General features: G+C 42.4%; 2 protein-coding genes across 2 annotated transcripts; one reads left to right on the top strand and one right to left on the bottom strand.

Annotated features, from left to right (window-relative positions):
• Positions 1–20,519: 20,519 nt before the first annotated feature.
• Positions 20,520–22,777, top strand: LOC147446836 (xyloglucan 6-xylosyltransferase 1-like). The gene has a single exon (XM_086522793.1). It carries the CDS (start codon positions 21,049–21,051, stop codon positions 22,441–22,443), a length of 1,395 nt encoding a protein of 464 aa, XP_086378919.1. The 5' UTR covers positions 20,520–21,048; the 3' UTR covers positions 22,444–22,777.
• Positions 22,778–48,178: 25,401 nt separating this feature from the next.
• LOC147446835 (uncharacterized) lies at positions 48,179–99,800 on the bottom strand. The gene is made up of 7 exons (XM_086522792.1): positions 98,713–99,800; positions 50,670–50,787; positions 50,255–50,580; positions 50,080–50,181; positions 49,855–49,968; positions 49,641–49,760; positions 48,179–49,553 (listed from the first exon to the last, which is right to left on the bottom strand). Exons 1-7 carry the CDS (start codon positions 99,720–99,722, stop codon positions 48,344–48,346), a joined length of 3,000 nt encoding a protein of 999 aa, XP_086378918.1. The 5' UTR covers positions 99,723–99,800; the 3' UTR covers positions 48,179–48,343.
• Positions 99,801–144,179: the final 44,379 nt, after the last annotated feature.

The raw sequence follows: 144,179 nt of genomic DNA, 5'->3' as shown, positions 1-144,179 counted from the left end.
TAGGGGGTATACTCACCCACACACACTCACAAGCACTCTCATTGTGTGATATGCAAAGTGCAAGAGCTCCCTCTCCAAGCAAGTAGAGGTTGAGAGCCTACACCAACACTCTTGGCTATGGAGTGCAAATCCAACCAAGAGCCATGCTTCAATGCTTAAGCTTGCCATATCCTTCTTCTTCATTACTATGCTATTATTTATGCTAGCAACAATAGTATGATAAGTGAGGAACTAATTCTTTCTCCTACGAAATGTTTCTTCTTCCTCTTCCCTACCCTCATTCCCTGCTAGCTCTCTCCACCTTCGAAGGTGTTTGAGGTCTTGGGACTGAGGCTTGGGATAGTTAAAGCTTTCTTCAAGTTTATGTTATGTTTGTGGTGCATGAAGCCTTCCATCTTCATGGCATCACCTAGGTCACAAGGAACACAAAGACTGTATTGTAACAAGTCTCTCTTTATGGGAGAAATCATAATACAAATGCCTATTGGAGGGGGGACCGGCTCCATATAAATCCGGTCCTCAATTGTTGTCATGTTCTCTAAACTCTCTCTCTTGCAAAAGTATTGTCTATGCCAAGTTAACTAATTGCTATGATTATGTTGCTATCTTCAATTATGTCTACCCGCTATGCTCACAAAATCATTTCTTGAAAGTACTCTCATTAAATTCTGCTATTCTCAAATTGGATAGGCAAATTCCATTACATTGGTATCAGAGCATTTGGTTTCTCTTTTCTTGCTTAAGAAGAGGGGTCCTTAAGTAGCCTATAAATGGTTGATGTTGTTAATTATAATAGAGTAAGTGGAACTGGGATCTAATACCGGTTTTGTTAAGCCCACTATGTGGGGGATGGTGCACACCTCGGGAGCTTTGGACTTAATAATGGAGTCTTTTTAGACTTGCCTACGGCTTTACCATTATTGAGCCATAAGAAGTCCGAAAGGAGCTAGCCCTTGGCAACTCTGCTATGTTAGACCTACTCCTCTACTCTCTATAATTAACCACTTTGAGCCGTGGGTGTAGATACTTAAGAGCCGATTTTCAAAGGCTAAGAGGAGTGGCAACTAAGGTTTTGAATTGCCAAAGCATACACTAAGTACATACATAAAATTTTGTTAACATGGCTGACAATAATCAAGAGAGTAGAATGAACATTGATAGCCTTGATTTTGCACATGAAGGTGCTAATGATGATGCTCCCATGTTTGTGAATTATCTTGTGACTAGGTTGCAACAAGCTATGGGCAACCCTACCTTGCAAGCCGAAGTTACTCAACAACTTCGTGCCTATGGAATTTCCCTTCCTCTCCAAGAGGAGAGAGAGCTTAGGAGGCCTCTTGAAGAGACCCCCAAAAGAAGACTCTCTCCCATTCGAGAGGAGGAATCCAAAGAGAAAGAAAGCAATGAAAGTCTAAGTTCTTCTGAAGATGTGGCTCCACAAAGAAGGCGGTCTAGACGATCGCCTACTCCTCCCAAGAGGAAAAGAGCAACCCATAGTCCTTCTCCTCATCACTCTCAAAGGCAAGAGAGGAAACAAAGGAAGAAAAGGGCTAGGAAGAGGTCACCCTCTTCTCCTTCTTCTTCACCTTCCTTCTCTTCCGATGAAAGTTATGGCTATTCTCCTAGAGAATACAAGAGGGGAGGGCATCGCAAATCATTTCCTGCATGGCGAAGGTCACAAAAGCTAAAGAAGTTCAAGGAGGGAGGAAAGAGTATCTCTTTTCTCACCTACGATGGCACCTTTGGTGCTACCGACAAAGTGTTGGCCTTCATCCAGCAATTTGATGCGGCCTTTGGGGACGAGGGCTTCACAGAGTCCTCCAAGCTATGCCATGTAGCTATGCACTTCCAAAAATCAGCTCGTCAATGGTGGGCTAACCTTCGTGGCAATGGAGAAGCCCCAAAGACATGGAAAACTCTACGAGTTTCCATCATGAAGCAATTTCTTCCAAGCGATACTAAAGATAAAGTTCTTACTGAATGGCGCGGCTTGAAGCTCCTCTCTCATGAGTCTATCAACAAGTATGTAGATAAGTTTTGGGATTTACATCTCAAAGCTACTGTCTTTCAAAAGATAGACTTTGCCGAGCAAAGACAGCAATTCTGTGCGGGATTACCTGAAGAGATGGCCGAATATATCAACTCTCAACGGCCCGGTACTATTACCGAAGTAATCCACCACACCATGGTTGCTTCACGCATCAATTTCCATCAAGGGGCTAGACGTAATGTCAAGCCCATGGAAAACAAAGATAAAAATGATGCAAAGGGGAAATCCAATGCTCAAAATAATTCCCAAGGCACTTCCAACAACAACAACAACAATCGGTCCAAGGAGAAGGGAGTTTACAAAGGTAAAAACACACTCTCTCCTGAAGAGCTTGAAGCTTTTCGCAAGGACCATAAGTGTTTCAAGTGTGGGGAGCAAGGACATGGCTATCGTTCTTGCCCCAAGAAGAATACTCGCAATGAGACTCCTAGGGCTTCCACCATCGAAGCTCCAAAAGAGGATGCTCATTGCAAAGGATCATCACTCTCCTATGCTTGGGGAAAGGTACGAGACCATGATGCCTTCATCTTGTTTGACCCTGGCTCTACTCTCAACTTCATATCAATAGAGTTGGCCTCCAAGTTGGGCATTCAAGCTTTTGAGATGGGAGATATAGTAACAGCTGATGCATCTTTCAAGGGACAACAAGCCTCCGTTACTCCCTTGATTGGGAAGTTGAGGCTTCATGTCCAAAGCTATGTCGACAAAGAAGACTTCTTCATCTCTCCCCTCCAACATCAGGATGTTATCCTAGGGGCACCATGGTTTGATCGCATGGCTGCCAACATGAAGTTCCCTGAAAGGAGAATTTACTTCACCTACAGGGAAAAGAACATGTATGTAGATGCTAGTGAGCGTGGTCGCACTATTCCACTTGTAAATCCTCTTTCTTTTGATAAATCAATGAAGAGCTCAATTTCTGCGTACATGATTTATGTCAAAGAGTCTCTAAAAGCTAATAATGTTTCATCAAATGAAAATGATAGGAATCAAGAAGAGTTAGACTTGTCTACTTTTCTAAAAGGATTCCAAGATGTGTTCATCGATGATATCCCTATGGACCTACCTCCAAAACGACGGGATGATGACCATCGTATTGAGCTCCTTCCAGGAAGCTCACCGCCTAACAAACCTCCTTATCGAGTCTCACAAGCTCAACAAGAGGAGATCATGAGGCAAGTACAAGAGCTGGTAGACAAAGGGATGGTGAGGCCTAGTTCCTCTCCCTTTTGTTCTCCAGTCCTTTTAGTGCAAAAGAAAGATGGTACATACCGTATGTGTGTGGACTATCGAGCACTAAACCATATCACTATTAAAAACAGATTTTCCGTACCTCGGGTAGAAGATCTGTTTGATAAGCTACAAGGCTCTACCTACTTCAGTAGGATTGACCTTAAGAGTGGCTATCATCAAATAAGGATAGTGGATGAGGATATCTTAAAGACCGCGTTTCGCACAACATTTGGTCTTTATGAATATCTAGTCATGCCTTTTGGCTTGACTAATGCACCAGCTACGTTCAATCGTTTGATGGAGAAAATTTTTAGACCATATCGAAAATTCACTGGAGTGTTCTTTGATGATATCATCATCTACTCCAAGTCTTTGGAGGAACATAAGCAACATCTCCAAGTGATTTTTCAAGCCTTGAGGGAGAACAAACTTTTTCTCAACCAAAAGAAAAGTGAATTCTTCCTTCAAGAGATTCAATATCTAGGCCATATTATCTCTCACGATGGTATTCGTATGGATCCATCAAAGTTAGAGGTAATAAAATCATGGCCTAACCCAAGGAATCTACATGAGCTAAGAAGCTTTATTGGTATGTGTGCATACTATAGACGCTTCATAGCAAAATTCTCTCAAGTGGCAGGACCACTACACGACTTAACCAAGAAGAACGTTAAGTTTGTATGGACTGCTAAGGAGCAAAATGCTTTTGAAAAACTCAAAGAGAAGCTTACTTCCCAACCAGTCCTTGTGCTTCCGGATCTCTCAAAGCCCTTTGAGGTCCAATGTGATGCTTGTGGTGATTGCCTTGGAGCGGTTTTGCTTCAAGAAGGGCATACCATAGCATATGAGAGCCGAAGGCTCAATGGTGATGAACGAGTCTTGGGCATTTATGAGAAAGAGCTTTTAGCTGTTCTACATGCCCTAGACACATGGAAGCACTACCTATTGGGGACTCCATTTATCCTACGAACCGACCACCAAAGTCTCAAGTATTTCATGACGCAAACCAAGCTTTCTGACAAACAAATGAGGTGGGCAAATTTTCTTTCGCAATTTAATTTTCATATTGCTCACATAGCTGGTAAGCACAATCAAGTTGCCGATGCACTTTCACGACGACCAAAAGTTAATGCGGTGTCTATAGCTACTCACAATGATCTATCCTCTATGATAGATGAGTATGCTACTAACCCTGACTTTAGAGACATAATGTCAGCCCTTACTTTGGGGAAGAAAGAGGAACCATTCACCTTGCAGGATGGTTATCTTCTTCACGGCAATAGGCTATGTGTTACCCATTCCCTTCATGAGAAGGTTATGTATGAATCCCATGCTCCTCCATATGCAGGGCATAGAGGTATTCAACCTACTCTCCGAGGAGTAGAGACGTATTTCTATTGGCCTACCATGAAAGTGGACATACAAGAGTATGTTTCAAAATGTGTAGTATGCCAAAAGACCAAGTATGATAGAGGGAAGCAACCTGGATTACTCCAGCCATTGCCTATTCCAAATTCACCATGGGAGAGTATATCCATGGATTTCATCTTTGGATTACCCAAGTCTATCCATGGGAATACAGGAATATGGACAATAGTCGACAGGTTTAGCAAGCAAGCACATTTTATTCCTGTCAAAAAGACTATTAAGGCACATCAAATGGCAACTCTCTTCATATCTCAGATTTTCAAACACCATGGATTACCCACATCCATCGTGTCAGATAGAGATCCTAGAATGACCAGTAATTTCTGGAAAGGTCTCTTTGAAAATCTAGGAACAAGATTGAATTTCTCTTCGGCCTATCACCCACAAACGGATGGCCAAAGTGAGATAGCCAATCTTACGATACTCGATCTACTCAAGACTTATGTTACCGAAGTAGATCAACGCTCACAATGGGAAAAGTATTTACCGCTAGTAGAGTATGCCTACAATAATACTGTACATACTTCTACGGGCAAAGCACCTTTCGAGATCATAGAAGGAAGACCTAAAAGTCCCTTGCTACTGAAAGTACATGGGAAAATCTTCGCCGCCGATGAGTATAGCCGTGACCTACAAGAATCTTTTCAAAAGATTAGGGAGGCTATAGCCATCTCTCAACAAAGGCAAAAAGCTGCTGCTGATAAGCACAGAAGAGCCTTAATGTTCAAAGAAAATGATTGGGTCTTACTCAAGTTTCCTAAGGCTCGATTAAGGCAAACGACGGGCAAAAATCCTACGGGCCATCAAAAGTATTATGCTAAACTAGCAAAAAGATACTATGGTCCTTTCCAAATCTTGAAGCCTATCAATGAGACGGCTTATCAACTCAAGTTGCCCAACCATTGGCTTATACACGATGCCTTTCATGTAAGCTTACTTAAGCCCTACAAAGGAGAGCCACCAATTGAACCAATTATTGAAGACCCTCCCGAAGTTGAAGACCAAGAAGAGGTGCTACAACCCGAAGCTATCCTTCGGCATGAAGACAAGGTACTACGACATGGTAAGATTATCCGACGGTATCTTATTAAGTTCAAAAATTATCCTTTTGAAGATGCTAAATGGATGCAAGGAGTACAACTTAAGGATAGTATGAACCTTGTCAATGCTTACAATGCTACATTAGAGTAAGCAAATGTACAAATTTCTTTTAAATAACTCATGTTTTTGTCTTATATGACTAGTCCTCTTTTTAATTGTGCACAAAATTTAACTAGTATGCATGCTTAGAATCATGTTTGTGATGACGACGTCTCTCAAACACCAAGTAGAATTTGTCACTCTACTTTGGGAGAATAAAATGGACTAAAGAGCAAACATGCTTGCGGCAGCTATGTCTCCCAAGCACCAAATGCATTAGTCATCCATCTTGGAAAGATGTCATAGGGTAAAAAGGGATCCTTTACCTGCTAAGTACGATTGACTAATGACTAAGACTTTATCTTTTCTACCTCATAGTCGAGGACGACTATGATTTCAAGAGAGAGGTAATGTCATAAAATCTAATATCTAACTAACCCAAATGATTTTCTCATATTAAATTGATCACTTAATGTGGGAGAATAAACGGGAACAAGTGTTAAGATATAGGTATGTGCTTATAGATCTATCTCAACACGGGGCCAATGGTAAAGGGGCCCAAAAGGGAGATGGTCTATCAAAGAGCAAGGCTAACCAATGGAGCATAAGACCTTAGGGTTAGCTTCATTGAAGACCTCCAATAAATGTGTGTAAAAGTCCTTTGACCTTAAGTAAGCTAGGGCTGAGCTTGAGGTGGGAACCCGGCCCAAGCTCGAGGTGCTTGTCATGCTTGAGGTGCTTGTCATGCTTGAGGTGTTTTTCATGCTTGAGGTGCTTGATTAAGATGCTTGAGGTGCTTGACTGGCTCCATGCTTGAGGTGCTTGACTTGCTGCATGATTAAAGTACTTGAGGTGCCTTGAGAAGCTTGCCTGAGATGCTTGTGGGAACACCCCCTAGTTCAAGTGCTTTGTCATGCTTGGTGAGTAAGGTGCTTGATCACCTAAAAGTCAAAAGCATTCCTACAAGAGGGGGGGCGAGCCCTTTTCCTAGGGGTTAGAGAGAGAACACCCACTCACACACACAAGGGAAGCCCAACTTGAAGAGGCAGCAAGGACACATGTCAGGCCCCTACCCATGTTACCTTCATGTGTTGCTTGAAGCCTATTGGCTAGGCTTCAAAGGGGTCCAATGATAAATTACATGAATTATCTAATTGTTTTAGCATTTATCAAGTCCTCTCTCTCAAAGGGGAAAGGGGGACACTTGTCCCAAGGCTACCCATGTTGTTTGTAATGGCTCTTGCTTGTGATTGGCTAGGCCTGGAAGGGTCCAATGAGCTTCAGGCATGAGCTACAAGGGGGGGTCGACCCAAGCAAGCTAGGGGGATGCCTAGGGGGTATACTCACCCACACACACTCACAAGCACTCTCATTGTGTGATATGCAAAGTGCAAGAGCTCCCTCTCCAAGCAAGTAGAGGTTGAGAGCCTACACCAACACTCTTGGCTATGGAGTGCAAATCCAACCAAGAGCCATGCTTCAATGCTTAAGCTTGCCATATCCTTCTTCTTCATTACTATGCTATTATTTATGCTAGCAACAATAGTATGATAAGTGAGGAACTAATTCTTTCTCCTACGAAATGTTTCTTCTTCCTCTTCCCTACCCTCATTCCCTGCTAGCTCTCTCCACCTTCGAAGGTGTTTGAGGTCTTGGGACTGAGGCTTGGGATAGTTAAAGCTTTCTTCAAGTTTATGTTATGTTTGTGGTGCATGAAGCCTTCCATCTTCATGGCATCACCTAGGTCACAAGGAACACAAAGACTGTATTGTAACAAGTCTCTCTTTATGGGAGAAATCATAATACAAATGCCTATTGGAGGGGGGACCGGCTCCACATAAATCCGGTCCTCAATTGTTGTCATGTTATCTAAACTCTCTCTCTTGCAAAAGTATTGTCTATGCCAAGTTAACTAATTGCTATGATTATGTTGCTATCTTCAATTATGTCTACCCGCTATGCTCACAAAATCATTTCTTGAAAGTACTCTCATTAAATTCCGCTATTCTCAAATTGGATAGGCAAATTCCATTACAACCCTCTTATAATGTTTTCCCAAGCAACGAAAACAAACAAAAGAGCCCTTGAGTCACATACAAGCAGATACTACAAAAGAATCTCAAAATGAAAATGCGTCACCTTAAACCAAACGAGATGAGGTTGCCAAGCGTGAATTGGAGAGACTCAAGAGAGTTTTCACTCGCGATTTGCACCCAACTTATTGATTAAATTGATGCACAAGAGTAGGTACAACTTTGATTGGAAGTTATGAATCACTCACTCCCTTGCAATGTTACAACTAGCCCAAAGAAGCTTTCCTATACACCACATGTAATGGTGCATAGAGAGCTCACTCTCACTCCCTAAAACTAAGATGGTGAATGGCACGCTCAAAGTAGTGAGCAATAGTGTCGGGATCCTCCTATTTACAAAGGGAGAAGGGCTCTATTTATAGGTGAGGAGAGCCCTAATTAGGATTATACCTAATCAACATTTTCATAGAAAACCATGTTTATGAAATTTTTTATATGTTCTTATGAGAGTGGGGCTCTCTTGTCTCTTGAGTCACATGGATGTGGGCTCAAGATGAGAGAATTATTTAGGTGAAATATAGAAGATTCTAGAGAGGTGAGTGATTTTTTGTGTGAGGGTGCCTACTCCACGGTAGACTAGAGTGGGTGCAATTTACAAAAAAAAAAGGTTAGCAGTTAGTGTTAGTAGTTTGAAGTTAGTAGGATAGGGTAAAATTACATGGCATATGCACTCAAGGTGCATTATATGATTTATACAATGATAAAAAGTAAGAGAAGGATGAGAATGTACACAATTTGGTGGAAACCACAAGATGTAAATGAAATTTTCCACCTTCTCCTCCAGTGAATGAAGCGGTTGTAGAACTTTGTCGGTGCAGTTCTTGTGACCATGGGGAAATTGAATTCTCCATGATCAAACTCCTCCTTTTGCAGGGCTTGAGCTTGGTTATTTGCTGATTTTTTCTCTTTTTATGAAAGGATGAAGAGGTTATGGTAATATGAATTTGATTCTAAAGAGAGAAATTGAGCGATATGTGTGTAGAGATGATAATCTTTTGAGCTATGGAGTAAGCAGAGATGGAAATGGTGAAGAAGATGAAGTAAGCCATGAAAGTTGTAGGTTTGAGTGAGGGATGGAGAGGAATGAGTGTATGTGTGTGGAAGTGGAAAAGGAGGTTAGAGAAGACTATGGATTACTTTGTGAGAAAAGTGGGCAGACTGAGGTCCACTCAAAAAATCCTATCTCACCGCTGGTAGCTCCAAAAATCATGAAAACATTTGAGGTGATTATTCAGATCGTGGGCTACATTTTCTCTGTTGATTACTTCTTCAAATTCTGAGCGGAGATAGGTACCAAAATTCTCACCAAAAAGCCTGTTTTTTATGCCTGCCAAAGTCTTTTAGTGGCCCCCTCCTTTGTTGAATTTGTACAATGTATCCAAGAGTGAGCCCCTCCTTTGTCATATCATAATACAAAGCATCCAAGTTGCCCTTTACACATGCATGGAGGAGGATTATTGGTGAATAAAGCAATATATACATGGTGGGACTAGTGTATGGACTATTCATGGATTTTAGCTTAATGAGCACATGGTGTTAGAATAATGAGTAAAAATAATAATAAAAATATGGAGGAATTATGGATATGGAAAGCTATTGGAATCATATGATATGGTCCCTCTTTGTATTATTTTGGGTGAAAGAGGAAAAGGTATGCAAGTAAATGAAAATAATATAATAAACATGACTAAAAAAGTAGAAATCAATTTTTTTGTTTTCACAAGGGTGAGGGTGAAAATGTGGGGGTGGTTTGTATAAAAGAAAAATATGAGGTTAGAGTATGTACACATTGGCAAAAAAATACACTTATGGTGCAAGAGGATGAAAGAAGGCATACATAAAAATCCCTATATTTAGGCCATATATATAATGAAATATTTACACACAAAGAGGCCATAATATACCTTTTTTTTTTTTGGCTCAACTAGCCCGATGACTAGCTAATTGAGGGTTTTTAAGAAAATATGGAAAAAGTCCCCTAACTCACATACGCCTATATACAGTGAAATGGTAGGGATAGCCATAGTGTTTGGGTGAATTTAGTAGGGTGAGGTAGATCACTATGACAATTTTGAATAGCCGAAAAACGGCTATCACCCTCTACGAAAGCAGTTACATGGGGACGATAAAGTCATTGACCAACAGGTTTTGGTCGATTACATTGAACCTCCTACGTTACCACATGAACCTGAACGTGTTATGGATTATCATGAGTTGCATACACGCCATCATGTACGACAACAAGCCTTAATCAAGTGGAAAGACCGACCTGAAGAAGGTGCCACTTGGGAAAACATTAGTGTTCTTAAGAAGAAGTTTCCCACTTTTGTTTTCGAGGACGAAAACTCTTCTTTAAGGGGGGAGTAATGTCAGGACAAGGGTCCTGTACCCTAAGAACTAGGATAATCATGGACTACGGCCAAGGGTCGGGCTAGGCAGTGTGAACAGGGGATCCGGTTAGGGCAAGGGGCTAGGAGCCCGCCTATATAAAGGGAGGTTGGGAGGAGGATCCTAGAGTCTAGTTCCTAGTTCTTACACTATCTTAGTTCTTAGGGTACAGGACCCTTGTCCTGACATTACTCCCCCCTTAAAGAAGAGTTTTCGTCCTCCAAAACAAAAGTGGGAAACTTCTTCTTAAGAACACTAATGTTTTCCAAGTGGCACCTTCTTCAGCTCGGTCTTTCCACTTGATTAAGGCTTGTTGTCCTACATGATGGCGTGTACGCAACTCATGATAATCCATAACACGTTCAGGTTCATGCGGCAACGTAGGAGGTTCAATGTAATCGACCAAAACCTGTTGGTCAATGACGTTGTCGTCCCCATGTAACCGCTTTCGTAGACGGCTTACGTGAAACACCGGATAAATTCAAGAGTGAAATGGTAGTAGTAGTTTGTAGGCACGATCACTAACTCGCTTGACTATTTTGAAAGGCCCACAATAACAGGGAGATAATTTAGGTGTCGGTCCAGTTTTCAGACTTTGTGAATGTTCTAGCACCCGTAAAAATACTTCCTCCCCTTCTTCCAAGGTAACTTGCAGAAGTTTCTCATCAGCGTATTTCTTATACCGATCCTGTGCTTGTCGGACATTCTGACGAGCAAGTTTCAGCATATCCATGTGGTCTTGGAGAAAATCCTTAACCTGTTGGAGTTTTTCGGTTGCCAACCCCACCGTAACTGGTGACCTAGGTTCAAACCCGTACATAAGCATGAAAGGACTGAAGCCTGTTGTGACATGCTTAGAACTGTTGTAGGCAAACTCGAGAATAGGTAAGTATTCTTCCCAATCTGTCTGTTTTTTGCTGACGTATGCTCTAAGCATATCCTCTAGCACCTGGTTAACCCGTTCCCTTTGACCATCTGTTTTTGGATGGTTAGTTGTACTGAGGTTGAGTTGTGTACACAATCGTTTAAATACAACTCTCCAAATGTGGCTGTTAAACTTTGGGTCACGGTCACTAACAATATTACTTGGCAACCCATGCAATTTGTATAGATTGTCCACAAATAATCTTGCTAGTTCCGGTGTCTTAACCATTGATAAACTTACAGAGTTTAGTCAACCTGTCGACGACCACCCATACTGAGTCAGGACCTCGTATAGTGGTTGGTAAACCTACTATGAAATCCATGGAGATACTTTCCCATTTTTCATTGGTAATTTCCAAAGGATGTAAGAGTCCTCCTGCTTTCAGGCGCTCTGCTTTCTTAACTTGACATTTCTGGCAATGCAAAACATAAGCTTGAACAAAGCCATGTAGGCCTGGCCAGTAAAACTGTTGCCTTATGAGAGAATACGTTTTTCTAATCCCCGGGTGCCCTGCACTTGGACTATCATGACATTTATAAAGAATTTGGCGCCGAATGTCTGCGTCCGTCGGTACACAAACTCTCCCCTTGTGGAGTAGGTACCCATTGTCGATGGTAAAATGCTTCCATCGTTGTAGTTCATCACTTGATAAAGGAAAACTAGGTGTGGAGGTTAACTATACACTACCTGCATTGGAGTGAGAAGGATCCCTCTTTTGAACATGGCTCCACACTTTGGTATATGTTTCATCTTGCTCATATTTGCCCTTGAGAGATTCTAAAAATTCACTACGAAGTTCCGTGAACAAGAGCAAATTGATCTCTGGCATTCGACTGAGAGTGTTTGCCACTATATTGTATCGGCCTTTGCGATACCTTAACTTGGCGTCATATTCCTGAAGGATCTCGGCCCACCTCGCTTTTCAACCCTTTAAATCTGTTTGTTGTGTAAACCATTTGATGCTTTCATGGTCAAACACAATCTCGAACTGAGCACAATACAAATAGTGACGCCATGTCTTTAAGGCAGACACTATTGCATAGAGTTCACGTTCGTAAGCAGAATAATCCTGTTGAGTTGCATCCAGCTTCTTACTTTCAAATGCAATTGGCCGTCCGTCTTGTAACAAGACTGCTCCAATAGCACGGCCACTGGCGTCCGTTTCCAAAACGAATGGTTTCAAAGGATCTACAATAGCCAGTATAGGAGCTGTAGCTAATGCATCTTTGAGTGTTTCAAAACTCTGTTGTTGAGTGGAACCCCAGTGAAAAGCCTGACCTTTGCCTTTTAGTTGGTTTGTCATAGGTACAGCAAGGTGAGCATAGTTTTTAACGAACCTTCGGTAAAAACCTGCGAAGCCTAAAAAGATCTGTAATTCTTCCAGATTTTTAGGAGGTGGCCATTTTCGGATGGTATCCACTTTGGATTGATCCATGCATAAACCATATTTGGGCAAATTTGTCATTGTGTTCCTCAATGACATTTTAGTTTATAGTGCTTCTGAAGAAGAGCACTTACAACATCTCAGGCAAGAGTTTGAGTTGTTACGTGCAAACAAGTTATATGCCAAGGAATCTAAATGTGATTTTCTCAAGGAAGAGATTCATTATTTAGGGCATGTCATTTCAACTAATGGCCTATACATGGATCAATCCAAAGTGGATACCATCCGGAAATGGCCACCTCCTAAAAATCACAGATCTTTTTAGGCTTCGCAGGTTTTTACCGAAGGTTCGTTAAAAACTATGCTCACCTTGCTGTACGTATGACGGACCAACTAAAAGGAAAAGGTAAGGCTTTTCAGTGGGGTTTCGCTCAACAGCAGAGTTTTAAAACACTCAAAGATTCATTAGCGTTGCTAATCAGTTACAAAAATTGTTAAAAGAATTTCAAGATGTTTTTCCTAATGATTTGCCATCAGGTTTACGACCGACACGCTTAGTGCAACATGGCATTGACGTGGCTGCAGGCTGTAAACCTGTTAGTAAACCACCTTACCGTATGAGTTACTCAAAGGCTACTGAGGTGGAACGTCAGCTTGCTGACTCCCTTAGGAGAGGGTTTATACAACCCAGTGCTTCACCATGGGGTTCGCCTATACTTTTGGTGAAGACAAAGGACAGCAATATGTGCATGTGCGTAGACAGCCGGGGCTTAAATGCGGTTACAGTTAAGAACAAATACCCATTGCCAAGGGTCTATGAGTTATTGATAAGCTAACTCATAAACGAATTTTTTCAAAAATTGACTTGAGGTCAGGATATCACCAAGTCCGTATTCGGCTTGCTGATATACCTAAGACTGCATTCCGAACACGGTTTGGACATTATGAGTTTTTGGTGATGCCCTTTGGGTTAACCAATGCGCCCGCGACATTCATGACACTTATGGATAGTGTCTTGAAACCATATTTGGGCAAATTTGTCATTGTGTTCCTCGATGACATTCTAGTTTATAGTGCTTTTGAAGAAGAGCACTTACAACATCTCAGGCAGGTGTTTGAGTTGTTACGTGCAAACAAGTTATATGCCAAGGAATCTAAATGCGATTTTCTCAAGGAGGAAATTCATTATTTAGGGCATGTCATTTCAGCTAATGGCCTATACATGGATCAATCCAAAGTGGATACCATCCGGAAATGGCCACCTCCTAAAAATTTGGAAGAATTACAAATATTTTTAGGCTTCACAGGTTTTTACCGAAGGTTCGTTAAAAACTATACGAACCTTGTTGTAGCTATGACGGACCAACTAAAAGGCAAAGGTAAGGCTTTTCAGTGGGGTTCCGCTCAATAGCAGAGTTTTGAAACACTCAAAGATGCATTAGCTATAGCTCCTATACTGGCTATTGTAGATCCTTTGAAACCATTCGTTTTGGAAACGGATGCCAGTGACCATGCTATTGGAGCAGTCCTATTACAAGACGGATGGCCAATTGCATTTGAAAGTAAGAAACTGGATGCAGCTCAGCAGAATTATTCTGCTTACGAACATGAACTCTATGCAATAGTGTCTGCCTTAAACACATGATGTCACTATTTGTATGGTGCTCAGTTCGAGATTGTGTTTGACCATGAAAGCATCAAATCGTTTACACAACAAACAGATTTTAAAGGGTCGAAAATCCAGGTGGGTCGAGATCCTTCAAGAATATGACGCCAAATTAAGGTATCGCAAAGGCCGATACAATATAGTGGCAGACGCTCTCAGTCGAATGCCAGAGATCAATTCGCTCTTGTTCACGGAACTTCGTAGTGAATTTTTAGAATCTCTCAAGGGTAAATATGAGCAAGATGAAACATATTCCAAAGTGTGGAGCCATGTTCAAAAGAGGGATCCTTCTCACTCCAATGCAGGTAGTGTACAGTTAAGCTCCACACCTAGTTCTCCTTTATCAAGTGATGAACTACAGTGATGGAAGCATTTTACCATCAACAATGGGTACCTACTCCACAAGGGGAGAGTTTGTGTACCGACAGACACAGACATTCGACGCCAAATTCTTTATGAATGTCATGATAGTTCAAGTGCAGGGCACCCGGGGATTAGAAAAACTTATTCTCTCAAAAGGCGACAGTAGTACTGGCCAGGCCTACATGGCTTTGTTCAAGCTTATGTCTTGCATTTCCAGAAATGTAAAGTTAAGAAAGCAGAGCGCCTGAAAGCAGGAAGACTCTTACATCCTTTGGAAATTCATAATGGAAAATGGGAAAGTATTTCCATGGATTTCATATTAGGTTTACCAACCACTATACGAGGTCATGACTCAGTATGGGTGGTCGTAGACAGGTTGACTAAACTCTGTAAGTTTATTCCGACCAAATCAACGATTAATACACCGGAACTAGCAAGATTATTTGTGGACAATCTATACAAATTGTATGGGTTGCCAAGTAATATTGTTAGTGACCGTGACCCAAAGTTTAACAGCCACTTTTGGAGAGCTATATTTAAACGATTGGGTACACAACTCAACCTCAGTACAACTGACCATCCAGAAACAAATGGTCAAACGGAACGGGTTAACCAGGTGCTAGAGGATATGCTTAGAGCATACGTCAGCAAAAAACAGACAAACTGGGAAGAATACTTACCTATTCTTGAGGTTGCCTACAACAGTTCTAAGCATGTCACAACAGGCTTAAGTCCTTTCATGCTCATGTACGGGTTTCAACCTAGGTCACCAGTTACGGTGGGGTTGGCAACCGAAAAACTCCAACAGGTTAAGGATTTTCTCCATGACCACATGGATATGCTGAAACTTGCTCGTCAGAATGTCCGACAAGCACAGGATCGGTATAAGAAATACGCTGATGAGAAACGTCGGCAAGTTACCTTCGAAGAAGGTGAGGAAGTATTTTTACGGGTGCCAGAACATTCACAAAGTCTGAAAACTGGACCGACACCTAAATTATCTCCCCGATATTGTGGGCCTTTCAAAATACTCAAGCGAGTTGGTGATCGTGCCTACAAACTACTACTACCATCACACTCTCGCATTCATCCGGTGTTTCATGTAAGCCGTCTACGAAAGCGGTTACATGGGGACGACAACATCATTGACCAACAGGTTTTGATCGATTACATTGAACCTCCTACGGTACCGCATGAACCTGAACGTGTTATGGATTATCATGAGTTGCGTACATGCCATCATGTACGACAACAAGTCTTAATCAAGTGGAAAGACCGACCTGAAGAAGGTGCCACTTGGGAAAACATTAGTGTTCTTAAGAAGAAGTTTCCCACTATTGTTTTCGAGGACGAAAAATCTTCTTTAAGGGGGGAGGAATGTCAGGACAAGGGTCATGTACCCTAAGAACTAGGATAGTCATGGACTACGGCCAAGGGTCGGGCTAGGTAGTGTGGACAGGGGATCCGTCTAGGGCAAGGGGCTAGGAGCCCGCATATATAAAGGGAGGTTGGGAGGAGGATCCTAGAGTCTAGTTCCTAGTTCTTACAGCATTTATCAATAAACTTCCCAATAAATCCACCTAATTGAGCCCTTACATTGATGGAGGGTAGAAGCCTGTTTTGTAAATTGAGGTTGAACCATGACCCACCTTTAGACTTCACGCAAGCTTCCATAACCATTTCCGTTGCCATACAAGCCTAGCTCTCATTCTAATTGTCTATAGTGCATACAGTTTTGCCCAAAGAGCCAGACCATGAGATACCTAGATCACCCTGAGCTTTATGTTTAGCAACTGCTGTCCATTTATCCCATTGCCTCGGTCTCCTTGCTGCTAGTTTGTTCTTCCACAAGAACTCCTTGAGTGCTTTAAAACTCCACGTTTTTTGTTATAGTTTAAGGAATGGTGATGTGAAGGTAATGTAAGGGATGAAGAAGGTATTAATTATGATAGCCCTCCAATGGAAAGGAGTTGGGATGAACTTCCAGTGCTGCATTTTCTTTTTAATTCTTTCTTGAACCCACTCAAAGGCTTGCTTGTGAGTTGTTCCTTCCCTGACAAGCACCCCAAATGGTGTCGGAATATGTGACATCTCTTCGCGTCTCCATTCCATCCGAGAGAATCAAATTGTCTTCTTCTATCAAAGAGATAAGTCTTTACTTTTTTATGTTACATTGTGACCTCGACACCGTAGAAAACACCTGTACTATCACTAAGGCTTTCCTAATGTGTTCTCCAAGGCTGCAAATCCAGAAGTTTGTTGCTAAATTTTAGATTGAAGGTGAGAAAACCTACAAAAACTGGAGGAATTCAATACATAAGCGTTCATATTTATCTCTACAATTTTTGCATAAGTAGGCTACAATTCTGAGTTTCAGAAATTATGATTGCTCATGCCAATCTTTTTCACTTGCTCGTAGCACTCAACTCAGGCAAGCCAAATAGTTGGAAACATTTGGAAGGCCAAATACGAAGAATGGGACAAAGTTTTCCTATGGAGAGTACTTTTTGGATTCATGCCTACTAGGGATAAGGCAAAAGCGAGAGGCTTAGGCGAAGACACATGTGTCAAATGCAAACAGGGGATGTCCAATAATTAGGGCCTTCACGGGAATGATCTGCAGGTGGGTATACACTCACCTGCAGGTGACAGTTGACCCATCGATCAACTCTCTCTCTCTCTCTCTCTCTCTCTCTCTCTCTCTCTCTCTCTCTCTCTCTCTCTCTCTCTCTCTCTCTCTGTGGCCAAATATCCCCTACATCTATAGCGCATAGCCCATGGCCCAAGGCCCCTAAACCTGCCATGACCGACCTACGTAGCACATACAAAACATATGTGGTAGACTCTATGCACACCGCTTAGCTGGCCTCGTTTGTGCTCCTGCCCTCTATGTGCACCACCCAGCTGGCCTACTTAACTTTTCCCATGCACTCACCTACATTCCCATAAATCACTCGAAGCCACAATAAGCTCCCCTAGCTCCATCGTCTATCGTGCAACCAAGCAGAGTGTGCGAAAAGAAGATCTCTCTCTCTCTCTCTCTCTCTCTCTCTCTCTCTCTCTCTCTCTCTCTCTCTCTCTCTCTCTCCTTTACACATGTCCATGAAAATATATGCTCTCTTTCTTTCCTCCACTTGGTCTCTCCGTATGCCATTCTTTTCTTCTTCCGTTCAAAACCAAAGCATCTCCCAAGATCCTCGTTAAAACAAATGGGTTCAAAATTGAACCCACTTATTTAGGGCCACAAGTGCGATCACATAATATTTGTGAAGTTGTGTAGCATGTGTGGTCAACAAGAGTAATGGCTTAGCCTGAGTTGAGTGCTACGAGCAAAGATTGGCATGATCAATCATAATTTCTGAAACCCGGAATATATAGCCTACTTATGCAAAAATTGTAGAGATAAATATGAACGTTTATGTACTGAATTCCTCCAATTTTTGTAGGTTTTCTCACCTTCAATCTACAATTTAGCAACAAATTTTTGGATTTGCAGCCTTGGAGAATACATTAAGAAAGCCTTAGTGATAGTAGAGGTGTTTTCCATGGTGTCGAGGTCACAATGTAACATAGGAAAGTAAAGACTTATCTCTTTGACAGAAGAAGACAAATTGATTCTCTCGGATGGAATGGAGACATTGTGAAGAGATGTCACATCTTCCGACACCACTTGGGGTGCTTGTCAGGGAAGGAACAACTCACAAGCAAGCCTTTGAGTGGGTTCAAGAAAGAATTAAAAAGAAAATGCAGCACTGGAAGTTCATCCTAACTCCTTTCCATTGCAAGGCTATCATAATTAATACCTTCTTCATCCCTTACATTACCTTCACATCACCATTCCTTCAACTATCACAAAAAATGTGGAGTTTTGAAGCACTCAAGGAGTTCTTGTGGAAGAACAAACTAGCAGCAAGGAGACCGTGGCAATGGGGTAAATGGACAGCAGTTGCTAAACCTAAAGCTCGGGGTGATCTAGGTATTCTAGTGACTCATGGTCTGGCTCTTTGGGCAAAATTGTATGCACTATAGCCAATTAGAATGAGAGCTAGGCTTGTATGGCAAGGGAAATGGTTATGGAAGCTTGCATGAAGTCTAAAGGTGGGTCATGGTTCAACCTCAATATACAAAACAGGCTTCTACCCTCCATCATTGTAAGGGCTCAATTAGGTGGATTTACTGGAAAGTTTGTTGATAAATGTTGTAAAGCCAGAGTAACACTCATATGGAATGAAGAAACCAGGTACTGGAAAGGAACAGCTAGACATTGGTCTCCTTGGGGACCCATAATGGAGGGCTTGGGCAAAAATAATAATCTAAAGCTATGCTGCAATTTCTCCCTCTAGGAGGAGATCCTTATCGGAAGACTACTGGGCAAAGTCTCAAACCTTAGCCTTCCTCCGTGTTCCACACCAATTGATTGGAAAGCTTGGAAATGGCCTAGAGAAAGGCTTTTTAGTTCACCCAAGACTTAAATAGTTTACAAAAAGCTTTGCTATACAAAGGATTGGGTTGATCACCTCAACACGATCTGTGTTAAAAAGTGGACAAGGAGCAAATGGAGCCAAATAGTTGGAAACATTTGGAAGGCCAAATACGAAGAACGGGACAAAGTTTTCCTATGGAAAGTACTTTTTGGATTCATGCCTATCAGGGATAAGGCAAATGCGAGAGGCTTAGGCGAAGACACGTGTCAAATGCAAACAGGGGGTGTCCGGTAATTAGAGTCTTCACGGGAATGATCTGCACGTGGGTATACACTCATTTGGATACTCCTTCTTTATACGCAACCTAGAGATGGACCCTTTCCTATCTAAAAATGCATACACAGAAGAATGTAGACTAAGGCCCGTTTGAGACTGCATGCTCAAGCAGATAGGATAGGGGCGGCCAGTCGTCAATGTTATACTACACTTTCAAACCCACCATTCTTGCGGGCTGCACTACCCCCCTCCTACACAGGAGCCTTCCACCCTGCTGTAGAGATGGAAGCCCATCTATGTTGTTTCAATGTGGACCCAATGTCATAGAGATGTGGAATGGTACTACCATGTCGGCCGTTGTGTTCAGAAAGCTCGCACAATATGAACTTGATGATGGACAATAGTTTTTGGTTTGATGTATATCTCTTGTGTAGTTGAATGAGACCTAAGACCATTGTTGGCTTGCCAACCAAGGGTTGAACTTTGAGCCCACAACCCCTTACTACCGGGGTTGGGCCGAGGCCCTTAAAGAGCTTTTGCACAGAGGGCATGGCGAAGTTCTTCTATTCTCAATGGTTTTGTCTCGTTTTGAGTTGAAAAACATGCATACTTATCTCTTCCTCTCAAAAACGTTGCTTGCCATAGCCAACTTTGCCAATTTTTTGCGGAGTTAGCTTCACGAAAGCAGCGTTTGAACAACACACCAAGAGTTGTTGACGTAAGAAAAACTCGGCCCATACCTTCATGCGAAACCCACCTTAGAGCCGGGTTGCGTTGGGTATTAGCAGGGGTAGTGGGGAGAAGAAATACATATGGTCGCACTACTAGGAGGAGAGCTGGACCGAGATAATTCTATCGAAAAGCTGCGCAGGCTTCAACTAGCTGATTGGCTAAAATCGGTGGACGAACGCGCTCAGTTTTGCATCGCCTAATGTATAGCTTAGCCCCTTCATTTTCAAGAGGCGGTGCGAGAAGCTTAGGAAATCTGCCAAAAAAGAGAGACCCTTAGTGCGACCCAGCTCTTAGAGAAAGGGCCCTTACAATTAAGGGCACATCTATCACTTCATGTGAGTAGTTTTGAAATGCCACGGGAACTTGCCAGCGAGACAGTTTTTCTCAAGGAAAACGATGAGCAGTGCAGCATATACTGAAAGCCGCCGGCTGGCTGTGGCGTCTCCCTCCCTCCTTTTCTGTCATTTATAACTGTAGATTCGTCTCTAGACTCTCTCTCTCTCTCTCTCTCTCTCTCACACACACACACACACACACACCACGCACAACCATCTCGCGCGCAGACAACAAGGCAGGGATATGACCAATATTGCCTTCCCTCGCAGTCCCTCGTCACAGTGATACGAATCTCGTGTAGACCTAGTTCTCTTCTGTGTGTTCCCCCTAAGCGCTGACCACACACCCGCACAGACACACCCTCTCAAACACACACACACACACATCCTCGCGTTTCCTGCCACACCCCGAACTCAAGTGATTTGCCAATGCCTGCTTCTGTGGCCCTCCTCCCTGGCCATAGCTGCTCCTCCCCTGCACCCCCAAAAGGCTTTTCTGCTTCTTCTCTCTCCCCACCAAAGCTTTATTATAGTTGTAGCTCGATCCCTGCGGGGAATCCTTCTGAGTAGGCGAGCTCCTCTCTCATGCGATCCCGCTTGCCTGCCGCAGAATGGGGCTTCTAAGCAGGAAGATGCAGAGGACGCTTAAGAATCTGAGGGTCTCTCTTCTCTGTTTTCTTCTCACCTTCTTGGTTTTGAGAAACACCATCGGTGCTGGCAAATTTGGCACCCCTGCGCAAGATTTTGAGGAGATACGGTTGCATCTACACAATGTGGCTTTGCATAGAAGGCAGTTGAGAGTGCTAGTAGAGGCAGTGGAAGAGGAGAAGCCTCTGCTGGAAGCTCCAGAATTGGTTGAGCATAAGAGCACCATCGTTGTAGACTCTGCAGATGAAGGCAGGGAGTCAAGAAGCTACCTTCCCATCGGTCAAGGGAAGGTAAACAGTGAGGATGCATTATGGGAGAAGGAGAAGCAGAGAAGTACAATCACAGCTTCTTTTGAAGACATTCAGGAAAATGCAGCGGTACTAACTGTAGATACTAGGCACCGGAAGACGCCAGCTCTTACAACAGTAAAAGGCATTCAGGATTCATTGCTAGCAGTAGCAAAGGATTTAGAAGGATCAAGGTTTGCAAATCATGATGAGCAGAGATATGTTGGAGAATCCAAGGTAGTGGTGATAGCAGGCTTCCACTCCTCAGGTTGCAAGAAGCCTTTAGCTGAACAACTTCTTCTCAAATCCTTGAAGAACAGGGTGCATTATAGTACATTGCATGGATTCCAGGTGCCTTTGAGCTCTGAAACTCTGGAGCGACTAAGCTCGATCCCCTATTCAAGGCTGTCTCTGCTGCAGGGCACAATGGAGAAGTATCCACATGTGGAATGGATTTGGTGGGTGCCGAATGAAGCTCTCATTATCACAGACATTGCCTTCAAGTTTCCATTGCAAATGTACTCAGAGTTCAACTTTGTCTTGCTTGGATTTGTTGGGGCTACTTACCACACAGAAAACCTAATTATTAGCCTTAAAACCGACTCTTTTCTGATCAGAAATAGCCAGTGGACCCTTGAAGTTGTGCGCAACTCAGCGGATCTAAGCTCCAGGAGGGTCATTGGTACAGACATGCTAACAATAAACAATATGATCAGTAAGCCTGACCTTGAAGGGGTTGCTTCCTCTTCTCTAGATGATGATGCTCCCCCAAACCAACCAAGGAGGACCTCCAGAGGGAAGGTGTATGTGGAGGAGTCGACCATATTACGCAGCAATCTCAAGGATCCAGCATTCAAGCTTGAAAAGTTTTTTGGAGGCTCACGCACAGGCTTGGGTCACAAGAGATTGCCTTTCATTACTCACTTTTTGGGCTGTGAATTATGTCAGGATGTGGGCAAAGAGGAAGATGGCAAGTGTTTGAAGCAAATGGAAAGAGCTTATTTGTTTGTGGAGGAACAAGTTGGGTTACAGTTGAAGGACCTGGGCTCAACTCAGAGTAGTCTCATGTAAACAAGCTTGAGGAGGAACAACCATGCCGTGTTGGCTTCTTGTGGGAGAAGAAATCCCTATCCGTTGCGCCTTTCATCTTCCTTTAGAATTTGACATCCCAAGGTAGAGGCAGGCTCAATCTCTTTGGGTGAATAGGTAGGACTTAGTGGCCCTTTTTTGGCTTACTCTGTTGCTTTATGCACTATGTCTCGCATTGCTGCTGAAGATGTGGTCGGTGCAATCATGCAGCAGTTCTTAACCATCATACACAGTCTGGAAGGATTTTTTTGGGTGCGTAGAGGGCATTCTTGAACGGAGCCCTTAATCATGTACATGCTTGAGGCCTCGCCTAAGTGGATGCCATGTCTTCACAAGAAAATCCTAGCATCTTGATGCAAAGCTATGCGCATAGCACATCGATGTTGGAGAAGGTGGTGTTGCAATGTGGCTCTAACTGTAGTGAGGGTATGGAGGATGGAGAGTTCTCGAATTGGTTGATACCTGAAGCGTTTGGCAGTAGTAGTTGCAGAAGGACGTCAACAAAGCAGAGCAGCCAAAGGAAACTTTGGTTAGTGTCCAGGTTGTTTTTTTTTTTGGGGGCGGGGGGCGGGGCTTCAGTGATCAAACAATTTGTATGCTTTTCAGTGCCTCTCAAACGTGATTAGCTTAATGGGCTTTCATTTGAGAATTTGATGGTGAAGGAAATTCTCTCTCTCTCTCTCTCTCTCTCTCTCTCTCTCTCTCATGGATTTGAAATCAAATTTGGGCATATAGCCATGTTAAGCGTTGTGAAGCAATTCGCAGCAATCTCCTTTGCACTACGAATGGGATCAATCGACCTCCATCGAGGTTTCTTTTAGTTGGGCTTAAGAGGCTCCATTGCCTGGTGATCCTCATCCTCTGTGTTTGCCTTTGGAGTTTCTTTCGGAGTATCTAATTTCCGTTGTGTCTTTAACCCCAAAAGCTTGAGCTAGGTCACTTCTAAGAGGCCTTACCAACCCTCAATATCATCTTGATTGGTGCAACACCTTGAGAGCATCAATCCGCCCAAGTTAAGACTCCCATCATTGCAAATTCTTAGATGTGGTAACGACTCTTTGGTTTTAAGTTAATCTTGCAATTCAAGTGGCCATCAATGCTCATTTAATCTTTGCAATGTTCAAGATTGTATCTTGATTTGACCTCTCGCACAGTTTTACAATGTGATGAGCAAGGATAAGGCTTATCTTGGTTGGGGGGGGGGGGGGGGGGGGGGCTATTAAGTTATAAAAACTGCAGTGGATGATGGGTGCACAATACATTAAGGAGCACAATCTTTTGCTTCCTCCTACATTGGAGGTGATATCTTTTCTCTTTTGATTGGAGGTTCTTCTCTTGGATTGTCTTGTGTTGTCATAGTCCAAACCTCAAGGGAGAGCCGTCGGGTATGTGGACTTCGTCTGTGAAGCGTCTTGATATCTTGGTGTGTCCCCTCTCTTGTCCAGTTGGTGCCTTTTACACAAACCATGTAATAGCATGTGTACTTATTTTACCTATGATTGTCATGCCAAGGGTCCTATGAGCGTCTCGGACAAGGTTTGGCTGGATGGTTGTGTGGATAGGGATATCCTTCTCTCTTGTGGGCTGGACATAGTAGACATAGCCATTGCTATAGGTTGAAATTTTTTATTTTATTTTTTAAGTTTTTGTTTTTGGACGCCCTCCCCAACTAGGGGCCTTGGCCCACGGCCATGGTTTCTACCTATATGGTGGATGCACCTTTGCCATCCAAGAAGCCCTAAGACCATTTCACGAGTGTCCACTACAACGATTTCCCAATCGTGTCAAAGGGAAGACAACTGTAGTTCAAGCACCACTACCCTCAAGCTTCCTTCTTCACATCGGTTTAAAGCCATAGAGTTAAGCAAAACAAACAAGTGCAAAGATAATTTTGAACTTGTTATAAGCTCGTTACATGTAAGGCATCTTGCATGGGTGAATCAAACAAGGTGTGGCTTGTGTGCATAATTCTATGCCCATAACTCGAAGCAATCAAGGACGCTTGAAATGAACAAACTCAGAAAGATGGATAGGAACGCATTAACATACAATTCAATTCTTGCTTTTGGCAGCTTGTGTGCATAATTCTTTGCTTGCACACCATATCAGGCGATGATACGAATCTTGATACCAAGGGTGGTGATTCAAGCCATGGTAATCTTGGAGGCAAGGCAAGGATGCTCCTGGAGTAAGGCGAGCACCTGCAATACTCGGAACGGGTTTTTTAGAATTGGTACACAACTTAAATTTAAAGATTTAAATTCTGAACGTATTGTATCTTGTAGAATTCTCCACAATACAAGCTCGACAAGCAAAAGTTGTTTCTGTCAAGTAAGGCTTTGACGTCAAACAAAGCTTGATAGCTAAGTTCCTGAGATATTTGCTCTTAAGATTGGAACTCTAAGTTGTTCGTTTGATAGCTGAGCAAGGCTCAAACGAATGGTTTTTATAATCTTGAGTACAAGGTACATTTTTGCAATTCCAAGTGTTGCAGGAACCAATACAGTATTAAAATGCATTGTAAGCAAGGCAACTCTACTTACAATATGGCTCTCATGGCTTTGTCCTTGAAACTTTATCATGCATGGCATATGATAACTCAGTAGGCTATGAGGACATTAAATTTGACAGGTTTTCATTATTGAGATGTCATTCTCAATTTTCGAACTATGGCTTGCTTGCTTCCAAAGTTTGTGATGTGCTATCAGTATACATACTTGCAAGCTTTGCAAGTGTATATGCATGGTCATCCAATGTTTGTCGGCATGAACCAAGCCAAGGGGATTGTAAGATACATAGTAAGGGCTTAAGGTATATCAGATCCACGACGAGCTAGCTTTCACTCAAGGTGGGTTGGATACCAATCTACAACCCTCTAGCCTAAAGGGCATCAATACCATGCTTAAATGCCCTTATATTTTAAAGACGGGTGACTTGGTTAGAAACTTTCAAGTTTTACTATTTTTTCATGTGTTCTAACCTCTAGTTTGGAAAGCATCGTGCCTTACAAAGCAAGGTGCTTGAAGGCCATGGCTTGAAGCAAGGCTTATACCCCATGCCACACCCCTATTAAGAAAGACGACAAGGCATCAAGGGCTTAGAAATTGAAATTATTGAATACACATTCGCATTTTACGTACGACAAGGTCGAATCATATTTGGATGTATCAATGCCAATTATGGATAGTGCAAGGCACTTAAGCGAATCGTCTTAAAATATACATGCAAATACTTCACTCTAGCCAAGGGCTTATCAATCTATTTATTCTAAGTTGCATGCAAGGCGTGCCACTAAGGTGGACTTGATTCCACCCCATTAGTTTTTTCGCTTTTGTTTCAACATAGGATACTCTGTTAGCAATATCGTGCCACCTAATGGTTGGCTGTTTTCTTGATAATTAGCAGATTCAAATTAAGCTGGCATCAGCATGCACTGGAGTTGCATAATCACTTCAAAATAGGTAAGAGCTTGTTTGTTTCCAGTGATCTTTATTGATGACTCTTGAAGTTGTTGCAAGAGTTAATCACAGTTTTAATCTTCTACCCAATATAACTTGAGGTTAGTATATTCTCTTGTACTCATTGCATATGATTGCATTGGTAGGCACTATACATACCATTGGCTCTATGCACAAGGTGCATGCAGTACAGAAGTAAGGCTTCTGTAGCTTACAAGCATGGCCTAGCCATCAAGCAGCAAGTTTATGTGATAACATGAACCTTCTAAGAGAGCCTCAAGGCAGGCAACCTCATGTTTCCATTGCAAATCCGTGGACTTGTACCCGCACATTCGCGATAAGTTATGCTGATAAAAAATTTCCTTAAATCTGTGCAAGTCGTATCTTAAACAAAGAAACAAAACTTATACCTAGTATGCCTACTTTCTTTAGGATTTTGCCAATCTTTCTTTCAATGGGGAGATATGGTTGTGTTAATGATCCAATTGTGAATAAAATTCTAACTTGAGAGGATCTTGTACTTAGTTTATAGATCTGATTGTGTTTATAATCATTATTCGTACTAAGGTAACATGTGATGGTACCCATCCAACTAATACTTTTAGTAGTATCCTTTTGGAATTTGACCACGTATTTTGGTTTTCCAAGCTAAGACCAAGGGTTGTTAGACAAGATACAACCAAAGGTTTCTTCTAGGTTGTGCCATGGTATTGTACACATTTTCCTTAATGCAAGTGACATAGTTGTGCATGGCTACAAGGTAGCAGTTACAGAAAGGAGAAGACGTTAGTGTCTCGGGTACCTCTTCTGAATTGACAATCCACCTTTTAGTGGTAACCTCTGTTAAGACGGTTATAGACCTACATGGTAGGGATTTTGGCACATGTTGTCCTTCACAAGGTGTCCAACATGGTCTAGGAGTTCATGGAGTTCGGTTTAGCCAGTGTAAAGCAAGGTTTATGAGGGTCCCTCTCACTTATGTCACTGAGTGTTTTCAGTTACCTCCACACATAAATACTTCTTGTACTTAAAGGATGTCATATTTCCTAACATCACTATATGAGACATATTACACGTGTGAAGAATATGAGTCTCTAAGACTGACACTGGCACTTTTTCCTTAATTATGTGTCGGGACAAAGTCCTTATGTGCTGGTAAAATCCGTTTCTTAGACCACCTTAAGCATGCAGTATTGAAAACAATTTCACTAGCCAAAAATTGTTGGATATCTAGTCAGACTTGTTAATGTAACAACTATTGTAAAAAATTAAGGGATGGTTGTTTTAGCTTTCCTATAATGCATATGGAAAGGCTATATCTGTTAGAATTTTGGCATCTCAAGTGAACTGCCCAAAGTGATCCCATTATTTATCTTGGCTTTTAGGTATTTATTTTTCTTATTTTTCAAAGTCTTGGTAGGGCAATTTACTGAGGTTGGTATATATGCAACCCCTTGCCCCCATTGTATTGTACATTCAATTCTTCATTGCCAGGGTTCATTGGTTCAGGAAACTCTCTCTCTCTCTCTCTCTCTCTCTCTCTCTCTCTCTCACTCCCCCCCCCCCCCCCCCACCCCCCCTTGGTCTCTACGCTTTTGCATCATCGACTTTGACATGGTATCAAAGCCTTAGCGGAGGAGGAGCTACGCCAAGAAGAGAGCTTGAGGAGACCCTCCCTCGTCGACGGCACAACCTCCCCTTTCAGCGTTTCAAAAAGTTGCTCCCCCACCCCCTTTGTTGCTGCCCAACATTGCTCTAGCCACTGTTGCTAGCATTTCTAAACGCAAGCGTTTGTAGCCATTGTTGGGCAGTGCCGTTGTTCTCCCCCACGCCAACATTTTAAAACGCTGCATGATTGGTAGTCCCTTATTATCAAGGATGGTGTTGCCCCCCTTGCGATAGCGTTTCAAAACGTTATTTGCCCGCCAGTTTTGCTCCCCTTGCCACAACGTTTCAACACGCTATCTAGGATCCTCATCCATGGACCTTGCTTTACACAGTGAAAGTCTACTAACAATGATTCAAAACGCTGCCAGTGGCTATCCACTAAGGTGTGGAATTTGATAAGGGGTACTGCCATGCTTTTGGAGTGGCTTGGAAGAGGCAAGGAGATTGGAGCTCAAGAGAGGGCATAAAAATGAGGATTTTGTGGAGCCGCTTGGGCGTAGCTGAGGAGTGGATCGACTTGAAGATTATTTGCGGCTTTTGGAGTGCAAGAAGGCATTTACTACTAGATCTTGCAACTTCAACATGGTCCCCCTTGCTCCAGCACCAACAACAAATTGAACAACAATACCTACACCCATTGGAACTTGATTATGCGACTTTGATTCTCATAGAAAGGCTTATGGGACATTGTTGACATCTTAGAGCCCCGTCCTACAAGGGATCCTAACAACAAGTACACTCGCCTTCAAGACAACGAGTATCTCAAATCGTGTGTCGATTGGGATACTGCCAATGTGAAGGTAATGTCGTCCATTGTGGAATCTCTTACAAAGGACATTTCTCCAGCCATTCAGACTTTGAAGACTACCAACAATATGTGGTTCAAGCTTGTTGGAATGTTTGATCGAGATTCTACGATGCAAGCAGTCACCTTTCTTGGACAATTATTTTCCATCCAGTTTCCACGAGGAAGTTCCATGCGACCATTTCTTATGAAGGCTAAATTTATTCATGATAAACTATTGGTGGCTATGAAAAGTGCACTGACAAGTACTCAGTTAGTTGCTCTGGTTCTCACCAACTTGCTTGAGGCATATGAAATGGTGTCTAGGACACTTCGGCTACAAATCACGAAGGAAAAGCTGGAATTTGATGATCTCAACTCTTTTCTCATTGAGGAGGAAGCCGTGTTGATAACTCAAGGTAACATTCAAATTTCTGAGGAAGGTGTGGAAGAACTTGCTATTTAGAATTCTAGAAAGAAGACCAAGAACCATTGTTACAATTCTGGAAGTGTGGCCATTTGTCTAAAGATTGCAGATCTAAAGGCAAAGAGAGAGGTTCTACAAAGGACAAAAGAAAAAGCAAGCATCATGAGGAAAGCAGTGGTAGTGACTCAAGGAAGGACAACAAAGAGGCTACTGGTGTAGTGGAGTCTACACTGGTAAGGACTCCCACCTTCTAGTCACATGGAGACCAGTGCCTCCATCAGATTCATCCAAACAGATGCTTGTGAGTGGTAGAGGGGCAAAACAGTGCTCCATATAATTAATTTGGACCCTTGTGTTGAAGTTCAAGTTATCGGTGTTTGAACCGGTGGGTCAAAGTTCAAGGCAAATGCATCTAGCAGGGAACCAATCAAACGTATCTAAAACAATGTGGATGAGTGCACCAATCCATTGTTGTTCGTCGAATCATGGACAGAATGTGTTCCACAATTCATTATCTTGGAGTATTTTGGACGTGATGTGTTCATAGTTTACGAATGGAGATTCTTGGATGTGGTGTGGTCTATAGTTCAAATTTTCTAAAAGGTAATCGATGCTCAACATGGCATTCTTTTAAGGTACAAAGTTGAGGGTAGAAAATCTGAGGTGTATCCAGTATGACAATTGTTGTTGGGGTGTCCATGGTAGCTTCTTCATCCACTTGTCTCACTATTTATGTCCGCTATGAGCTGTAGAGAGGATCATGTCCATAGAAATGTTTCGTTAGTTGGACCATATGTAGTTTAGGTTTACATTATAAGTTATGGTTTGCAGTGCTATGTAGTACTTGTTCCATATCACCTGACTAGCTATGATTCAAGCTGGGACGTATTTATTTCTTTTTACAAGAACTATTTATACATCTACTCCCTCAAGTTTCATGTATGCTATGAGCATAGACCATTCTAATCATGTAAATGCAAGTTCGGATAAGTTTTGTTAATGTGTGCACACTAGGTGTTATGGGTCTAGTGTTTAGCAACGACATGCAAATTCATGCATTTGATGGCTTATGAAGTTTTTTAGTCATAAGAACTTCAATATCTCTATGCAATTATTGCGGGTCTAACAATCACCTTTCGAGGTCATGACTCGATAGGGGTGATTGTAGATAGATTAACTAAATTCTAGAGCTAGCTACGTTGTTTTTTGACAATTTGGTTAAACGGATTGTCTTGCAATATTGTGCATGATCGTGCTCCCATATTTAACAGTCACTTTGGGAGGACTGAGTTTAAACGATAGGGAGGAAAACTCAATATCCTTTATGTGGGTCATTATGAGAGGATGGACACATTGAACATGTTAATCCATTGCTAGAGAGTATGCTAAGAGCATACATTAGCAAGAAGCAATTCGATTGGGAGGAGTATCTCCCTATTTGGAACTTAGTGCAATTCCTAGATCACCAATTGCAGTAGGATTGGCTATAGAGAAAATTTAGCAAGTCAAGGACTTTATCCGAGACCATGACCATATGGATTTGTTGTAAATTGCTTGTCAAAATGTTGGACAAGCACATGCAGATATAAAAAATATGCCCATGAGAAACGTCGGCAACTTACTTACATGGAAAGTATGAAGAGGTATTCTTACCTGTTCTAGAACCTTTAGAAAGTCTTCCAATTTTTGGTGACCCCTCTAGGTATTGTTATCCATTTTCAGTACTCAAGTGAGTTAGAGATCTGGTCTACACACTTGTTTAAATAAACGGTTACATAGGGACAACAATGTAGTCAATCAAGATTTTCTTATTAATTTCATGGAACGTCCCACTCAACCGCATGATCCTGGACTATCATGACATAGTTTATGGGAAAAAAAATATTTATGTCCTTAAGAAGAAATACCCCACTTTTGTTTTCGAAGATGATAACTCTTCCTTAAGGGGGGAAGTAATGTTAGGCCAAGGGTCCTATGAACATCACGGACGAGGTTTAGATTGGTGGTTGTATAGGTACGAGGCCCTAGGATATGTCCTTACCATGTGTCAGGCCTGCATGCACGGGGGGGTTGTATAAGAGAGCGTGGTTGGGTGGTCAATGGCATACCAGACTACCTGCGGTCTTTCAAGGATGATGATTTATATGGTGATGTTTTGCCCCATGAAGGCACCTAATTTGAGTGCCTATATAAGAAACTTGCAATTTACCTTTTTTTTAATGCGCAGTCATCAAGAGTTTATCCCTCTTTGAACTCTCTCTCTCTCTCTCTCTCTCTCTCTCTCACACACACACACACACACACACACACACACCATGAATGTTATTCTCACTAATCCATCCCCATTACTACCCCATGATGTTACCCTATGCGAGTGCCTATGAGGCTTGTAATTTCCCATGATGTTACCCTGTTTTAGTGCCTATGTAAGAGGCTTGTTATTTCCTTTAGTCATATGCAATCAAGAGTTTATCTCTCATTTATGTTTTACACACTCTCCATGAATGCTACCCTATCCACCACTCTATGATGTCACTCTCTTTGAATTCTTATGGAGGAGGCTTGTGATCTCCTTTTTCTAATGTGTAATCAAGACTTCACTAATTGATTGGGCTCTCTCTCTCTCTCTCTCTCTCACACACACACACACACACACACACACACACACACAATGTGTTTGTCTTTGTGCATCATTATTGATTCTTCATGTTTGCATGTACCTAAAAGTGTGTATGTGTGCACATGTGGGAGGGTACAAAAAAAAACGTTATATGTGCACATGTGAGATTGAGACTAGGCACGTAGTAAAAATGAGAAGGGGCACCTAGCATAGCGAACTATGGATGGGTTCACATGATCCGGAGGCAATTGGAATGGAAGGGGTGTGCACGATAGATCGCAGACAGTCATTGGATTGAAAGGTGACCTTGTCTACCGTACCCACCTCTAGAATGGGCGAGACCGGCAACACCCCCCCCCCCCCCCCCCCCCCCCCCCCCCTCGGTCTATATATGACACGGGGTCAGAGTAATGGGATCTACGGCGAGCGCTTTATCGGCGGGGCGAGGGGGGCTTTGGGCCGTTGGATCAACGCAACAGGGGGGGAAAGACTTTTATAGTACTGCGCTCACAACCTTTTCAACCAGTTGCGATAGAGGAGGGTTGGATAGGGGGTGCGAGTGCTGAGTGGGAGGTGGTGAGATCGAGTCGCGACGCGACAACGACGGGGAGCCTATTTATTTTTGCCTCGTATAGCCGGGATCAATGGTGGGTTGAATATCCCTCGTAGATCCCTCGACTTTTGCCCGTGACCTTTATAGACAAGCCCCCCACACACAAAGGTGAAGCTCTTCGGGTACAATCTCAGCGCAAGATATGGTGATGCCAGCCCGCCAAGCTGCCAACCAATCAACTTCGAAACTCCATTCTTTTCATTCGCTGAGATAATACACGCTGGCTTCTCTATGAAACTTTGCTACCGCCTCTTGCGGAGGCACAAGAAAGCTGCTCCCTCGTGTGAACCCACCCTATATTCCGAAAGGAATACAGACGTGCAGCTAACGCAAATGAATAGAGGATAGGTGCGCGCCACCCTTCGTTTCATGAGGCTGGGCTATTCAATGGCCCCGAGAAAGGCCGGCCCGGGGTCCCTCTTCCAGAATTGGCCAACGTGGGTACAACAAAGGAGTGCATGCTCATCACCTCGCAAGTTCGCAATCACGTAGCTCTTGTCCCTTTCTACCTGAACTTTGAAGTCTTCTTCCTCCTCCTCTTTTCTGATCAGAAATAGGCTAGGCAGTGGGCCCTTTGAAGCCCTGCGCAACTCAGCGCCGAGCGGATCTGAGCTCATCAATGGGGTTCATTGACGGTGAGTTAACCTATAGACCGTGTACAATAGTATGGTCAGTAAGCCTGAGCTTAATTAGGCGTCTGTAGATCATGCTCTCCCGAACGTCGCGACCAAGGAGGACCTTCAGAGGGAAGGCGTTTGCAGAGCTAGGAGTCGGCTGTATTACTCCCTCAACGATCCGCCATTCAAGCTTAAAAAGATTTTCGGAGATGCTTGGGTCACAGGCTGTGAATTATGTCTGGATAGGAGGATGGCAAGTGTCTGCACTTTTCCACCGGGTTACTGTCATGGTCCCACAGTTGGCCCAAACGTCGGACACCTTTGTTATTGATCTTTCTCGCAGTTTCCCTCCAGTGTGGATTTAGAAATAAGCTCCCCGTCTTGGAAATCCAAGGGGACCTATGAGTTATACAGTTGTGAAAGTACCTGGCCAGTTCTCCCCACTCTAGAGATTCCACTGCTCTGTTGCATTTCCGAACGAGCTCGCCTATCACCCCCCCGAGCTTCAGACAAGCCCACAGAGGGGCCATCATTTTGTCGTGTACCTCGAGTCCATTCCACCGACCACCTTGCGAGTATAGCTTAGACCTGTCCATCATGGCCAGGGTCATAAAAGCCCAAGATTGGTCATGCTTCGCGAGTCCAGCCACAAACTTAGCACACTGGGCCTCGGTATGGATACTAGGATCAAGAATCCCGAGACCACCCTGATCAAGAGGTTTCGCAAACGTTTCCAGCTAGCCCACTTCCAAGGTGTCCTGTCTTTTGTATTGTTCTTCCATAAAAGTATTTTCACCGGTTTAATGAACTCTTTCCAATTACTTTTGGCAAGCTTGAGCAGCGGACCATTGAAAGCTATGTATGGGAACAGGAATGAGTACATTCATAAACAAAAAACACATACACACACATGCATAAACAAAGAATGCATACACACACACATTGAGAAAGAGAGAGAGAGAGAGAGAGAGAGAGAGAGAGAAAGAGAAGAGAAGAGAAAACAAAGAGAGAATAAAAAATCAAAGAGACAGAAGAGAAAAAGACGAAAGAGAGAGGTAAGGGGAAAAAACAAAAAAAGAGAGATTAAGTTAAGATTTAAATTAGATTTAAGATTAAGTTAAATTATATTTAGATTTATGTTTATGTTGAGTTTAAGATTAAGTTAAATTTAGATTTATGTTAGATTAAGATTAGGTTAGATTTAAAAGTAGTTAGCTATGTTAAATTTAAGTTAGATTACATTTAGATTTAGGATTTAAGATTGGATTAGATTAAGTTTATGTTGAGTTTAAGATTAGATTAGATTTAGATTTAATATTAAGACAAGATTTAAGATTAACTAAATTAAATTTAGATTTAAGTTAGAGTACATTTAGGTTTATGTTAGATTTAAAATTACATTAGGTTTAGGTTTATTTTGAGTTTAAAATTAGATCAGATCTAAATTTATGTTCGATTTAAAATTAGATTAGAATATTTTAGTTAGATTTTAATGTATGTCAATGAAGGTGCGCTTTGCCCAAAGAGCAAACACTAGTTACACAACAATATGTATATTCCCATCAGAATTTGACACCTATTAACTCACACACTAACTATATTCAATTAGCCGCGAATCACCACAGGTTCACTTAAGTTAGATTTAAAATTAGATTTTGGATTTAATTAGTTTTTATATTAAAGTTTACCTTCGAGATTACGGTAAAAAAATTAAAGTTAGGCGAACGGTGATCCCTCTCTTTCTCACTACGGATGCAACCTTAAATTGGAAAGCTTTCAACGGCATGATAGTCAGATTGGAGGCCAATATGTAATGTGTTAAGTAATCCCTCGAACAAAGATCTGTTGTGAAGAGATGTTAAGATGCTGTGAATTGCTATAGCTAGAGAAGAGGCAAAGGGGTTTTGTCCACTACATGCACTATCATGTAGACGTGGGTGTGTAGATTTCTCGTACCCGTAAATATAGGCATTGATCGATAAAGACGAGATTATAACCTGGTGGTTCTGATCTCCGTGCACCTCTAGACCGAGATGTGCGGGGATTGGACATGACTAGAGAACGTGAGGTAGTTTATAGTGTGAACAGAGAGAGAGAGAGAGAGAGAGAGAGAGAGAGAGAGAGAGAGAGAGAGAGAGAGAGATAAAAGACGGAGGATGCCAATAGAAGATCAAGTTTATGTCCAGGTTATAAGGTTTTTATCTTCATTATGAGTAGTGACAAGGATGTGGTGCCGTCCAACCGAAACACCTATCTCTCAACAACAAGGATCTTATGTCCTTGTAATCAATGCAAGCATGATATGTGACGGACAAGACGTGTTTCTTTGCAGCACGTTCGTGAATTTGGCAAGTTTGATCCATCTATTATAGATCGAGTTGTTGCCAATTATAACTCGTCGGACTCTGACGCTGGCCAACATGCAGCAATCTTGCAATCCAATAGACGTTGTTGGGAAACAAGCAAACTAAAACACCTCTATAGCAATGTCACCCAAGAGCATTGAAAGAGAACTACAAGACACCAAAAGATTTGCAAAATCCTTTTGAAACACCATTGAGAGGCATAAACAGTAAGGATGGCATCATATGTACATTCTTCTCAATATCTTTCTCCTCATTAAATGCTTTTTGCTCTTTCCCAAGAGAACCATCATGATACGATATTACATTAGAGGCTTTCTTTGTATCCACATCAATCCATATAGTAACATTTGGCTCCATATCACCTTGCAATCCAAACTGCCTCACTATCTCTAGCTTCCATTTCTTATGCTTTGCAATCGATACTGCATCCTCAAATGTAAGTGGCCTCTTAAGCTCAACCTTTACCTTCAAATCAGCCCTCAAACTTTGCATAAACATACACTTTTTAAGCATAAGAGGAGGAGCATCACTTCCCAAAGAAACACACCATCTTCTCCACAAGGCATTGAACTCCTTGACAAAGGCATTTACACTTTGACCATCACATTGCACAAGTCTTTCAATGGAGTGCCATACATCCGTTGGGTCCTCTACCTTCTTGAACTTCTCAACAAAATCCTTCTTTAATGCATCATAAGTCATCACCAATGGAGGTGCAGATGATTTCAGCCAAAACTCATACTCATCAGACCACATTCTTGCATCCTCTTTCATCAAAAGAACAAAATCTTGAGCATAATCATTGGATCTTCCTTATTTGCGATCAAACAAGCAAACTCAAATTTTTCAATGAAGTCCTTAACATCTTCATCTACATGATCATAAAACTTTGGAAAATCTGTCATCACGCCAATCAAACCTGTAAATTGAAGGTCACTTGAAGCGATTCCTCGGTGGGGGGCACCAAAACACTGTTGGGAAACAAGCAAACGGAAACACCTCTATAGCGATGTCACCCAAGAGCGTTGAAAGAGAACTACAAGACACCAAAGGCTTTGAAAAATCCCTTTGAAACACCACAAGTCCATTAGGAGTAGACCCTTGGGAATTTACTAGACGTCGCCCACCCAAGAGACTATGTCACATAGGAGCAAAACAGTGTCAAAGCACGGATTTACAGCACACGCCGACCAATGCATATGAAGACAAGGGCCTCCCCTTTCACCATTGAACATCACAAAACCACAACTTCAACATCAATTCCACAATTCATAAATACATGCCCTCCGAATCTGTCTACACACAATTTGCCACTAGACTGCCATAGCCATAACCCTGCAGAGAACTAGTCGTAACATGATGAGCACAACTCCAATTGGGGCACTTTAAAGCTTGAGAGAAAGCTTGAAAAATGACTGGCGAGAAAGCTGAAGACGACTAAATTGGATTCCATACTCCGCCATGAGCAAAATTGACGTGAACAGAAAGCTGTCCCAGCACGACTACACGAAGAGAAGGCTAGTCGGGCAAAAAACTGCATCCAAAGGCATCAAGAAGCCACAACGAGCCAAAAACTGCAAATTTTTTATGTTTGGCTGAACTTTTTTAAGTTTGTACATCAGTTTTAGTTATATACAAGGCTCACTTCAAAAAACTCACTCACGGGCACTTACAGTAGCCCGACAGCCGTCACTAGACTAGCGACTTGCAGTGCATGTACATGTGCTTGCTAAAGCAAGATAAAAACCCCACAAAAAGAAAGCCCATACACACTTTTGACATCGAGCCTCGTGTCCGTATGTACAAATTTACAAAAAACGGGGTTCTCAAAATGCGTGCAACAACGTGTTCGTAGGTGCTTTGGTCAAGCAACGTACGTGAGCCACAAGATGTAGCCTCTGACAGCTTAGAGGATGATCATGTAGACCACATTCCCAACGAGACAATGTTTGAGTCCGAGATCAATGAAATGATCGAAATGATCATGGATTCAGAAAGGCTTATCTATGATGATATGAAAAGTGAAGCCGATACGCCATTACATAATGGAGCACGTGTGTTTAGATTGAAGGCGCTCCTTGTTCTTCTCGCAAAGTTTGGATGAAGTGACACTAGCATCATAGCGCTTTTCAGGTGATCTATTACAATATGTTAACTTTAATAAAAAACTCTAGATGTATAATGATCTGATAAATTACTTACACAAGTGTATCGCATTTTTTTTTTCTGTGTAGATTGCTCAAAGAGCACATACTGTCAGCTGATGATGTGATGTCGGATTCCATAGAGGAAGCAAGAAAGATCTTGTGAAACTTGGGGATGGATTACAATTCGATTTACGCTTGTCCTAACAACTACATTCTTTTCAGAAGAGAATACATAGACAAGGAGAAGTGTCCGAAATGTGATTCAGAGAGATATCGAGTAGATCTCCACGGAAGAAAAATTCCACAAAAGTTGTTGTGACATTTTTCTTTGCTTCTTCGCATCAAGCATTTCTTCGAATGTAAGTCCATGGCCGCCCTAGCATCATGGCATGAGGAGAATAAATCTTCGGATGGTGTGCCACGGATTCCTGCAGATTGCGCAGCCTGAAAACATATAGACGAAACATGACCGGATTTTGCCAGGGAAGCTCGAAATTTACGCCTACGCCTGGCTATGGATGGCGTAAATCCATTTGGTCAGAGATCAACATCTTACAGTGTATGGCCCGTTGTCATCATCAACTACAACATTCCCACGTGGTTGACTACCAAGAAGGGGCACCTGTGGCTAAGTTTGATTGTGTCGGGGCGGTATAAAGTGAAGAATATAGATGTGTATCTTCGTCCACTATTGGAGGAGCTACAACATTTTTGGATTGACATAGAAGTGGTGGATATGAGCCGACACATAGGTCGACCGAATGCTTTGATTAGAGGCATTCTAATGTGGACCATGCATGACTATCTCGGACTAACAGAATGCTCAGGTGATTTACACTCAAACTCAAACACTGTAAATCTTGGTTTTTCTCAAGCTTATCTATTTTCATGTGTATACATGCAGGGCCAATTGAATTAAAAGACAGAGTCATCAGCATGCTGCATGACGAGTCTCCCGTGTCAACACAAGATGAGCACTTCAATGAAGACCTGATGAAGATTCGAATGCGCGAATATTGCAAGCATAAGCGTTCTGAAGTGCAAAAAGCAATAAAGCATAGGTGGAACAGACCAGATTGGCTAGCCAAAGAAGATTGGAAGAATGCGAAGCGAGCAGCGCGTGAGAATCCTGACAAGTGGAAGCAACAAAAGGAGGCAGCCAAAGCACGAGTAGAGGCAGGGAGCTCACACCACTTGGAGAGCGGCGAGTGGGCGTCATTTGAGGCCGATTTTATAAGTGTTTTTGCATTGCTTTTTAGGTTTGGTAGTTATGTCTATTGGTACTTTTAAATTCTAACATAATGGATTCTTTGCATATTTTGAATAGTGGTCGATGAGACAAGATGTGACCCCACACCGTACGAGCGCGAGTACGCAGGCAGAAAGGGCTTAAACGCCCTGATGGACATTCTGAGTTCTCGCGGCGGCATGGTTAGTATTAGGGTTTACTCTTTTCTATTTGTTATATTTTTTTGTAAATTATATATTTATATTTACAGAAAGTTGTCTTATTGTTTTTTCTGCAGAATCCGACAGATACGCCACGTGGACGTGATGAGACGTCTGATTAGATGACGTCAGTCTAGGCGTAGCTAGATAACATTAGTTTTATTTTTTCATAGCATGTATAATGAGATGATGTGTATACGTCTTTTTGTAACTATTGGAAAACCATGTATATTTACTCAATAATGACAATGGTGTTGTAACTATTACATTTGCAAAGCTTAACAATCAAGTGATTTTGCCTATGATGTGTACAGTTGTCATTGATTTACTTTCATCAATTTACTTTTGTCAGTTTTGTATCTTTATTCTGCAAACAATACTATGGATGATGGAGTTAATGGTTATATTGTCTTGTGGGTGACTACTTTGGGTCTATACCTTGCACTTTCTTTCAAAGGTGAATCTGGGCTTATCTTGGATTCATTTAGGTTTACTCTATTATTGAAACATTCACTATGGTTGATGCCCTGCCACCCATAATTTTTTACTCTCAGGCTCTGCAATGTCGCTATGAGCGTCGCTATAGGTAGCCTGTAAACCGTCGCTATAAGCGTCGCTATATAGCGATGCTTATAGCGATGTTCCCGTAGCAACGGTCGTAGTGACACCGGGGAGTATAAAAACCCAATGTATTTTCGTCTCTAAAAACGTCACAAGTGCACACAACCTCTTGTAGTGTTTGACCTCAAACGCTCCCACGATTCTTTCATTGAAGAGGAGCTCTGAATGACTACCTACACCTAGAGCGCTCATTAGCTGACACATTCATGACATCTTCAATAAATGATCACATGATTAGATCGTAGGCTTTGTCTAGATCTAGCTGGAGCAAGACAGACTCTTGCTTGGTGAAGTCGGCATACTCAATACTGACCATTGCTGCCAAACTCTTATCATATATTGACCTTCCCTTGATAAATGCATGCTGGTGGGAGTGACCACTTGGTCTAGAAGGGGAGAGAGCCTAAGGGCAACCATTTTTGTATTGATCTTATAGGATACCGACATCATGGTTATGGGGAACCAATGCTTCAGTTGAGAACAGCACACTTGCTTCGAGATAGGTTTGATGAGGCCCCTTTTAATGCTTGAGTCTAGCATGCCATCAACAAGGTCTTGGTTAGCCATGAATTTGATTGGAGACTTTAGGTCATCTAGTATTCTTTAAAGAATTCAGTCGTCATCTCGTCCCACCCAGGGGATCTCTCTTTTGCCCCAAGCTTGTAGCACAAGCGAGCATCCCTCCTTTGTAAACTCCCTTTCCAAGAGGTTGGTGTCGGAGATTGAAACCGTTTTTTTAACACTTCCAAGGAGAGTAGTTCTGGCTTCATCCACTTCTAGAGACTGGGATTTAGGTTGTCCGATGATATGTTGCAGGTGTTCAAGCATCATATGTGCCATTTTATACGGGTCCTTCACCTCATGACGGTGAGCAAGTGAATTATGCCCCGATTTATCTTTACTTTGAGGGCTCTTAAAAACTAATCTTGAGATCTTGGTATTAGTTTTTATCCCAAGACTAGAATTTTTGGATCTATGATCCCTTGGTCCCACATCCAAAACAAGCGACTCACGTGGGTGTAATGGTTAGGGTGTTGGGTTCTCACCTTGCTAGTGTTTGTTCAATTAATTCGTGCGAGGGGGTGAGAAGTTCCAAAATTTGGAGCTGCATCCTGAGAATAGTTTTTCTGTATTTATATTGGCATACCAAAAATATTTTTTGCCACGCCACGACTGAGATTCCTCGCCTCCCCGAGATCCTTCCTCCATCATCAATCCGATCCATCCCACTCTGTGGTAGATAAAGTTGAGGGAAGGCACGCTCAATCCTTGGGGGGTCCACTCTATAATCATGATTCAGGTTAATAAAACACGTGAGTTCAGCAAATGGGTTCTTTATTTTTAAAAATTTAAGCAATTTAATAGGCATACATTAACAAGAGGGCTTTTTGAAAAAAAATTGTTAATTCATAGAAAATGAGGGTCAACGTATTCACGTCCGCATTCTAACATAGGGTTTTTTTAGTATCCTACGAATGTACGTTATATAGCGTGGTTCTTAATAGTGGACCCATGAGACTCAATCTCTCTAGGTGAATTTGTAGGACTTATTGGCCCTTTTGGCTTACACTAATGCTTTATGCACTATGCCTCACATTGTTGTTGAAGGTGTGGTCGGTGCATCTTGCTATATAGCAATCCTTAACCACCATACATAGTATGGAAGGATAAATTTGGGCACGTACAGGGCACTCTTGAATGGAGCCACTGCATCATGTACATGCTTGAGGGCTCGCTTGAATGGGTACCATGTCCTCACAAGAAAAGCATAGCATCTTGATTCAGAGCTATGTGCACATCGATGTTGGAGAAGGCGATATGGCAATGTGGCTCTAAGTATAGCGTTTGAAGGATGGAGATTTCTCAAAGTGATTAATTTCTTAAGCTTTTGGCAATAGTAGTTGCAAAAGGGCTTCAACAAAGCAGAGCAGCCAAGTAAAAATATGGTTAGTGTCCAGTATTGGTGTATTTGTTAATTGCCGAACACTATCTTTCAAAGTGCTACATTTCTTGCCATGTAACCAGCTAAAGAGCTACCTCTATTGCCAATGGAGGGGCTTCAGTGATCAAACAATTTGTTTGCTTTTAGTGCCTCTCTCTAACGTAATTAGCTGGATGGGCTTTTTGAGAATTTGATTGTGAAGGAAATATTCTCTCTCTCTCTCTCTCTCTCTCTCTCTCTCTCTCTCTCTCTCTCTCTCACACACACACACACACACACACACACACAACATGTTTAATTGTGATTAATTAGATATTAGTATACCCAGAGATTAAGTGGATATTAGTATACGAGATAGAGCTCGACGATACGAATCTATAGGGTGTTTTTGTTGTCAAAATTGATCTTCTTAATTTAGGCCTATTGTTTAGTATCAATTTTGCATGATATTTGTTTGTTGGATTTTAAATCAAAGTTGGGCTAAGAGTCAAATAAAGAGTTCTGAAGCAATCCACAACAATCTCCTTTGCACTTTCAACGGGATCAATTGAACTCCATTGAGCTTAATTTTGAGCTTCGATGTCTCTATTGCAATCAATAGGACGACGCGTAGATATATAGTTTCCATTCCATCTCTAGCCCAAAAGGCTTGAGTGATGCCACCTCTATCTTGAGGCCTTTATTAACCCTTAATGTCATCTTGATTGGTGCAACACATTGAGAGCATCACTCCACCCTAGTTAAGACTCCCATCATTACAGGTTCTTAGGTGTAGTAATGACTCTAGTTTTAAGTTAATCTTGCAATTTAAGTGGTCATTAGTGCTCAATTAATCTTTGCAATGTATTTAATTTTCATTTGCCATCAAGGTGATGGGCCACCATTTTCTTGATGTTAATGGTTAGATAGGCTAAAGATGGTATCTATATTTGAGCTCTAGCACCCTCACTAAGAGCAATAAGGAAGTATTGTAGACAAGATAGCCTACGAGACCTTGTTCTCTAGCCGAGCCCTTTGTGAGATATAGTTGTCTAGTTTCAATTGTCATTGTATAAACCCAAGGAGAGGGTTTTTGGAGGTGGAGATCAAGAGTTAGCACATGATTCCTAGAGTATCTACCATGAGGAACCCAATATAGAAAGGTATCCTATGCATTTGTTTGAGTCCAAAAGAGTCTCCTAGAAGGGAAGGTTGATTTTTTCCACTTGCATCAATGATAGCAGCAACTTTATCAACTTTAAATGCTACTCTCTATCTATAACTAGTGTACCTTGTGGGAACCTACCCCTATAGATAGCCTATATGGGAATTAGACGAGCTAGCTAGAAGAATTACCAGCAACTACCAGACCCTATATGGTTGTGCAACCAATCAGACCCCAGTACATGCACCTATAAATAAGACCCATTACTTTCATTTTGGGGGTCAATCAATCAATAGATTGGAACTCTTGTATCTCTTATAAGTCTAGTCGCTAGATGTTTTATAGAGCTTCTAAGCACTACGTGTTGTACCACTTGTACTTTTGAGCTAGTCTATGAATCTGAATCTACATTTCTAGTTGTCCATTAGGACTTGTTTGGCGTCTTCTTGGGCCCTTTAATCTGCCCCAAGCCTAATGACAGTGATTAAATAGTGGAGCAATACGAGAAAGACATGTGGACAAAAATGTTGGGTTTGTCAACCCCTAATTTCTAGGGGTCAAACTTGGAGTCTAAGCTTTTCTTTTTTGTAAATGGATAGGAAAATTGTAAAATTATCAAAATTAAAAGATTTGGGCCTATTTTTTATTCTAAAATGTGCTGGCTGGAATAAATGGGCCACCCTCAAAAAGTGGGCTAAGCCCAAAACTCCCCATCATTAATTTGGCATGCAAGTCTACTTTTCCCTCCCTCCACTCACTTCTTCTCTCTCTACATACAAGATATGGCCTCTCCTCTCTTAGAACCAAAAATCTCAGTTTTCACTCTCTCTCCTATTGGAAGAGTACCTTGATAGCCTCCTCTTTATCCAATATACCTTCCCCTTCTCTCCCAAGCTGTTTTTTTGCTTTTCTTCAATCACTTGCATCATGTAGGTTGTTCATAGTCATGATTGAAATATTGAGATGAGGAAGCTTGTTATTCTTGCATTTTTAGCAAAGAGAGAGGCTTCCAAAAGTGATCTTCTTGAGAGTCTTTTTGATAAAATTTATTTGATTTGCCCATAAGAAGCACGCTTCTTTGCTTTTATACACTGTCTAGACCATTTTTCAAAGCTCTGATACCATTGTTGGCTTCTTGATATCTTTGCAATTCTTTCAACATAACTTCGATTCATTCAATCAAAATAAATTTAGCAAAATATTTGATTAAATAATCACAATATATATAGAGAAACAACATAAATAAGAATTTAATAAAACATTAGGTAGCCTGATCAAGATACTTAGTACTCGTCCTCCTTGTGGAGGGTCAAGAAAATAACTCGTGCAGAAAAAGTGTGTTCCGCACGAAGACGCAATTAGGGGTTCTCTTCATCCCTTCATCCTTGCAGGCATGCACCCAAAATAGAAGTGGTTTCTTTTCACTTAAACTCTTAGAATAGTAGAATAAAGAGAGTTCTATTTACATTTGCTTCCTTTGATCAATAGTTTGAGAATAAAACATAAGCAAAATTGATCGAAGAAGAGTAGGTAAAGAGAGTTCTATTTACATTGCTTCTTTTGAATAATTTTTTAGAATAATACATAAGAAAAATTGATAATATGTCCAAAATTAAGAATAGTGATAGCAGAGCCAAAACGTAAATTATATTGTGTGAGCAGATTGCATGAAATATACTATTTTTGTAAGACACTTGATCACTTATACTTTCGTTTCTAGCAAAACCATCCATGTTTTTCTTTAACCACACACTGCTCTCTCTTTGTTCCTAAGATATATCATTTTACAAACATGGGCTCAGATCATCATTATCGATACATTATTTGTTCATATAACGTGCCCCCAAAAAAAACCATACATATGTATCGTGGGCAGGTGGCACACTCCTCACCCAATTATTAGAAATTGTAGGGGATGTGTCCTTTCTCCATACACGATTTTCCCTCCTTTAGTATCGAAGAGTGGTTACACTATAGAGAATGGTATGTTGGTGACCATTCCATGTAATGTAGGTAACTACATGGTGATTGGTAGAGGCTAAGAGCCATATGGGAATATGTATTACAAGGTAATCAAGATACCATTCCTGGCTATCAAGCATCCAGGAAAGGGGGCCAACCACGATAATCACAATGGTACAGAGTGGTGACAATTCTTCACCGTACAGGAGATTCAGAGATCATATTTCCTTCTATTTATGTTTCTCTTGCTTCATTCCAGTAGCTAATGTGTCAAAATCTGATGGATTTCCTGGTGCTAGGTGTCACCCTCTTAAGTTGTGGCCTATAGCTCCATTCTAGTAGCTGACATGGCTAATATCCATGAAACCACAATCACCACAAAACATAGACCTTGCTTAAGAACTTTGCTATGAAAACAATAGTTTGTATCGAATGGATACCAATAAAGTCTTTGAACATGAGTTTTGCAATCTATTCTTTTGTTACATTGTGTTCGTATAGTTGAATTAATGTCTTGTGCTCAAATACTTAGATTGTATCGAAGAAAATATAGACTTTGTAGTTTCATATCCTTGTGTAGTGTGGTTATTCGCCACAAGAAGTGGTAGAAAAAATATGCCCCGATCCACATTAGTTCACTCAAGCGAGCTTGGGACCGCCGGCCCGACACCCATCTACAAACTCCGTAAGGTGTGCTCACGGGATCAAGATTGGTGTTGGGTCCACGGCACTATAAAACCTGTGCACCATAGAGAGACTAGAGGCTATTTGATCAAGTTTGGCTCATTGCATTAGTGATTTGAAAGAACATATTTTGAAAATGCATATATTTGACGAAGTGAAATTTCAAAAATCGGGTTTCAATCTGAGTCCTCTTTGTCACAATAGAAAGTTTATATTGCATTGAACCATTTCGCTGATAGTTTGTTTTGGCCGCTTCGCTTGCACTTCTTTTTCTTGCACCTGTCTGTTTCAATCCTTTGCCACCTTTAGATTTTTCCAGCACTTGTAGCATCCACAACAGCTTTGGATGGCAGCAAAAGGAACAAGGGAAAGAGTGTTTACTGCATGTTTGCATCCCAACATATATTTGAGTGTTTTCATATCCCCTCCTAAATGCCATTGAATGTCAAACATCGCTATCCTTGGAATGGAAGTTGTTGCCCATTCTCTTGACGATGGACAATCTCTTGGATGCATGATTGAGTGAAGTACCAAGTCAAGCTGTCATGGTTCTCGTGTGGTGGAGGTCCCATGCTACTAGCCACAATATATTCTTTTTTTATTGCACACCGTAATATTCCTGCTTCCGTTTTGTTTGACGCTTTTCCACAATCTGCTCTATTTCTTCCTCACATCGTAGCACTTTTGCCTTCAAATTCCTACTCATGAGCATGAAACTGACGTGCTCCACCCATTGACCTTTGACTGCTTGATACTCATGGAGTTTGAGAGCAAAGATTGCTTTTCTATCTGTCTCTTTGAAGATGATTTCATAAAATTAGATCAGTGCCCGTTGAAGCGCTTCCACTTAAGAACATGTTATTGAACTCATTGTAATCAACCAACTTTGTAGAAGACAATGGCATTGTGTTTTTGACACATTCGAAACCACCAAACATGGTCACAATGTTTTGATTCATTAATTTCTTTGCCATTTGGATAATGTATGGAGTTAAAAGTAACGACCTCACAATACCTTTGGCACGCAATGCTAAAATGACCAAGCGGTGTATGGCTCTATAGCCTTGTTGGTTGATACCTAAAGAATCACACACGTTGAGCATCTCCCTTGGAGTGAAAGTGTTGTATCTCTTGCAAAAATGTGCTTGCAAATTTTTTGTAGCATCTCATTAGATGGAGTAGACATCATTTTGATAATATTCCTTTTCTGGATAAGATGTTGCAGTAGTGAAGCATGTACCTCATCCTCCTTTCCATTGCACCCTGACATTGCTTTGGCACATTCTCTACCACATAACACTCACTGGGTGATTTACAAAAAAAATTATATAATGCAATGACATTGAATTAATAAAACCATTGTTTACCTTGTTCTAGGACTCGCCTTTTGTGTGCCCCTCCATTTTTTATGAGAAGTACTACCGCTTTGCACTTTTCCTGCCTCACACAAAGCCAATGAAAAGGTGTGTGAAGTGGTCCACACGACGGCAAAGGTTGTGAGTGGGAGATCAGAGGTGAACATAGTTTTCTGCAACTTGACCAATTGTGCAGCCACACTCTTCAAATTTCCTTCTTTGCACAACCACCTCCTCCATGAGATCGCGGATTTTCTCAATCATCCTTTCATTCTCTTGACTCAAAGAGGTTTGAAGTTGGCCAAATGTCTGTTGCACTTTCTTTGTCCTTGCAAGTTAAGTAGAAGACATACAATCTTCTACAATATTTGGCTAGACCATCCCATCAACGACAAACCTCACAACACCAATGATGCTAGTAAAGGGTAGAGGAGCATCGAAGGCTGGGTCAAACGGATAGAGATTTCCCGCTGTCCTTAGATCAATGGCTTTGACTCTAGCCATTTGAAGTTGGTCGTGTGGAATGATAGTATGCTTGCTACGTAAAATAGCATACTATGCATCCAAGTCTACATGCAAACGGAACTTGGATGGCCTATTGGTGATATCTTGCAATGGCATTTGTAGAAACTATAAGCTCTATGGATGGAAAGTTATGCAGGTGGAGAAAGAGATTAAGGAGAATGAGAATATGCTTTGGCTTCTTGAGTTTAGAACATGGAAATGGGGATGGCTTGTAGAGAGAAAAAATCAAACACTTTTCCTTATAGAACTAATGTAGAGCATATTAGAGAGAAAGGGTAGACACAGAATGTCGATCCTTTGAAAATAGGAGGAAAAATTAGACAAATTTTTGAAAAGGGAAGAATAAAAAGAAAGATATGATGTGAAGGAATGTGGAAAGTTTATGATAGCTTAAAAGTACCTCTTATGTAGTTAAAGCTACATTTCTTCCCCATGAGCTTGAATCCAATCATTACATCACTTTTTGGTTAGGCTCTATTTTATAAATCAAAAATATCTATTTTCAAACCTACATTTTTAAGGCTTGAAATTAAGAGTTAAGCATTTCACTAAACGTCCAAATAAAAGGGCCCATGAAAACTCCATTGAGGCCCTTGTGTTCTTAGACCAAATTCCATCCACTTTTTGCATCCTCCCACTAATTTAGGACACCTCCATGCTATACTTTCCATCCACTCTTCCAAGCCCACATACTCAGTCTCACTTCTGCTTCCCTTTGCTTTAACCAATCCTCCATCCTCTCAAATACACATCAGCATATACCAACCAGCGCCCGTACTCCACCCATTGCCACCCCAGCATCACTATGTGGTCATACAGAGCCATGCAAACATCTTTGCCATATGCGGACACCAAGTTCCATTCTGGATTGAGACTCGTTGGAGCAATGATTTTGCTTCCAATGATGAGTGAAATATGGATCAAACCTTCCTGTGGCATCCTACCCCTAGATACACGCACTAGCACTCCGACGTACAAGTACTGTGTTCTCCACCAGATCATAGGTGCATACTGAGATCCCACCGACAAGGGAGGGTGGAGGAAGCAAGCCTCCTAAAATCCTTGGAGGACTCCACATAGCCATCCACTGGGTATCCAGAAAAAGGACAACAGTGCTGAAACTAAACATGCTACAAAATGAAGAACAGATGTTGGTGTAAGCATACATGTGTAGAAGAGAGAGAGAGAGAGAGCGCGAAGGTTATAAGGCATATAATGTACTCTTGAGCATCCTCCAAACTCCAGAAACCACTTCAAAAATTGTACACGCTTTTGCTAATTTTCTGTAATGAAAGTGCTCCATATTATGACACTAGCAGTTGACCAATCTGCTCAGATCAATAAAACCAGAGAATATTTTCGTTACCATTATGTAATTCATAATTGAGGTTACAATAAAAAAGGAAAACAAAATTTTGGAAAAATCCAAACTAAGGAAGAGCTCTGTAAAGAGGCGGGCAGCATTAGAAGAACCGATGACATGTTTGGTTCATCCAATACCTAGCTTCTCCCTCGCCCTCGAGACCCTCGCCCCCCTCTTCCTCGAAAACCACCACCCCCTCCTGATGATCCTCTGCCACCTCTTCCACGATCATTTCCTCGAGTAGAGGAACCTCCTCTACCTCTACCCCCGCGACCACCTCTAAAATCTCTGTCATTGTCTGAGAAATCCGAGAAATTTGAACTGCCTCTACCACGACCTCTGCCTCGAAAACTACCCCCACGACCGCCTCTAAAACCTTTGTCATCATCTGAAAAATCCGAAAAATTTGAACTGTGTCTACCAAGGCCACCACCTCGAGAACTACCAAACCTTCCACCTCGAGAACTACCAAACCTTCCACCTCGGTGACCTTCCTCGCGACCAAACCTGCCACCTTCTTGAGAACTACCAAACCTGCCACCTCCTCGAGCAGACCCAAATCTTCTCTTACGCCCTTCAAAATCATCTTCTTCATCATGATCATCATCATCTGGAAAGCCACCTTCTTCATCACTATCATTCCTATTCCTTGACACGACTCTGCTCTTTTCTGGCTTATGCTTCACAACAGCCCTCAACGCGGATAGGTTATCATCATCATTTGAAAATTCATCTTCCTCATCATCATCACTATCATCCCACCTTCCTGAGAAGCTTCTGGGCTGTTTTGATGCAGCTTTAGACATACTCCTCTCATCTTCACTTAGCTCGTCTTCCATGTCGTTATCGTCATCCTCATCATCGTCTTCATCATCAACCGCACCCTTGTTCTTTTTCCCTCCTAACTTCTTGCTTGAGCTCTTGGGAAGATCATCCAAGTCACTCAAATCAAGATCGCTTGGTAGCCCTTCTGGCAGCTCGTCATCAATATCCTTGCGCTGAGAGACGCCTCCCTTGGTCCTGCTTTTCTTTTCAAATGTCCGGGAAACCCTTGATGAACCTTCGTCATCATCACCCCGACCAAAAACAATATCTGCATTCTCTTCCAAATCCTCGTCCGAGTCATCTGGAATTTTGCTGCTAAGGTCCGGTTTCCACTCTTGATACTTTGTGCGACCGCTACTTGCACCACTCTCTGCACTTCCTGGCGGGAGACTTCTACTTGATCCCCACCCTCCACCCGATGACTTTTTCAGGCCCCAACGGTCATCCCTTTTGCTTTGATCAGGGGATGAAGTTCCACATTCTTTGCAGTTCTTGTTTCTCCTGAAGTTCTTGAAATTGCACCTGCAGTTAACATTTCTTTTTTTTTTTTAACTGTAATATTAGGAAGGAGGGTTAAAAATTTCAAGGCAAGAAACTCCTACAACGTACTCTGGGCAAAGCCAGTCTCCAGGCTCGAGGTCCTCATCATCATACGATCTAATGCTTTTCGGGCGACTAGTTGAGCATTTTCGGCATTCAGTATTTCGACGAAAATTCACAAATTGGCACCTGCATTTGCACATGCCAAATATAACAAGCTTCAAAAATTTCTGCTTTTTCTTTTCTAGGCTGAGACTCATTACAAGAAAGATCTGCAGCTTACTCTGGGCATTTCCACTCCCCTGGCATCAAGGGCTGGCTGCCAGCTGCATCCATGGGCCTTGGAGTCGAGCATTCACGGCACTCTCTATTCTTCCGAAAATTAACAAAAGTGCACCTGTGTCAACAAGAGGCACACTAAAAATCTCTACTTACTGGTTTGGCCATCAGCATCCATCCCCTCAAAATTACTGTTGAGAGGCAAAAACATAGGAGTTAGTTTACATACTCTGGGCATTCCCAGTCACCTGGCTCCAGTGCCTTTCCACTTTCCTTGTAAGTCCCACACTCTCGGCACTGTCGATTCTTTGAGAAATTCAAAAAATTACAGCTGCATCCATCACTAGTGTTACTTCAACCCAGAAGCAGAGATACAAATTTCAAACTAAAAGCAACAAACGTACTCAGGACAATTCCAATCACCAGGACGATGATTGGGATCCATGTCATGTTTCTCACTAACAGGCAGCTTCACTGGAAGACGTGACTTTAAAGCTGGAAGACCTGGATCCTTAGGATACGCACTAAGCTGCACAATTTCATTCACAAGATGGCATGCTGATTTCACAACACTTATGGGATACGACACTTGCGACTCTGCAATAGGAGAAGCATTGAGCGCAAATGAGTAGAGAACTCGTAGCAAATCAGCTGTTTCTGCCATCAAATCTGGAGATGGGGCAGCAAAAGCCCTCGTACAGAAAGTTTTCAACTTGCACTGTTGACAGACCTGCATCGGATACGACACAATCATAAAGCACATATATGTGGGTAATGCTGTACATCCTGTAAAATAGTACAGAAGGAAAAAGTGCATACCTCATCTTCTGGTATCTCACAGAGCACACGCAGCCGCTTGCAAGCATTAACAACCTTCCTGTCTGTGCTGGGACAGCCTACTGCTACTACTGTCTTAATATGTTTTTTCGTCATGAACCTGTCAAAATAGGCTAGTGTGAGAAACATGATGGCAATGCCTCAACTCAAAAGCCAGCAACCAGTAGTCTTAAAACACTAAAATGACGCTGCTAAAAAGTAAACATGCTGTTCAAAAGTGAACGTCCTCATTGTACTCATTTTCTATGTGAATCAATGCAACAAATACTTCACAACAATTAAAACATCATGCTGGAAGAACTATCTAGATTGCTGAACTATCATCTGTTCCATACAGCTGGTAATTACTTTCCTATCCTTATAGGTCATGTTGTTGCAGATATCATCAGAAACCTGTACTTTGAGAAGTGTTGATTCAAACATGTACTATGAAAAGAGTTGATTCATCCCAGGCCTAAGGGAGTGCTCTTTTATCAGAAATGTGCTGACTGGGGCCTTTTCTTTATTTCTCCCGCCACTAAGTCAAAAATATTAGCTGCAGTTTGTACTGTCTCTAGACTCGATGTCATTAAGAGCATGGAACTCCAGGAATCCAGAACTTGGAACAAAGTGAACTAGTCATATTCTAAGTACTAGCAAAGGAAAGTTCCGAAGAGACAATGTGAGTAAACTACCCGACGTGAAACATCACAAACACATGATGCGAGACAGAAAATTACAGCCTGCTGTATTTTTGTGCAGGTTTTGAGTCACACACCTCAACTGCAAGGTATCGCCAAGGGAGCCTCGAGAAAGCCTTGGGTGCTTATACAGGACAATTTAGAGATATTTCCCATGGGGAATCTCGTCTAATTCAAAGGGCAAGTGATCCTACAAGTGTTATAGCGCGAGGGCTATCCACAAAAGTGATCAGCATCAGAGCGCAAAACAGACAATTACAGCTTGCTGTAATTTCTTACAGATTTAGGGTTTTTGCTAGTTTTGATGCCTACAAGGGAATCACTGAACAGGTGTTTTGGCGCAAATTGGAAGCCAAAAACAGAAATTTCAGCATACTGTAAAACCCCGCCAGGTTTTGTAAAGTGTGTGAAAAGTCACTGTTTACACAAGATTTTGTCCGTGGAGACTTCTACTATGGTTATGCTGCCGAGGTTGGCTTAAAGTAGGGGAATTTCAGCTCGATAAAAGTGGGACAATGTAACCGTCCCGTAGGGTGGTAGACTTTGGCTTTCAACCGAAACTTAACTTTAGACTTTCGGACACAGAGAAACTTTGCAAATAAAAACCTATAACGGGAATTGACACTTCAAACACACAAGTCTTGGAAGCTAGAACGCTACCAAGCAGACATCGACACCTGTTGGCCCCAAAGACTGGTGTCCCTTTCGGTATTTCTTTATACTTAATGCAAAAAAACGATCCGATCACTTTCACCTAACTCCCACCAAGCTGTTCGGACTTGTCCATAGCTCGCAGGTTTTGGACCCAATTTCGCTAGCATAATGACGCAAAATCCTTATAGGTCAAAAGTACACGCCTCCCCGCATTTTGAAAGCTTTACGGTGAGCTGCAAGTCAATTTCAATGTGCTGTAATTTTCTATTTTGCCATTGTTAGGTGCCTACAGCCCTGTACACGCATCCCAAGGCCTTTCCAGGGCTCCTCTAGTGATTCCCTGCAGTTTAGGTGCAAAACCCTAAACCTGCATAAAAACACAACGGACTGTAATTCTCTGTTTTGGACGGTTTCAAGCGGAGCGAACACGTCTACGCGTGTCAGATGCTTCCACACGCAATGGGACAGTTCGCCTTTGGATCCGAGGAGTTTTCACACGAGAAAACTCGCCGATTTCGCAATCCTTCGCGATGGAACTGTGCGTACCTATGGGGGATTAGCGATTAGCTAATCCGACTCCTGCTCAGAAGGCTCTTGCCTTGGCAAACGCACATAAACCCTCAGAACTATACATGGTCAACTAAGTAGCCCACCTAGTGGGGCATTACCATATGTGCCAAAGGGGAGAGAAAGATACGCGAGAGCAAGTCATCGAGTTGCATAAGACAACGGAGAATGCAAGCTTTCCATTAAAGCTGTGATCACCTGCACCCACTACTCACCCACACACTATAAAGCACAATGAGCTGCAAATCAACCTCCTCTCTCAATTTGGGCGCCCCCTCTTTTGGCTGAGAGTGCCAAATTGCAACAGGGCCGCCATGTGTCCAATTTGCCTCTTTAGAGTTAATTCCTAGTACCCACCGAATTATAAGTGTATCAAGGGGGCCTAAATGACTTTGAACTGAGCCTAGACACCCTTTTATTGCTTAGATTTCACCATAGCAACCACAGTACGGGATCGAGACGTTTTATACGTGGTGTACAATACGCGTACTAAACGTATTTTTGAAAATCAAAAATAAAATACGTCAACCATTTTAGATTTGACACTTTAATAAGGACAAATGAAGTTGGTCGTATGACTCTTCAATGTTTAATCATAGCATACATAAACAGGCACCATAAAGCTCTAAAACACACTTAATCAACTAGCAAAAGACATTAAGAACAGAACACTTTTTGAGCAAAAAAACGCTAGAATAGAAAACGTTATGAGACGTACTGTACATTTCAATACGGGACTTCCGTATTCTAAATAAAGTCCGTGTATTATAGCTGCTATGGATTCCAATGCTGACTGGCTCGACCATCTCATGGCGACCTGCCCTTCCCAACTGCGGGTGAAACTCTTGATCGTCGGCCGTTTCACACTGTTGCTAAATTGGGTTTATCTGACATAAAAATAATTCTAAATGAATTATTGAATTTATAAGTGAGAGGGTTTTTCGCTTGGGACACTACGAAAAATAATTATAAATAAATTATTGAAATTTTAAGTGAGAGGGTTTTTCTCACTGGAGACATTCGAGTACAATGTATTCCTAGTGTGTCATTCAGAGTAATGACGGGAGCACTGTGAAAGGGAATATCTGTAAGGCCAGCACGAACAGGTACTTCTGGTGCGTCACATCGAATGGTGACAAGGAGCATCGGGAAGAAGTATCCGACCATCCATGAACGGACATCTCTGATGCGTCAGAGGATGGGTGACATAGAGCATCGCGAAGGAGATTGTACCGTAAGTTCGGTAGGAAAGGACTAGGTGATGGGTATTCTTGATGCGTCACAAGGTGGGTGACGGGTGCATTGGAAAGGGAATATCCATTGTCAGGAGGAAATTCCGAACTGTGCTAGAATTGTGCACAAGGAAAAGCAAGCACTGGAATGAAGATGGGTTCAGAGGAACCTTTGAGGAAAAACGGATCCTTTCTAAGAAAGCGGGTTACTTTTCGCGAAAGCAGATGCTTTCCCTGTCTGCTTTCCCTGGAGGAAGTCTATGTCTGCATTTCAACTGTGCATGTGATTGCATCCAGAGACGCCTGGAAAGTGCTGTAAAAGCATTGTTTTTAAGTTATAAGGTTTTATTGAGTTTTTGGGCAGATTCGGACTATTTTTACAATACGTCGGCCGCCCACTTAATAAGTGGACAACCATCTGATAAATAAGGCAACAAATCAACCACGATTTTCTCTCTCTCTCTCTCTCTCTCTCTACTCCTGTCACAAAACGGGAGCGTACACGAGCACTTAGAAAATCTGATAATTATGATTCTTTGAAAACATGAGAGACGGGAGAAGATCGACACAGTATTGGGGACCAGAAGATGGGCTGGTCCCCCCCCCCCGTTAAGAGTATTCTTTTATTCAGGGAGAATTCTTATACAAGCACGAGAACCCGAGAAAACCCCTTCGTTCTGTAATCTTAGACCCGAAGGTCGTGCTTTCCCGTAAAGGGCTTGGGCACAAGGCCGTTCCTTCCCGTCAGGGACTTAGGCGCGAGCCGTACTTTCCCGTAAGGGACTCAGGCGCGAAGCCGTACTTCCCGTGAAAGGCCTTCCCGTGAGGCGAGAGATTCCTACAAAACAAACCACACAAAGCAACAATTCTCAATGCGTATCAACACCTTATACCTGTCGCTTCTTGCTCGGAGAATCGACCTCCGTACTCAATCGTTACGCGAACACTGGCAGTTTCCGTCGCCAGTCTCTGATCCAGAATCCCAGCGCTTGCACTTCCTGCTGCTTCCGGCCTCTGCAAACTGAAACGCTGGCTACCCTTTTATAGGGTCTGACACCCGGCAAGAATAGGGGTCCAAAAGCAGAGCTTGGTGCTCCTAGAGAGAGGAGAGAGAAAATCGCATTTTCTAGAGAGAGGAGAGAGAGATCGCAATTCAGCCCCCCTTGCGTTGGTTTTAGCGCTGGCTTTTTTCTATAAGAGCCTTGCCTGCTTTATTTTATTAATAAAGGGGCCGGTCACTTAAAAGTGACCGGTCACTTTATAAAATAAAATGTGAACAAGTTCAAACTTTAAAAACTCACTCAGTTAGTGAAAACAATGCTACACGGACACATTCCAAGCGTCCCCGAGTGCAGGACACGACACAGATGCAATGCAGACAAAGACTCCTCGCGGGAAAACATCTGTCCTCCCGCGACTGTTCCTGCTTTTCGTAAAAAGCTTCATTGAACCCATCTTTATTCTTGTGCTTGCGTTCTTACGCGTATTTTCTTACTCAGTTCGGATTTTCTCCTTAGCCTACGGGATGCCCCCTTACTGATGCACCCGTCACCCATCATGTGACGCATCAGGGGCACTCCTAACCCGGCCCTTTCCACCGAACTTACGAAAACTCCTTCGCGATGTTTACCGTCACCCATCAAATGACACATCAGAGTTGTCCGTTCCTGATGGCAGTTCCTGTAGCTACAATCTTTTTAACAGTTCTTAGTGCACATAATAAAATATCCTAAAAAAGAGATTTAATCATTAAAAATAAGAAAATAGTCCAATTAGCAACATCCCTCTGGCTTCTAAACAGTTGACCTCAACTGTAGTGCTTGGACATATACCTCCAGTATCTCGGGATAAGCTGCTAATTCCTCCTGCGTCATCCACTGAGCATCTAGATTCGAATAGTTCTTAAACTTAACCAAATACTTTCGTGTTATCTTTCCGTATTTGAGAGACCGCTCTTGATGACTTACTATCTGCTCCGGTTGGAGTATTTCTTATGTTTCCTCAACCTCAGGAGGTTCCTCAACGCTAAGCTGGCTTGGAGGCGGTCCCACATACGGCCGGAGTAAACTGACATGGAAAGCATTATGGATCTTCCAATTAGGCGGTAGCTCTAATCGAAAGGTGACATCATTTACTCGCTCAGTGATCTTAAACGGCCCATAATAACGGGTATAAAGTTTTACCACCTTCCCCTTATGAGACGCTTGTTTCTGAAGTCTTGTCTTCTCAAACTTGAGTAAGACTAACTGTCCGACTGTTAAGTCTAGATTGCTCACGTGCTTGTCTGTAGCTTTCTTATGCTTTTCCTGAGAGCGTAGAATAGCTCTCCTAACTTGCCCGTAGGCTGTGTCCAAATCCCGGACAAATTCATCTGCTGCAAAGATCTTATCCTTAGTTAAAAGGATCGGTGGAAGCAAAGGCTTACCATAGAGAATCTCAAAGGGTGCTTTCCCCGTCGATGAGTGTATGGTATTGTTATACGCATACTCGACAAGAGGCAAATATTTCTCCCAGTCAAATTGCCGGTCTAACACATAAGCTTTTAACATATCCAATACTGTGGAATTGGCTATCTCACTTTGCCCGTCCGTTTGAGGATGGTAGGCAGATGAAAAATTCAGCTTGGTACCAAGATTATCCATCAAGGCACGCCAAAAATTTCCTGTCATGCGAGGATCTCGATCACTCACAATAGACTTAGGCATTCCATGATGCTTAAAGATCTGTGCCAGGAAGACCCTAGCCATATGATCTGCTTTGATCGTTTTCTTGACTGGTATAAAGTATGCTTGCTTGCTAAACCTATCCACAATGGTCCAGATCGCGTCATTTCCAGCCTGAGTTCTAGGGAGGTCCATGATGAAGTCCATGGCAATACTTTCCCAAGGTTCATTAGGCACAGGCAAAGGTTGTAGCAACCCAGGCGCGTCTTATGCCGATCATACTTCACTTTTTGGCAAACCAAGCATTCCCTGACATACTTATCAATGTCTGCTTTAAGGCTAGGCCAAAAGAAATATCTTTCCATTGCTAAGGTCGTAGGGAGAATACCCCGATGACCCGCATAAGGCGAAGCATGTGCTTCCTCCATGATCTTCTTTCTTAATGGTTCCGCCACACATATGGCCTAATGGTGGTAGAGATAACCGTCCCGAATGGAATAGGGAAACTCATTCTCTCCACGATGTAGCTTTCCCCAAATGGTGGAGAAGTCTGGGTCATTCGGATACAAATCCGGTAGTGCTTCTAATTCTTGGTGATACACCGAAGTGATAGCCTTCACCCTTGGCCACCTAGACAAGGCATTTGCGACCACATTCTTACTCCCAGCCGTGTGAAGGATTTGGAAGTGAAACATAGACAAAAAGTTTGCCCATCTCATCTGCTTCTCAGATAGTTTCCTTTGCGTAAGAAAATACCGCAAACTCTGGTGATCAGTCTTGATCACAAAATCCGCTCCTAGAAGATAGTGCTTCCAGTTGGATAAGGCGTGAATCACAGCCGTGAGTTCCTTTTCGTAGATTGATGCATGCAACTCTACATCCTTAAGCCGTCTACTTTCGTAGGCCACTGCATGGCCTTCCTGGTTCAACACTGCTCCGATGCAATCGCCTGAAGCATCACAGTGAACCTCAAATGGTTTCCTTAAGTCAGGCACTATCAAAATAGGTCCATGGCTTAGCAAGTACTTGAGCCGATCAAAAGCTCCTTGTTGTCTCGATCCCCATCTGAAAGGAATCTTCTTCTTTGTTAAATCATGAAGTGGTCCTGCTACATGAGCAAATCCTCGGACAAACCTTCGATAATATGAACATAATCCCAGAAAGCTACGTACATCATGTACCGTAGTGGGAATAGGCCAATCTTCTACCACTCGGATCTTGGCAGGATCCATACTCACTTGATTGTGAGAGACTATATGGCCGAGATAGTGTATCTCTGAGAGAAAGAATTCGCTCTTCTTTGCATTCACATGCAACTCATGCTTTCACAATTCTTGAAACACTAAGTCTAAGTGCTTCCGATGTTCCTCTTCTGACTTAGAGAAGATGAGTATGTCGTCAAAGAATACTCCCGTAAAAGCTCGATACGGACTGAAAATGCGATCCATCATGCGATTGTACGTCGCAGGAGCATTGGTCAAGCTGAAAGGCATTACCAAAAATTCATATAGTCCAAAGGTTGTGCGGAAAGCAGCCTTATGGACATCCTCACGGGCGATCCGTATTTGATGATACCCACTCTTTAAGTCTATGCGACTAAAGACACTTGCACCCTACAACTTATCAAGTATATCATCAATCCGAGGGATCCGAAAGCGGTTCTTGATCGTGATCTTGTTTAAAGACCTGTAGTCTATGCACATTCGAAACGTGCCATCTTTCTTCTGCACCAGTAGAATTGGAGAGCAGTAGGGTGAAGCACTTGGCCGTACTAACCCTTTCTCTAGAAGCTCGTTGAGTTGCTTCAAAATTTCCTCTTGCTGAGCAAGACTTACCCAATAAGGGGGTTGATTGGGAGGCGAGCTACCCGGTATGAGATCTATGCGGTGATCTTCCGGGCGTACCGGAGGGAGTTCATATGAAGCAGTCTTTGTACTTTTCAATAAATTGAAGACGCTTAATTTCCAGACTAGAGAGAGAGTCCCTACTAGTTTTATCCTTCTCACGTGCAAAAATCAAGTAAGCAGAAACACACTTCTTCATTTCTTTCTTAATGGAGATATGGATTACAATTGGGAACTGCCAATCTCTTGCATCAGCTTGAATCTTTATTTTCTTACCCCCATGATCAAAACTGAGGGTCTTTTCCACATAATCGGGAATAGGTGTCATGTGGAAGTGCCATGGCATTCCCAAGATGATATCACATCCCACGATGGGTGCCATCAAAAATGATTCGCGGTCCTTGTACTCGCCAATCCGAAGATTGAGCTGTCCTTGCACGGGAGTTGCATTGGTTGTCAACCCCTCGAATGCTAATCCGGATGTACCGGTGTGCCAAGCTGAGCCAGTGTGAGGCACAATCATTCCGCAGTATCCAGGGAGATGAAGTTATCCGTGGATCCTGGATCATAAAGAATCAGTACTCGCTGGTTGTTCAAAGACCCCCAGCCCTTCAGAAGTTGACGCTTCCCTTTCTCCGTTTTTGTGTTTCCTTGAACATCTGGGATTGAGTTCGAGCTTGGTGGTGCGGGTTCCTTCCTTGCTTTCTCTTGCCTCGTAGAGGCTTGCTCTTGCCGTTGCTGCTTTAGCGGGCAGTCCGGTTTCATATGTCCTTTCTCGCCACAGTAGAAGCATCTTCCTTCCTCTCTGAAAGTTTGAAGTTGAGTAGGAGAAAGATACTTAGTTCGCTTTCCAGTGCCCTCTGGCTTCTTAGAATGATCATCGTCTCTAGATGGAGGACGTTTTCTTCCTTGGCTCCCATGGTCATCGTAGACCCCTCTTTGTCTTGCACGGTAAGTGCTATGCTCCATCTTTCTGGGCGTTCCAGTTGAGTGCAAATCCTCAGCAATGATTGCTGACTCCATCATCCTCTGAAGAGTGTCATGCGGATACACCTTTTTACTCTTTCGAAGCTGCGGTTGGAGACCAGCTTCGAACTTTCTTTTCTTTTCCTCGTCGGCAATCTTCATGAAGGGAGTGACCTTCAGAAGAACCGACCAATACTTGTCCACATAAGTCGTTACTCTTTCATGTTCCTTCTGAGCAAGCCAGTCCCATTCCTTCCGTATGTCCTGCTCGAAGTCAGGTGGAAGAAATTGTTCATAAAATTCAGATTTGAAGCTCTCCCAAGTTTTGGCCTAAGAACCTTCCAGAATCTTGGCTAACCACCAATTACTTGCCGTTTCCTTGAGGTGCATCCCCACATGGCGTAATTTGGATCTTTCTGTGAAGTGCCCATTGGTAAAGGCAACTTCAAACTGTCTGATGAAGGACAGTGCTTTGGAGATGTCTCTCCGTCCGTTGTAGGTTTCGAACTTGATGTCCTTGTCGCCCGATTTGAAGACTCTCATGCGATGTTGAGACTTGCGACCATGCTTCTTGAATCGAGGCTTATCTTTAGGTTGATGTAGGGTAGTGGCAGTAGTAGTTGCTTCCTTCTTCTGACGAGATGATCGAGAAGTAGAAGTATAATCAGGAGAGTAAGATGGAGATGAGATAGAGATGTCCTTGCTCTCGTCTAGCAAAAAGAGCGCTTTTTCCTGGCCTTTCCTTGAAGTAGGCCGTTCATTCCGATCCGAAGATCCTTTGTGCACCTCCGCACGTTCTTCTTCTCTTGCCTCCTGTGGCCTCACGCCAACAGTGTTGTCTGGATGCTTGGCTGCATCAGCTCCATTCGTTTTCTTCATTCTGCCCAAAAGCTCCTGGACGTCTAGCAATAGTAAGATTTGTTGCAACTCCGCAAGCTGAGCTTGCACTTGTTGAAGCTCCTCTTCAACGCTTCTCCCTTGGCTCGACATGGTTCTTCCCGTTCTTCCCGGAATCGTCCTTCTTTGCAGAGAAAGAGAGGAGTCCGAGCTCTGATACCACTGTCACAAAACGGGACCGTACACGAGCACTTAGAAAATCTGATAATTATGATTCTTTGAAAACATGAGAGAAGGGAGAAGATCGACACAGTATTGGGGACCAGAAGATGGGCTGGTCCCCCCCCCCCGTTAAGAGTATTCTTTTATTCAGGGAGAATTCTTATACAAGCACGAGAACCCGAGGAAACCCCTCCGTTCTGTAATCTTAGACCCGAAGGTCGTGCTTTCCCGTAAAGGGCTTGGGCACAACGCCGTTCCTTCCCTTAAGGGACTTAGGTGCGAGCCATACTTTCCCGTAAGGGACTTAGGCGTGAAGTCGTACTTCCCGTGAAGGGCCTTCCCGTGAGGCGGGAGATTCCTGCAAAACAAACCACACAGAGCAACAATTCTCAATGCGTATCAACACCTTATACCTGTCGCTTCTTGCTCGGAGAATCGACCTCCGTACTCAATCGTCACGCGAACACTGGCAGTTTCCGTCGCCAGTCTCTGCTCCAGAATCCCAGCGCTTGCACTTCCTACTGCTTCCGGCCTCTGCAAACTGAAACGCTGGCTACCCTTTTATAGGGTCTGACACCCGGCAGGAATAGGGGTCCAAAAGCAGAGCTTGGTGCTCCTAGAGAGAGGAGAGAGAAAATCGCGTTTTCTAGAGAGAGGAGAGAGAGAGAGAGATCGCAATTCAGCCCCCCCTGCATTGGTTTTAGCGTTGGCTTTTTCCTATAAAAGCCTTGCCTGCTTTATTTTATTAATAAAGGGGCCGGTCACTTTATAAAATAAAATGTGAACCTGTTCAAACTTTAAAAACTCACTCAGTTAGTGAAAACAATGCTACACGGACACATTCCAGGCATCCCCGGGTGCAGGACACGACACAAATGCAATGCAAACAAAGACTCCTCGCGGGAAAACATCTGTCCTCCCGCGACTGTTCTTGCTTTTCGTAAAAAGCTTCATTGAACCCATCTTTATTCTTGTGCTTGCGTTCTTACGCGTATTTTCTTACTCAGTTCGGATTTTCTCCTTAGCCTACGGGATGCCCCCTTACTGATGCACCCGTCACCCATCATGTGACGCATCAGGGGCACTCGTAACCCGGCCCTTTCCACCGAACTTACGGAAACTCCTTCGCGATGTTTACCGTCACCCATCAAATGACACAACAGAGTTGTCCGTTCCTGATGGCAATTCCTGTAGCTACAATCTTTTTAACAGTTCTTAGTGCACATAATAAAATATCCTAAAAAAGGATTTAATCATTAAAAATAAGAAAATAGTCCAATTAGCAACAACTCCTCTGAGGCCTACGCGCTGGTGCTGAAGCTGAGAGTTTATGCGCGAGAGAGAGAGCAACAGGCGAGCAAGAGCAACAGGAGCAGCAGGGCAACGCGAGCAGGAGCAGGCAAGAGGAGCAGTAGGGCAACGCGAGCAGGAGCAAGGCAGCGCGAGCAGGGGCAGGCAGGAGCAGCAAGGCAGGCGAGCAGGAGCAGGGCGCACACAAAGCTCTCCAGCTCTGATCGTACGCACACGCTCTCTCTGCAAGCTCCTCTACGCGTAGAAAGACTTTCTACGCGTAGCAAGTCCCATCCTGCGTGCGCCCCGATATCCCCTTTATCTACGCGTAGAAGTCAAATAGCTCCTACGTTAAAGTTTAAAGATTTTTAAGCTTTAAGATAAACTTTTAAGTTTGCCATATTCTCACTGTTTCTCAGTCCCTCACCCTAGTACCCTAGTACCCTAGTACCCTACCCCACATTTGTGGCTCGGGTTCAATGGATCCGCCTACCGAAGGGGAAGGGCCGTGTGTAGATAGCTACACCACCCCAAAAAAAAACAACAGCTACATTTAAACGGAGAAACAGAGATACTGTACTATCACCAAGATCCTTACGAGTGGGGAAAACCTCCAGGATACATGATGAGCTAATGATGGAGAAGGTCCAAGTGATGCTCAAATCAGAGCTAAACTGTATGAGGGATGACATCAGGAAGGAAATGCACGCGAGCGCTGAGAGCTACAGGAACTCCATGTATGGAGACATAATGAGAGAACTAAGGAGAGAGAATGCGTTATGCAAAAGAAACTCGATGAGGCAGTAGCAAGTTTTGAAGCATGGAGAACAAATATGGAAAAGCACATGGGGGAAAAAGATGCAATAATCGAGGAGCTAAAAGGAGAACTTGCGGCTTGCAAATCTGCAACTAAGGAGAAGGGAGACGACCAACCTTCGATGCTGAAGGAGCTCGAGGACATGAAGGATCAGATGAAAGCTCTACGGGAAGGAGATGAACAGAAATCGAAAACGACATCTTCATGGGCGGAATGTCTTTTTAAGACACAAGAAAAGGTTGATGAAGCAGAGAAATGGATTGAGGATGCGAAGAAAGGGAAGGCCCATATGCCCAAGACCACACCTACCTCCACCTATTAATATGACCATTGAGGAAGAGCAAAAAAGGAAGAATCGGGCTCTGCATGTGCGGGTCACAGGAGTCAAAGACAAAGAGAATGTAGATGAAGAAGTGAAGGAACTGCTACAACGCATAGGCATCACAGAGCCTACTCACACAAGTGCATGAAGAGTGGGCAAGAAAGGAATTGATGAGAAGGGAAACGTAAAGGATAGGGCACTTATTCTCCGCTTCCCGAATATAAAAATAAGGAAAGAATTTCTAAAGAAGAGGCCAACTCTTAAGAAAACCAGTATTTTCCTGGGAGATGACCTTACATTGGCACAAGTGGCACACATGCAAGAGTTGATGCCAGAGATCAGGGCAGCAAGAGAAAAGGGGAAAATCGCCTTTTATAGAGGAGGGAAAGTAGTGGTTCTAGAAAAGCGCTCAGCATGACGGTGAGAGACCTATGGGGCGACGCTCCGAATAGCGGCGTGGAATTGTAATGGATCATATAGGCTAGATGTAGGTGCCTTTGAAGACAACTTTAGGGACAGAGACATAGTTTTCTACTCAGAGACACACCAGATACCGAGACAGCGTATGCCACATGTGAAGGGTTATTTATGGGAAACAGCTGGTCGACCAGACAAGAGATCTCTACGGGGTAGCCGGGGTTCAGGAGGAGTAGCAGTCTTATTTAAAGAGGAGCTGAAACCACTACAACAGATTATCAGGAAAGATAAGCAAGCAAGGTATATGTGGGTGAGAATGAGAGCCGAGACATGTAGATTTCTATATATCGCTATATGCTACTTCCCTCCAAGTACATCAATCTACTCCTCACCTAAAGGACAGTCCCCTTTCTCCATATTGAATAATGACATATGGGAGTTCTCTAGAGATGGAGACATCGTTCTCTTAGGAGACTTTAATGCCAGAACGGCCAACTCTCAAGCAGTATTCTATGATACTTCTGAGGAAATGCTCAGAGAAGTGGATTTATCACAGAGGGGGCTTATTAGAAACTCACAAGATAAAGAACACACTGAATATGGGAGACATCTCATGGAGATGGCAACTATACATGGTTTGGCCATACTTAATGGTCTAGAGAATTTCCCTTTATCTGAGGGATTCACATGCTTCCCGCACAGGCATGGGGCCAGTACAGTGGATTATGTCATGACTTCACCAAGCTTTATTTCTAGTATCGAGGACTTTAAGGTGGGACCCAGACCGGTTGGGATTGCAATGGATCATGCTCTCTTGACCTTATCAATCTCCTTCCAATACAATGCCTCTCAAGTACAAAGGAAGAAGACACACACAAGATATACTTTCACACCAAAGACTAATTCATTCTATGTGGAAAAGATCTATAATAGGATGTGGGCAGCCGAGCCAATATATACTGTAGAGGAAATTACTTCTCAGTTAACAGAGATACTACATGGAGCAACACAAGAGGCATACCCACATACTCAACCTGATCAGAAGAGAGGATCTGGGAACATGCCTCAAAACAGTTGGTAGAGCGAGGAATGCAGAGAGACGAGAACCCAGGTCCAGAAAGAGATTACACTTGGGATCATCACATATAAGCAGTCTCGGATTGCTCTTCGGCGTATAGTACGTCGCAAGAAAAGGGCATTTTTAGCCAAACTGGAGAAGGATTTATATCAACTCTTCTTGAGTCAAGACTCACATGAGGCCTGGCACTTATTTCACGAGCACTCACCACCTCCGACGATTACTTCTCCTGAGATTTGGGGTCAATATGTAACATCATTATATATGGTATCTGGACAGCCTCCATTACCAGATCCGCTAGAGCCATGCCCTGCTACTAGTACTTTCTTTACTACGGAAATGGTGAAAAAAGCCTTTGATAAGATGAAGACAAGAAGAGCATATGATCATGATGGTTTAGTAGCAGAACATCTGATCCATGCCAAGGATCTACTTTCAGAAGTCCTTGCTCGTCTGTTTAATCAGGTCATGTGTGAAGGATTGCCTGAATCTTGGAAATTATCTACTATCGTACCTATTTTCAAGTCACGGGATCCTATGATACCCGGGAACTACCGTACCATTATGGTAGGTCACACATTGACCCAACTGTACGCATCCATTCTTGAACAAAAATTGAGTAGATGGGCAGAGAATGAGGGCATAAGGGCAACAGGACAAGTTGGATTCAAGAGGGGTTATTCCACTTTAGATCATATTCTTACGCTCAGAGCCATTATTGAGGAAGGAAGAGCAAGCGGGAGAAGGATGTATTGTTGCTTTGTGGATTTTCGAAAAGCTTTTGATACAATACCAAGGGCCAGATTGATGCGCAGGATGCAAGAGTTAGGGGTCCCCAAAGAGATTATTTGGGGAATCATGGCCTTCGCCGCCAGGACCCAGTAGGCGAGTTCCCTCGCGAAGAAGTGCCTACAGAGCGTGTTTCTATCGCGACAAGCTGCTGTTTTTCTCTGTTTTCAGCCCACAAACATTGTAGACGGGACTGATTTACGAGAAGGAACCCGAGAACGCACCTCTTTTGTGTGTAGGATTGGAATAGAGGATTTTCTATGTAGAGATCTCTTCCAGGTAATTGCTCTTTTCGAGAACTGAGTTGCGTTTCGAGCGTCAAGACTTTGAAGGTAACGATTTTCATGTTATGATCTCTAAGTACTTGTTTGCAGGTGTACTTCCTCTTAGTGACGGAGTAGGAGCAGAGGAAGGCATGAGCCTCTGCAAGAGAAATCGCTCTAAGAACTAGAGTCAGATCAGCCCAGGGGTTTTGTACCCAAGTTTGGGACGAAGATCCGCGTCTGAGAAAGCAAAGTTACTCTACTTGAAGAGGACTATGGAAACAGAGTTGGAAAAGAGAGTGGCCGAGATGCCATGCCCAAAGTCTAGAAGGTGAAACCCAAAGGCGAGAACCTTGATTCTCGAAGATTTGGAATAAGGAACGCAAGTTCCTTGGAATAGGGTTTTGCCCTAGGAATAGGAAGCCGAGGCTTCCAGGAACCATCGTCTTATTCTAGAACGAACGTGGTAATACGTTCGGTTCAAGTGCTTTTATAGACTTCTCCTCAATAATAACGATACTATTACGCGGAGGGGGGACCAGCCCATCTTCTGCTCCCCAGTACTGTGTCGATCTTCTCACTCTCTATCTTTCTCTCTCTATTCTCTCTATATACTCTGGCTTCAGTATTAAGTGATAAATTCTAATTATCCGAGTATATTCTACATTGCTATGCGCTCCCATTTGTGACACACACTGGCCACGCAATGTCCGGCCATTTGTGACTTCAAAAAGAGGGTCTCAAAAATTAAATAAAATCATCGGAAAGAAAACAACAACTAAGGTTAGCAGTTGCCACGTCCACGTAACAATAATTAGCAGTTGCCAGGTCCTCGTGACAAAACAGCTTGTAGAAGTTTACATGCTTTTCTGAAGTGTTTTAAGAATAAAGAAATACTGAAGGGGCACCTACAAGGTGTCGCTATCTACTTAAAAACCAAGTCGTGAATTGTTTTGAAGTGTTGAATTTCAGTCACAAGTTTCTTCAAGAAGTTCCTTTGTGTCGTAAAGTTCAAGTAAAGATTGGGTGAAAGCTAAGGCCTACCTCCCTCTAGGGAGTCTACGGGCCGCTTACAGGACACTTCGAGGAAGCGGCCCAAATTCCAACAAAAGTCCAAATCACTGTTAAAACCCTCTCTCGACACCATCCCGCATGGTGCCCAAGACAAGAAAAATGCCAAGAATGTCCTCATTGGTAATACAGTGAAGAAGGGGGGCTTGTTTTGGTTGTAGCCAAACGTGCCACCAAATCAAAGATTGCCCCAAGAAGAAAACCAAGAAAATGCAAGGACGCCCCTCGGTTCATATTCACGAGATCTCATGTAACTTTGATATTATTCAAGTTGAAATCCATCATTTAGCACATAGTTCATGCACTAATTATACACTTAGACCTAAAGTGTTTGATAAGCACGATCTTCTTAGTTTCCCCGAGAAGATCAATGGTCATGATGTGACGGTACTCCTTGATAATGGAAGCTCACATCCTTTTGTGGATGCAAAATAAATAGAAACTGCACCTGCAGACACAGGATAGTGCCCCCGAGTATCATGTGAAGATGGCTCAAGATGAAGATAAGAATGTCTGGAATCAGATGGTTCCAAGCTTGGCATTGGACCTAGCTGATTACAAAAATGTAAGGTGCAGCAGAAGTGAATGTTGAACTTTGCTCAAGATTAGTGCTCCGAACTATGCTCAAGGGTCCCTTTTACTTAGGGAAGGGAGAGCCTTCTGTTCCTTTAGTGAGAGAGTGCAATGGACACAAACAAAGTGGTAAACACTGTGAATGAAGGTGCATGAGACTGAGGTAGAGAGAGAAGAATACGACACCAGAATGTTGTCAAAAACCTCCTCCGAAGGCCCCACTCTCTATGGCGAGAGCGGTCTACTATTGATTGCACAAATCTCTACAATGCTTTGGACTTGCCGACGATGTCGACGACGATGAGGACCATGACGAGACGGGCTGCAATCTGAAAATGCTAAGGGCTGAAATCTGCAAATCTTTATCTACTGAATTCTGACTCTATGTCGGTGACGACGGCGATGACAACGATGCAACGACGCGCTAAAAACGCACATGCTGAAATCTGCGTTTTCCGGGCTGAAACTGCAAACGCTCGCTGATCAGACCGTGCGGCAAGGATCTGTTGCAGGAAGGTGATGTAAGGTGTAGCAGAAGTGAATGTTGAACTTTGCTCAAGATGAGTGCTCCAAACTGTGCTCAAGGGTTCCTTTTACTTACGGAAGAGAGAACCTTCCGTTTCTTTAGTGAGAGAGTGCAATGGACACAAACAAAGTGGTGAACATTGTGAATGAAGGTGCATGAGACTGAGAGATAGAGAGAGAAGAATACGACACCAGAAGGTTGTCAAAACCCTCCTCCGAAGGCCCCACTCTCTATGGCGAGAGCGTTCTACTATTGATTGCATAAATCTCTACAATGCTTGGCCTTGCCAACGATGTCGACGACGATGAGGACGACAATGAGACGGGCTGAAATCTGAAAATGCTAATGGCTGAAATCTACAAATCTGTTTCTGCTGAATTCTGACTCTATGTCGGTGAGATCTGCGAGGTTTGGGGGTCCTACTGCGATGTCTGACTACTGGAAACTGAAAACGCTGGTGCTACTGTGGATCTTGTCGCGATGGAACTACAAAACGCTAGGGGCTGATCTGCAATTCAAAAACGCTGGCTGAAATCTAGGTCCTGCTGTGGGGAATTGCTAAAACTAGGGCTGATCTGCTGTCTTTCTGTTGCCGGGGCTGATTTGCAATGCAAACGCCAGGGCTGGTCTTCAATGCAACGTGTCACGTGACACATCCAACCTATGTATCCGTGGACAAGCTACAGCATGACCAGGGTTCAGTTCGGTCAAGTCAGTCTAGAATAGGAAGTGATCTGGCACTTTTGTGAGTCTGTTCGCAAACCGTGCATTACCAGACACTTAGAATAGATGCATATCCTCTGGTTGCACACAGCATGATCATCAGATTTCAGTCATAACCCATCAAGAGCATTTTTAGAGTGCATAGATCTATTTTCCCTATTTTTGACATTTTTCACTTATTATTTTTAAGTGACTTTTGTTGAAAACTAGGTAGGGCAATTTTGCTAAGTTTTTGCATCTGCAAGGCACTTTAGCGTTTTTGCAGATCTTCGTGACGGAATCCCCACAAGCATCAGCGTTTTCGGTTTTCAGCAGTTAGCACCCGCGGTAGAACCCCCGAACCTCGCAGATCTCACCTTCCCACAATAGATTCTCACTACACCGTCAGATCCCGCAAAGTTCGCAATTTCAGCCCGGAAAACGAAGATTTCAGCATCTGCGTTTTCAGCGTGTTGTCGTTGCATCGTCGCCATCGACATCGTCATCGACATAGAGTCAGAATTCAGCAGATAAAGATTTACATATTTCAGCGCTTAGCATTTTCAGATTTCAGTTCATCTCATCGTCGTCCTCGTCGTCGTCGACATCGTCGGCAAGTCCAAGCATTATAGAGATTTGTGCAATCGTAAGTAGACCGTTCTCGCCATAGAGAGTGGGGCCTTCGGAGGAGGGTTTTTGACAACATTCTGGTGTCGTATTCTTCTCTCTCTATCTCTCAATCTCATGTACCTTCATTCACAGTGTTCATCCACTTTGTTTGTGTCCATTGCACTCTCTCACTAAAGGAACGGAAGGCTCTCCCTTCCGTAAGTAAAAGGAACCTTGAGCACAGTTCGGAGCACTCATCTTGAGCACAGTTCGGAGCACTCACTTTCGCTGCACCTTACATTGGTATCAGAGCTTTGGCAGTGTTATGTATCATTCAAGGAAAGAACCACAAAAAAAAAAAAGAAAATTGCTTGTTGCAGTCGCACGTAACCCAAGTTCTCTTGGGCGTGTCGATTCCTAATCATCTTTTTGAAGAGTGACAGGAAACCCAAGAAAGAAGGGCTTATCCAACCTACCCTTTGTGTCTCTTTTTACTCATTGAGAGCGGATCGTGCACTTAGCGGCCGGTCAATCGACGTGAGGTGGGAAAAAGCAACCTTGGTGTGAGCGCAAGGCCGCCAAGGGGTGCGCCCGCAGAAAAGAGCAGAACTCGGGTGAAGAAAAGATCCTTCTCTAACACAGATTGCAAGCTAAAGAAGAACCTCAAGACCCGCAAGAACCTCAAGAACTCAAGAACCCCAAGAACCAAGACCCCCAAGAATCCAAGTTCCTTGTGAACTTAAGAACCCAAGACCACAAGAACCCACGACTTCAGTGGATGGTCATCACTCGAAGCAAAATGGATACTTTGCTTGGAGGTGATGAGCATGAGAGAGGCGAAGAAGAATTTCCCCCACCATAAGGTTTTTCCGACTCTCCCCCTTCCCCATCTATGCCAAGGATTGCACCAAATCCTATGGAGGAGAATTTGATCGCGAGAACAAAGAAAGACCAGCAACATTTGATCGCGAGAACAAAGCAAGACAAGCAATGAACGACCGACACATGAAGGAAATGTTGCGACTCTTTTCTCAAGTTCAGGCACAGATGCAAGAGATTCGTGAAAAGGAGACTCTCTCAGTCTCTTCTTCTCTCAAGAATGACAGACATGATTTGATGATAATGATAAGCATGAAGAATTGCATGACAATGGCAAGCATGATGATTTGGATGACAATGACAAGCATGATGATTTGGATGACAATGACAAGCATGATGATTTACATGAAGATGATGTGATTGTTCACAAGGATAATGTGTTAGTTGATACTTTTTCTAGTGAAGCTAACCTCATTGTAGATTCGATCAATCACGAAGAACTCATCTTGGCTCTGGAGTCAAGGTCCAAAGAACCCCCTCAGGAAGAACCGATCTTGGCTCTCAAGCCTAGGTCCCAAGAACCCCCTCAGGAAGAACCGATCTTGGCTCTCGAGCCTAGGTCTAGAGAACCCTCACTAGAAGTACTATGTGTTCGTATGATTAATTAGCACGCATTGTTCGAGTGTTGCATTCGTAATGCTTTCCTGTATTTTAGTCACCGTCCTTATGTGATCCCTTTTCACAAGCATGACATATTGTACGCTAAGCACGATTCACTCATGAATGAGCACGGATGTATACGGATTTCTCATGAAAAGCTGAAAAGTATGCATTCAAGGAAGTCACATTCCATGTCTCTTCCTTGGCACGACACAATTGTAGAAAGAGCACAAGACAGTATGAGCACCAAGCATGGGTATTTCCGTTGTGAATTGCCACAGTTGATTGATTTAGATCGGAAAAACAAGATTCGATCTCATTGTTTGTGTGTGCGTGGTGAACGGTTTGACACTCCGTCTATTTGTTCATCTACATTGCATGCACAGTCTTTTCGGAAGCCGAGATTTTTTCCAGTCACTTTACATGGAATAGGTATGTCCATGTTTTTGTGTTGGAAGTGGTTTCAGGAATTTTCAGGCATGGAGATTCTTAAAGAAGGAAGAAGCATGACTCTAAACGAAGTTGAAAAATTAAAAGAGCCACAGCAGACTTTGTGTCGCTTTCGGCGCGGCCCAAAGAAGCAAGCGTTGCAAACCTTTATGAAGTTCAAATATCGCACGACCCACACCTCAGAGTGGGCCGGCGAAGAGTCCTTTCGAGGATTCCGGATGTTGTTGGCGATCTCCCTCGACGCCATACAGTTCGGTACCAATACCTAACTTTGAAAAGGAGGGGATGTCACGTGACACATCCAACCCTATGTATCCATGGACAAGCTACAACTTGACCAGGGTTCAGTTCAATCCAGTCAGTCTAGAATAAAAAGTAATTTGACACTTTCGTGAGTCTGTTCGCAGACCGTGCATTACCAGACACTTGAAATAGATGCATATCCTCTGGTTGCACACAGCATGAGCATTAGATTTCAGTCAGAACCTATCAAGAGCATTTTTACAGTGCATAGACCTATTTTCCCTATTTTTGATATTTTTCACTTATTATTTTTAAGTTACTTTTGTAGGAAACTAGGTAGGACAATTTTGCTAAGATTATATATAAGCAAACCAGAGTTAGCACTTTCTGGTAGAAGAGGCAACAGGAGCACTCGCTCAACAGGCAACTTCTCAGTAGAACCCCTAGATGCCCTAGCGTTTTTGCATCCCAGCAGAAGGCTAGCGTTTTTGGACCAGCTCAACCAGCGTTTTTGCTTTGACAACAGCCTAGCGACAGCAAGAAGCATCAGCAGACTCCCCAGTGTTGGCAGATTTCCACCGCAAAAACAAAGATCAACCCTAGTGTTTTTGCATCTGCAAGGCACTTCAGCGTTTTTACAGATCTCGCGACGGAATCCCCACAAGCATCAATGTTTTCAGTTTTCAGCAGTTAGCACCCGCAGTAGGACTCCCAAACCTCGCAGATCTCACCTTCCCGCAACAGATTCTCGCCGCACGGTCAGATCCCGCAAAGTTCACAGTGTCAGCCGGGAAAACGCAGATTTCAGCATCTACGTTTTCAGCGCGTCGCCGTCGTCGCATCGTCGCCATCGACATCGTCATCAACATAGAGTCATAATTCAGCAGATAAAGATTTGCAGATTTCAGCCCTTAGCATTTTCAAGTTTCAGCCCGTCTCGAAATCGTCCTCATCGTCGGCAAGTCAAAGCATTGTAGAGATTTGTGCAATCATAAGTAGACCGCTCTGGCCATAGAGATTGGGGCCTTCGAAGGAGGGTTTTTGACAACATTCTGGTGTCGTATTCTTCTCTCTCTATCTCTCAATCTCATGTACCTTCATTCACAGTGTTCATCCACTTTGTTTGTGTCCATTCCACTCTCTCACTAAAGAAACGGAAGGCTCTCTGTAACAAACTTGGACACTCCAAGTCAAGAATCAACCGCGACAGCACCAAATAACCACTTCAAAACAATTCACAGATCACAATAGATTTGCACTGGCCCGGCGGAGTTCCGTGCCTAGAGATATTGGCCCCAAAGACTGGCGCCCCTTTCGGTATTTCTTTTTGTATTAATCAATCATCAAAGTACAAGAGAGCGGTTAGGGTTTCACTCTCAGACTCTGCGTCCAGATGCTCTGAGAAGTGAGGCCCTCACCACTAATTTAAAGGTTACAAGGGATGCCCAAAAGCAAAGCCCCAAAAGCTTTTAAAATCAAAAGCATCAGTTCTCTCTCTCTCTTAGAGAGTCTTTTCTCTTTTTTTTTTATAAAAAAAAAAGCAAAAGCAAAATTCGCGTCGCTCATCATTTTCCAAAAAAAAAAATAATAATAATAATCCGCCTCCGCGATTTCCGGAATTTAGGGTTTTTGGCAGAAATTAGGGTTTCTACTGTCCGCCACGTCATCACTTTGTGACATACCCCCCTCTTGAAAGCATTGTAATCGACCGCGATTACGCCTGCAAAACCGACAAAAGCCATAAACCGTCTTAGCAGACACTGACTGTTAGTACCTACGTACTAGGAACACACATCTAGCACATGTACAAAATCGACAGTCACATCACACGACATCACAGGACATCACCAGACATCACAGGACATCACATGACATTCAACATTCATTCGGATCTTAGACCATCATTTATCGGCAATGTAGCTAGCAATCACATCTAGGTCCAATCGGGACCTCATCGATGTCCGATTGACTAACCCCTATTGCAACCATGTCTATTCGAGATCAATCAGACCAAAATGCTGCAGTCATTTCGGCTATCAGTTCCTGCACTCACAAGAAGTCAAGAACAAATCAGTATCATAATCAAGAATTCCATTTCATAAAGTCATCCAGCAGAATACTGTCAGCTCTCAGTATCCCTGAAGCTCAAAGAGACATCAATGACTTTAGTATCAAAATCGAGGCATCTGTTGACAAAGGAGTGGAGCGACTCCCCTCTTGTGCATCCCACTGCACCAGATCTTCGGCCAAGCTGAGTTTCTGGGTTCCGTTTGGAGTAGACTATGCTAAACCAAAACATCGAGGTAAAGTTTCACAATCCGAGGAGTATCTGCTAGGTCCTCCTCCTCCATCCACTTCGCATCAAATGCAGGAAAGTTCTTGAACTTAACCAAGAACCGCCTTCGGACTTTACCTTTCTTCGTATCATTATGTGCCAAAATCGGTTCAGGAACAAGGATCTCCTCGTTTTCTTCCACTTCGGGTTGCTCATCAGGCTCCCCATCATCAGGCACATCACCCTTAACAGGGTTCAAGAGACTCACATGCAATGCATTATGAATCCTCCAAGTATCTGGCAGGTCCAATCGGAAGGAGACATCATTTATCTTGTCAGTAATCTGGAAAGGTCCGTAGTATCACATACTAAGCTTTGGAAAAAGCCTCTCCTTTCCCTTTTTTTTTCCTTAGGCGTGCCTTCTCAAAAGTAAGAGCACCCAATCATCCTCCTTCAGTTTCCAGTCGCGACGATGGCGATCCGCTGCCTTTTTCTGTCGTTCTTGAGACTTCTGTAAAGTCTCGTGAACCTTGGCAAAAGCCGTATCCAAATCTCGCGAATATTCATCCGCTTCAAATTTCTAATCTTTCGTGCTCAGGAAGGATGGAACCTTCGCAGCAGTTTCAACAATCTCTCATGGCGTCTTCCCCGTCGAAGAGTGTATCGTGTTATTGTAGGCAAATTCCACCAAAGGTAAGTTCTTTTCCCATTGAGTCTTCTGATGCGAGATACAAGACTTCAATAAATCTAAAATCACTGAATTGGCAATCTCAAATTGCCCGTCAGTCTGCAAGTGGAACGATGACGAGAACTGCAACCGCGTCCCAATGTTCTCCCAAATTGCCTTCCAAAACAAACTCATAAATCTGGGGTCTCTGTCGGAGACAATCGTCTCAGGCGTGCCATGTAATCGGAAAATCATCGTGATCATTCTGTATTCTCGGGAGATTAAAAAAAATGAAATCCATTTCAATATTTTCCCAGGGGCGGGTGGGTGGGTATGGGTAAAGGCTGTAACAATCCCTGTGCCTTATGCCTGTCAAACTTGACCTTCTAGCATACCAAGCAACTGCGCACAAACTCTTCCACATCCTTCTTCAGTCTCCGCCAAAAGAAATCTCTCTCTACCCCTTTCATGGTGGTAGCAATGCTGCGGTGACCCGTAAAAGGTGGACAGTGGCAATCAGTCATAACCTTTTCCCTCAACGGCTGTGTAACGCACAACATAGTCTTTTTCATCAAGTAGCCTTCTCGAAGGGAGTATCCAGCTATTGTCTCCCCATCCCGTATCCGTGTGAAAATATCTGCAAAATCTGTATCTGTGGCACACTGATCGACCATATCCTCGAAGCTCCTATGATGTATCGCGAAAATAGCCAGAACCAACGGTTTCCGAGACAAAGCATCTGCCACCACATTCTTCTGTCCCTGCACATGGACAATCTGGAAGTGAAACTGTGACAAGATGTTCGCCCACCGCATCTGCTTTTCCGAAAGCTGCTTCTGTGACAACAAGTAGCGCAAACTCTGATGGTCTGTAAAGACAATAAAATCCGCTCCGAGTAGGTAATGCCGCCACTGAGTAAGAGCATGGATAACCGCCAAAAGCTCTTTCTCATAAATCTGTGCTGTCATCTCCGGCCTAGAGAACAAACGGCTCTCGTAAGCTATGACATGGCCTTCTTGCATCAAGACCGCACCCAGACTACGACCACAAGCATCACAATATACTTCGAATGACTTCTGCAAGTCCGGCAAAGTCAAAATAGGTCCCGTAGTCAATTTCTCTTTCAATGTCTGAAAGGCAGTCACCTCTGTGGGTCCCCACGAAAAAGGTACTCCTTTCTGTGTCAAGATATGCAAAGGGGAAGCAACCTCTGCAAACTTTCGTATGAACCGCCTGTAGTATGAACATAGTCCCAAGAAGCTTCTAACTTCATGGACATTCCTCAAATCGGGCCAATCACGGATAGTCTCTATCTTGGCCGGGTCCATTTGCACTCCTGTTGTGTTGCTGACACAATGTGTCCCAAAAAGTGTATCCATGGTAGGAAAAAATTCACTTTTCTTTGCATTAATCACTAGCGTGTGATCTCGTAATGCCTAAAAGACTTGAAGCAGATGATCTCTGTGTTCTGCCTCATTCTTCGAGAAAACAATGATGTCGTCAAAGAAAGTGCCAACAAATAGCCTGTACTCTCGAAAAATCCTGTCCATCATCCGGTTAAATGTCGCAGGAGCATTGGTTAAGCCAAAAGGCATCACCAAAAACTCAAATAACCCAAAAGTCGTCCGAAAAGCTGTCTTGTAGACATCTCCTGGCGCTATCCTGATCTGATGATATCCACTCTTCAAGTCAATCCTGCTAAAGCACGAGGATCCCTGTAACCTGTCGAGTATATCATCGATCCTAGGAATCGGAAATCTGTTCTTGATGGTGATTTCGTTGAGAGTGCTATAATCGATGCACATTCTCCAAGATCTGTCTTTCTTCAAAATCAACAACACTGGAGAGCAATACGGTGAAGTACTAAGCTGGACAAGACCCTTTTCCAAGAGGTCTTTCACTGAGTTCATAATCTTTTCATTCTGTACTCGGCTCACACAATAAGGTGGCCGATTCGGTGGTGTGCTTCCAGATATCAGATCAATGGTATGATCTTCAGGCCCTCTCAAAAGCAATCGGCATGAGCGTGGAGAAAAAAATCTTGGCGTTCTTTTCTTCAGGTCAAAACATATTCAACTTTTATCCATGGTTCAATTCTCCCAAAAGAATGAGTAAGAAAACTGAAGTTCATCAAGTACAATCTCTAAGCCCTTCATTTATCAAAGTCGCTTTCTCGGCCCGGTAGTCAACCACGGCGTAGTTCTTGTGGTACCAAGGGATCCCGAGTAGAACGTCACTCACGTGCCCTGAACACCCCTGTCATTGCAAACGAAGTTTGCCAATGCTCGGTGTAATGGCAACATCCCATCCGGGTGCCAGTCGAACTACCTCCGCCAGTGGCGTCAGTCTGTCGGGCGCAGTTCCAAATCGAGCCGCCAATTCCAAGTGAAAAGAAGTTGGCCTTGGCTCCTTCAAAAGAGCTTCTTGATCCTTCACTTTGCCCCAAAAAAAAAACGGCAAAGTTTGTACTTTCATTCATTTGATTCGGTGCAAGTCCCACGCCATGTGGTACCAGTTCTGCTTTTCTATCTGCCTTTTCTGCCACATTTCTCAGCTGCTCTCGAACTCTCAGACCTGTCGTCGTCTTTATCATTCTGTTCTTTCTGTGCCTTATCAGGGCACTTTGCGGAAATATGTCCATGTTTCCCGCATCCAAAGCACTTCCCCTCTCTGATGAAGCGAGCTCTCTCCTCAGGAGTAAGCTTGGGTCGTGCATCCTTTTTTTTTCTCTGGGTTGCTCTTTTTCATTCTACTTTCATTCCCAGAAGTCTGTTTGGCTCGTTGTGTCATGGCCTCATCTGTGGGGTAGGTCAGACTACCAGAGTGAATGGCAAAGCCCCGCTTCGCATGACTCATCAACTCCTGAATAGAAGCTGACTTTTGTTCCAAGCAGTGATCTCGGATCTCTGTAGGTAGACCCAAGGTAAACCGCTCAATTTGTTCTCTGAACGAGATCTTCTTGAATGAAGAGGCGGGTAGAAAAGAGCTCCAGAATCTTTCACAATAAGAATTCACTGTATCGCTCTTGGTCATCCGGAGATGGTTCCAAGCAGCTCGTATATCTCGCTCAAACTCTTGAGTCAACCAAGAAGAAATAAAAAGCCTCTTGAATTTCAGCCATGTAACTGGCACAGTCTTGCTTAATAGAAGCGTGGACCACCAAGTACGAGCATTCCCCTCAGAGTAAGAGGCAGCTCTCCGAATCTTGGAGTGCTCTGAATAGCGTCCTCCCGCGAAAGCGATGTCAAACTGCTGTATAAGAGACAAAGCCTTCGAAGCATCTGAGTATCCTGAAAAGTATTAAACTTGATCGAGTGGCCACCTTTCTTAAACTCTCGGACTTTCTTGCTGTTATCTTCGAGAAAGTCATACTGGTTGGCTTTGTAAAAATTCTTCTTGTTCGCATAAAACTTTCCATCATCGGAATCTGAGCTGTCTGTAGACGAGTCCTCAGTAGAACTGTCAGTCTCTGGGCGAGATGTAGCCTTCTTTGCCTTTTTCTTGCCCGTTCCGAAGCTTTGTGTCTTGCTTCGCTTTTTGCTTTTTTTCTGTCTTCTTCGCTCTAATCCGAGGAGCTAGAAGAACTGTCAGAAGAAGAAGAAGAAGAACTGGGTACTCCTTCAAATCGAACACGCTTCTTCCGTTTCTTTGCTTTGTCGAATGTCGACTGACGACCCAAATATCCCGGGAAGTCAGTACCTTTGTTCTGCTTTTTGCCGTGCTTTTTGCCTTTCTTTTGCACGTCGAAAAGCTGAGCAATCCGTGCATCAACCACGTTCTCCAGTTCCTTCTCCGTATATTTCTTGGAGGTAGAAGGTTTCTTGAGAGCGGGTTTCGGGAGTGGTGTTGTGGTTCTCTGCCACTCCATCTGTACCTCTTTCAAAGAGGTCTGGTTCATATATTTTACCATCTTCGGGTCCTTGGCAAAATTGAGCATCATCTTTGTTGCATCGCCAATCAATTGACGACGCTCCATCTCTGTTTGCTCCGCCTGAGTAGGCCGAGGCAGGCCATACTCTCTGTCTGAATCTTCGTTGTGATCCCAGCCCGCATCTCCAGATGCAGAGGGAGTCGACTGATCATTGCCTGAAGCCATAGGTGCCGCGGAAAAAAAAAATCGGGGATCGGATTTCCCGTAGAAGAGAAATCGGCCGTGCTCTGATACCACTGTAACAAACTTGGACACTCCAAGTCAAGAATCAACCGCGACAGCACCAAATAACCACTTCAAAACAATTCACAGATCACAATAGATTTGCACTGGCCCGGCGGAGTTCCGTGCCTAGAGATATTGGCCCCAAAGACTGGCGCCCCTTTCGGTATTTCTTTTTGTATTAATCAATCATCAAAGTACAAGAGAGCGGTTAGGGTTTCACTCTCAGACTCTGCGTCCAGATGCTCTGAGAAGTGAGGCCCTCACTACTAATTGAAAGGTTACAAGGGATGCCCAAAAGCAGAGCCCCAAAAGCTTTTAAAATCAAAAGCATCAGTTCTCTCTCTCTCTTAGAGAGTCTTTTCTCTTTTTTTTTTTTTTTAAAAAAAGCAAAAGCAAAATTCGCGTCGCTCATCATTTTCCAAAAAAAAAAAAAAAAAAAATTAATAATCCGCCTCCGCGATTTCCGGAATTTAGGGTTTTTGGCAAAAATTAGGGTTTGCAGGAATTTTAGGGTTTCTGGCAGAAATTAGGGTTTCTGCTGTCCGCCACGTCATCACTTTGTGACACTCTCCCTTCCGTAAGTAAAAGGAACCTTGAGCACAGTTCGGAGCACTCATCTTGAGCAAAGTTCAACATTCACTTCCGCTGCACCTTACAAAATGCTAGCTCTCTGCTGATGCAAAAACGCTAGGTCTGCTGATGGAGAGGTCCTGCTGAGAAGGTGCCTGTTGAACCGAAGTTCTTGCTGCCTCTTCTGCTAGAAAGTGCTAGCGCTAGGTTTTCTTATATACTTGGCTAGTCAAATTGCCCTACCCAGTTTCCAACAAAAGTCACCTAAAAATAATAAGTGAAAAATGTCAAAAATAGGAAAAATAGGTCTATGCACTGTAAAAATGCTCTTGATGGGTTCTGATGGAAATCTGATGATCATGTTGTGTGCAACCAAAGGATATGCATCTACTCAAGTGTCTGGACATGCATGCTCTGCGAACAGATTCACAAAAGTACCAGAACACTTCCAAATCTAGCTGAACTAAACCCATGTCATGAAGTAGCTTGTCTACGTAGACATAGGGTTAGATGTGCATGTGACATCCCCTCCTTTTCAAAGTGAGGTATTGGTACCGAACTGTATGGCGTCGAGGGAGATCGCCAACAGTGTTTGGAATCCTCGAAAAGACTCTTCGCAGGCTCACTCTGATGTGTGGGTCGTGCGATACTTGAACTTCATAAAGGTCTACAAGGCTTGCTTCTTTAGGGCACACCGAAAGCAACACAAAGTCATCTGTGGCTCCTTCGATGCTTTATCTTTGTCCATAGTCATGCGTCTACCTTCTTAAAGAATCTCCGAGGCTGAAAATTCCTGAAACCACTTCTAACAAAAAAACATGAACATACCCATTCCATGTAAAGTGACTAGAAAAATTCTAGTCTTCTTTAAAGACTGTGCATGCAATGCAGATGAACAAAGTGACGGAGTGCCAAACCGTTCATCAAACACACGCAAACAATGGGGTCGAATCTTGACTTTCTGATCTAAATCAATCAACTGTGGCAAATCACAATTGAAATGCCGATACTTGATGCTCAATCCTTCTTGTGCTCTTTCAGATACTGTGTCATGCCAAGGAAGAGACATGGAATGTGAATTCCATGAATGCAAACATTTCACCTGTCCATGAGTAATCCGCATACATCCGTGCTCATTCATAAGTGAATTGTGTTCATCGTACAATATGTCATGCCTACGAAAAGGGATCACATAAGGACAGTGACTAAAATATAGGAAAGCATCACGAATGAAACACTCGAACAATGCGTGCTGACTAATCATTTATACACATAATACTTCCTGTGGGGGTTCTTTGGACCTCGATTCGAGAGCCAAGATCGGTTCTTCGGGATCTATCGAATCTTCCTGTGGGGGTTTTGTGGACCTCGACTCGAAAGCCAAGATCGGTTCTTCGTGATTGATCGAATCTGCAACGAGGTTAGCTTCACTAGAAAAAGTATCAACTAACACATCATCCTTATGAACAATCACATCATCTTCATGCAAATCATCATGCTTGTCATTATCATTCAAATCATCATGCTTATCATTGTCATGCAAATCATGTGTGTCATGCTTGGAAGAAGAAGAGAAGGAGAGAGTCTCCTTTTCCCGAATCTCTTGCATATGTGCCTGCACTTGAGAAAAGAGTTGCAGCATCTCTTTCATGTCGGTCGTTCATTATTGTTCTTGCTTTGTTCTCGCGATCAAATGCTGCTTCTCTTACTTCGCGCTCACGATCCAATTCGGCTTGTCTTTCTTTGGCTTCCAAGCGTACTTGCTCGCTCTCACGCGCTATGGCTGCCATTCTTTCTGCCGTTCGTGCTTCGCATTCTAACTTCCTTGCTTCGCGTTCTAACTTCTTGTCCATCATCATCTTGTCGAAAGCCTCCATAGGAGTTAGTGCAATCCTTGGCGTAGATGGGGAAGGGGGAGGATCGGAAAAACCTCTTCGTGGGGAAAATTCTTCTTCGCCACTCCCATGCTCACCACCTTCATGCGAAGTATCCATTCCACTTCAACTGATGACTATCCACTGAAGTCTTGGTGTTAGGTGCAACGGAATGAATGTTTGCGCTTTGCTCAAGATGAGTGCTCCGAACTGTGCTCAAGGTTCCTTTTGTTCTTATGAAAGGGAGAGCCTTCCGTTCTTAATGAGAGAATGCTATGATCACAAACAAAGTGAATGGACACTGTGCGTGCAAGTGAATGAGACTGAGGATAGAGAGAGAAGAGAGATACGACACCAGAGACGTTATAAAACCCTCCTCCGAAGGCCCCACTCTCATCGACGAGAGTGGTCTACTTATGATTGCACAATCTGGTACAAATGATATGCATGAGACTGATGCAAGTCTAGGCTATGTCGACGGTGATGACGAAGTCGACCCAAGGGCTGAAATCTGCAATCTTTCTACTTCTGTCCAAAAACGCTATGTGCTGAAATCTGCGACTAGTCCCAAAATGCTGATTCAGGGGCTCTTTTCTGTGGGTCTTTGACGCTGAAAATCTGCAGGTTTAGGGCTGAAAACAGGGGTTCTTCATGGCTGAAAACTGAGGTCTTTACTGGGGCTGACTCTGCTAATCTTCGGGGCTTGAGTCTGCAACTATTTCATGGCTGAAATCGCTGCCTTGCTGTGGATCCAAAACACTAACTGATGCTTGCCAAAAACGCTAAGTACTGGGTTCTGTTGGCGATGCAGATCAGATGCAAAAACACAAGGCTGAGGATGTGTTGCAAAAACGCTAGCTGATGGTTGGAATGCGGCGAGGACCTGCTGATGTCAGAAACGCTAGGCCTTGCTGATGTCAGAAAACGCTAGGGCTTGCTGATGTCAGGAAACGCTAGGGCTGGTGCTTGGAGAAAACGCCAAGGGTTGGGATCTTGCTTGGAGGGAATCCACCAAGGGTCTTGTGAGAAGTTGCCTGCTGAGCTTGGCTCCTGTTGCCTCTTCCGCCATTTAGTGCTAACTTTGGTTTGCTTATATATTTTCTTACCCAAATTGCCCTACCTACTTTTGTTGGAAAGTCACTTAAATTAATAAGTGAAAAATGTCAAAAATAGAAAAAATAGGCTAAATGCATTGGAAAAATCTCCTAACTGATTCCAATGGATTCTGATGGGAATACTGATAATCATGCTTTGTGCAACCAGAGGATATGCATCTATGCTAAGTGACTGGGCATGCACGGTCTACGAATAGACTCACAAAAAGTGCCAAATCACTTCTAATCTAGATTGATTGGACTGACTGAACCCTGATCATGCTGTAGCTTGTCCACGGACACATAGGGTTGGATATGTCACGTGACATCCTCTCCTTTTCAAAGTGAGGTACTGGTACCGAACTGTATGGCGTCGAGGGAGATCGCCAATAGCATCCGGAATCCTGGAAGGGAGTCTTCGCCGGCCCACTCCGATGTGTGGGTCGTGCGGTACTTGAACTTTATAAAGGTCTGCAACGCTTGCTTCTCTGGCCCGCGCTGAAAGCGACACAAAGTCTTTTGTGGCTCCTTCGATGCTTCAACTTCGTCGAGAGTCATGCTTCTTTCTTCTTCAAGAATCTCCATGGCTGAAAATTCCTGAACCCAATTCCAACACAAAACCATGAACATACTTATTCCATGTAAAGTGAATGAAAGAAATCTTGTCTTCCTAAAAGACTGTGCATGCAATGTAGATGAGCAATGAGACGGAGTGCCAAAAAGTTCACCACACACGCAAACAATGAGATCGAATCTTTCTCTTCTGATCGAAAGCAATCAACTGTGGCAATTCACAACGGAAATGCCCATGCTTGGTGCTCATACTTTCTTATACTCGTTCTACGAATGTGTCATGCTAAGGAAGAGACATGGAATGTGACTTCCTTACATACATACTTTTCAACTTTTCATGAACAATCCGCATACATTCGTGCTCATTCATGAGTGAAACGCGACAAAGTCTTTTGTGGCTCCTTCGATGCTTCAACTTTGTCTAGAGTCCTGCTTCTTTCTTCTTCAAGAATCTCCATGGCCGAAAATTCCTAACACCATTTCCAACACAAAAACATGAGCATACCCATTCCATGTAAAGTGAGTGGAAAAAATCTTGTCTTCCTCAAAGATTGTGCATCAAATGTAGAAGCACAAAGAGACGGAGTGCCAAACCGTTCACCAGACACACGCAAACAATGAGATCGAATCTTTCTCTTCTGATCTAAGGCAATCAACTGTGGCAATTCACAACGGGAATGCTTGATGCTTGGTGCTCATACTTTCATGTGCTCTTTCGAGTACTGTGTCATGCCAAGGAAGAGACATGGAATGTGACTTCCTTACATAAATACTTTTCAGCTTTTCATGAACAATCCGCATACATTCGTACTCATCCATGAGAGAAACGTGCTCAACATACAATATGTCATGCCTAGGAAAAGGCATGACATAAAGATGCTGACTAAAATACAGGAAACGGTCACGAATGAAACACTTGAACAATGCGTGCGTATCAATCATGCGAACACATAATACTTCCTGTGAGGGTTCTTTGGACCTAGGCTCGAGAGCCAAGATCGCTTCTTCCTGAATGATCGAATCGTCCTGTGGGGGTTCTTTAGACCTCGACTAGAAAGCCAAGATCGGTTCGTCGTGATTGATCGAGTCTACAACGAGGTTAGCTTCGCTAGAAAAAGTATCAACTAACACATCATCCTTCTTGTGAACAACCACATCTTCTTCATGCAACTCACCATGCTTGTGAGAAATCACATCTTGATCATGCAAATCATCATGCTTGTCATTGTCATCCAAATCATTATGCAAATCATTGGCATCCAAATCATCATGCTTATCATTGTCATTCAAATCATCATGCAAGTCATTGTCAATCAAATCATCATCATGCTTCACACAATCATGCAAATCCTGTGTAGCATGCTTTGGAGAAGAAGAGACTGAGAGAGTCTCTGTCACGTGACACATCCCAACCCTATGTGTCCGTGGACAAGCTACACCACAGCAGGGTTCAGTAAGTCCGATCAGTTGAGATTAGCAGTGATCTGGCACTTTTGTGAGTCTATTCGTAGACCGTGCATGTCCAGTCACTTAGCATAGATGCATATCCTCCGGTTGCACACAGCATGATCATCAGAATTCCCATCAGAATCCATTCGCATCAGTTAGGGGAATTTTCCAGTGCATTTAGCTATTTTCCTATTTATTGGGATTTTCACTTATTATTTTTAAGTGACTTTCCTACAAAAGTAAGTAGGGCAATTTTGCTAAGTTTCGATATAAGCAAACCCAAGTTAGCACTAAATGGCAGAAGAGGCAGCAGGAGCTTCCCGCTCAACAAGCAACTTCTCAGCAGAACCTCCCTCGTGCAGTACATCCTCGCCATCTCCATCCCTTGCCTTGGCGATTCCTACCACAGAAATCCCCCCGCGTCCCTTCCCTTGCATGGTCGCCCAAGCAGCCCATAAGTCCAGCGTTTTCAGCCATAAAAACGCCAGCCCTTCAGCCAGCGTTTTTCATCCAAAAACGCCAGCAACCTGCAGCACATCTCAGCGTTTTCAGTCCCAGCAATCAGCGTTTTGATCATCAGTTTTCAGCAGGTGCAGATCTGCCCTAAAACGCAGCTCAGCAGGTACAAAGCATCAGCGTTTTCATCTGCAGCATAAACCCCGAAGGAAGAGATCATTTTCAGCCATATCCACAGCAAGAAAACAGTCATTTTCAGCCTCGAAACAGCCACCGAATTCAGCGATTAGAAGATCTCAGATTTCAGCCATCGCCGTAGTCATCGTCGTCACGGTCGTCGTCATCGTCATAGACCAAGTTGCATAGTCCATTGCATATGCATTGTACACCTTTGTGCAATCAAAGTAGACCACTCTCGCCGACGAGAGTGGGGCCTTCGGAGGAGGGTTTTACAACCTCTCGGGTGTCGTATCTCTTCTCTCTCCTTCTCTCAGTCTCATTCACTTGCACGCACAATCCACTCACTTTGTTCGTGACCACAGCACTCTACAAGACGGAAAGCTCTCTCTTTCCCCAAAGAACTAAAAGGAACCTTGAGCAATAAAGATCACTAATCTTGAGAAAATACAACATTCATTCCGTTGCACCTAACATTGGTATCAGAGCTTTGGAAGTGTTTTGCATTACTCAAGGAAAGAACCACAAGAATTTTTTTTGCTTGTTGCGATCGCACGAACCCAAGTTAAGTTTACTTGGGCGTGGCGATTCCTAATCGTGTTTTGTTGAAGAGTGACAGGAATCCCAAGAAAGAAGGGCTTGTCCAGCCTCCCCTTGTGTCTCTTTTCACTCATTGAGAGCGGACCGTGCACTTAGCGGCCGGCCAATCGACGTGAGGTGGGAAAAAGCAACCTTGGTGTGAGCGCAAGGCCGCCAAGGGGTGCGCCCGCAGAAAAGGGTAGAACTCGGGTGAAGAGAAGATCCTTCTCCAATGCGATTTGCAAGCAAAAGAAACCCTCAAGAACCTCAAGAACCCAAGATTCTCACGAATCAAGGACCTCAAGAACCTCAAGAACCTCAAGATTCTCACGAATCAAGGACCTCAAGACCCTCAAGAACCAAGTTCCTCGCGAGCTTAAGACCCCAAGATCGTAGTGCATGGTCGTCACCTGAAGCGGCATGGATACTTTGCCTTCAGGTGATGAGCATGAGAGAGGCGACGAAGGATTCTCCCCACCAGGAGGTTTTTCCAACCCTCCCCCTTCGCCATCTACGCCAGACCTTATGGAGGCAATGATGAAGCAAATGATGGCCATGATGGATCGACAGGACGATAAGCGCCTTGCTCAAGAGCGTGAGCGCATTGCTCTTGCCGCAAAACAAGAAGAAAATCGACTTGCTTTCGAACGCGAGCGCGATGAACGCAAGGCTCAAAGGGAGATTCGTCATCAAGAGTTTATTTCCCACATCCTAGCCTCGAAGACCGAACCACCCAAAGATCGTGGAAGTTCGTCAAGTGGCGCAAGCCACGACACGGATTCCAATCATCCAGTTACAGAAAAGTTGATTTTCAGTAAGTATGACGGTAAGATGGATGCTACAGTGATTCATTCTTGGTTGCATCAATTTAATGCTTATTTTGCGACAACTAAGAAGACAGGGAATAGCAAAGTATTGACGGCAGCTATGTACCTTGCCGGTGATGCCATCAATTGGTACCATGCATGGCAAGAGGCACATCTAGCCGCGCACCTAGAGGCAGCCGACGATTTCACGCCCCTCTTTTAGTTGGGCTGATTTCCAAGACAAGCTCAAGGCACGGTTTATGCCACCTCAGTACCTCGCACGGTTGAAAGACGATTGGCGTGCTCTCAAGCAAAATGGTATGCCGGTTATGTCTTTTTCTAATCGTGTTTTGCAGCTAGGTACCCAATTACGCATGTCGGATGATGAGCGCAAAGAGGTTTTTCTCTTTGGATTGGACGAGTATATCAAGTACGATGTCGAGGTATTCGATCCAATCGATCTCAACAAGGCGGTAGCGATTGCTCTCGCGCAGGAGATGAAGCACAACAAGGGAAAGCCTAAGGAGAACAAGACTTCCACAAGTACCTCGCAGACTCCTCAGAACGGTAAGAACGGTAAGAATGGTAAGAATGATAACTCTTCTAACCAATCTTCCAACAGTATCTCAACAAAGAATTCTTCCAATGAATCTAAGGGTAAGGCTAACACAACTGCTAAACCTAAGCTTACTCCAGATGAAAAGGTAGCACAAGGAATTGTAGGAGGTTACATCACTTTGGAAGAACAAAGCACGTATTCTAAGGAAGGTCGTTGTTTTCATTGTCACATTAAGGGTCACATAAAAAGAACATGTCCTAAGCTTGAATCGAATGAATCTAAAGAACCCACAGCACCCACTACATCTGTCAATGCAATGAATGAGATCACGATTGTGCCCAAAGTTTCTCAGGACCCTCCCATTGATGATTCTCTCATTAAATGTTATGGTCGTACGTCAGGGCACCGTTTTGTCATATTGTTTGACCCAGGTAGTATGCATGATGTGATCAGCCCCTTTCTTGTTGAGAGAGCCTGCCTCGAAGTTAGTCCAAGATCTCCTATCGAGGTCTCTGGCTTTCGTCCTGGTATGGATGCTCTCATCACGAAGGAGTGCCTTGATGTGTTGTTTGCAATTCAACAAACTGCCTTCACTAGAAGATTTGTTGTTTCTCCTCTCTCAGGATGTGATATGATTTTAGGCATGAAATAGTTTCGTGAAATCAACCCTCTCGTTGATTGGGAGGCTAGCACTTTAACTCTCAATGCCAAAAGTGATTCTCCTACTGTCTTTCATGGGGTGGATACTTCTCCTTCTCCATCTCTCATTGTTAATATGCAGGACAAGATTGAAAGGATTCGAGATAAGGAGATTCTCTCTTTCTCCAAAGCAGGATACACAGGATTTTCATGATTGTTTGAAGCATGATGATGATTTGATTGACAATGACTTGCATGATGATTTGCATGTGATGTGATTGTTCACAAGGATGATGTGTTAGTTGATGCTTTTTCTAGCGAAGCTAACCTCGTTGTAGATTCGATCAATCACCAAGAATCGATCTTGGCTTTCGAGTCGAGGTCCACAGATCCCCCACAAGAAGATTCGATAGATCTCGGAGAAGCGATCTTGGCTCTCGAGCCTTGGTCCAAAGAACCATCACAGGTCAGGAAGCCGCATTCCATGTCTCTTCCTTGGCATGACACAGTTTCCGAAAGATCACATGATAGTATGAGCACCAAGCATGGGCATTTCCATTGTGATTTGCCACAGTTGATTGATTTTGATCAAACAGAAAAGATTCGATCTCATTGTTTGCATGTGTTTGATGAACGGGTTGTCACTCCATCTCTCTGTTCATCTACGTTGCATACACAGTCTGCAGCAAAGACAAGATTTTTTTCCTTCACTTTACATGGAATGGGTATGTTCATGGTTTTGTGTTGGAGATGGTTTCAGGAATTTTCAGCCATGGAGATTCTTGAAGACGAAAGAAGCAGGTCTCTAGACGAAGTTGAAGCAAGAAAGGAGATTCAGAAGACTTAGTGTCGCTTTCGGCACGGCCCAAAGAAGCAAGCATTCCAGACCTTTATGAAGTTCAAGTACCGCACGACCCACACATCAGACTGGGCCGACGAAGAGTCCCTTCCAGGATTCCGGATGCTGTTGGCGATCTCCCTCGATGCCATACAGTTCGGTACCAGTACCTCACTTTGAAAAGGAGGGGATGTCACGTGACACATCCCAACCCTATGTGTCCGTGGACAAGCTACACCACAGCAGGGTTCAGTAAGTCCGATCAGTTGAGATTAGCAGTGATCTGGCACTTTTGTGAGTCTATTCGTAGACCGTGCATGTCCAGTCACTTAACATAGATGCATATCCTCCGGTTGCACACAGCATGATCATCGGAATTCCCATCAAAATCCATTCGCATCAGTTAGGGGAATTTTCCAGTGCATTTAGCTATTTTTCTATTTATTGGGATTTTCACTTATTATTTTTAAGTGACTTTCCTACAAAAGTAAGTAGGGCAATTTTGCTAAGTTTCTATATAAGCAAACCCAAGTTAGCACTAAATGGCAGAAGAGGCAGCAGGAGCTTCCCGCTCAACAGGCAACTTCTCAACAGAACCTCCCTCGCGTAGTACATCCTCGCCATCTCCATCCCTTGCCTTGGCGATTCCTACCACAGAAATCCCCCCGCGTCCCTTCCCTTGCATGGTCGCCCAAGCAGCCCATAAGTCCAGCGTTTTCAGCCATAAAAACACCAGCCCTTCAGCCAGCGTTTTTCATCCAAAAACGCCAGCAACCTGGCAGATCTCAGCGTTTTCAGTCCCAGCAATCAGCGTTTTGATCATCAGTTTTCAGCAGGTGCAGATCTGCCCTAAAACGCAGCTCAGCAGGTACAAAGCATCAGCGTTTTCATCTGCAACATAAACCCCGAAGGAAGAGATCATTTTCAGCCATAACCACAGTAAGAAAACAGTCATTTTCAGCCTCGAAACAGCCACCGAATTCAGCGATTAGAAGATCTCAGATTTCAGCCATCGCCGTAGTCGTCGTCGTCACCGTCGTCGTCGTCGTCATAGACCAAGTTGCATAGTCCATTGCATACGCATTGTACACCTTTGTGCAATCAAAGTAGACCACTCTCGCCGACGAGAGTGGGGCATTCGGAGGAAGGTTTTACAACCTCTCGGGTGTCGTATCTCTTCTCTCTCCTTCTCTCAGTCTCATTCACTTGCACGCACAATCCACTCACTTTGTTCGTGACCACAGCACTCTACAAGACGGAAAGCTCTCTCTTTCCCAAAGAACTAAAAGGAACCTTGAGCAATATAAAGATCACTAATCTTGAGAAAATACAACATTCATTCCGCTGCACCTAACAGTCTCGTTTTCCTGAATCTCTTGCATCGGTGCCTGCACTTGAGAAAAAAGTCGCAAGAACTCTTTTATGTGTTGGTCGCTCTTTTCTTTGAGGGCTTTGTTCTCACGATCAAATTCTGCTTGTCTTGCTTTGTTCTCTCGATCAAATTTGGCTTCACTTTCTTTTTCTTCCAAGTCGTACTGACGCTCTATGGCTTCCATTCTTGCATCGAATTCACGATCTATGGCTGCCCTTTTTTCTTCGTAGTCACGATCTATGGCTGCCCTTCTTTCTTCGTAGTCGAACTTCCTGTCCATAAACAACTGCGGCAACTCCTTCATAGGAGTTAGTGCAATCCTTGTCGTAGATGGGAAAGAGAGAGGATCGGAAAAACCTCCTGGTGGGGAAAATTCCTCTTCGCCTCTCTCATGCTCAACACCTCCAAGCGAAGTATCCATTCCACTTCCAGTGATGACCATTCTGAAGTCGTGGGTTCTTGTGGGTTCTTGTGGTCTTGGGTTCTTAAGTTCACGAGGAACTTGGGTTCTTGGGGGTCTTGGGTTCTTAAGTTCACGAGGAACTTGAGTTCTTGGGAGTCTTGGTTCTTGAGGTTTTCTTGAGGTTCTTGAGGTTTTCTTTCGCTTGCAAACCGCGTTTGAGAAGGATCTTCTCTTCACCCGAGTTCTACTCCTTTCCGTGGGCGCACCCCTTGGCGGCCTTGCGCTCACACCAAGGTTGCTTTTTCCCACCTCACGTCGATTGGCCGGCCGCTAAGTGCACGGTCCGCTCTCAATGAGTGAAAAGAGACACAAGGGGAGGCTGGACAAGCCCTTCTTTCTTGGGATTCCTGTCACTCTTCACAAAACACGATTAGGAATCAACACGCCCAAGCGAACTTGGGTTCGTGCAACCGCAACAAGCAAAAAAAAATCTTGTGATTCTTGTGGTTCTTTCCTTGAGTGATATAGAACACTGCCAAAGCTCTGATACCAATGTTAGGTGTAGCGGAATAAATGTTTGCGCTCAAAGAAAATTGGCCCAATTGCCTATAAATTGGCTCTTTCTTCGGATGTTAGTGTACATCCAGAGTTTCATGTTGTAACAGACTTGGACACTCCAAGTCAAGATTCTACCGCGACACGACAAGAATTCACTTCAAAACAATTCACAGTTCCCAAATTATTCGACACGGCCCGACGGAGTTCCGTGCCTAGAGATATTGGCCCCAAAGACTGGCGCCCCTTTCGGTATTTCTTTTTGTATTAATCTGCAACTCAAAGTACAAGGGAGTGGGAGGCTCTCACTCTCAGACTCTGCGTCCAAATGCTCTGAGAAGTGGGAGGCCTGCCCACACTTATAAAGATTTTACAAGGGATGCCAAAAGCAGAGCCCCAAAAGCTTCAAAGTTAAAAGCCTTTCAATAATAAAGCAAAATCTCTCTCTTTTCTCTTGTAACTTGCGTAGCCAATAAGCAAGTCCAAAATCTGCCCTTGCTGCCGTAAACTGCGCCGCAAAAAGCGAAAATTCCGCATAACATCCGTGAATCGCGCCGCAAAACGCAAAGGCTGCCATGTCAGCTTTTCTACCTACATTTCCACGAGTTCCTGAAAGGGAGGGTGTGTGTGTGTACTGGGTAGCCACGTCACCAGTTTGTGACATTACCCCCTCTTGAAAGCATTGTAATCGCCCTCGATTACGCCTACAAAACAAACAGAAGCCATAAACTGTCTTAGCAGACACTAACTGTTAGTACCGACGCACTAGGAACACACATCTAGCACATGTATCAAATCGACAGTCACATCACACAACATCATAGGACATCACTTAGACATCAAAAGACATCACATGACAAATCACATTCAAAATTCATTCGGATCTCAAACCATGATTGATCGGCAACACAATTAGCAATCGCAGCTAGATCCACTCAGGACCTCATATACGCCCGATTGACTAATCCCTATTGCAACCATGTCTATCGAGATCATTCAGACCAAAATACTGCAATCATTTCGTCTATCAGTTCCTGCACTTAAACAAGTCAAGAACAAATCAATATCATGTTATCAGGAATTCCAGTTCATAAAGTCATACAGCAGAATACTGTCAGCTCGCAGTATCCCTGAAACTCAAAGAGACATCAGTGACTTTAAAATCAAAAATCGAGGCAATCTGTTGACAAAGGAGTGGAGCAACTCCCCTCTTGTGCATACCCGCTGCACCAGATTCCGCCCAAGCTAAGTTCGGGGTTCCATTTAGAATAGACTATGCTAATCCAAATGCTTCAAGGTAAAGATTCACACAATCTGAGAAGTATCTGCTAGGTTCTCCTCCTCCATCCACTTCGCATCCAATGCAGGATAGTTCTTGAATTTAACCAAGAACCGCCTTATCACTTTACCCTTAATCTTTCTGTCTTTATGTGCCAATATCTGTTTTGGAACAAGGATCTCGTTTTCTTCCACTTCGGGTTGCTCATCAGGCTCCCCATTTTCAAGCACATCGCCTTTAAAAGACTTCAAGAGATTCACATGAAAAGCATTGTGAATCCTCTAAGTGTCTTCAGTCTAAAAGAAGGCATCATTTATCTTTTCCGAAATCTGGAAAGGTCCGTAGTATCTCATACTAAGCTTTGGAAAAAGCCTCTCCTTTCCCTTTTTCTTTCTCAGTCGTGCCTTCTCAAAACGTAAGAGCACCCAATCGTTCTCCTTCAATTTCAAATCACAACGATGGCGATCTGCTGCCTTTTTCTGTCTTTCTTGAGATTTCTGCAAAGCCTCACGGACCTTGGCAAAAGCCGTATCCAAGTCACGCGTGTACTCATCAGCTTCAAAAATCTTAACTTTCGTTTAGGAAGGGTGGAACCTTCGTAGCACCTTCAATAATCTCAAATGACGCCTTCCCCGTCGAAGAGTGTATCGTGTTATTGTAGGCAAATTCCACCAAAGGTAAATACTTTTCCCATTGAGTCTTCTGATCCGAGATGTAAGACTTCAATAAATCTAGTACCATTGAATTGGCAATCTCGGATTGCCCGTCAGTCTGCGGGTGAAACAATGACGAGAACTGCAACCGCGTGCCAATGTTCTCCCAAATAGCCTTCCAAAACACCATGTCTTGTTTAATAGAAGCGTGGACCACCAAGTTCGAGCATTTCCCTTGAAGTAAGAGGTAGCCCTCCGAATCTTGGAGTGCTCTGAGTAACCCCCTCCAAAGAAAGCTATGTCAAACTGCTGTATGAAAGCCAAAGCCTTCGAAGCATCTCTATACCAGAAAACGTGTTTAATTCAATTGTCCACCTTCCTTAAACTCTCTGACTTTCTTGCTTTTATCTTCCAGAAAGTCATAATGGTTGGCTTTATAAAAAAAAATTCTTCTTTGCATAAAAGCTGCTGTGGTCAGAGTCCGAACTATCTGAAGACTTTCTTGTCAACCACTAGGCGAGATTTAGACTTCTTTGCTTTTTCTTGCCCTTTCCAAAGCTTTGCTTTTTGCTTCGCTTTTTCCCTTTTCTCTCTTCTTCGCTCGAGTTAGAGGAGCTAGAAGAACTGTCAAAAGAAGAAGAAGAAGAAGAACTGGGTACTCCTTCAAATCGAACACACTTCTTCTGCTTTCTTGCCGATGCAAATGTAGACTGATGACCCAAATAACCTAGGAAGTCAGTTTCTTTCTTCTGTTGTTTGTCGTGCTTTTCCACTTTGTTCTGCGCGTCAAAAAGCTAAGAAATCCGTGCATCAACCACCTCTTCTAATTCTTGCTCTGTAAACATCCTTGGAGTAGGAGGTTTCTTGAGTGCCGGTTTGAGGGGTGGTTCTCTAGTTTGCCGCCACTGTGAATGCACCTCGTCAAAGGAGGTCTGGCTCATAAATTTTGCAAATTTCGGGTCCTTTGCAAAATTTAGCATCATCTTTGTTGCATCGTCGATCAATCATCGACGCTCCATCTCTTCGAGCTCCGCCTGAGTAGGCCGAGGCGGGCCATACTCCTCGCGCGAATCTTCTTCGTGATCTCTTCCCGCATCTCCGGATGCAGAGACGTCGACGACTGGTCTCTGTCTAAATCCATAGTGCCACGTACAAAGGATCGGATTTCCCGGTAGAAGAGAAATTGGCCGTGCTCTGATACCACTATAACTAACTTGGACACTCTAAGTCAAGATTCTACCGTGACACGACAAGAATTCACTTCAAAACAGTTCACAGTTCACAACTGATTCGACACAGCCCGACAGAGTTCCGTGCCTAAAGATATTGGCCCCAAAGACTGGCGCCCCTTTCGGTATATCTTTTTGTATTAATCTGCAACTCAAAGTACAAGAAAGTGCTAGCTCTGGTTTGCTTATATATTATCTTAGCAAAATTGCCCTACCTACTTTCCAACAAAAGTCATTTAAACATAATAAGTGAAAATGTCAAAAATAGGGAAAATAGGTCTATGCACATAAAAATGCTACTAATGGTTTCTCACTGGAATCTGAGGGTCATGTTGTGTGCAACCGGAGGATATGCATCTACTGTGTCTGGTCATGCACGGTCTGCGAACACTCACAAAAGTGCCAGATCCCTTCCTATTCTAGACTGACTTGACTGAACTGAACCCTGGTCATGTTGTAGCTTGTCCACGGATACATAGAGTTGGATGTGTCATGTGACACTTGTACGGCTAGTATGTCTCCAGATTGGCCACCCATAGTCTAGGTTGTACCTGGTCCAGCCGCCCGACACGGCTACCCTGAATATGACCCCTAAGTGGTGTGCGAAGCCAAAAAGCTACCATTACCTTTGGTCATTTGTTGGCTTTGAATCCTAAGCTGCGAAGACAGTGGTCTACGAGTGTGAGCACGAGGTTGTTGAGAGCTAAGGGCAATGTACATGCGGTGCAAAACAAGGTCTTAAGAATGGGTAGCCCAACAGACGTCCTTCATGTGGTGGATACAATCATTGAAAAGAGGATGCAGATGCAAGCCTATATAGACGATGGAGCACACGTCTGCGTCATGACGGAGATTGCTATGAGGGAAATTGTAAGGTGCAGCTGAAATGAATGTTGAACTTTGCTCAAGATGAGTGCTCCGAACTGTGCTCAAGGGTTCCTTTTACTTACGTAAGGGAAAGCCTTCCGTTCCTTTAGTGAGAGAGTGCAAATGATCACAAACAAAGTGAATAACATTGTGAATGAAGGTGTTGAGACTGAGAGAGAGAGAGAGAGAGAGAGAGAGAAGAATACGACACTAGACAGCTGTCAAACCCTCCTCCAAGGGCCCCCCTCTCTATGGCGAGAGAGGTATATGCTATTGATTGCACAAATCTGATACAATGGTCTAGATGCAATGGACTTGCCGACGATGTTGACGACAATGACGATGACGACAAGACGGGCTGAAAACTGAAAATGCTAAGGGCTGAAATCTGCAAATCTGCTATTTGATGAATTTTGACACTCTGTCGGCGAGGAGACGATGGCGACGACGATGCGCTGAAAACGCAAATGCTGAAATCTGCGGACAGCGGGCTGAAACTGAAAACGCTTGCTAATTTGACCGTGCGACGAGGATCTGCAGCAGGTAGGTGAGATCTGCGAGGTTAGGGGCTGGTTCTGTGGTGTTTAAGTGCTGAAAACTGAAAACACTGATGCGATGGCTGATCTGACACTGGGAAACTGCAAAACGCTGATGTTGATCTCGGATTTGCAAAAACGCAAAGGGGTCTATTGGCTAAAAACGCTAGGGAATTCTGTCGGTCTTGCTGAGAAGGTGCACTGCAAGTTGTAGGACTTATGCTGCCTCTTCTGCCAGAAGGTGCTAGCGCTAGGTTTTTTTTATAGAACTTAGCAAATTTGCCCTACCCAGTTTCCCAACAAAGTCGCTTATTACTAATAAGTGAAAAATGGCTAAAATAGGGAAAATGGGTTCTGTGCACTGTAAAATGCTCATGATGGGTACTGATTGTAATGCTGATGATCATGTTGTGTACAACAAGAGGATATGAAACTACTCTAAGTGCCTAGTCATGCACGGCCTGCGCAAAGGCTCACGAAGGTGCCAGAACACTTCCTAAGTTGACCTTAACCCTAGTCCTAAAGTAGCTTGTCCACATGCACATAGGGTTAGATGTGCACATGACAGAAACATGTGTTAAAGCCGTGGCTAAATCAAATGTGCGCATGAGGATGGTTAACCATGCCAAAGCTAGGTGTTTGGGAGTGGCTCAAGATGTGAGGGTGAAGGTGATGGGCATTGAGTGCCTAATCGATTTTTTTGTGATAAAAGCAGGTGATAATGCGTACCCCTATCGTCTTGGGTAGGCCATGGCATTTGGCAATAGGTGCTAAACAGGATTGGGAGAGCATGGTGTTCACCTTGCCTAACAAGGAGAGAGGAAGACAAGTGCTGCTCGAGTTTTCATTGAGAGAGAGAGAGAGAGAAAGAGAGAGAGAAGAAGAAGAAGGTATTCTAACGTTGTAGGAAACTATCCAAAGAGACCTTAAAGATCTATCCGACGATGAGAGAGAGAGAGAGAGAGAGAGATCTGGGAAAGGCTCTCCATGATGCTGATAACAAGTTGCTTATACAAGTGACCAAGGGTGGTCTGACATAGGACTGTCATGTCCAATTGAGAGACCCGTGGTGCACACAACTACGACTGCTACTAACGTTGCCACTCTTGCATACGAGGCCACTGGCACAGCCTCAACACAGGCATCCAACCTGAAGATGCTTCTCCTCACACCAACTCAAATCTGGAGAGAGAGATCTAATTCCCTCAAGGCTAGCCATAGTATGGTTGCCCTCTAGAGGGCGGTACATCTCTCCTCTCCTAGGCTTGCAACATCAAAGGGTTGCTCTGCCTCTGATTGAGATCGCATGAGCAACGGATTTCTTGAGGAAAATAGCAAGGCTGGATCTGTTGCTCACAAGTGCATGCTGGCCACTGCTCTGCCAAAAACGCCACCCTTCATCCCATGAAAAACGCTAGGAGACCAACAGGGTAAACACCAAGATCTGTGGCAAAGGGTTGCCCATAAGGGCACCCTACTAGGCTGACCTGCATCACACAAGAGGGATCTTCCTGGGCCTGTATATAGACCCAAGTCCAGGCTGCCCGAGCCAACCCTCCACCTCATGACTCAGGAAAGGGGGCTGCTGGTCATGTGGCACACCCAGAGGGTAGGGGGAAAATACACACGACCTGAAGAGACAACATGGCCATGGAACCAAGTCAAAACCCAAGGCTAACCATGGCTAAACAAAACCTGACATGAGAAACCAACCTCACACTGGCCGGGCACAGCCAGAAAATAACCCTCTGTTACGTGACACATCCAACCCTATGTGTCCGTGGACAAGCTACAGCATGACAAGGGTTCAGTTCAGTCAAGTCAGTCTAGAATAGGAATTGATCTAGCACTTTTGTGAGTCTCTTCGCAGACCGTGCATGTCCAGACACTTAGTGTAGATGCATATCCTCTGGTTGCACACAACATTCCCATCAGAATCCTTCAAGGGAATTTTCCAGTGCATTTAGCCTATTTTACCTATTTTTGACATTTTTCACTTATTATTTTTAAGTGACTTTTGTTGGAAAGTAGGTAGGGCAAATTGAGTAAGTTTGTATATAAGCAAATCTAGGCTAGCACTAATTGGCAGAAGAGGCAGCAGGAGCACCATCGCTCAACAGGCAACTTCTCAACAAAAACCCTTGGTGGCGTTTTTCCTCCAAGCAAGAAGACTTCACCTTCTAGCGTTTTCATCAACAAGTACCCTCGCCATAGCCTCCCCAAGCATTGGCGTTTTCAACGAGCATCATCGCCAAATATCCTCAGCCCCTAGCGTTTTTCATCAAGACTTCTCAGCAAAGACTTCCTCAACCCCTAGCGTTTCCAAAACCCAAGTCGCCCCCCCATTTGCATGGCGATTTTCAGCAAAAAGAACCAGCAGATTTTCAGCAGCAGTAAGGACCAGCAAACCTGCGTTATCTCTTGCGTTTTCAGCAATAGCAAAATTCAGCCAGCAGCGTTTTTGGACAACAGTACAAGAACAGCAGAATTAAGCCCTTAGATCGGTCTCGCCATCCCCGTCGTCGTCATCGATCTAGCCTAGACTTGCATCAGTCACATGCATTCACTTTGTACCAGTTTGTGCAATCCATCATAGACCACTCTCGCCAACGAGAGTGGGGCCTTCGGAGGAGGGTTTTACATCGTCCTTGGTGTCGTATTTCTCTTCTCTCTCTATCTCTCAGTCTCATACACTTGCACGCACAGTGTCCATTCACTTTGTTTATGATCATAGCACTCTCATTAAGAACGAAAGGCTCTCCCTTCCATAAGAACAAAAAGGAACCTTGAGCATATTATGGAGCAATCATCTTGAGAAAGAACAACATTCATTCCGTTGCACCTACCACACTCACTCCCTAACACCTGTCCGTGGGAGAAACTAGGACCATTTGGACAAATCAAGAGAGATGCTTGAACTCTAACACGACCGGATCGTCCAACCCAATTCTCATGTCAAACAAGTTAAAAAAATACCTAAAAAAACAAAATGAGTAAATAAGATCAAATTGGGCATTTGCTTGAGATGCATAACTTTAACAAAAAGGACCTAAAAACCCAGGAAAGGGTGAGAATGAGAAACCCAACCACTAGCCCAAAAAAGACCGAATGAAACCGCCTAGAAAGTTCCAACCATGCAATCTACATCAAGTGCAATGGGTGGCCAACCCACGAAGACCACTAGCCATACAAGAATGCCAAAAACTTATGTAGAAACCAAGATGGTCTCATCTCCTCCTCGCATACTTTATCATCTTGATGTGAACGACCACTCATGGAGTATCTCAAAGAAACGCATCATCGGCCTAGCATCACCCATGAGATGCATAGAGGCAAGGGATGTTGAGGTTTTTTTTCCCCGCTGCTTCATGATGAGACTCCTATCAAGCAGATAGCTCTGTAGTGCAACTCAGGACCCTAGACATGACAATGTTGACCATGAGGGATCACATCAACAAGGTGCGGATACTCATGCGAGGAAGCCTATCCATTGGCAAAATGGCCATTAAGCTACTGGCCCAATTGCCTTGATGGTATTCCAACTTCTATTCGGCAGTAATAAGTGAGAGCTAATGTGGTATGCTGCTCTTATGATGCGGCGCATCTATCAGAGACTGAGAGGTGAGAGGTGGTGTGACTGTCCACTGATTTTGGAAAGAGATCTGTGCTGCTGTTCAGTGTAACTAGAGTGCATCTTTTATTGCCACTTTAATACTATATGACCTTCACCTCTAAAAGTCCAAAAAAACTATATACCAACCATTTGATCATTATGCACGTACTACAAAAACAGTGTCTAACTTTCTTGCTATGTTGTCATTTGTTGCGGCATGAATTGCAAATTACACATATTTCCAAAGGAAATCAACCATCAAACACGCTCAAGACATTACCTATTAAACATTTTGGAAAGGTGATCAAGAGAACCCAATTTTTCTAACCCTCATATGAGCAACTAAAGATAGACCCAACTAAAAAAACTACAGTTTTCAGAACCACAACCAAATACCCAGCTCCAGCTCTGGCTAAGGTTACTGAAAAAGTTTCACTTTCTTTTCAACCGTGTGTGGAGCTAGAAGGCAGTTAGAAAGGACAGAAACAAGATGGTCCAACCTTTTGAATCACCTGATAATGTCATCTCTCTCACGACCGAAATCGAGAATGGCTCGCTTCATGTGGGTTGATGACTGGAACTTGAGGTACCCCTCACCTTCCATGGAAGATTTTTCTGGTGGCACATCTTTGAAATAGTTATTTTGATACAAAACATCATAAAAATCATTCCACTCCTTCCAAGGATGCTTGATTCTAGGCCCCCCTTCACTATCAACATCATCAACTATTGCAGGTTCATTGATAGGTTCCTCCTTTTGAGCTTGAATTGGTTCGAGAACCTCTGTAGGTTCAGCTTCCGGTTTCTTAAGAACGGAGCTTGTCAAGCTTGATGTTTCATCCTTGCATAATTGATCTTCGTCAGAAGTTTCCATATACATCTCTGCATCTGAAGAGAAATCTTCTCCAAGCTCATCATCATCCTCGTCAATGACATCATCATCCTTATCATCTTCGTCTTCCTTAAAATCATCATCATCCTCATCCTCCTCTTCTGCATCTTCTTGCTCATATCTAGCTAAAGCTCTTACACTTGCACTTCGACTGCTGCCAGCTGATGCTGCAAACTTGGCACTCCGACCAATAGGTGAAGGTGTGTCAGATTTGGCTTTGCTTGAAGCATCAATGCCACGACCTGCATTTCCCTTCTTCCCATCATATAGAGATTTTCCACCAACGTCAGACATGCCCTTTTGTGGTTTGCCAACGGAACGTCGCTCCTTCTCAAGCCTGCGAATTTCCTCATCAAGCTTGCGAATCTCCTCGCGCGGATTTTGAGAAGTGGGTGCCGGTTTCTTACTTCTGGAAGACGCACCAATGGAAGAGAGAGCTCGGCAGGGAAATAGAGAAGGACCACCGCGACCATAGCCAGGACTGCCATGGAAGCTTAACTGCGAGACTGACTTGGCCCTCGAATGCAAAAAAGAACGAGAAAAGGGGCGTGGCGAGGCTAACAAAAGAGCTCTGCAAGCCCTGATGCTCTCGTGAGCCAGGCAAACGGAGTAGAACTGTGATGTAGCCATGCTGAGTTCTAGCTCAGCAGAGGGCTGTGTGCTGTTGGAGGCAACTCAAATTATTCAAACCCCCTTTAAACCCTAAGAAACATGAACTGCATGATAAATCCATGACGTATACGAGGCATGGAGGGGTGTCCTCACCTCGTCAATAAATGACACGCGAGGCTAGTGAAGGGATCGAAGGCGGGCGCACGATCGGCGCGGCATGTGTGATTTGGGTTGTCCAATCGCCGCGCAAAGGGGGGGCAAGATTTTATACAGGCAGCGTTGCATGTTGTGCATCAACGCGCGACAGCTCGGATGGATAGGGCCTTGGGACTACGAAGGGGGAGGTCGTGGGTTCAATGGGATGACGCGACACAGGGAACCCCAAAAAAAAAAATCTCATCGCAATGCGATCAACGGCGGATTAAACCCATGTTGTCGATCCCCTCACTTTCCCAATGTCACATATAATTGAGGGTGTCCTCATAATGATAATATACATATAAGGTCGACATCAGATCTTATCATACACTTAAGGTGGCAAATAAAGTGTGAGGGGCGTGGTGTCTGTGCGGCGTTCAACCATTGGTGGTGGTTTGCGTTTGTATTTCTGGACCCACCTTAAAGATGGGCAGGCCCCCCTCGCAGAAGCAAACTTCCGCCCGCAGGGACCTTCATGGTTCGTTCTTAGCTTGGTTGTGCAAGTGCAAACCAATCACGTGACGTCCGGGGCCCTTCAAGCGTTTCTTGCCGTCAGCCTTTGTGAACACGTAGGGTGGAAGCAATAGCATGAGAGGAGCTCTGTCGCCGCCCCATCTGAACCAGCCTCAACCTTAATGTGGCCTAGGCACTAATTTAACAAGCATCCAAGTGAGTTAATTGAGCCATACGAGAGTTCACAATTTTAAAACCCAATTGACTCACCCTACTCAAGTGACTTTTATCAATGTTTAGCATGCAACAAAATCTACACATCAAATTTCCCTTGGTCTATCTTCTCTATATCCTTACCATATATGGAAGCCAACGTGTGAACTTGGTGAAGGTGCTTGGGTATTGATTAACCCAAATGGAATAACACAAAAGGAAAGGTATACCCATGGGGTTATGAAGGTTGGATTGTGTTGGTCCTCCTCTACATTCCAAATCTAGTAGTATCTAGAGTGCCCATTATAGGCTATGTAGCATTTATCTCTTGAAATTTGATTTTTTTTAAATATGTTAGAAAAATGAAAAGGGTTGTTGGAATGCACAAACAGCTTGGAGATGGAGAAGGAGCTCAAGGCACACATATTACTAAGTGTGTGAATACAAGATAAGTTAGCCCTAGAGTGATGGGTGTATATATAAAGCACAAGGGGGGGAAACCTCCTAGTGAGGGAAAAAAGTATCGTGGTGGTCCTAGGTGTGTTCACACACATCACTACTTCATACACGATAACAAATCCCCCTTAGGAGTGATGCGGTGAACGAGGGCTAGCACATAGAGTATATGGAGTGCCATGGCCTATGGACAGTATCATGGTCCACAAAGGGAAGCAAGCCCAAAGCTTTGCGAAAAGCTTCGAACTTCTCACGAGGTAATGCCTTTGTGAATAGATATGCAAGGTTGTCATGTGTCGGCACATATAAGTCAAGTTGATCTCTCTCCTAGACACAGTGATAATGCATCTCAATGTACTTTTTGCGAACATGAAAGACCAGGGATTCTTTTCGACTGCCAATGCACTCTGATTGTCAGTGTTGATGAGAGTGCTTCCAACTCCCAAATTGGCCATAAGGCGTATGAGCCACATACACTCAACCATGGCTATGAAAATTGCCCTATACTCGTCCTCACAACTAGAGGTGGCCACAGTATGTTGCTTCTTGCTCAGACAATATATGCATGAATTGTTGAACATCCCTCTTGGGATCAAACGACCGAAGATGTATAGTGCCACTCAAGTAGTGAAAGATGTTTTTAATTGTCTGCCAATGCTTAGATCCTAGGCTATGCATAAATTTGCTCGCTTGTGAAACTACAAACTCAATATTTGGCTTTGTAATACATACATACATGAGGCAACCACCGGTTGTCTGGTAGAGAGTAACATCTGCAAGATCTCCAGCATCACGTAGTCTTAACTTCAAACATGTTTCAATAGGAATGGCCGTTAGCTTGCAATCATCAAGTCCGAATTTGCGAAGCAAAGTTTTGCACATACTTTGTTTGACATAATGAAATACCTTCATCATATTGCTTACACTGAATGCCTAAATAATGATGCAAAAGCCCCAAATTGAATGTCTCAAATGTGGCATTCAAATCAGCCAAAATTCAGCGATATGTGTCTCATTTGGACCAATGAGCAAAAAATCATCCACATACACAACAACAATAAGATATACATCATCCACGTGTTTTACATACAAAGTGCTCTCAATTGTTTTACATAAAAAGTTCTCTTTGTTGGAATTTTTTAAAGCCACATGCGGTCAAACTAGCAACTGGCCCTTAGCCTGAGTCCATGACCCCCGCTGGGTTTGCCCTTGGCCTTGCATTACCCCCCCCCCCCCCCTCCCCCCTTAGAGAAGTGTTTTTGTCCTCGAGAACAAAAGTGGTGATGGTTTTGGCAGTGGCATCCTTCACAGACCCAGCTGTCCGTTTGACCGGAGCACGGTATAGTAGGAGGCTCAATGAAATAAAAAAGAGCATCTTGATTTTCCACATTGTTGTCCTTTTGCAACCATTTTGTGTAACCGGCCCATGGTAGCATAGTGGCCTACTCTATTTAGAACTCACTTGAGTATACTATTTGAGATGAACGAGGAGGTGTCATATAGAATATCTCCTCTCACTTTCCATGAAAGCAACATGCTGATGTAACTCATCAACAAAGCTTAAGTCCTTGACTTGTTATCTTATCGCATCAGTAAACAACCCCACCCTAACTAGTGTTCAAGGTTAAGAACCTGACTTAAACATAAAGAGACTAAATCAGTCGCAAACATGCTTTACCTTATGGTAAGTAAACTCCAACTAGAGCGATACATGCTTTCTAATTGGATTGCTTGGTGCCAACGTACGTGCTTCGCATATCCTTTAGCACAAGATTACACTTATAATCTGCCTATCTTCTTTGGATAAATGAAAGTATTGAGGTGTGTTTTTCCATCGTTTACAAACAGAAGGAATCAACAATGTTATAATGTAATGTACCCAACATTTTTCAATAAAAACTATTTCATTTACTTTGCGAGAATGTTTAAGGTTCGGATTTTGTTAAGTCATAGAGCGTTCCAACAGAACGATCGGATAAAAAATTGGACTTTGGAACTATTAATTATGGTCTTTATTCACTTGGAAACAATAAATTGACATGGGAAACTTAAGCCTCAAGACTCTATATAAAGATAAGAGTTGACCCTTAAGAAAGAAGAAGTAATTTTAGAAAAAAGAGAGTAATTTTGAAAGGGGGAGTATTTTTAGAAGAGAAGGAGTATTTTTAGCAGGGAAGGCGTATTTTTAGAGAAGCAAGAGAAGTAAGTCAAGTTTAGAGCTCCTTTTCTTGGAAGCCAAGTTTCTTCTAAAATTAAAAACTCGAAATCGTGCATTGGGATGCGTGTCCGAATGTTTTTTATAATATATATATATATATATATTAAACAGCTACGAACGCGTGAGAACTTATCTCTCTACTTTTTGCTATTCTTAGCTTTTGATTTTGGCATTGAGAGCATATATAAAGACCCATCTCCCTTCACTTTCAACACACACATAGAAGTTCTCAGAAGAAGAATCTCTCTTGCCTTGACGTCGGAGTTACCTTCTCTCCCTCAAGCTCTTACCCTCAATCCATCTCCATCTTTAACTTCTTCTCTACCGTCGGCGTGCGGCCCCTCGAATTCTTGAGTTCTCTTTCTCTCTTTCCCTCTTTTTTTTTGCGATACGATGGCCCTGAAGCAAGTGACTCGAAGCTCGAAGGGCGCTCATGCCGCTCCACCTCCAAGAAAGTGCAAAAGAAGGCATCAACAACTCCAAACGTAGCTTAAGCGTAGGTATCGACTGCGAAAGAAGTCGAAGCCGTCCAACCTCGATCATGAGAGAACGTGTTGCTAATCCGGTAAGTTGAATTTATAATTCTGCTTCGTTATACATGATGACCGGTAAGTCAAGCTTATGAACTCCCTTAAACTGTCCAAGAAATGTGATTATATCACAAGAAACAAGCATATGAGTTTAGAAAGAATTGTTTGATTAATGGTTACTGTTTGATAAATTGTCTTTGTTTGATATTAAAAGTTAGTTAACCATGTTTGAGAAATCATTTAAAGAAAAAAATTTCTAAAAGAATATCTTATTTCCAAATGGAACTCGCGGTTAGCGAAGAATAAGCTGAGGTTATTAGCAGCTCTCTTTTTGTCTCTTGCGTTTAGCAAGATGCCTTGTGGTTAGCGATCCACAAGCACCTAGACCGAGCCATGACCTCTATTGGTGATTGGTAGATCGAACATTATCCCATGAAGATACTGCACATAGAGGGCAAGGCCCTGAAGGTGGCCCGTAAAAAACAAAGAGATTTTGTAGGTGCAGATAAATAGTATATCCTCGATACTAGCGAGTATCTATTATAACGAGCTTGATTGATGGGTAGTAGATAAGATCCAAAAATTTAATTGTGGCAGGGAAAGGCCTAAGGAAACGCTTCGCGTTTTCTTGGAAAAAAGGAGCAAGTGGATAAAACTCACCTTCATACTAAAGTACACTCGGAAAAAGGGAAAGGCTTAACAGGGAGCGAAATTGGAACGTCAACAAAAATAGATGCAAGATGCTTTTTATAAGCGACTAATGTCATGAATGTGTATGCCGCTCCAAATTAGCCTTTGCTAAACACTAGGGCCCATAACACCTAGTGTGCATGCATTTAGCAAAAACCGATCCAAACCTGCATATCCATGTCCATCTCGGCCCTTGGCCTAACATTGTTCCATAATGGAATGTGGAACTCGATCACACCTAAGTACCAATGAAACATGTTCATTAATAGAATAGAGCCTTGCTACATGTATAAACAACCATCCGGTAAAGTTTTTTAACAACACTTGTACCTTAACAAGTCTGACTGGGTATCCGACAATTTCTGACCACTGAAATTGTTCTTGATACGACGTGCTCAAAATGGTCTTATAAATGGATTTGACTAGCACCTAGGGACTTTGTTGCAACACATAATTGAAATAGCAAACGTCAGTGTCAGTCCCAGAGACTCATATTGTGGAGTATGTTTCAAATAAGGATGTTCGAAAAAAGAACATCCTTCAAGTAAGAGATGTACTTGTGTGTAGAGATAATTTGTAAACACTCAGCGACATGAGTGAGAGGAGCCCTCATTAACCTTGCTCCACATTGGCTAAACAGTTCCATGACCATGTTGTCTCCCATGTGACAACATGTGCCAAATGAAAAACCTACATGTGGGTTCATAATTGCATATTGCAGAAATGCATTTTGGATTGTATGACCCAAAATCCTTGTCATGTCTCTGAAGAGAAAAATGGATGAAAACATAAAAACTTATTCATCCTACTTGGAAAATTAAACAAAAAAATAATTGTGAATGAAACAAAACCAAATCAGATGCGTACCTGGAGGTTAAACATAGTGTTCACTTACCCGTAGTCAAATGCAAATGCCCAAATCTCCTACTTGAAAAGGCCTAGTGACACTAATTGAAAGATTAGTGAAAATCAAGCACTATTACACTAGTAACCTTGGGGGTTGCCTTTGCAATCCAAATCCCTTGGTTAAAATTGAGAATATCAAACCCCTTGGTTAGATTGTAAATGAAAATTGCTCGACCTAGCAGCAAACGATGACAGACACAATCTACAGTGGTCAAAAGTGTTTGGAATCAACTGAGAGAGTTAAATTTTTCCACTACCCCCTTGGTAGATTGCAAACTTATTTCCTTGAAAGTACAACTGTGTTGAGCTCAAATCATGACTCTCAACACCTATGGAGTGATTGTATATTAGCGGAGTCATACCCCTGAAGATACCACTCCTAGAGACATAATCAATGTTGCAACTAAGCAACAAATCTTCTGCAATTGGAATCGTATTTACAACTAAGTCATGAGATAATCTTCTTCCTCCATGTACCGATGAGAAAGATGTTAAATACCCCCAAAGAAAAATAGTCATACTAGATTTTCTCAAGTGTTTACACAAGGATTACCTGCGTGGAGGCTCTCTTAATATATTAATGTCTTTCCATGAATTACTTACTTGATAGTGAGGCCATGCCTACTTATTATCCACATAAAGTATCATCAATATTGGCTACATCTTGTGCATAAAGCCAATGATGTAAAGTGCTCACTGATGTATACATACACAACGATCATAAGCCTATCCAGTAGCCTCAATTCGTCGTGAACAGAGTAGCTGATGTTATTGCGAAAGTGTGAACAATAATTTAGTGTTGAAAGCCCACCATACTAGCATGCCCAAGCATGCATATCATAAAGATAGTGTAAGAAGCCCTTGGCTTTAATGACGGCCTCAACAAGTGGAGCCCTTGCACGATTTATAATGGCATGGATACACCACAGTTGATCATTGCAAACCATAACTGTGAGATTATATCCTATTATTTCCCATTTACGTGACCTATGTGCTCTTATCCTGTTGATGCATAATACTGGGGTACGCAATATAAGCCTTGCTTCGCGTGGTCTGTCAAAGCACTTTGTTTTACACAGCAAAGAAATCTTTCACAAATGAAACGTTAAAGACAAATCAACCATTAAAAATTCAAATTGGCTAACCTTGTCGCCCCTATGGGAGCAATTGCCTTTGCGTGACGTTGACTCATAGCATGTGCTAGTATACAGTCCTAAAGTGAAGCCTTGCTTCCTAGAAAACCATCAAAAAGATGAGGCAACACTGATCTTGAGTGCTCATAGCTCTCAAGTAGTCATGTTGACACACATATGGCAAAGCAGAAGAGAATCAACCTTGTCAAAATTTCATAGAGAATCGGCCTTGCCGAGTCGTACAAATTATGAGATTACCCAGTATGGGGTACCCAATCACATAAAATAGGAAATAACAAGAGAATAAAGAAAGATGCCTACTGTCGGGTGCAAGAAACCAAGCAACGAACCAGGCAGGTGCGTAGTGTAGTAGACAGGCATGGGAAAGGTGACGCATAGCAATGCGCAGACAACAATTGCATGCAGAGACAGGGCTACGAGGCGCTGGGGCGAACATATTATATCTCTCCCTTAATAAAAGGGGAGGGACATCAACATCATGTGCCCGCCACAGTGGTTACGGGAGCTCCTTTCAGAGGTGATCTCTTGTAGGTGAGGGGTTCGATTCTTGAATCCTTTTGTAAAGGTTGTGAATCCTTCAAATGAGAGAAACAAAATCTTGGAGAATCTATGAGACTAATTGAATATAATATACAGAGAGCCAGTAGGAGCAGTAGTTTACCCAATATCATATCAAATAGCTCAAGAAAATTAGCTATCAAATTTCATCTAAACTGCCAAACTCTCTCTGATTGAAGCAACATTTGCTTTTCAAATTGGCATTTAAAAAAATGCTACAAAAATAAGAAGTTCAAAATTTGAAACTTAAACATACTTACCAATTTTATGTAATTACCGTCGTCGTGGCATCGGGAGTCATAACATATTGAGTTGCCTAATATGGCTTGCATCGGATTTAGTATCCACCACCTTGTGCTCCTTGCATATTGTGGAGGTAATGTGCAATTGGAGCCCTTTGGCCCTAATGTTTGAAGTATTGTACTCAACTGAAACGTACTATGTACTCCCTCTCTCTGAGAGGAGGTTGAATTTCCTTTAAATGCACAACCACTTAATACAAAATCCATGCAAGATAAATGAAATTGGCTAAGCTCAATAACAACCTTGCTATAACGATAATCAAGCCATGCTTGATAAACTCCAACATACCCCTTGGGCGGCAATCATGGCATAGGTTGGAAATCACAACCCTAAACAATATGCAGATGATTGCATAATCAATGCGAAATTGAAATTATAACTTGAAAGTGAATACCTAGTATCATGGCGGATGTAGGTAAATTTCAGTAGTTTGTGGCAAGGTCTCCATGCTAAGATAAAGGTTGAGAACCTTGTCGACTTGCTCCTTGACATTGGTCATTAATTTTTCTTATCATGTATGTCAAGCAATTGGTGGTCCTTGACCCTAGAGGTTTGTCTTGATTGATGAAAAATCTGGAAAACTTTGCCTAGGAACCATGTCCCAGTAAAAATGAAAATCCAAAACACGAAAATAGAGAAACCCTTGTTGGCTTCTCAAGCTGTAACAAGTGGTCGGCCATGTCGAGCAACTTTGCACCCATCATCAAATCTAACAATAGGCTGTGCCGATCTCCTTGAGATCCTAGAATATTACCAATTTGCCATGCCTTTGCATGATACAGTTTAGCAGCCCAACTTTGGATGCTACCTTTGGTGTTTAATACTTGTGCCCAATGTTGAGGGAGAAAATATCAAAAGAATGAATTGTCATACTTTACCCTTGCCGAACAAAAGCAACCTTTGCTTGTTGTGTTTGGAATGCAAAGAGATTTGCAAGATTCCATGAATTTATAATTTAAAACCTTAAAATCAACTTGCTTACCGACTCTTATGATCATGTATGTTGTAGCATCAACAAATCCGATGTATTGGTTCATAGCCTTGCCGGAAAAAAAAAATCGGTCAAATGTCAACTCACTCTGGATAACAACTAGAAACTTGAGAAATTTCCCTTGAGAGGACTGTGTTCTCATCAAGATTGCTTGAAGCAGTCATTGAAACGGCCCTTTCCATATTTGTGAGGCCGTATTCTTGGATTACTCCCTTGCTGAATGGATAATTCTCTTGGAAACTGTGAGAGAAATCCCCTTTGGTAGTCGCCCTTTGCATGCCCGTCGATTGGCTCCTTCCTTGCCCAAAAACGTGTTGCAGGTGGGTGGGACATGCCCTCTTGAAAGGGGATGGCCAACCACCTAGATCCCAAAGGGCAGCCACTTGGTGAGTTTTTTTAATTAAAAAAGTGAAATTGCCATCGCTCTGCTTAGCGATGGCGGCTTGAGTGTGCCGACGACAAGAAGAGAGAGAGCGCGGCGGGTTGCTCTATTGCGACTATTGTAGAAGAAAAATGCCCCCTTTGCCATGGCATTCTCATTGATGCTGACCTCACCCAAAATCTGTGGAGGTCGACGAAACCCTACCTTGTGTGCAAGAGACTGTTCTCGCAGCCCTCATCTGTCGAAACTTCCTCCTTGACCCAAGGGGCCATGCCCACCCTATGCCCTGAGAGAGAGAGAGAGAGAGAGAGAGAGAGAGAGAGAGAGAGAGAGAGAGAGAGAGAGAGAGAGAGAGAGAGAGAGAGAGAGAGAGAGAGAGAGAGAGAGAGAGAGAGAGAGAGAGAACATGCATGCAAAGCCATGCAAGACAACAACGTTTCCCTTCCTCCATAGGTTCCCCCTTCCCTGAGCTCCGATACCAGTGTAAGAGCCCAGGGACTGCTTGAGAGATTCATCCGCCCTACCACCCTTTATATAGGCTCGTATCCATCTTCTTTGGAATCCCTTGTCCACACCTAGCAATCGGCCCTTGGCTTGAGTCCGTGACCCCCCCCCCCCCCCCCCCCCGGGTTTGCCCTTGGCCTTAATTGGAGCAGCCCACACCATCAACCCATCACTGCTGAAGCCTGAAAGCCTTCATCTATTGTTGCTCGCCTTATAGAATTCTATCCTACAATGCTTCCATGTCATCTGACGTGCCTGCTCACATGCCATCACCTACCTAATCCATACATGCCTTGCAAAGAGCCCTACTCACACAAAATTTTTGGTAGCTCGTTACACCTTGGTCTAGCTCTCGTTCTCGACTGACACTTTTTTGCGTACTGCTCAGCTAGCCCTGCAATCCATGCTTGTCAACGGCCTGCAACCATATGGGTTATTAGCAATTCTCTTTTCTTAACCTGGAATTTATAGTTTAAGGGGCCATTCCCAATGGACTGATTGTGCCCAAGTTCTCACACCTTGGCTCCATACTATTCACCTTGGTGGCCAAGTCCCATCTTCCCGTAGCACAAACCCCCTTTGGCTTCACACACCGAGCACACTAAGGCATTTCCTCCACTGTAGTGCGCATCCAAAGCACTTCAATTTTTCATACCATTCAAGCTTCAAGCACGTCAAGCACTAAACCAATTCGACAAAGAAGTTCCAAAACACATCAAGGCATTCATGTAGGAGAATCTGCAACAATTCATCAAAGCATTCAAGCTTTAAGTAATAATTGCAATCTATGCAAAACTCAAGTGATCAAAGCTCCTACAAAAAAGTGCAACCATTTATGCAATGCATGACATACCTAATCTCGAGATTGTAAGGGGTATTAGACATTGCCGATATCTATTGGTAAGACGACCCCATAACTGAAGCACCAACATAATCATGCATATACACAAAATGTGCCTCTATGATGAATATGCACCTAACACTGATCAAACCATGTGCACCACCATCAAAAACCTCCAGATTCCAAAGGTAAAGTACACATTGTGGAAGAAGAAGAAGAAAAAGAAGAAGAAGGGGATGTCAACACTGTCAATTATGAGGATGTACTGTGATGGGTATAGACACTAGCCTAAACACAAATTTGGTTGGTAAGACCTACCCTTTTGCAGTAGATTCAACTTATGAGCCATATGCAGTTACCCTAAGTAACCCATATTAGACTCCTCGATTAGAATCCATGCACTTCATTTAAGCTTTAGCTTACAGGGGCATATGTTGGGGTAAGCCTTTATTAGCTTACACTCGATATGTGACCAACCCTTAAAGCCAAGCATACCAAGCATGAACCCTTATGTGCATACATGCATCCTACTGCATACATTTTGCTAACATATGCATCATTATAGTCACATCCTATTCGGTATAGCCTCATGCTATTTAATATTTTTGCCACATGTGATGATGAATACCATTTTCCAGCATTTAATGCCACCTTCCATTCTGAGCCTATATAAGGCTAAGATGCTTAGCTTGTAATTTTCTTTTTAAATTGATTACATTCTTTATAATCTATTTGCTCCTAATTTTTATGAAACTTTCACTACAATGAATGCCTCATTGATTCATCCACCTTAGGGATTACAAAAAATCACTATTCAAGAAATCATTTTTAATATCCAATTGATGTCATTTTGTCCAAAATAAGCTATCAATACACAAATAAAACAAACAGTAGTCATAAAATAAGTGGGATAAGAAGTTCCTTCATAATCAATGCCCTTTTGTTGAGCATAACCTTTTGCAATAAGCCTTGCCTTGTAGTCATTGATGCTACCATCCCGCTTACGTTTTAACTTATAAACCCACTTTGTACCAATGGCATTCTTGGTACGAGGCAAGTCACATGAAGGCCAAGTATTGTTCGTCACAACTACATCAAATTCATCTTACATCAATTATTGTTCTTCACAACTACATCATATTCATCTTGCATAGCAACCATCCAATCTTTTGAATTTTGTGCTTCATCACACATAAGAGGTTCCTCCTTGTCACACACACTTGAAATAGCTAAATCATAACAATCTAATACACAAGAAGCATGATGAGAACCCGAATAAGTACGACTAGACAAAGGTGCATCCAATTTATTTTCATGTAAAGTATGCACGAGCCATTTTGGCATCATTTACATTTGCATCAGAAATAGATTTATATGTGACATCGCTTGAGACATGCGTAGGCTAGATATTTGCCTCATTTGGACTTATAAGCGTATTCTCACCATTGAAAAGAGGCAACAAGTTATCAAAAATCTTGTGAGCATACACATGTCTCTTTAGTACATGACAACAGGAGATAAAATGCATCTTCCACAATGACAACATCTCATCCAATTTCCAACATTGTTGTTATGACACTAAAGCATAAGGAAAGAATCCAAAAATACGTAAGTGACCCATCCATGGCTTCTTATTATACCATGCCTCATATGAAGTCTCAGGATGCAAGGCTTTAGTGGGACACATGCTAAGTATGTAGACAACACAGATGACAGCCTCTAGCCCATAAAGCATTTGGCAAAGCTTGGCTTTTGACCATACATCATGCCATCTTCATGAACATGTTTTTCCTCTCATCATTGCCATTTTCCTGAGGTGTATAAGGTACTATACATTGGTGTTTTATCCCACGACCACCTAGAAACTAATCAAATTATTTTGACATATATTCGCCCCCTTGATTAGAATGGAGGGTGCCCGCAGAGAAATTAGATACATATTTAGCCCAAAAAAACCCGGTTTGAAGCACATAAACACTTTGAACTTAGCTTTAAACGGATATACCCATGCATGCCATGAAAACTCACCGATGAAAGTCACAAAGTACAAATGATTGCCAAAATAAGGAATGTACATCCGGCCGCAAACATCACTGTGAATAAGCTGCAACTTGTGAGTAGCTCACACTGAATTGTCTTTCAAAAATATAGGATGCTACATTTTTTCCAAAACACAGCCTTCACAAACATGTTTAAATGGTGCCTCCAAAGGGGAAAATGAGGCAACTACATCATATTTCTACAAATGCATCAATCATGTAAGATTAAGATGCCCTAAACATGCATGCCATAGCTTTGATGCGAAGTTTCCTACATGCTTGTCATTAAGGTACCTGATGCAATAATAGTTTTTGGAACTAGGATGGTGAACCGCACATTTTTTATCCACAAACTTTAAAACAAGACTAAGTCTTGCAAATGCATAAACAAACAAGATATTCTTCTTGATCCCATGCACAAAAAGTAGATCAAAACTAATGAAGGAAATGCCATTAATTTCATTGAGCACAATCTTTCCAACTCCTTGAATTAGATAAGAGGCATCGTTGGCACAAGTGATAGTATTCCCATCGAGAACAACATCAAGAGAAGTGAACAAGTCTTATAAGATGTAATGTGCTTTGTAGTACCACTGTCAAAAATACCATATACGTGAATCTCCAACCTCAATCATGCATGTATCATGGATAGAAGGGCATCCTCCTATCAAACACATGCGATATACCTACGTACCTACAAGGTGCACCTCTAAGTACTCGCAATAGTGGAAACAGAGGCCAAAACAAGCTCTGCAAGACTCACCAAAATCAAAGGAAGTTGAGTAGGAGGGTGTAGGCAATGCTGGCGAGTGTGCTCATGATGATGCAACCTATTGTGATACCAATTTTTGGAGTTAGGGTTTCAAGAATGCATACACAGCTCGAAGATGGAGAAGGATCCCAAGGCACACAATAAAGAATGTATTACTAAGGTGTGAATACAAAATAAGTTATCCCTAGAGTGATGGGCGTATTTACAAAGCACAAGGGAAAAAGTCCCTCTTAGTTAGGGAAAAAAGTGGCCTGACAGTCCTAAGTGTGTTCACTCACATCACTACCATATACATGGTAACATGTAGTCCTCCTCCTCTTCCTTGGTAAGGTTATTCACCAGAATTTTCCTTGATCGATCCTATACCTTAGATACTTCTTAAGGTATCATGTGTGCCTTCTTTGTTGTTGGTGACTCCTTTGCCTGTGGTTGTTGAAAAACAGGGCCCATCACTTCAAGTGATGACTCTTTAGTGCCAAAGGTGCTCTCATCACAACACTGCTACTTGCCATCGACATGTGCCTCACAAAAAGCGTCCGCTTGTTTTCCTAGGCTTCACCTCATGGAAAATCCTCTTATCCTCCTAGGGATAAGTGTCTGCTCCTCTATTTCTAATCTCCATCTAGTGTCATTAATGAGAGCCTTCCAAGGATAAGAGGATAGCCCTTCCCCTTGGATGGAATAACACTGCTACTTGCCATGGATATGTGCCTCACAAAAAGTGTCAACTTGCTTTCCCAAGCTTCACATCATGGACAATACTTTTATCCTCTCAGGGATGAGTGTCTACTCCTCCAGTTTTGATCTCCATCAAGTGTCATTAATGAGGACCTTCCAAGGATAAGAGGACAGTCCTTCCCCTTGGATGACATAACATTGAAGTTGACCTTGGAAAAAATGTTAAGGATGGTGATATAAACATCCTTTGTTCTCCCATTGTCATGCCAAGGGTAAGACTAGGAGGGCGCAACCCTAGCAAAGTGTAGGACACACTTGCAGTATAGGGGTCTATATACAACTAAGAGCCAGAGGGCCAAGGGCCTATATATAGGACGGCTGGGGAGAAACAACAATGCATACTACCACTTGTCTAAAGGCAGATGAGTAGTTGGTACGTATTAACCTGGTGCTAAAGGATATGCTAAGTGCATACATTGGCACTAAGCAATTCAATTGGCAAGATTATCTTTCTAGCTTGGAGTTTGCTTATCATGATGCAACACATGCTGCAACTAGTTTAGTTCTTGCATGTTATTGTCCAGTTTTCAACCTTGCTCACGAGTTCTATTGTGGTTGTCTATTGATCAAAATGACAGCAAGTCAAGGACTTAATACAGGGGCTGATGAGTTATGTCAACAGGTCACTTCTATGGAAAGTTGAGGAGAGGCATGTCCAATACCTTCGAAAAGTATGAAACTTGATCATTCATTAGACACCTCTTAGTTGTGGTAACTCGTTTACAATACTCAAGTGAGTTATAAATAGAGTTTACACACTACATTGGATTTAAGTCGATTACACCAAAAGTTGCACAGGGATAACAATGTAGAAAATCAGATGTTTATCTTGGTTTCATTGAACCTCCCACTAAAATATGTACTGGTCACATGAACAAGTGGACCTCTCAGAGATGCCAAGAAAGACCTGCGAATAACCACCCAACTGTCCTATATATAGGCCCTTGGCCCTCTAGCTCTTAGCTGTATGTAGACCCCTATATTGCAAGTGTGTCCGACACTTTGCCAGGGCGGTGCCCTCATAGTCTTACCCAAGGTCCTTACTAATGTCAGATTTATTGGTTGTCTTTGCATGACAATTTGATGGCTTTGTTATGTTTAGCCCTAGTTTTTTCATAATTTGTTCAGCAATGACACACACGTGCTCTTCCATCTACACAAAAATTTGATATACTTCTCCATACCTTGATATATGCATCTATTACAAGTTCTATCTTTGCAGGGATACATGACATTATCACTTTAGCAACCTTGTCATCCCTTTTCTTAAGTATCTAGTACTCGCCAAAGGGGAACAACTTGAGTAACACATGAGAGGAGTGACATGCCGCAATTTGTGCCAGTAAACATGTTAAGTGCAATGCATATATTCTTTGATGACATAAAATGTGAAGACCTGAATGACATCCAATGTGGTAGTGCCTGAAAATATTGTGATCAATGTGACGCAGAGACTGAATCACCAATAGAAATTGATAACGAGCTTGATAGGGAATCAGAATCACATATAAGTTCAAGTTTGGAAACGAAAATTTCGGGGCCTGGTACAATATTGTATGACAATTTATCGTGGAGTGAAGAGGACATGTATGAGGATGAATCAAGTGTTTGTGCGTTGAAAGCCCAGGGCAGGCACTTATCAAAAGCTCCCTATATCACGTGCATTCAAGAGATTATTAATAATACCCCAATATACATGTTACATTTACACTACGGGCCTATTTAAAAAATCCTCACCCCCCTCTAATGTATACATAAAAGTATACATTTTGACCTATTAATAATCCTCTCCTGTTAACTCACATGATATCATACACATCTTGAAAATTGACCACTTTGGGGTCAAAAGCAATCCAAAACCAAAAACTAGAATAGAGAAGTAAGAGATACAAAAGGCGATGATATTGAGCAAATGTATGTGCTAGGATAAAAGAAAAGAGTTCCAAAACAGAATGGCTCAGTTATTGGGGGCATGTGATGCTCATCAAAACTTGGTAGACAATTGGGGTGAATACTTTAGAGTGTCATGTAATGCAGTCCACAACCCCTTGACATTGCACAATTGGAGATTGCAGAGAAGCCAAAGTTGAGTCACACTACTAAGAGAGGCTAAACTCAAGAGTTAGCTCAGCATAAGGAAGCAAAAATTAAAGCAAAGACCCTTGCACAGCAAGAGTCCATAGACTTACATCCCGCACCTAAATATTTCAAAGCTTATACAATGAGAGATCAAAAAGTTGTGTACACCAAAGCCAAATGAACGATTATCGATGGAAGTAGTGGAGTCTACAATGGTTCAACGGTAGTTAACTCGATAGAATTGATAGACCGTGGTGAGGAACCTCAAACAATTTTTATCACCCAAGATTGAAGAGGTTGTACCAAGGAGCTCCTCAAAGAATTCAAGGACATATTTGCTTGGACATACCATGATATGAAGGGCATTCCACCTTCCATAGTGAAAATACAATTCCAATGATTAGCACTGTTAAACTAGTCCAACAATGACCCTACCCAATGAATCCTAAGTATGCAAAGATTGTTCAAGAAGAACTTTAAAAGCTATGTGGATCCATATACCCTATTGAGCACTAAGAATGGGTTTCTTTGATAGTCATTGTGCAAAAGAAGGATCAAGGAGTGCATTGGATGCTAAATCCAAATAGAATCCGCTATTAAGAACCCCCCTCTATAACGTGCATTTGTAGCATACTATATAAACCCTTATCTTAAAATGTGGATATTAATAGATTGTCCCTTATTCTTTTATGAGTTGATGTTTTTTTGCCAAAATGGAAAACCCTTTTTGTTTATACATCTTTGTTAAATTTTTTTTCAAAATAGAAAACCGTTCTTGCTAAACTCACGTGGTATATTAACATGCTCATAAAGTGGACCCCCCGTAATTTTATTTTTATGCCTCTTGCTCCAAAGGATTTTGGTTTTGGAACCCTTATTTGGAGGATATTATTCTCTTGTGATGCTCACTTTGATGAGACTAAATTTGGTATATCCTAACCTTCCCTTCTTGGCCCATTTCATGTGAGAGGTGTCACCATAAGCATAATGTATGGGCCATATTTAGGGAGCCATGGGAGTCATTCAAAGTGTGACAAATCAGCTTGAGACTGGCATTGATTTAAATAATTCAAAATTGAATGTTATGAATGCTTAACTAGGCCTTGTCATCACAACTATGTAACATAAGAAATGTCTAGTTTTGCTACATTGTAGTACCCAAGGACCTACCAGAGAATGGAGAGACATGTGACCGTATCTAATATGTGCACTGCATGTGGGGTGCTCATGTACAAAAATAGGTCAATGGGAATGTTCAATTTTCCTTATAAGTATGCATACTTATCTACTATTCTATATGTGTTGCTGGCAAAGAGGGTCGCTACATGGCTTGATGATGTAGCCAACATCTTTGAGAACATCAAGGATTTGATGTTTGTGGATAGTCGTGATACATCTCATGCACACAACAAAATTGGGAAGCAAAATTTCTATTTATATTACCTAATTTTCTTGTACATGTACGATACTAGGTTTTATGCCACAATGCGTTTGTGATTGGGGATTGCTATTGCCATCTTCTTACTTACTACATTTTTATAGTCACCAATATGGCAGCTGTTTTGCTTATGGTACAAGCTTGATGGTAGCACCTAAGCTTGCACAAGGTAGACATATGCTAGGAAAAATACGTAGCTATAAGCATCTATGTCGTGGGCCCCTATAACATAGCTATTGTGGTGGGTCCATAGGGGTGGTTACTACCAACTAGTGAGGTGGTCTGGGACGGGCAACAAGAAGAGCGGCCTCTAAACACCCTTTGAGGCTCCCGTGCTGCTCAATTGGGGCTGGGGCAAGCACAATCAGAGACACAACAACCCACAACCAAAAACCAAACAAGAAAAGGGGCACCACCTACTTGTAGATGCGAACTAGGACGCACGTGAAATCTCCTTGTACTCAAATGCACAAAGAGAGGGGAATACAAGATAGCCACACACACCAACCACAAACATTCACCACGCCAGAGAGAGGTAAAGTGCACAAATCAACTTGAGCAACTCAGTCTTAGCCTTAAAGACTAGATGCACACAAAGCTTGATGAGAAATAGAGGGACAACACAAAACTTGACCTTGTTGCCAATACACAAATTGTCTTAGGGTCACGGGAGCCCTCTCACCGAGCACCCTCTTACAATTTACCTTTTACGCAAACAATTCAACAAGCCCTCAAACCACCAAGCATGAAATGGCACAACAAACTTCAAGGACAAACCACCTGATGAGCCACTTATCAAGTCAATTTGGAGAGAAGAGTCGTAGTTGCAGCATACAATTGCACCCAAAACTATAAATCTTATTTATGCACAAGAGTAGGCTACAAGTGTGGTGAAGAGTATAGTATTACTCCACTCCTCTAGATGGCATAACTAACTTCAAGCTTCTCCATGCACCTATGTGTAGTGATGGAATAGAGCACTCACAATGCACACACTCTACACAACTAGGCTTGAAGAGTGGTGTGGTGTAGTGTCATCATGTGGTGATTTACAAGGAAGAGAAGGGCTCTATTTATAGGTTTTAGAAGCCCCGATTAGGATTAGACCTAATTAAGTTTATTTGAAGAAATCAAATATTATGCATATTTTATTTTTTGAATGAGGGTGAGTCTCTCTTATCCTTTGAGTCACATGGATGTGGGCTCAAGGGAAGAGAATTATTGAGAATGAAAGGAGAGAGGATTGAGTGAATAATTTGGGAGTGCCTACTCTAGTAGAGGGTGCATTTTACAATAAGGTTAGTGGTTAGTAGTTATCAATTATCACTACAAAATATTTACAAAATCATTCACCAAATGGTGAGATATATGATGAGAAAAGTTAGAGAAGGGATGAGCTTGTAAAGAGAGGTTGAAGCTTTGGAGAAGTTGACATTCACCTCTTTACAGCACCGGAAGAAGAAGCGATCAGCATGGCGAAGTAGCGCGTGTCGATGAAGCTATGTTATCCTCAAACCTTGGAAAATTCATGATAAAAGCCTTCATTTGCAGAGGTTAACCTTGGATTTTTGCTGATTTTTTGAAGTTCTTTACAAAGCTGAAGAGAGTATGGTAATATGGACATATATGTAGAGAGAAAGGGGAGCTCCTAGGGGTGTAGAAATGGAGGATGAAGGCTATGGAGGTGTGAGAGAAGTGGCAATGGTGAAGAGGGTGAATTAGGACATGGGAGTTGCAGGTTTGGGAGTGGGAAGGAGAGGGAGGAGTGTGTGTGAAAGAGGAAAATGATAAAGTGGAAGAGGGAGTGTGGCTGCATAGCATGGGCAAACTGGGGTCCACCAATAAAATCATAGCTCACAGCTCGTAGCTCAAAAAAATATGAAAAAATTTGAGATGAAATTTCAGCTCACGAGCTACAACTTTTGTTTGTATCACCTTTTCAAATTCGGGGAGCATGTGATCTTTAAAAATTCAGCAAAACCGGCTGTTTTTTCCACTACACAAGGTCCTTGTGAGGTTCTTCTTTGGATGATTCTTTTGAATACCTCCAAGAGTGAGCTCCCCATGGTGCATGCATGCATGCCACATACCCTTGATCTTATTTGGTAGGTCTATAATTGAAGATATTATTGAGATCATGATATAAGTGAATAGTACAACTAAGAAAATCAAATATTGAGAGGTCTAAAAAAATATGTACATGTCAAATATAAATAATATAGGTGGAAAAAATATAAAGGGGTCAAAATAAATCTCTCTCATTATAAGTCTACCATAAAAAGATAAATATTTTTTGTGGTCTAATTTATGAGAGTAATAGAGAATAGATGTAGGAAGGAAAAAATGACAATAGTGAAAAATTATACACATAAATAAGCTAGTTTTTTTGGATTTTTGTTGGGATGGAGTTACACCAAAAATAAGAGAGGCTTGCATGAAATTATTTTTATATGGAATAAAGAGTATGCAAAATGGTAAGAAAAAATATGGTAATGGTGAGTCAATGTACATAGCATAAATAACACACCATAGGTAAAAATATTTAAATAAATACCAAATTAATTATGACAAATCCTTTTATTTAGGCCCTATATACAATGAAATATTTACACACAAATGGACCATAATATACTTATAATTTTTATTTTATTTTTTATTTTTTAATTGTTTTTGGGCTCAACTAGCCCGGTGACTAGCTAATTGAAGGTTTTAAGAAAATATGGGGAAAGTCCCCTAACTCACACACGCATAGCTATGTACAGTGAAATGGTAGGGATAGCCATAGTGTTTAAGTGATTTGATAGGGTGGGTTAACTTACTATGGCAATTACGGAGAGCCGAAAAACGGCTATCACTAGCAAGATTACCCATTGTTATAATAGCAAGTATTAATATAAGAGGTAGCCATCACCATGTTTTTGGTACCTACCAAGGTGCAGTCAGGGAGTAAGGTAATCAGAAAAGCATATTGCTCAATGTCAACTTTGTGATAGATTCCTTTGTGGTGATTTATGTGGTAGGTAGCTTGTGGTAGTGGTTGTAGGTGGTATTAGCTAGGTGTTGGATGGCTAGGTGGTAGATTTGTGGTAGCTAGCTATTTGTTTTTATGAAGTAAGATGAATATCTTGGCACATGTTGTGATTGGTATAGCAGAAGTGCCAAAGTTGGGTGACAATGTGATGGGCATTGCACATGACATACTCATGCAACACGAAGCTGTGAGTGAAGAAAATATGCTCCTCACATAAGTCCTTAACCTTACAAGCCCCTGGCCTTCTTACCAGCAACCAAAGACGACCCACTTGACAAAAATCCCTAGTCTTGCATATGCAATTTCACTAGCAACAAAGACAAAAGAATGCAATGAAAATTTAGGTGTAGAAAGGTGCAAATGGATATGCTTACTTTGCAACTAGAATCTATTTCACATGATCTATGATAATGTTGGAGAAGCAAAGGAGACTAACACTATGGGTTGGATGTAACAAAAGAGTTAGATGGCATTGCTACCAATGATAAGGATGCTGAGGTCAAAACTGGGGCAAAGGTCGTGCATCGGCTAATGCACATAAGAAAAACCATACTACCAACATTGAGGCTTATAGATGTTGGCTTAATGGTTGTATATTGCCAAGAGTAGTGCTTTGTTCTCAAACCTCCTCAAATCTTATTTATTTTGCTACAAGCCTTTATGATTAGTCTAGAGTCCTTTGGAACACCTTTTTCAATAAAATGATATGTTTTTTGGGTCAACTTGCAGTTTCTCTATCAATGTTAAAGTGTATGTGCAATTACCTCTTAATGAGTTATTTAGTGGGATGTATTTATCCTTTTTCTTGAATACTTTTTGAATACAACAAAATTCTGACCCTTACTTGCTTTCTTTTGTTCATAAAAGGAATCCTTCTTGGGTTACCCTTGCTAGAGTTGGGTAATGCCCCTTGGACTAACAAGGCTTTTGAAGATTGCAAAAAATTTATGATGCATAGGCTTAGCTAGCAAAGTGTTGAGGAAGCTATCCTAGTGTGCGCTTTTATCGCACGTGTCGGAGGCTGGGAACTTACCGAACACTGTGTGTGAGCCTCAAAAGACTGCAAGCACACAACTAGACTATTTTAGTAAGCTCAAAGGGGCAATGGTGTGTCACTCACCGCTCAATGCTTGCTCTCGTGAAGGATGCCGTGCCGCAAAGAAGAAAGAGCTACCATCGTCGCCGCGCTCAACCACCACCGATGCCGCCGCAATGCTCGATCACTCTCTCTCTCTCTCTCTCTCTCTCTCTCTCTCTCAAGCATGCACACACACACACACACACACACACACACACACACACTCACTCATGAGCACACGATGGAGAAGAAGGTAGAGGTAGAGCAAGAGCACTTCTTTAGCATGCACCTCAAGAATGAGGATTTTAGGTCAAAATGGACCTTTTATATGAATCAAAACCATTCACACATGGGCGCCCATAGTGGCATGTCATTGCGAAAATCATGTAAAAATGGGATAAGTGGTGCGCCTCTCATTGGCAACCACCTATGCACCTATAGGACCGACAAGCCCGGTCCATGACTCAAATAAGTGATAAGGCATCCATGAAAGGTGATAGGGTGTCCGTAAGTGGTTAACATGCTCCCATTCCTGATGAAGATTCTGTCCTCGAAAGCTAGTGATATAAGCCCGTTTGTTGAGGTGGAAGAGCATTTGTGATTGAATGTCTTTATTTTTCTTCAAACACTACAAAATTAGCCAAAAATGGCATAGTAATTGCATTCTCATATATGATTAAAAAGCATATGCAATGAATAGGCACACAGATTGATTGGCAACAGAATATTTAACAATTTTTCATTTGTAATTAAATTGTAATCTAATCAAACGCATAAGCACTTGTAAAGGTTAAAGAATAAACAAGTTTAGGATCGCTAATTTGACGGTCAAGAGATAGAGGTCAACTATTAATACCACGGGCAAGCTTCTCAATTCTCTCTGGTCAATTAAGTTGTTTAATCACAAGAGAAAAGTATCTTATGTCCGAGGGCTGACTAGAGGCTATATCTAGATGACCTTCTAGTTAAGCTACGATAAAAGGAATTGCATATGAAATCATCGCCTGAATCATTCCCTTTGTTTGACCCCCCAAAGTGTTTTCCACATTGATTCAATTTTTGACGTGTGTGCTTATTTTGTATGCCTTGGGATTTTTTCTTTACAAGGAAATGCGCCCACGCTAGGAACCTCTAGGGCTCTAGTACCATATGCAATACATGTGAGTGAAGTACCAAATCAAGCTGGGATTTATCTTCCAGCTTAAGATTTTACATGTTTGGCACTTTTGTTTTTTGTTTGTTTGTTTTTCATTGCCTTTCAATTTTGTAACTTTGGGGGGTCATACTGAAACTGTCCCCAGGTTCATCACAATAGTAAACTCCCTTTATAATACTTAAAATAAAGGTCAAGAGGGATCAAGCCCACTAGAAAGCACTAGTACATTTCACACAATGGATCATAGTATCGGATTAAGAATCTAAAGGAACCATTGACAATTAGGAAGGCATTTCCCATGGTATTAAGAGAAGATCTCTAATAGCTATCTTGGTCAAACTAGCTTAGTCAGGCTGCTTGATTCATAAACCTAGACAAGGGACCATGACATAAAATTATATTGAATCTAATGTTTAATACTAAGCAAATGTGATGAATATTGTGCTACCAATCACAGTTAAAGCAGGCAAACATGGATGCTAAAAAAGACAAGAGGCAATGATAATGGACAAGAAACACTTGTTCGTGTTGATGATCGCACTCAATTTAAAGAGTGAACTAGACAAAGATTGCATGAAGTTCAAAATTGCAGTGTGTTCCTGTACACACTAGAAAACACAAGGTATACCTCTAGGAGGTACATTAGTGGGAAGAGACACTGACCTTTATTTAACACAATGAAAACAACATAAAGAACCCTAACCTAATTATTTGCACCCCCCTAGAGGGTCAAGGGAATATGATATTGAATAGATGGACAGGTAGCCCTAAGTCTAAACCCCTATCCTTATCATCATCAAGAAAAATAAAGTCATCATTGGTGAGACCATCCGTGTAATCATGTAAATCTTCCTCATCATTAGATGCACATATGTTTACTAAGAATTCACTAGGTGTGTATATTCATCTTGGTCAAAAGGGTAAGCTTGTGCGATCGAAGAGACGTTCTCTACTAAGTAGGGATCAGTCATGGTCAAGAGACGTATCGGCCATTCTAATTCCTCAAAATTCTTCTCACACACTAGTATATCTACCAAATCCCATTCACAAGCAAGCACCGCGTGGACTATGTGAAACACTTGTGAAAAGTAAAGAGGGTACCTCTCACCCAAAGTAGGAGTAGATGACTTTAGCATACTAGCCATATCTGTACACACATATAGATTTTGGTTAGTGTACAAATATTATAAGGGTCATAAGGCCGTGTCCTTGTGCATAATGTGTTATTATGATTTTTGGGTCATGTACTAAAATTTGTAGGTTTCAAGCTTTTTGTTTGGTGGCTCTTGCTCTTTTACTTTTTTATTTTTATTTTCTTGAGTATAGGGCTATATATATACAATTCTTAAGATTGGGAGATTGAGAGGCCAGGGAGGAAGGCTAAGAGAGAAGCAAGTGAATGATGGATGTCAGCAAACACTCCCCTCTTCCTTGGGTACATCATACCTTTTGGAACGATGTCATCACCTTTTAAAACCATTTGTTCCAAGTTGTTATGGGTGAAGACTTTGACCAATAGTTTCTCACCATCCTAAGCATTTGATCTAGTTGCAAGGGTGGTAAGGTACTCTCTTATGATTTTACCTGCAACGTTGTTGTAGGTGGTGAACTTACAACGGGAGGTGCAAATTCTTTCTTGTTTGTATGGATATTTACACTGGTAGGTGGAGGTTGTCTCGAAGCTTGTATTTCCGTATATGAACTACATGAAGAGGTGGAAGCTTTATTTGTTTTTCTATGTTTGAGCCAAGCAAAACAAGTTGTTCTCGCTTGGGTACCCAAACTAGCTCCGGATCATGTGTATCGTGTTTTGGTGATATTTCCCTTCCCACGATCTTCAATCGGCTTTATCGTTATAGGATTTGACTTACATGGGTCTATAGGTGAGAGGTAAGAACACAATTTATGTTTAGGCACCCATATTTGATCATTCCCTTCATAGTAGCCTTGGGCTTCCAATAGTCATTTAGGAATCCAACGCAACGTTTTCTTACATTTCTTGGAGCAAGTGGGGTGTCTCTTGCAAGGCTTCTATTTTGTAGGATAAAAAATGGTCGCTAAAGAATCTTTAAGGACCCATTTGTATGTTTTCTTTGTTATATTACGATGAGTCTTGTGTGTCTCATGCTTTTTTTCAACTACCAAAGTTGAAGCTCTAGAGGGTTGGGCTATAGGTACAGATGGTTCACCCCCTTGGACATGCAATGTTTTGGGTTGTATTTCCTAAGGAGGTGATATCTCAGGGACTATCGCTTGAGTGGAAAGGCTAAGAGTCGATTTCTGTGTTGTGATACTCTCAGTCTCCCAATCAATAGTGCATTTGGTCACTATCATCCACGCACGTCCTAGGTTTATATTGCCTTCCATAGTTCCAACAGGCATGACCAAAAAGTCTTGAGCTACGACCCCGTTGTCATAACTGACAGAAGTGTGCCAGGTTCCAAAAACCGTAGTTTTTTTCTTGTTGATACCCTTGACTTGGATGGTATTCTCAGATAGAGATGGCTTTCCTAACTGACACCACACTCCATATGATAGAAGATTATATTTAGCACTTGTATCGAAGAAAGTGTTATATAACACTTTTCCATAGGCGCTATTTAACTCAATAGGGTATCATAAAGGTGTGTGAGAGTCCAACCAATCATCTTCTATTTCAAATGGAAATGCATGTGTAGCTCCAAGGTTGGCCTCTTGTTGACGTTTAATACATTGTTGTCGCTTCTTAGTCTCAACTTGAGCTTGTATCTTTTTCAATTCTGCTTGTGCCTTGGCTGCGTTTTTTTTATGGATGGTAGGTATTCAATAGCCTTAGAATGATTCATTTTGTAGGGTGGTTTACTTATGGGCTTACTGCTTGCAACCACATTTATGCCATGTTGCACAACCCTTGGTTTTCGGTGGTAACCCTAGTGGCAAATCATTTGGAAACACATCCTTGTATTCCATTAATAATTTTTCTAACTTACTGGCAGCATTTTCTTGTTGTGGTGAGAGAGAAGTAGCCATAGATGGAAGAGAAGAGAGAGAAGAATGCGGCATAGAGGAACTATCATTTAAAACATTATCAACATTTGACAACAAATGACAGAGCGAAAAACACAAAAAGAGTTCTTCTATTTCATCTTGAGAAGAGAGCTTCATAAGCTTAGATGTACAAAGAAGTGGCATGAAACAAACATCCTTCTCCTCTAATTGCAACACATGCATGCTATTCAATTTGAACATCAAACTATTATGCTCATAGCTATGTTTTAATGATGATCCTAACCTATATAACAACTCTTGAATAAGTATTACATCTTCTTGATTCATATTCATGACTTGGAAATTCAAGGACGTGTGATAAACCTTGAATCTCCAATGGTATATCCTTTACTTGAGTATCCCACACCTCAACATCATGGCCCCGTTAATCATCGCTATCTTGTAACGGTGCGAACTAGAAGTCTCAGTCATTTTGCTAGCTTATAGTTAATGAAAGTGTGCAAAGCACCATTGCCTACCAAGATTCTCACCTTGTGACCTTGGATAAACCCATGTATGTGCACAGACTTTTGTGGACCAAAGGTTGATTGACACGTTGAGGCCATAATACAACACGTATGCACTGCTTCGGTGTATTCACTATTTGAGGTATGTCATCCTTGTCTATAAGTGCCACGGGTGAAGTCGAGGGATCAACAATGGAGATTTGAAACACCCTTGCCGTGGATACCTTGAGTCCCCTCCTGTGGCACTTTTAGATGAGGGTATAAATCCAAAGTGGATGCCATTAGGAGATGACCTTCTTTCAAAAATCTAGACGAGCTACAAATTTTCTTGGGAATTTGCAGGTTTTTATTGACGGGCTGTTAAAAAATATGCTCATATTGTTGTGTCAATGAAGGGACCAAGTGAAAGCCAAGGGGAAAATCTTTCAGTGGGGAGAAGCTCAACAGCAAAGCTTAGACAATGGATCTACTACCACCCATATCAAGTCATGATCTCATACAGTGGTTGGTAACACACACACACAATCTTTTTCAATGGGGTTTCAAGTTATCGGTGAGTTTTTTGAGTGAATGGTGACTTTTGGCGTTTGAGGTTGACATAAAAAATTATTACAAATTGATGGTTTTGATTTAGCAAGGCGAGTTGATTCATTTGTGGTTTCTCATCTCCAATTAATGTTTGATTTTGTTGGGCAATTTTTACCATAAGGTATATATTTTCTCTTGCTAGCACATTACATTATGCCATGGATTCAGATATTGACTTTTATCATTGATTTTGGGAACTTTGCACTAGTTTTTCCTGTTGCTACCCTGTGGTTGGCCACTCTCGTGAAGAGTGCCTATGCAAAATTGGGGCGATGATATCATTGAGTTACTTGACATCCAACAATTTAGAGCACTACAAACATGCATGAATGTTTTAGAGTCTAATTTTGTATAGTTGAATGCAAATGCTAGATGTTATATATGCTTGTGCAATTCATGCAATTGTTGGCTAAGGGCCATGTTAATAAGCAGATAGGGTTTTTGTGACACCCGTGCTTGGCAAGAGCACTCCTAGTCTGCAGGTTCAAGGCTCCAATCTAGAAGGGTTGCACCTTCTATCTCAAAAAAAGGTGGATTACTTGTTAAAGAATACCAAGCTACCAATTTTTTGAGGAGAGGAAAATTAATGCGACAATGATATTATGTATAAGCAAATGGGATGGTATTCACAATCTTAGACACACTCCAGATGCAATCAAGGCACTACAAACAGGTCTAGCACTAGAGGATAAGGTCTGCAAATGGTGGATGCCACTCAAGGAGAATGGAATCATACAACAAACGTGGGTAGCCTTCAAGGATATGTTTAGAAAAGAACTTTTCCCACAAATGAAGCAAACAAAAATTAGTATACATGGGACAAGTGTTCTATGCATCAACATAAGAAAGTATTGGAGTATACCTTGCATTATGGTGATGTGATTCTTAAGTTGGAGGGTCTAGACACCTTTCAACAATTGCGTGGGTTCATTCATAGGTTAACACCAATGATTGAGAAGCATGTTAAAAACCAGGACCCCAAGACACTTGAGGAAGCTATAGTGTAGGCACATATACACGACGATTTCAATGAAAAAAGCATTACATAACATGCCCAACACTACACATGCATATACACAAACATCTCATGGGCATAATAATAGAAAATTTATGGTAGGTGCATCTAATGCATCCAAGAATCCCAAGGGGCCTATGGGCCATCTGTCTAGTGAAGAGTTTGAGAAAGAAAACAAGGAAAAGCTATGTTTTACATGTTTAGGGAGTGGACACAACAAAAAAGATTATCCCAAGGGAAAGTGATGGTAATGGGATCATGCTAGCTAGGATGGATGAAAGAGAAACATTGTGCACACAAGTGAGTGTGTGTTGGCTAGATTATCACTCAAGCGAATTAGGTTCCAAGATCAATTAACTTGGACTCATAAACACAATCTTGAGTTGTTGCTAAGCCATCACATGCTCACTATAAACAAGAGAGATGTAATGCAAAATAGACTTGTGTTTATTCATTCATGAAATGAGCTTTAAGTAGCTCTATAGCCTTGTACCACCGCATGTGGGATAATTCCACCTTTCCTCTCCTTGACTAATACTCTTGCACTCTAGGACAAAGCTCACACTTTAAAATCCTCCCCTTGAGGTTTGGACTAGGAAGAAACTGAAGAAAATGACAACTTTGGCACACTCCAATCCAAGAGCAAAATAAAGAACATCTCCAATCCACGAGACCGTCCCCAATTCAAGAGACAAACTATCTCTAATCCAAGAGATACTCAACACCTCCCCTCAAATAGATGTATAAAACTAAGACCAAGCTAGTCCAAGCTATCTACAAACAAATAAAACTGAAGGGGAAAGGAAAAACAAAAGAAACTAGAGAATGTCATCATAGACTAGAAGCTATTGCCGCCTTCTTCTTCATCTTCATCTTTGTCTTCTTTTGTCAAATAGACTTTGGGCCTCGGATTTTTTCTAGTGCTACCTCTGTCCCTTTTAAAACACCTGGAAGGAAGGTGACCCTTCTTCCCGCAAATGCTGCAAGTCTTTGATGCTAGATAGTCCTTTGCTATGTGCACTTCTTTGCCACACTTGAAACAAGTTTTGTTACTAGAGCTAACTGCAAAAGCTCCTCCCCCTGAAGTAGCATTCCTCGCTTGCTTCTTCTCCTCGAACCTTGAAGACTTGATGATATCTTGAAAATCTGGTGTTGGATCCTTCTCCTCAATGATGGCCATGATCTGGTCAAAGCTAGGTGGTAAGGCTAGTAGAAGAACTGCGATTTTGTCCTCCTCTGGTACTGCACTGTTTACATAAGCTAGTTGTGTGGTCATGCTTTTGAAGCAATTGACCAAGCTTGCAATATCTTTGTTATGTTCCACTTGCAATTTGTATAGATCTTTCTTTAAGCTCACTTTGCTCTTTTTTCCTAGCTCCAATTTTTTTTCTAGTGCTTCCCATGCAACTGATGAGGTATTACAATCATCAATAAAGTGTACATAATTGTCATGTAGTGCAGTGATTATGATTCCTAGTGCCTGCTTGTCCTTGGCTTCATTTTGTGCACTCGTTGACAAGAAAGATGAATGTAGACAACCGAGAAAGGTACTCCACGCCTAGTTTGTGCTTCTTCATTGCTCGCACCTTTGGGCCTACTCGTCCAAGAAATGGCCTGCATTGGTGGCAATTTCTTGGAACCATCTCAAGCACTTGGAGAATAGGCGGTCACCTTTGTGGATGTAGTGCAAGAGATCGCAAAGCACCCAGATCCCTACATGTGGGGGGATAGATACGGCATTCTTTATGATGTACTCCTCCATGAACACTAAAATCTCGGCAAATGCATTCGTGTGGAGGGAAACTATGGTATCAAGGTCAGGGAGACAAGTGGAGAAGGTGTGAAGGTCCAACTTTCCCTTGTAATTTGTGTCCTCAAGGAAGAGGGTGAAGCGTGACAAAGGGGTGGATGTGGGTTGCAGATGTAGAGGCTGTGGAGGCATCCATATGTAGTCCAGGGTGTAGACAAAAAGTGGAAGAGCTCAAGGGTTGCGAAAGTGAAAAGCTAGAATGAGTTATCTAGACCCCCCTTTCATAATGGTGCCCTTTTGAAAGAAGGCACTTTTTCCACGCAAAAGAACACTTTAAAAAGACACTTTTATAAAAAATGTACTTTCGTCTCATTATGACGCGTAGATTTCAATAATTACTAAAAATAGTACTAAAACAAGTCATACACAAGACTGCTATTGTAGAATAAAAAATCATATTCAAAGTCTAAAATTTACGAAGCAAAGCAAATTGATTGCAGAGGGTATTGTTTTTGAAAATGCAAGAGTTACAAAGCTATAATAGTGATAGCATAGTTCCATCGATGCCCCAATCCTCTCAGACCTTCATTTTGTCTTCCATTCTCTTTCCAATCTGCAGACATTCTCACTCGGAGGGGGGAGAGGGGGGTACTGCATGTATAACGTAGGTTGGTGGGATAATTAAAAAACCCTTTTTTTAACATGTTTGAATGAATAAAATGACCCCTTATTTTAGGAAATTTTCTCAAAATTGAATATAACCCCCCATATTTTAATGTATCTCTGTTAAATTGCCTTTTTTTTTTTGCATTTTAGAACACCTCCTACTAAACTCACGTGGTACATTAACATGATTACATAGTGTGCACCCCAAGAATTGTCAATAATAAGTAGGCAATGATCAAGTTGATGGAGTGAAAATTTGGTGGAAGGATTCTCGCCTTGTGACCTTGTAGAAAAAAATGAGCTTGTTGAAGGTCCTCAAAACCCATAATGGCCAAATGTTCTTGCACATCGCTGAGAGTCCAATGCTTTTTCACTTGGACAGCTTTGAAAGCATCATTGGGCATCCTCACTATAATGTCAAAGCTTGCAATAGCGCCATCTACACACTGTAAGGGAGTCCACACTCCAAGCTTGGACATCCAACGATCATAGTGAAATCATATGTACAAGGAGTTACGGGATTTTAGATAGCGCATCCCAATACCTGATACTCCAACCTTACAATGGTACCTATCCCCATTGTGCAAGCCCTCCACAAAACCCTAGTCCTCTTATAAAAGGCTCCTTAAATCCTCATAATGCACATCTTTACATACAAGCATTGTGGTAGTCTCCACAAATCCAAACTCTTTGAAGATGTGCCAAAATAGTGAATAAGCAAATATCAACTCAACCCCGCAGACCTAGAAGCTTTATAATATTTCAAGGAGTTTTGCTTGAAATATGCTACCGACCATAAATGTGGTTGTGGCCACTCCGTACTTAATAAGGAAGATACTTTGATGGGTTCAAAATTCCCATACCCTTGTATAGATGTAGGTACAATATAGGAGTGAGAACAGAAAAAAATCTTTTTTTGAACAAGTTTGGTTGGACAAAGGTGTGCAAAAATTGTTGCTCCAATAATCGCATGTATAGCATTGAATGTGTCAAAGAGGCTATGAACTGGCTGCTCTTCAATCAATGTGGATGAAAATATGATTGCAAAATCATAATTATGAATCCATCACAACATTCCACTGTGACTTCACATCCAGCTTTGTATTATGAAAACATGTACTTACTGTCATAAAATCTAATATCTAACCAACCCAAATGATTTTCTCATATTAAACTGATCACTTAATGTGGGAGAATAAATGGGAACAAGGGTTAAGGTATAGATATGTGCTTATAGATCTATCTCAACACGGGGCCAATGGTAAAGGGGCCCAAATGAGAGATGGTCTATCAAAGAGCAAGGCTAACCAATGGAGCATAAGACCTTAGGGTTAGCTTCATTGAAGACCTCCAATAATGAGTGTAAAAATCCTTTGACCTTAGGTAAGCTAGGGCTGTGCTTGAGGTGGGAGCCTGACCCAAGCTTGAGGCGCTTGTCGTGCTTGATGACTAAGGTGCTTGAGGTGCTTGATGAATGAGGTGCTTGAGAAGCTTGAGGTGCTTGATGATTGAGATTCTTGAGGTGCTTGTCATGCCTGAGATTCTAGGGCTGTACTTGATGTGAGAACCCAACCCAAGCCTGAGGGGCTTAAGGGCCAAGCTTGTGGTGGGAATCAAGGCCAAGGTTGAGTAATTTGAGGTGTACAAAAGTCAAAATTCAATCCCTACAAGGAGGGGGAGAGCCCTACATGAGGGGGGATGAGAGAGAACACCCACACGCTCACACAAGGCCTACTTGGTACAAAGAAAACATAAGGGACACTTGTCAAGTTCCTCCTCATGTTGCCCTCATGGTGTGCCTGAAGCCTATGAGTTGGCCACCCAAGGGGTCCAATGATAATTTAGGAGATTTAATTGATTGTCTTTGCATTTATCAAGTCCTCTCTCTCAAAGGGGAAAGGGGGACACTTGTCCCAAGGCTACCCTTGTTGCTTGTAATGCCTCCTTCTTGTGATTGGCTGGGCCTCGAGGGGTCCAATGAGCTTCAAGCATGAGCTACAAGGGGGATTCAACCAAAGCAAGCTAGGGGGTTTCTTAGGGGGTATATTCAACCCCCCCCCCCCCTCCCCACACACACACACACACACACACACACTCATTGTGTGCTATGCAAAGTGTAAGAGCTCCATCTCTTTCTCCAAGCTCCTTGAGAAGTTGTGAGCCTACACCAACCCTCTTGGCTATGGAGTGCAAATCCAACCAAGAGCCATGCTTCAATGCTTAAGCTTGCCATCTTCTCCTTCTTCATTACTATGCTATTATGTATGCTAGCAAGAAGAGTTATGATAAGTGACGAGCTAATTCTTTCTCCTATGAAATGTTTCTTCTTCCTCTTCCCTACCCTCATTCCTTGCTAGCTCTCTCCACCTTCGAAGGTGTTTGAGGTCTTGGGATAGTTAAAGCTTTCTTCAAAGTTTACGTTATGCTTGTGATGCATGAATCTTTCCATCTTCATTGCATCACCTAGGTCACAAAGGAACACAAAGATTGTATTATAAAAAGTCTCTCTTAATGGGAGAAATCATAATACAAATGCCTATTGGAGCGGGGACCGGCTCTACATAAATCCGGTCCTCAATTGTTGTCATGTTCTCTAAATTCTCTCTCTTGCAAAATTATTATTCATGCCAAGTTAACTAATTGCTATAATTATGTTGCTATCTTCAATTATGTTTAGCCGCTATGCTCACAAAGTAATCTCTCAAAAGTACTCTCGTTAATTTTTGGTACTTTCAAGTTAAATAGGCCAATTCCATTACACTTACAATGTGCTAAGAATTGAGGTGGTTGTTGCAATTGCATGCTTGACATTGAGAAAACATGTTGCACAATGGTTATGGTCCCCTTGTCCTTGCGATTCTTAAAGCTAAGGAGCTTTCCTTTCCAAAGATGATCCAAGTTTGCACTGTTTGGAACATGGTGAGGGCCAATAGCAGATGGCTGCATGTATACCCAAGCACCTTTGGTGAACTCTTGTGGTACCCACTCACCATGTAAACCTCTTGTATCATGGCATGCAAGTGATGCGACCTCATCCTTTGGCCACCTTTACGGAGTAGAGCTGTCCATGGGTGAGCAACAAAAATTAGGAGGAGGAGGAGGACCTTGCTTGTTGCTACAATGCAAGTGGAATAAAGGGAATGAAATTGCTTGGTGTGCCCATGGGAGGTGGTAGTGGTAGAGGAGGAGAGGAGCGTGGTGGCAATGGAGATAGGAGAATGTGGATGACCCTTGCTTGGTGTGGCAATAGGAGGTGGGAGGGGAGGAGAGAGGAGCTTCCTTACCGCATCGATGGAGATGGTAGTAGAGAGAGAGTATTGGAGTAGAGGGTGAGTGTGATGATTGCAACTAAGGAGGTCTTGGAAAAGGGATTCTAAAGAGAGAAAAACATTTTTATGGTATGGAATAGTTTTGGGGGGACTGTGGATAGTAGAAGATGATGTTTTTGAAAACTTTTGAATTTTAGGGGGTTTTGATGCACGTTTTGACTTTTGGAGGTCAAAAAATGATTTTTTGACCTTAAAATAGGTTTTGGAGCGGTTTTAAGAAGATAAGATTTAATTTTTTATTTTTTTGTTTTTTTTGAAAAATTTCAAAAATTTTGGGGTTTTTCAAAACAGGGTCAAAAGAGGGAAACTTGGAGGTTCTAAGTGTCCCCCACCCCCACCTTCTCACTAGGTAAGAGGCCATTAAGAAGTGTAAGACTACTTTGTCCCCCTACGTTTTTGAGGACATAGAGTGTGTCCATCACCCTCTTCTCATTGGCTGGCTTCTAATTAACCTTAATCCCAAAGGTCCTTTAGAGGGTTCATATTTTTCATAATGTGATGCTAAGCTAAGCATACAACAACCATACACCTACAATGAAACCTTTGCGAAAAAAATCAAGGAAGATATAGAGAAGCTCAAGGAAGCATAATTCATCTATAAGATAGAACACACTGATTGGGTATCACCTATTGTGGTAGTACCAAAAAATAATGGCAAACTCAGAGTGTGTGGGAACCTCAAAAATGTAAACATGGCCACCATAAGAGATAGCTATTCTCTTCCTATCATGGAACATGTCCTAAAAAGAGTAGCTAGGAAAGAGGTTTGGATGGATTCTTTGGTTACAATCAGCTAGCCATAGATCCCAAAGATCAACATGAAACTGCTTTTGCCATAGAATGGGGAATTTTTGCTTATAGGGTTATGCCCTTTGAACTAACCAATGCGTTGGCAACATTTCAACAACTAAGGAGCAATGATCTAAGGAATATATTTGGAATTCTCTCAAAGTATACATGGATGATCTTTGTGTGCATATTACAAAATGAGAGAGTCATTTTAAGCACTTATGGTGTGTCTTTGAGAAACTCCGTCTATACAAGATTTACTTAAATATAGAGAAATGTGTTTTTATGGTTAGATAGGGAAAAATTATTGGACATATTGTGTAAAAAAATGGTATTGCTATGGACATGGAGAAAGTAGCAATAATTGCTGAGATTTTGAGACCGACCAATGTCAAGGAAGTTCAAGAATTTATGGGGCATTGTGGCTATTACCGTAGATTCACCTACATATATGCCGTCATTGCAAAACCCATTTATGGCCTTATCACTCACTTTGAATGGACCTAAGAATGTGAAAACTCATTCCAGAAGCTCAAACAAGCCTCGACATAAGCACCAATATTGAAGACTAGAAATTGGAACAAAGCCTTTCATGTGTATGTTGATTCTTCAAGTTTTTCTATTGGATGCATATTAGCTCAACCAGGTGAGGGAACAATGGACTTTCCTATCTCCTATGCCATCAGAAAGCTAAACATCGCAAAGATTTACACCATCACCAAAAGGAAGGGCCTTGGAATGGTGTATGCGGTTATGAAATTTTGACACTAGCTAACAAGTTTGTCATTTTTGTAGACCACCAAGTCTTACTTTATCTAGTAAACAAGACTTGAAATACAAGAAGAATAGTAAGATGATTTATCATCCTAATGGATTTTGGATTCACGGTGGTAGTTAAAAAGGGAACCACGCACCAAGAGCAGATCACCTATCAAGGATCACTTCGGGAGAAGCACCAAAAGGGGTAGACAATGATCTATCGGGATGCTTATTTATTCTCCGCGTGGAAATGATTCCCAGATGGTTTGAAGATCTTGTATCTCTAATAACCATAGATTCACAGATACCACTTCATGTTACACCATGATTGATTGAGCAGTAAACCATATATCAATTGTTGGTTGGAAGGCTATATCAAAAAGATAAATATGGGATTCTATTGTTGTGCATTGGCCTTGATGAACATGTAATTTTTTTGAAACAATCTCATACAATGATCGTAGGACCCCACTTTGCAGAAGACCAAACCTTATGGTGATTAACCTGGCTAGGGGTGTATTGGCCTACGATGAGGAGAGATGTTCATGATTATGTGAAAAATTTCTCTCAATGTAAGGAAAAGGTTGATGTACCTTATGCCACGTTATTCTAGATCTCTGTGACACCGCGATGGAGTAGATATCTGGTAGAGTATCTAACCAATAGAACATTCCCTGAGGATATGATCAAGAGAAGATAGAGAGCAATCAAGACAGAATCTACCAACTATCTGATGGTTGGAAATCAACTTATTGAGGTGGAAAAGACCAATAGATCAGACTATATGTCAATGATGATGAATACCTTCCTATCTTGGAACAAGCACATGCTACTCTGGGAGGAGGTCAATTCCCTCATGAAACTACAACTAGAGCTATCTTTATGGCCTACATTTGGTGGCCAACCTTATTCACTGATGCAAAAGAATTTGTTTAATGATGTAATTCATGTCAACAAGCAAAGATGCTAACAAGAATTGATAGTATGCCATTGTGACCTATGATGGGAGCACGCGCATTTGCTAAGTGGGGTATAGACTTTGTCAATCCAATACAACAAACATCAAATAAGACTCAGGCTCAATATACTATTATGGACACAGACTACTTGACTAAATGGGCTACAACAAGAGCCACTAGGAAGAACGATGCTAGAAACACTGCATCATTCCTGTTTGAGTGGTATGAACTTCTTATAGAGCTTATAAGTGATTGAGGATTGCATTTTCTTAACGAGGTGATATAACTCTTGTTGTGAACAATTTTATGTTGATCCATAACAAATCTGCACCCTATCATCCTCAAGCAAACAACCAAGATAAACATACGACCAAAATCTTGTTAGTAAGGGAAGATTGATTAGGAAATGCATCTTCATTTAGCCTTGTCGGCTTATAGAGTGTCATTCAAAACAACATTAAACACAACTCCTTTTAACTTGGTCTATGGATTAGACGCAATACTGCCCATGGAATTCTTGTTACCCACACTTAGAGTTGCACACAAATTGGAATGGAAAGGCCATGAGTTTTCAAAACAATTAGAGGACATAGAGTGGCTAGATGAATAGAGGATAACAGCCATAGCACATATTTATGCACAAAAATGGAAACAAAAATAGTTCTTTGACTCACATTTGTTGACAAAGATCTTCAAACAAGGAGATTTGGAACTAGTTTATTCCCTAAAGTAGCACATCTCTAAATTCAAGAAGAAAGGACTATTGTAAATAGGGTTTCAGGGAAATGCACACAGCTTGAAGAGGATGAAGGAAGCTCAAGGCACACAACAAAGAGTGTATTACTTAGTGTGCAATGGAAAGATAAGGTAGACCTAGAGTGATGAGCATAAATACAATGCACAGGGGAAAAAAACCTCCTAATGAGGGAAAAAATGCCATGGCGGTCTTAAGTGTGTTCACACATCACTACCACATGTATATGGTAACAAATCTCCCCTGAGAGTGATGCAGTGAATGAGAGCTGGCACATAGAGTATAGGGAAGTGCCATGCCCTGAGGACATGATCAATCCACAAAGGGGAGTAGCCCAAATCTTTGCGGAAAGCTTCAAACTTCTCATAGAACAATACCTTTGTGAAAAGATCTATAAGGTTGTCATGTGTTGACACATAAGCCAAACTGATCTCTCTTGATGAGAGACTCTCCCTGACATAGTGGTAATGCAACTCAATGTGCTTTGCAAGCATGAAAAATTGGGTTCCTCGCAATTGCCAATGCACTGTGACTATCAATGTAGATAGTGTTGGCCGTGTCCTGTCCCCAACACCCAAATAAACCATAAGGCGTCTGAGCCATACACACTCAATCGTAGTTGTGAAGACTGCACTATACTCAGCCTCAAAACTAGAAGTGGCCACACTAGGTTGATTCTTAATCAACCATGATATGCATGAGCTGCCAAGCATGAAACAAAAACCACTTGTGGACACTCGTGTGTCAAAACAACCAACCCAATAAGAGTCCAAAAAAGCATGTAAATCTGGCGACAATGACTCCCCTTGGGATAAACAAGTCAAGATGTAAAGTACTACTCAAGTAGCAAAAAATCCTCTTGAGACAGCCTCCCAATGCTTAGACCCTAGGCTATGCATGAATCTGCTGACCTGTGAGATTGCAAATTGAATATCCAACCTCGTGTTGCATACATAAATGAGGCAGCCAACAATAGTTTGGTAAAGAGTGACATTGGCAGGACCACCAGCATCATGAAGACTCAATTTCAAACCTATTTTCATGGGAGTGGCAATAGGTTTGCAATCCTCAACTCCAAATTTACATAGCAATGTCTTTATTAACGTTCTTGACACAAGGCAATACCGCCATCACATTGCTTAAAATGTATGCCCAAGTAATGATGCAACAACTCCAAATCTTTCATCTTGAAAGTAGCATTCAAATCAGCCTTAAATTCAACAATATGTCTTTCATTTGGTCCAGTGATCAGCAAATCATTCACATAGAGAATGACAATGAGAAGTACACCACCCTCACGCTTTACTGTTAGGAAATATGACGTAGCTAAGTAGATAATTGAGTAGATTACTTAATGGAGAGAGACAATTTACACACACAAGAGATTATAGAGTAGAGAGAGAGAGAGAGAGAGAGAGAGAGAGAGAGAGAGAGAGTACACACGATATACGTGGTTCAATCAATGTGGGCTACATCCACGGAAAAGCAGCCACTTAATGGCTTTAGTACTTCAAACAAGAAGTAAGTTACAAAGGGATGATACCCTTGATAGAGCTCCCACCTTGCTTCACTCTCACCACCTCACACCCACCTTGTTGCATCAACTTAACACTATGAAATGTGTGTAGAAATGGCCTCCTTTTATAGGCCAAAGGGGATGCCCTCTCTCATGAGAGGCAGCCATGTGTAGCTGCCCTTGTGTTAGATAAGTCCAAATTGAACCCTCCAATCCGCCCATGTGTGGCCGTCCTTGAGAAGACAAGTCCTCTTTTGAATTTGGCCACCGACCATTGACTTCTGACCACCGACCACCGGCCATTGACTACCAGCCACCGGCCAACCGGCCAACCGGCCAACCAACCTGTCATTTTTCGACCATTTTTCGGCCATTATATTCCGGTGAAGCTAGTCTTGAGCTCAAGCTCGAGACTGGCCGTGAAAATTTTGGTTTTTGGCGATTTTCTTCACACCATGATGGCTTCTCGTCAATGGGGGCCTTACAAATGTGCGTTTTTACTATCAAAAATTACAAGGGGTAAATCAGGCTCCATACTTAAGAATCTCCCACTTGGAGACTGATCTCCAAACCAAACCTTTGACTGCTTTCCATCCTGGCTTCTTATCCTTGAATGCCGATTGAAGATGAGCAAAAGCTCAACTTCTCCTTGTTGATCACCTTTGTAAACATGTCTGTAGGATTTTCACTTGTATGCACCTTTCCTAGCTTTAGTTGTCTCTCTTCCAAAAGAGTGCGTATGAAGTGATATCTCACCTCAATGTGCTTTGTCCTTGAATGAAAGCTTGAGTCTTTGCAAGATGGATAGCGCTTTGGCTATCACTGTACAAGACACAATTGTTTTGTTTGAATCCAAGCTCTTCTAAGAATGTGTGAAGCCACAAAATTTCTTTGCTTGCCTCCGTCATTGCTACATACTCTGCTTCTATGGTAGAAAGTGAGATCACTTTCTACAGCTTTGAAGCCCAACTTACTGCTGTGCCTCCAACCGCGAAGACATAGCCATTAGTGCTCCTTCGAGTATCTTTGTCACCCGCCATATCTGCATCAGCATACCCTTCTAGAAAAATATCAGTTCCTCCAAAATACAAAGCATTTGTTGTTGTCTCTTTTAGATACCCGAGTATCCACTTCATAGCTTGCCAGTGCTCTTTTCCTGGGTTGTCCATGAACCTACTTACAACTCCCACTGCATGTGCAATGTTTAGCCTTGTCCAGACCATAGCATACATAAGAGAATCTACCACTGTAGCATATGGAACTTTAGACATATAGGCTTGGACACATATCCTTGGTTAGTTTAAAGTGACCAACCAAAGGTGTAGAAACCGTTTTTGCAATTTGCATTGCAAACCTTTCTAGTACCTTCTTGATGTAATCCTCTTGAGATAGCTTTATTGTCTTCTTCGTCCTGTCCCTTGATATCTTCATACCAAGTATCCTCTTTGCAACACCTAAATCTTTCATTGAAAAAGGTTTAGACAGCTCCTCTTTTAGGTCTTTATTGTCCTGCATGTTAGCACTTGCAATCAGCATGTCATCAACATACAACATTAGGATGATGAACTTCCCATCTCTCAATTCTTTGTGTAGATGCAGTGATCCGAGTTACATCTTGTGAATCCATGATCCAACATCCATCGATTGAACTTCAAGTACCATTGTCTTGATGCTTGCTTTAAACCATACAAGCTCTTCTTTAATCTGCAAACCATTTTCTCCTTATCTTTTACTTCATACACCTTTGGTTGAAGCATGCAAATTTCCTCCTCTAAGTCATCGTGAGGGAATGCCGTATTTACATCCATTTGCTCAAGATTTAGATCATGAGCAACCACAAGGCTTAAGACAAGCGTAATTGAGTTCATTTTTACAATAGGAGAAAATATTTCATTGAAGTCGATATCTTTCTTTTGAGAAAACCCTTTTACCACAAGCCTAGACTTGTACCTTTTCTTCCCACCTTCTTCCTTCAACTTATACACCCATTTGTTCTGAAGTGCCCGCTTACCTTTAAGCAACTCAACCAACTCCCATGTTTGGTTGCGATGTTATGAGTCCATCTCCACTTGCATGCTCTTCATCCATTCTTCTTTGGATTAGTGTTGCATAGCTTCTTCGTATGATTTCGGCTCTCCAGAATCTGAGATCAAGATATGGTTGAAGGAAGAAACAAACCTTTCTGGAGGTCTACTTGCTCTTGTAGATCTTTGGGAAATAGGTTGAAGCTCCTCATTTGGTTGACGTTGTTGCACATTGTCATCATCTGCAGTCCTTGAGTCTTCACCGTCTTCAAGCTCCATGTACTCATCACCTGCTTCTTTTGTTTGTTTTCTTTCCAAGTAATCTTTGTACATATTTTGTTCGTTAAACATTACATCCCTTTTCCTAAAGATTGTACCATCTTCAGGATTCCATAGGTGATACCCAAAGTCACCTTCTCCATAGCCAATGAAGAAACACTTTTTGGACTTTGCGTTTAGCTTTGATCTTAGGCTTCTATCTATGTGCATGAAAGCCTCACACCCAAACACTTTGAGAAATGCATAATTCACCGGTTTACCTGTCCATGCCTCTTCTAGAACTCCCTCATCCAATGCCGTTGAGGGTAACCTGTTGATTAAGTACACAGCCATATTTATAGCTTCCGCCCAAAGCTCAAGTGGTAGGCCTACATGTAGCCGCATGCTTCGTGCTCGCTCCATGTTTGTCCTATTCATCCTTTTTGAAATCCCATTTTGTTGAGGTGTCCTTGGGTTGTCTTTTGCCTCCGAATGCCAATGCTAGCACAAAAGCTTGGCTGCAATATGCACCTCCATTGTCGGATCTGAGGCATTTAACCTTGGTACCTACTTCATTCTCCACAAAGTCTTTCCACCTTTGAAACACATCGGATTTATTCTTCATGACATAAACCCATGTTTTCTTAGTCGCATCATTTATGAATGTTACATAATACATTGAGCCACCAAGTGATGGTGTACTTGCAGAACCCCAAACATCAGAATGAAACAACTCAAGTTTTTGATTTTTTTTCATTTTCTAATTTTTGAAAATTTACCCTCTTTTGTTTACAATAAACACAATCTTCACAGAACTCTAAGTCCACTTCTTTCAAACCTGGTAGAAGCTTCTTTGTTTGAAGGATTTGCATTTCTTTGGCACTCATATGCCCAAGCCGATAGTGCCACACCGCACTGTCGACTTTCGTAGCTATTGCACAAGTTGAAGATTGTGTGCTAACAGTACACAAGTAAAGTGTACCGACCTTTTCTCCCTTGGCAACCACCAAAGACCCCCTTTGAGATCTTCCACCGTTTGCTTCCGAATGCAATGTTGTGACCTTCATCGTCCAATTATCCTATAGAGATCAAATTTTTGCAAAAAGAAGGAACACGCCTAACATCTTTAAGATTCCATTCATTTTCGTTAGCAGTTTTGACACAAACTGTACCTTTGCCGACAATTTCACAAGCTTCATCATCTCCCAAGTATACATACCCAAAATTCCCTTTGGTGTAATCTTGCAAATGTTGCTTGTGTCGTATGCATGGAATGAAGCCCCGGAATCTACTATCCAAGAATTAGATACATTACCTAATGAGAGAATTAGAGCATCTTGCTCTACTTTACTTGCCACATTGGCCTCTGATGTTGGCTTGTTGTCTTAAGACTCTGACTCCTTCTTCTTCTCGGACCAGCAATCCTTCTTGACATGGCCTTTCTTGCCACAGTTCCATCATTCAAGAACTGACTTTGTGCGTGACTTGATCCGTCTTGAGCGATCACGACCCTTTTGGTTTTTGAACCTCTCCTTAGGCCTTCCTCTTGTTTCCACTGACAGTGCAACACTTGATGATTCTCCTATGCTTCTCCTTTGCATTTCCTCGCATAGGAGAACACCCACAACATCATTAAACTTAAGAGTATTTGTGCCAGAAATAGAATTACTTATGGCCATCACAAGGCTGTCTCAACTATTCGGTAGGGACAATAGTATAAGGAGAGCTCACACTTCATCATCGAAATTTATTTTCACCGATCGAAGTTGACTTATGTTGGTGTTAAAGTCATTTAGGTGTTCTGCAACTGAACCATTCTCTACCATCTTTAGATTGAACAAGCGCTTCATGAGAAATACCTTATTCGATGCCAATGGTTTCTCGTAGAAGTCGTTAAGTGACTTCATCAAGTCCTCCGTGGTCTTCTTCTTCAAAACGTTGAAGGCCACCGTTGACGCCAAGCTTAACCGGATTGTTCCCAGTGCCTTTTGATCAAGGACAATCCATGCTTCATCTGCCATCGTTGCGGGATTCTTTTCAAGACCGCCTAATGGCAAATAGAGGTCCTTTTGGTAGAGATAGTCTTCAATCTGCATCTACCAATGTTGGTAGTTTTTGCCGTTGAACTTCTTGATCTTGAGCTTCCCTTCCTCCACCATTACTCCCACTCAATTTCAAGGAATCCTTTCCTTGAGATAATTTAGCTACGACTAAACCTTGCTCCGATACCAATTGTTAGGAAACATAACATAGCTAAGTAGATAATTGAGTAGATTACTTAATGGAGAGAGATAATTTACACACACAAGAGATTATAGAGTATAGAGAGAGAGAGAGAGAGAGAGAGAGAGAGACAGAGAGAGAGAGAGAGAGAGAGAGAGAGAGAGAGAGAGAGAGAGAGAGAGAGAGAGAGAGAGAGAGAGAGAGAGAGAGAGAGAGTACACATGATATACATGGTTCACCCAATGTGGACTACATCCACGAGAAAGCAGTCACTTAATGGCTTTAGTACTTCAAATAAGAAGTAGGTTACAAAGGGATTATACCCTTAAGGCAGCGTGCAGTTGAACAGGCTTTTATTGCTTCTCAAAGAAAGGGTGGTAACAACAATGCAACCACTTCTTATGGTTTTGCTGCGAGTGGCAAAACTTCTGTTCCCAATGCTTTTGCTGGCAGCACTTTGTCTGGAAATTCTGGTGATAAGGGCAAAAAGAAGATGCATTGCCATTATTGTAAAGCTAATGATCACTTGATTAAGTAGTGTCCTAAGTTGAAGGCCAAAGGCTAAGAAGAAAGAGGGTGGTTCCATTGCAAATGCTGGTTCCACTACAAATGCAGCCATTGTTGAGTCTTCTGTGAAAGAAAACTGTGTTGCTGATGTTGATGCAGAATGGGCTTTTAGTGTAGAGTGCACTTATAATCTTGTTATCCATGATGCATGCTTGTCAGTTGCTGCAGATTCACATGTGTGGTATTTTGATAGTGGTGCTACAAAGCACATTACCTCACATCGTGAATTGTTCACCTCTCTCGAGTCTGTCCCTCATGGGAATTCAGTCACTTGTGCCAACAATGCCTCTTATCCGGTTCAGGGAGTTGGAAATATTGTACTTACTGCTGCTAATGGCATTTCTTTCACACTTGTTAATGCACTTTATGTACCTGGGATCAAGAAGAATCGTTTGTCTGTATCTGCACTTGCTAGACTTGGACTTGTAGTCAAATTTGTGGATGATAGATGTACAGTTCATGATCTTTGTTTTGGTGATGAAATTGTTGCATCTGGGCTTTTGTGCTGTGGGCTGTATAAGCTCACTTTGTATGATAGGTGTGGACAAAATTTTGCAAATGCAGTTGAAGATTCAATGGCTATTTCAGATGCAAAACTTTGGCATGCACATTTTGGTCATCTGAATTTTGCCAGTTTGTTGCGTTTGCAGAAATCTGATATGGTTGCTTCTTTGCCACCTCTTGAAGCACCTGTCAAACATGTTTGTGAAGGCTGTATTTTGGGTAAGATGCAGCGTTCTAAGTTCCAAAAGGATGGCTCGGTTCGGGCCACATGCAGGTTGCAGCTTGTGCATAGTGATGTTTGTGGGCCCATGCAAACTCCATCCTTGGGTAATTACCTTTACTTAATGACTTTCATTGATGATTACTCCAAGCATGCATGGGTATTTTTGCTTAAAGCGAAGTCTGAAGTTTTTATGTGCTTGAAACAATTTCTGGCTATGGCTGAAAATGTATCAAAATGTACTATGGGCACCCTCCGTTCAGATCGAGGGGGGGGGGGGGGGTATATGTCTCATGAATTCAATGCATTTATGGCTAGTCGTGGGATAAAAC

The sequence above is a fragment of the Adiantum capillus-veneris genome, chromosome 11 (assembly GCF_014529385.1).
Source record: "Adiantum capillus-veneris isolate H3 chromosome 11, ASM1452938v2, whole genome shotgun sequence".
Lineage (NCBI taxonomy): Eukaryota > Viridiplantae > Streptophyta > Polypodiopsida > Polypodiales > Pteridaceae > Adiantum > Adiantum capillus-veneris.
The sequence above is the reverse complement of the archived record's forward strand: the minus strand, read 5'-3'. Positions and strand labels throughout refer to the sequence as shown.

Bases quoted from the DNA above. Each gene is read 5' to 3' on its own strand.
- LOC147446835 (XM_086522792.1), bottom strand. From the start codon at position 99,722: ATGGCTACATCACAGTTCTACTCCGTTTGCCTGGCTCACGAGAGCATC. The intron at 50,581-50,669 runs GTATGCACTTTT...TATCCGATGCAG, and splicing joins GTGAGATACCAGAAGATGAG to GTCTGTCAACAGTGCAAGTT. The intron at 49,761-49,854 runs GTAAGCTGCAGA...GTGCAAATGCAG, and splicing joins GGGGAGTGGAAATGCCCAGA to GTGCCAATTTGTGAATTTTC.
- LOC147446836 (XM_086522793.1), top strand. From the start codon at position 21,049: ATGGGGCTTCTAAGCAGGAAGATGCAGAGGACGCTTAAGAATCTGAGG.